We start from the raw sequence: 142004 nt of genomic DNA on the forward strand, positions 1-142004 counted from the left end.
TTCTTGATCATCAGATAGGCTGCATCTGTCCCCTGTTGAAAAGGGTCCTCAATAGGAAAAACTTGGGACACAGCCATCCCATATCTTCCAAACAGAGGAAGGTCATCGTGTGGATGCTCTGTGGATAAGAGTTGCTGTGTAAACAGTTCAGGGCTGGGGAGGAGGAAACTGCATGGAAACCTGGAAATTGTGTAACTCAGACCAAAAGCTGAAGTGTGAGGCCCTGCTGTGTGACACCACCCCACACCCGGCCGCCTGGGCAATCAGAGGAAAGCCTCACGACCACACCTACAGGGCCCATCGACTCCTTGAGGATGCCACCGTCTCTTTTGAGGTTGGTCCCTGTCTTGCAGAAAGCGATACAGGAAACAGATGTCCCTATGGTGGCTTGGCTGTGTAGGCCCCACGGAGGGTGCAGGAGTGGGCTTAAGGGGCAGGAACTGGAAGAGGGTGCGTCCCTCTTCTCCATGGTGTCACTGTTAGGATGACATGCTTACGATGCTCTTTCCAGAAGAATTGGGGGGAGCAGATGGTGAATCTTGTAGAGGATGGCAAGGAACACTCAATTCCTGGAACAGCCACTAAGGAAAGCGTTTTCCTTATTTATTAATGCATAAGGAGACCAAACCTTTCTCCATGTCTGTGAGAAGCACAGGCCAGAGGCAGGGAACTGTGTGCCTTCCTGCAGTAGCAGAAGTGTGCCGTTGAAGGGCCTTACACTGGTCCATGCAGTGTTCAAGGGCTGGGCTGGGGGCACAGCAGCCCCTCCGGCAGAGTGGTGACCAGGTGGGCTGCCTGAGTGGCCTGTCGCTTAAACAATCCTGAGCATGAGAGCGAGCCCTGCACTATCCTTCAAACACTGACCAACCCCTCCTTTCTCTGTGAAAGTTCTGTCTTCTTGCTGATGTGTGTTACTTAAAAACAACAGAACAACCTTAGCCACGTTTTATTTCATACCAGCAGTTTTCGGTGACCATCCAAAACATGAATACAATGAAGTTTTTCAGTAAAATCCGGAAACACTCATACTACGGGAATATGCAATATTCAGTTAGGATATTTCTACTAAGGTAACTTCAAATTGCTTAGTAAAGCTGCCCAATGTCCACAAAGAAAATAGCCTACTATTTTCTTTTTTTTTTTAATTTATTTTATTGAAGTATAGTTGATTTACAACGTTGTGTTAATTGCTGCTGTACAGCAAAGTGATTCAGTTATACATACACATATACACACATTCTTTTTCATGTTCTTTTCCATTATGGGTTATCACAGGGCATTGAATACAGCTCCCTGTGCTATACAGTAGGACCTTGTTGTTTATCCATTCTATATAGTTTGCATCGGGGAATTCCCTGGCGGTCCGGTGGTTAGGACTTGGTGCTTTCACTGCCGTGGGCCCAGGTTCGATCCCTGGTTGGGGAACTAAGATCTGACAAGCCATGCTGCGTGGCCAAAAAAAAAAAAAAAAAAAAGTTTGCATCTGCTTATCCCAAACTCCCAATCCTTCCCTCCCCCACCCCTACCCCCTTGGCAACCACAAGTCCATTTTAATATTTCATTATGATTTTTTAAAGAATGAAATTTATTGGGAGGACAGTTGAATTCTATTTTGGTCTTTAAATGCACATGCTGCACACTGAGGGTTTTGCAATGACGAATGGTGTTAAGTGGGACATTCTGGAGCCTGTGCCCAACCATAGACGAAGAGAGGAGGGCAAGGTGGAGGAGGCGGGCGTGGGCACACCCGCTTGTGTGGGCAGCATGTTTGCCCTGCAGAGTGCAGGTATACACGGGTGTACACTGGAGTCACCACAACCAAGCAGGGATTCCAGGTCAGTCTGATGTGGACTGAGATGGTTCTGAAGAAGGTGGTGGTGATGGACCCCGAGGGTGACTGTGGACCGTGATTGTTTCTATGACGAGGTGGGTGCTCTGGGGCCTCGGACATCAGGCCTTGGCGAACTTCAGTGGATCATGTCCATGGATGGGTCCAGGGATTAGAAGAAGCCCAGGCTCCACCCCCAGACCCTCTGAATCGCAAAAGTGGGTGTCTGTTGACATGAGTGTAAGGTCCTCGGTTTCTCCTGCTGTGCAGCCAGCTCTGAGGGTCTCTGTGCTGGAGACCACAGGGCAGGAGGTGAGATTCTATAGCAACATGTTACTGGGGGTAGTAACTGGGTAACAAAATCTGTGGACAGAAAAGAGCTACACCACCGGCCCTACTGGTTACCTAGAAGGCCACCATCCCCTTTTGGTCAAGATGGTCTATTAAAATTAACTAATAGGGCTTCCCTGGTGGTGCAGTGGTGGAGAATCTGCCTGCTAATGCAGGGGACACGGGTTTGAGCCCTGGTCTGGGAAGATCCCGCATGCCGCGGAGCAACTAGGCCCGTGAGCCACAACTACTGAGCCTGCACGTCTGGAGCCTGTGCTCCGCAACAAGAGACGCCACGATAGTGGGAGGCCCGCGCACCGTGATGAAGAGTGGCCCCCGCTTGCTGCAACTAGAGAAAGCCCTCGCACAGAAACGAAGACCTAACACAGCCAAAATAAATAAATAAATAAATAAATAAATAAATAAATAATAATTTTAAAAAAAGTTAACAAGAATTTAGAAAAAAAAAATTAGCTAATAATAACAACAACCGTTTATGGACCCTCCACCATGTGCTTGACAAACAGGATATTCTTTCTCATAATGGCACTGCAAGGAAAGTGTTTTCACCTGTTTACAAGTGAGGTCACAGAGGCTCATATTGGTGAAGATAGTGATCTAAGACACCTGAGCTAAGAGGCTGAACTAGACCCCAAACCTATGTCTGCCTGACTCCAAGGCCGGTGCTCTGTGTCCTTGCTGTGTGGCCCCTCAGCCCCTGGTGACAATGAAGATGGGCCTATCTTTCCAACCCCTTTTCCAGGCCAGGTGCCCTCACCCTGTGCTGGGTGGGGCCTGGCCCACTCACCCCTGAGGGGAGATGGACCTGGATTCCTCATTTGGTTTATCACACCTGTCAGTGTGGAAGCTGAGACCCTGGGAGTCTGAGCCACACGCTGGTGGCCTCAGCGTGTCCCTGCTGAAGGTTGGGATGGGGGTGGCAATTTCTTAAAATAAGACAACAATGAAGTTTGCTGCATGGATTGACTCTTCCTATCATGAATGATTTCTCTGTAGCCTGCAATGCTGTTTGATAGCATTTTACCCACAATAGACCTTCTTTCAAAACTGGAGTCAATCTTCTCAAACCCTGCTGTTGGTTTATCAACTAAGTTTATGTAATAGTCCAAATCCTCTGTTGTCATTTCAACAACTGTCACAGTTTCTTCACCAGGAGTAGAAGAAACATCTACATCTCATCCATAAGAAGCATCTCCTCATCCATTAAAGTTTTATCATGAGATTATAGCAATTCAGTCATATATTCAGTCATATATTCAGGCTCCACTTCCAATTCTAGTTCTCTTGTTATTTCCACCACACCTGCAGTTACTTCCTCCACTGAAGTCTTGAGCCCTTCCAAGTCATCTGTGAGGGTCCCAATCAACTTCTCCCAAACACCTGTTAATGTTGATATTTTGATCTCTTCCCATGAGCCACAAATGTTCTTAATGGCAACCAGAATGGCAAATCCTTTCCAGAAGGTTTTCAATTTCCTTTGCCCAGATCCATCAGAGGAATCACTATGTACAACAGCTAGAGCCTTATGAAATGTATTTCTTAAAGACTAAGACTTGAAAGTTGAAATTACTCCTTGATCCATGGGCTGCAGAGTGGATGTTGTGCTAGCAGGCATGAAAACAACATTAATCTCGTTGTACACCTCCATCAGAGCTCTTGGGTGACCAGGTTCATTGTCAATGAGCAGTAATATTTTGAAAGGAATCTTTTCTCCTGAGCAGTAGGTCTCAACAGTGGGCTTAAAATATTCAGTAAAACATATTGTAAACAGATGTGCTGTCATCCAGGCTTTGTTGTTCCATTGATAGAGCACAGGCACAGTTGATTTAGCATAATTCTTAAGGGCCCTAGGGTTTTTGGAATGGTAAATGAGCATCAGCTTCAAGTCACCAGGTGCGTTAGCCCCTAACAAGAGTCAGCCTGTCCTTTGAAGCTCTGAAGCCAGGCATTGACTACTCCTCTCTAGCTATGGAAGTCCTAGATGGCATCTTCTTCCAATAGAAGGCTGTTCTGTCTACACTGAAAATCTGTTTAGTGTAGCCACCTTCATTAATGATCTTTGCTAGATCTTCTGGATAACTTGCTATAGCTTCTACTTCAGCACTTGCTGCTTCACCTTGTACTTTGATGTTATAGAGATGGCTTCTTTCCTTAAACCTCATGAACCAACCTCTGCTAGCTTCAAACTTTTATTTTGCAGCTTCTTCACATCTCTCAGCCTTCATAGAACTGAAGAAAGTTAGGGCCTTGCTCTGGATTAGACTTTGGCTTATGGGAATGTTGTGGCTGGTTTGACCTTCTATCCAGACCACTCAAACTTTCTCCATGTCAGCAATAAGGCTGTTCTGCTTTCTTATCATTCTTGTGTTCACTGGAGTAGCACTTTTAATTTCCTTCAAGAACTTTTCCTTTGCATTCACAACTTGGCTAAAACTTTTTGGTGCAAGAGGCCTAGATTTCAGCCTGTCTTGGCTTTAGGCGTGCCTTCCTCACTAAGCTTAATCATTTCTAGCTTTTGACTTAAAGTGAGAAACTCTTCCTTTCACTTGAACACTTAGAGGTCATTGTAGGGTTACCAATAGGCCTAATTTCAATATTGCTGTGTCTCAGGGAATTGGGACGCCCGAGCAGGGGATGGGGGAAATGGCTAGCCAGTGGAGCAGTTAGAACACACACAATATTTATTGATTAAGCCCATCATCTTATATGGGCATGGTTCATGGTGCCCCAAAACAATTACAAGAGTAACATCAAACATTACTGATCACAGATCACCATCACAAATATAATAATAATGAACAAGTTTGAAATACTATGAGAATTACCAAAATGTGACACAGAGACAGGTGAGAGGATGTTGCTGGAAAAATGACACCAATAGACTTGCTCGATGCAAGGTTGCCATAAACCTTCAACTTGTAAAAATCGCAGTATCTGTGAAGTGCATTGAAGTGCAATAATACGAGGTATGCCTGTCTAGGTACAGCAATTAAGAGCCACTCCAGAATTAGACCTGCACTGCAATCTGGGCTAGCACTTACTATGTGACTGACCCAGTGTCCATCTGAAAAATGAGGCTACCTGGTTCACTGAGTTTTGGAGGATTAAAGCAAGATAATGTAGCATGAAAAGCATTTGTTTAGGAGCACACCTGGTGTGTAGCCAAGAGTCTATTCTCATTACTTACATCTTGGCCTTTCACAGGGTCAAAATTCAACACTCAACAAACCCTGGGCTCTTGTATACGTGTTCAACCTGAATTCTGAAAACAATTACTCAATTGCTCTGGTGATGTTGGGGAGGTGAATATTTCTCAATGCAAACTTCCTTTTCTGTTAACACAGATGGGAAAGAACAATAAGCACTTGTACCACTGGGTGGCAGTTTATATAAATGTTCAATGGAAATTAAGACTTTGATAGTGAAAGACTCACTATAGCCTTCTTCTAGAAACTCAAATGAATTTATTTGTGCGTTTCTAAACAGTTGCCTCCAGTGGCGGTTCTCAGCCCTGGCTGGGTATCAAAATCACCTGGTAGAGGTTTTTTTTTTTTTTTAAGTTTTAATTTATTGATTGATTGATTGCTTGATTGCTATGTTGGGTCTTCGTTTCTGTGCTAGGGCTTTCTCTAGTTGCGGCAAGCGGGGGCCACTCTTCATCGCGGTGCGCGGGCCTCTCACTATCGTGGCCTCTCTTGTTGCGGAGCACAGGCTCCAGATGCGCAGGCTCAGTAGTTGTGGCTCACGGGTCTAGTTGCTCCGCGGCATGTGGGATCTTCCCAGACCAGGGCGCGAACCCGTGTCCCCTGCATTAGCAGGCAGATTCTCAACCACTGTGCCACCAGGGAAGCCCCTGGTAGAGGTTTAAAAAACTTAGATTCATCACAGATTGCAGCATCACATCCCATGGATGGGCTGGGGGCATCTGTATGAATAACAAACAAGGGTAAAAACAAAAGCAAAGCCACAACTCTGATGCCTAGTCAGGGACAAGGACAAATGTAACAACCGCCTACTCAGGAAGAAGACGGCCGAGGAAACGGAAGAGGAGAGCTTCAGTGTGGTCCTGTTTCATTTGGGAAGGAAAACGTAACAGGAGGGCTCTAAAGGTGAACTCAGAAAAAAAAAAAATTAAGGTCATGTCTGCTGGTTATGTTCAGTTGTGGTTTGTTTACACATTTCATCAACGGTGATTGCAAATGAAACTTTTGACCCTCTCTGCTATAGCAGAAAAGTGTTTTTTATGAAGGGAGGTGATCCTCAAAACTAATTGACTCAAGCAGAAACAGTGGTTTTCCTGGAATAATGTTTATTTAAAATTACATTTCAGAGTAAACCAATCTTCAGGAGGGCATGCAGCTTATACTGGCTACTGCAATACATCCAGAAATTTTTATAAAATCTTTCTGATATAATATAAATTACTAAAGCACTACCGATAGGCACCTGTATTACATACAATCTTCAGATATCTTCAAAAGTTAAAACTATGTATTAGTTGATACTTAAAATGTTATGGCCCCCTGACAAGATAACTGAATGGGTAAGAAGGTGACAAAATGAGATGCCTGTCTCAATGATCTGTTGCCAGCATATTCATTAAAATTTCAGATTCTAAACGACATGATCCAGCCATAGTCCAGAGGCCTCGTGATGATGGTTGTATGAGGTTGCAAATCACCCTTTCCGCAGGAAAGGGCAGATTTCAAGATGGCAACTGCTGTGTCATCATTTTCTTGCTAAGGATTGTATCAGAAATCCTTCAGAAAACCCTGCCCTAAATGCGCTTTGTTTTCCCACTGCAGTTTTCCTTCTCTCCATTAGATGGCAGTAACACACCACCGTTTTCTTTCTATAGGGTCAGAAATTAAGGAGAATAAATTAAGGTTCACTGCAGGCCAAGTTTCTCTAAGTCCAAGTTAATGGGGGTACAAAAATTGGAGACAACAATAAAGAAGAGTGATTCTAAAGAGATCATAAGGCCAAAATAGTGCTGGTTACAGAAAATAAGAGACAACGAATGAATGAGACATGTGTGAGAAAGGTATCAAATAAATTCTGCTAAATATTAAAAGGATGAGGAGAGAAGGGAAATGAAATATCCCCCCTAGACTGAAGGAAAAATGAGCCATTAACCTTTGACTATAAAAGGACATTTTAATAGAATAGAAAGGCTACTCTCATTTAAAAAGCAACCTGAAGAATGTCTCAAATGCTCAGTTGTTCTTCTGAATTAAGTATTAAGATTTATTCACTAACAGTGGCCATTAACAGACTAATGACGTGGTCAAATGACCCAATTAATAAATTAGGATTATTTTCCTACCTATCTCAAAATCTGACCCAATTAATAAATTAGGATTATTTTCCTATCTCAAAATCTTCTGGCTGTCCCTATGGATTATCTGCCCACCTCCCCGTCCTCTGGCAGAGGCCAATAAATGAGTAACAATTCGGCAAAGCATGGAAACTTTGAACAGATAAGAATAAAGGCTCTTTTTATATATGATTCTTAAGAAAGTACTTTGGATAACTAAAAAGGACACTTCCATCCTCAGAACAGAACAGGCATATCAGCATTTACCTTTTTGTACATATATTACCATTTCTCCATTATTTTATTCCTACTTATTTAAATACACCAACTCCAGTGGTTGAAATCCATCCTGATAAAACAGCTATGGTAGCAAAATAAATAGAAATGTCCCTTTACCCTCTGTTCTTATAGGCCTGAAATGAGCCAATGAAATAAACTCATAACCTGGAACAGAGCATTTTTTTAAAAGGAGGTGTGATAAAGGGGAAGGAACAGTTGTAGGAAGCTCCATGGATGCTAAAATTCAAGGCAAATGAGTACAAATTTGCTAGAAGACATTATTCTCTCCAGAAAGAATCAGAAAATATTCTGGGAGACTGAATGAATTCAAAAGAAGTATGACTACAGGAAAATACTTGTATCAAGACAAAATGACAAAAAGCACAAGCATTCAGAGCTCAGAGAGGAGACATGTCAAGAGGGCTTCAGATCAGCTGGCCCTGGAGGCTTAACAAGGAAGCCATTAGGGAAACCCTGCTGGGCCTAATTGTTTTTAGAACATATGGTACTTTGTGCCACCAGCCAGCTGTGAATTCCCTGGCTTTTGTCAGCTTGTGTCACAACCTTAAGAAGAAAATAGTAGCTTACCCCCCTTCTACGAATTTACCATATTTCTTCTTATTATAACCTCCTGTACAATTGTGAAGGAACTGGACTATATGTAAACTTCACATCTCCACTTTTAATTACGTAAAGAAAACAGCATGACTGTCACAGAAAAACAATATAGAGAAAGCACAATACCGAGCCTATGACAGAAGCTCAATAAATACTTAATGTATCAGGTCTGCTTTCAAAATGTTATTTCATTATTACATTCATCACAGTTGCTGGGTATGGGCCAAAAATCATTTAGTGCACGAAGAAAAATTTTACAAAGCTTTCAGCATTTATTAAAATTAGGGTAACTGCTGTATTTCCTTTGTAGAATAAGTTTAAGTAAAAAATAAGGTTTCATTTCTAGAATGTTGAACTGAAAATAAGTTTAACAGAATGAATTATTTGTATATGGAAGATAATAAATATTTGTTTAATGGAATTGGAACTACAAATGCTAAAAATTAAAAAAAAATCTCGTACTAAAGATATAGTACGTAAACCAATACATTAAAAAATTCTATCAGTACTTAAAAAACAGAACATTCTTAACTAATAAAATCTTTGACATCCAGTGAGGAAAAGTTCCTTTCAAATTTTTAAAAACAAAGATCACACGACTCTTTGGCTACAATCTTAACTGAATAAAGAAGCGAATATTTACTAATCTCTAAATCATAATAGTAAAATGATAACTAATAACTAGAAGGATATGTTTTCCTAAAAATTAACCGAATCAACATTTCTTTTGTGTATTTAACGTTAGTTACAAAAGTTAACTTTTCATTGATGACAGTCAGCACATTTGCATCTGGACCAGTTTCAAGAACTAAATTACAAACCCCAGAATACAGAAACATCTGCTCAGTTGTAATTATAGAACCACTCACTGTAGCCTTCTCACAGTATGCCATTCCCATGGTTTTTTTTTTCACAGTAAGTACATTGGCGATACAAGTTCACAATAAATCATAAAGATAATGGTACTATGAATATTATTTTAATATCTTTAAGCAGTAGTAGAGAAAATGCCAGTCTTTTAAAATATTTTTATACGGTGCCAACCGGTCTGCTTTGTACAGCATGAGAGAAACTTTGCAGGTTTTAGAGACCCAGTTCACACAATCATATCCTAGAGTTTATGTGTGTGTGTGTGTGTATATATATATATATATATATATATATATATTTATATATATATTTATATATATATATATATACACACACACACACACACATATATCTGCTGCGCGACTTGTGGCATCTTAGTTCCCCAACCAGGGATTGAACCCCGGGACCTGGGCAGTGAGACTGTGGAGTTCCAACCACTGCACCACCAGGGAACTCCCTATATATATATTTTTTTAAGTTACTCTAAAATACAAAGCGAATCCAATTTTAGGGATAAAAATTAAAAATGGCTCCAATAACTAAAATGAACAAAGGTGAAACAAAAGATATCAGAAGTTCTGTATAATTATTCAATAAGAAAAGTTGTTGAGCTTTGTAAATTTTCAGATTTGTTAAAAATCAGAAATGAAATCTTCGTTGTGCATTTTATTCTGTAATTCAGAGTAATGGTAATGCTGCCAATGCTTAATTATATTGGTGATTCTTAAATCAGGGGCATCTTCCTTCTTATTTATGCTTATATTACTGATTTGCTGAAAAGGTCCACAGAAATTGAGAAAACACAAACTTTCTTAATAATCCTTTTGCCAGACCCTACAGTTGTGAATTTTTATGGACTCCGGAGCTGAACTAGGACCCTCAAGAGAGAAATATAGCTTTCTCCAAAGTGCCCACTATTTACTTATTTTCCACTGTTCATGCTTTTCCCCCAAGAAGGGGTCCTGTATTACATGCTCTTTGGGTCCACATGATCATCTTTTGTTGTCTTATGTAAAAGCCAAGTGCATTTTTGTTGGTTTGCTTGGAGACCAGGTACTCCACGGAACAACTAGCACATTTTTGGAGAATCTTAATATTTCTGGACTCCTGACTTACCTTTCCTGAGGGTCACGCCCCAAATAGAGCACCCTACTCCAGGACTGGAGGCAACTGGTAAATTATGGTTTCTCATTGTAGAACTACTTAGCAAGGAGAAAAGGGACAGGTCAGTAGCCAAGTGTCATGGAATGGATTCAAGGCCGAAGACCTTTTGACTCCTAAATGAAGCGTCCCGCTTCCTCCAAAATATTATGGTGCAGTCCAGCCTTGTCCCCTGAGATACTGGTTGGCTGCTGATGCCCTCCTAGGTGTGAGAGGCCCCGCTGGGGCTTTTGGTGGCTGAACCTTAGTGCAGCTTGCTGTGCACAGGGTAGAGCAAGGTCATATGTTCTGCCCCCTTGAAAGGCAGCTTCTCATTGGAATAATAGTGTACCACTTCCGGGATGCTGTCAAAGACAGCACTCGTCTGATTCAGGGTATACTTGTTGTCTTTGGTCTGAGCCACTATGATGTGGACACATCCTTGACTAGTCCTGGAACAAAACCAAAATTGAGGAGACATGAATGAGTGAGCAGAGGGATCCCTCCCCCCTGAAAACAATCTCAGCCAGAGTCACAGGCGAACAGGTTCCCATCCATTCCTGGAATTGTGATATACAAACAGAAATGCATTCAGCACTCCAGTGACGCTCTCAGAAGCTTCACAGCCCTCAGCTAAATGTGTATCATCCTTGGGTTGTTTATCCTTAATACACACAAGTCATCAGGCACTGGACCAAAAACAAAAAAAAAAAATGTCCAGTCCCTCCTGGCCCCCAAATTGCCAAAGTAGTGCTTAAGCCCAAGTGTGAGACCACGAAGGTGAGGTTTAAACTCACTCTCTTTGTCATGGCTAAAAGGACATGTGTAAGGTTTCCTCCTTCTTTCCTCCCCAAAGAACACATTAAGAATAATAATAATAATAAAACTGTTTCCTTCCTCCCCCCACGGCCAACCCAATCTGGAAAGACTGTTCCTGGTTGTGGATAATGACAGCTGGCACCGAAGGCTCAAAGATCTAATCCACGAGCACCAGTCTCAGGGACACAGCAAAGCTATTCCTGGTATTGTGTATCTGGTGGCCTATCCCGTTTTCTGAGCCATGCTGCTCCCCCCGACAACCTCTTATCCCCTCCAGTCTGATTGTTTCAGCTGCAGGGGCTCAGCTTCCTCAGGAAGGAAATGCTGTTAGGGCTCTTGACAATGATCCTCCAATATAGCACCACTGAACTCGCAAGAGCAAAGAGAATTTCCATGACACCAGCTCCACCAGGCCTACCAGGCCAAAATGAATGTTCTGTGTACAACTGGGCAGGGGAGTCATTGCAAGGCAGTGTTTCCTTTTTCATCAAAAGAAACTGGTACCAAAATTGCAGCTGGCATTTTGACAATCAAGGGATCTGATTTATTAAAGTCCTAAACACTAGGGAATAAAAGAACCACTGAACTATCCTGTTAGAAATTACTTTTTTTATCAGGAATTATTTCTCTGCTGAGAGGACCTACTTTAGATCACGTAATGTAAGGCAGAAAGTGATCAATGTACAACAATAATAAAATAGGACTCTCTTTATCATAAGAGATATTGGGACATTTACCCAATACCAATTCGGTATTTTTTTTTTTTTTTTTGGCCATGCCATGCGGCTTGCAGGAACTTAGTTCCCCAACGAGGGATTGAACCTGGGGCCACACGTCAGTGAAAGTGCTGAGTCCTAACCACTGGACCTCCAGGGAATTCTCCCAATTTTGCATTCTAATCAGAGCATGTCATACTCTGTTGTCCAAGCAAATGCATCTTATTTTCTGACAGTACATACCCCTGTGAACCACCTTCAAAGTATAGCTTTTTTGCCTGGTCATCTACCCATGATAGGAAAGTCTGCACCCCTCTCCTGCATCCAGACAGGGAGGCTTTGATACTCACTTTAGTGCAATGGAGTACCTACTGGTCCCTGACTCGCTGTTTCGAACCAGGTACCCAGCTTCTTTGCAGGGTTGTAGTCGACTCTCAGCCTCAGCACGGGTGATGGCACCATGATACCAACTGAAAAATGGGGCAGGGGGAGAAACCACGAGCATCAAGATACCAGTCCAGACAGGGCATCATTCCATAAAGCATTATTTGAAATGAACTTCTAGTGAAAGCTCAACAGCCTGAACTAGATCCTGCTTCCCATTCAAAATAGACAAAAGGAGATCTGGGTAATCCTGGATCACAAAACCTATCAATCACCTAAGAGGGAGTTAACAGGGCTAGTGTCATTTTAAAAGTTTTCCCCCTATGCAGAGGAATGGAATTTGAGATAAGGTTCTGGGGATGCAGTGCATTTTCTACTCTGCACAAATGCACTGGGCTTTGAAAATGGGTTTTCACTAATAAGTCCCACCCAGACAAGTATTCAGCACCAAGAAGAATCATGGAAAATGGGCCAGTGTGCCCCAACCAAGTTCCTGGCCATTGTGTGTTACACGTGTCTGTGGAGGAGACTCACGGCTGCTTCTCCAGTGGCAGGGCTGGGTCCACTCTTTCCCCCTCACTGTGGTCAGAGAGGGTTGGCTTCAAGATCTTCTGGGTCCAACTCTTCTGTCGGTGGTGTTGCCTCACTGTCTCCTCCTTGACGGAAGGTCGCTCAGAGCCTTCAAACTGAACTGGAAGGAAGGCTCCATTTAACATCAGAGGCCACTGAGATGACCCACGTAAACTTCAAAGAAAAGACCTTGTCTGCCTCGTCTTAGGAAAGAAGCTTTTCCCCCTCTTTAATTTGAGCTAAAATGCATTGCAAGGGACTTCTCTGGTGATGCAGTGGTTAAGAATCCACCTGCCAATGCAGAGGACACAGGTTGGAGCCCCGGTCCGGGAAGATCCCACATGCCGCGGAGCAACTAAGCCCGTGCGCCACAACTACTGAGCCTGCGCTCTACAGCCCGCGAGCCACAACTACTGAGCCCTTGTGCCACAACTACTGGAGCCCGCACGCCTAGAACCCGTGCTCCGCAACAAGAGAAGCCACCGCAATGAGAAACCCACGCACTGCCACGAAGAGTAGCCCCCACTCGCCGCAACTAGAGGAAGCCCGCGCGCAGCAACGAAGACCCAGCGTAACCAAAAATAAATAAATTAAAAAAAAAACACTGCAAGAGGCCCTGGGATAGCTGAGCTCCTGCTGTCTTTGATATCGGATCATCCTGTTAGCAGCCACTTTTTCTGCAAGATATTTATTGATGTAGAACAGTTTTAGAATATGAGAGGAAACCACTTTAGTATATTTCAGCATGTTCTTTTTTTTTTTTAAAAGATTTTTTCAATGTGGACCATTTTTAAAGTCTTTATTGAATTTGTTACAATATTGTTTCTGTTTTATGTTTTGTTTTTTCTTGGCCACGAGGCATGTAGGAGCTTAGCTCCCCGACCAGGGAAGTCCCTTCAGCGTGCACTTATAAAACACTCTTCGTTTTGGTATATTTAGAATAAAAGACTAAACAGAGTTACAGGTAATCACTCCCTGCAAGGGTGCATATCATTCTATGAAACCAAATGAAGTTTTCACTATGAAATAATAAAGAGAAAAATCAACTCAGAAATAGAAAGAAACTACTAATAGTGCCTTAAAGATGCTATGACATCTAGGTTGGATAGAAGATAAAGATATAAAATGAGCAGCATCTAGCACTGTAGCAGGTGCCCAGTAGAGATTTGTGGAAAACAATTCTAAAATAAAACAAAAACTGATTTGGGGGTGGGGGAGGGAAGGATCGGGCGTTTGGGATTAGCAGATACAAACTATTATATATAGGATAAACAACAAGGTCTTACTGTATAGCACAGGGAACTATATTCAATATCCTGTGATAAACCATAATGGAAAAGAATATGAAAAAGAATATATATATGTATAACTGAATCACTTTGCTGTACAGCAGAAATTAACACACTGTAAATCAACTATACTTCAATAAAATTATATAAAAAAACTAAAGCACACAAACAGAGAACCTGACTCAAATGTTTGCTATCAAACTAATTATCTTTTCTATTCACCCTTTACATTGACTATACTTTTTGTTTGTTTGGCTGTGTGGCTTGCAGGATCTTACTTAGTTCCCTGACCAGGGATCGAACCCGTGCCCCCTGCAGTGGAAACACAGCATCTTAACCACTGGACCACCAGGGAATTCCCTACACTGACTATACTTTTAATCAAAAACATAGCTCTACTGTTAGAGGGAAAAGATATCCCTAACTTTTAAAATCAAAGGCAAAAGAAATTCGGTGGCCAGCTAAGAAGAAAAACTATGTCCTGGGAGAAGCAGGAGGGAGAATTACCTTTAATAACTATTGACAATCTACTTATCAACTTCCTCTTAAGTTATTAAAAAAAGTTCATACTTGAAGAATTGATTCCTTTAGGAGGATTTTCGAGAGGGAAAAAAAAGCTAGCTTCCTCCAGCTTTCCAACCACCTCTCCTGTAATCCATTTGATCCACTACTGGCATTTTATAAACAGAGATTTTAACAGGTTTGAAGAGGAGCACAAAGTAAGAGTTAGAAAAAGCTGATCTCAATTTGATAGCTTTGGTGGTGATTAGATAAGGTTTTTCAATAGTGACTTAAGGCATTTCTAAAACAGTCGCATACTGCCAAGATAAAGGAAAATAAAGATACCCAGAAGGATACAGGATACATGCAACATTAAGGGCTCGTCTTCAGTCCTGGTCTTCCAACCATAGCCAAATTCTCCTTTCCCCATATCATCAGATTTCTTGGGAAAAGAGACTTGCAGTTGAGGAACATAAAGAAAAGCGCCTTGGCTGCAAAGCCCCTGGCTGGCAGGGTTTTCCATCAGGGAAGCAGAAAGCAGGAGGGAGCGGGGCGGGGCGGGGTGGGGGGCGCGGACCCAGCCCTCACCCGACAGCGCCCGCACGATCTGCTCCTTCTTCCACTCCCAGGGCTGCTCGTACTCGGCCGCGGGCCTCTCGTCGTCCTGGGGCAGCCGCGCCTTCCGCTCCGGCCCCTCGGCGCGCGGGCCGCCTTCGGCCGCTGGCTCGTAGGGCGTGTCGTACAGTTGCGGCGGCTTCCCCAGCAGCTCCTTGGAGCTCCGTCTCTTGGCCAGCGCCTCGGGCTTTGCGCCGTTCTCCCCTGGCTCACAGGGGCTGTCGAGCAGCTGAAGAGCCTTCACCAGGGGGTCTTTGGAACCTCGTCGTCTGATTTCTGAAAAACACACACCGTTCACAATACTTTTGAAGAAAAGGTGTCATGGAAGCCCTGTGATGAACCCAGTTACCACTGCACTCCCGACCGACAGGTCTGTCTGGTTGAAGGTGGCCTAGAACGCCTGGATTGTTCCTTACTGGGCTGATGGCTGCCCAGCTGGGGGAAGGGCCCTACAACTTCTTCCCGCCAGTCGCCTGAGCCAGATAATAGGATCAAGCCAGATAACAGGATCAAGTCCGACGCTTAGGGGATCACAACCGAAGACAGGCCTGCCTCTGGGGCCGCGTGCAGTTCGGAGAAGTGGCCTCAGGGCAACCTGCTCCACAACTCCCAGTCCCCCATCTCCTCTTGAGTGTGGTTCACCTTCAAAGTGTTTACATCTTGTTAGGAAGCTGTGATCAAAGTACGTTAATAAAAATTGAGTGTTTACTATATTCAAGCACTGGGCCACATACACTGAGGTAAGATATTTATGTGCGTTAGACAGAGTTCTTGACTTCTAGGCAGTTTCGACGTAGTGACACATTCACAAATAATACTTAACAGGCTAACAACGACAGAATAAATAAAAGTAAAAGAGGAGTTGGGGGAAAAACAACAAAAATAATATCTCAAGAGCTAACATTTAGCCATAGTGTACTATGCATTATGCATTTTTCTAAGTGCATTGTAATTTTCACAACCGCCCTATGAGATGGGTTCTATTAGTTCCCCATATTACAGAAGAGAAAACTGAAGCACAAAGAGTTTAAGGAAATTGCCCAAACCAGCAAGTGCAAAGCCTGGATTCAAAAGCAGGAAGTTGGGCTCTAGAAGCCATACTCTTAGCCACCACACTTGGATTGACTCCAAGTGGAAGAGAAATGGAAGATGCATTGACTTTGATAGAGAAGGTCATTTCCAGTGGAGGAAGCTGCATGAGTGAAGATATGGAGGTGGGAACCAGAAAGGGCTTGTTCCCATCAGGGGGAATCGAGAGAGAAGTTCAAAGGACAGAGGCCAGGAGAGGAGAGGGGTAGCAGGAGAAGAAGCTGGAAAAGTAGGCAGGACAGGCACCAAAGTGCAGAAGTTTTAAAAGCCAGAATTAAAAGTTTATATTGTGGAGAACGATTGCTAGTTTTTAAACAGGTAATAACAGTTATATTTGTGATTTGCTGGAAGATAACTCCAACACGGTGTACAGGATAGAATAAAGGTACGGTCTGAACGGAGGCACAGAAATGGATGCAAAAAACCAGATGCAAATCAACCAACCACCAGCTAACCAGCCAGCCAGCCACAGTGGGAAGGAAGAAGCAGCGTCTGGGGACTGACCAGCGTGGGGCCCAGAAGCCTTGGCAGGTAGAGTCAGAGATGGCTACAGTCTCTGACAACCAGAGCTGGTGATATAGGCCAACAGAAGCATCATGCTGTGGTTCCTCTAAATGCCCATGAGGAAGCCTTCATTCAATCTGTCCACCCGGTCACAGTGAAGGAGGACTTTCCCAACACAAACATCTCGCCTCATCACTTAACACCCAATAAGTTCTTAAATGTCCACTTACAAAGTGCAAACTGCTCAGCACGGCATGGGACACCTTCTGTGGTCACATCACTGCCTCCCTCTCCAATTTCTTCTCTTAATACCACCCTATCCCTGAGCCCCTTAAAATCCAATTCTTTGTTCCAACCAAACGGAACTTCTGAAGTTCCCTGCACACTGCACTGTCTTATACCCACCAGTGTCCTGGTGATCTGCCAATCCTTTGGAGTCTAGCCTAGCATCTCCTCCTCTTTCCTGCCTACCTTCTCCTCCAATGCCCCATGTCCCCCAGGTGCCACCGCTTTGCCAACCCACTCTCACCTTGCATCTCTCTCAGTGTATGGATTTATTTGTTGATGTGTCTGTATTTCCAATTTGGTGGAGACTGCCAGGCCAGGGACCCCCATGTCTTGTTCGACTTTGTAGGAAACAGTTGTGCTAAATAACGGTTGGATGGATGGATGGGAGGAGAGAGGGAGGGGAAGGAGCTCTAGAACTTCTCCAGGCAGGTGACAATACGGATCTGGAGCTCGGCAGAGAGATGAAGGTCAGAGGTACATGTCAAGGAGTTACTCACTAGTGGATCATTGCTGGTATTGTGAGAATGAAAGCCATCACCAGAGAAAAGGAGGCTGATTGAAAAGGAAAGAGGATCAAAGGCAAAATCTGGGACTTCTTCAGTTAAGGGTGGATGGAAGAAGAGGTGCCACCGAAGAAGACGGAGAAGGAATGGTCAGGTAAGGATGAAGAGGATCAGGAGACTTACAGTGTCACAGAAATGAAAGTGAGACTTTCTACAGGTAACTGAGAATGGGCATGGTGACACTCTATAGAGAAGAATCACTGACTCCATAAGACTTCTATAACAAGGAAAGGATACATTCTAGGGAAAAGTTATTAAAATCAGGACACTAAATTCAAAGGGGCAGAATTTATTTGTAGGGTGAGGTTCTAATTCTGCTGGATAGGGCCCCTTACTGCAGCTGGCTCCAATCCTATAAAACTGCAGTTCTAGTGCATTAGAATTACCTGGGGGAGCTTTAACAAATACTCATGGCTGGGTCCCATCACCACAGGTCCTCACTGAATTGAGCTGGGGTACAGCCTGGGAGTCAGAGTTGTAAAAGCTCCCCCAGGTGATTCTAATAAGCTAAGCCTGAGAAGCACTCCCACAACACCTGGGTCCCCACATTCCCCCTCCCAGTTCCTCCTGCCCTCCAGAGCTAATCTTATCATTGCTAGCCCCAGCCCAAGGAAAAGGGTTCTCCTACTATCAAAAACTTCCACATCCGAATGTGAGAGTTAGAAGGACTATTCCCCATCCCCAGGCCAGGAAGGTGCCTGGGGTTGTTTGAGGTCTCCTGCATCTCTGGTCCAAGCCTCTTGACTTTCAATCGACAGCCTTTTTTCTTCATTGCTTATTCTAGATGGAGTTATGGAAAACAAGAAACAAAAAACTCTCTCTGCTCTTGGTTCAATTAAGATAAGCCTGGAATTTATGAAAAAGAACTTTTCTACAGAACTAGGAAAGAGGAAAGAGAAAACACAAAGGAGTTCAAAGGACGAATTTAGAATTTTAAAGTTTCTGATCAAAACCTAAGTTTACCCTCAGACTGGCATAGGCTGGGGAAATCTTTCCTAAGGTCCTTGCTTCAATTCTGTCCCAGTCGAACAAAATAGAAAAAGGCTTGACTCCAACCTTTAGAAGGAGTCCTGCTCACAGGAAATTTCAATGAGTTTGTGTTAAAATGATGTACAGTGATTAGAATCTTGAGTTCTTATTACACATGTATTTGGGTTTTTACTTTTGAGATGAGGCACTTGTATTCCTTCTATATCATTTTATTAATTTTTTTTTGGCTGCACTGTGTGGCGTATGGGATCTTCGTTCCCCAACCAGGGATTGAACCCGTGCCCCCTGCAGTGAAGTGCAGATTCTTAACCACTGGACCACCAGGGAAGTCCCAAATATATGATTGTTTCTTTTCTTTTTTTTTTGGCCACACCACGTGTCTTGTGGGATTTTAGGTTCCCGGACCAGGGATCGAACCCAGGCCCTCTGCAGTGAGAGCGTGGAGCCCTAACCACTGGACCGCCAGGGAATTCAGTATTCCTTCTATTTTGGATAGTCACTGCACACTTAGAGCTCTGGGAAAAACACTGGAAAGTATACAGCTGAGAATGTTCCTTCCCAGGATGATCCTGGGACTGGGCAAAATCTGCAGAGTATGATCATCTTTTTAAACAATGTTTAATTACGGGGGAAAAAAGGGCTTGAGCGCAGGGCCTATCTGCCCCTTCAAGGGGAGTAACCTTCCAGTCCCTTCCAGCACCTGGCTGCCCCCAACCTGAGGCGCCATAGAAACAGAAACAATTGTGGGGGCTGCAAGCCGACCCTTCCTGCAGGGAGAATAGCCCCTGACGTGCAGAGCTGGCTCCGAGAGGAAACGAGCCTGAGAAGGAGGAAATGGCTAGAGGAAGCTACGCCCTGGCTCTGCCGATAGAGGCCATTTACCACGGCAGACAACAGAATACAGCCAACGGGCTGCAGATAAACACCCATCTCACCAAGGGCTGAACTGAGGCCTGACCCGCACCAGTTCATATCTGCAACTGGTTGCCGTGAAACATAATATTGGCCGAAAATTTTCCCTTCTCAATTCCCAACTCTCACTGTACATAAGTATGCCATTTATATTTAAAAACATCAGCAGAAGACTGACTTTCTTTTGCTAAATTAATTCTAGTTAGCAATTAATATTCCCCTATACTTGTTCAGAATTCTCTTTGAAAATGGAATTCTCTCTCCAGAGTGTCTAAATAATTGTGATATTTTTCACATATGCATGTACTAGGCGTGTTACACCTGCAGCTCAGTGGAGTCTCATCATAATGCAGCAAGAGATGTGTTAGCCCATTTTCACAGGTGAAAAAACTGAGGCTGTGTAGTAGTCAGCAAGGGAGCCATTCACTACTGGCTCCAGAGCCTATGCCTTCTCTATCATATCTTAGTTTATGCCTCAGAGATTTCATGTAGAATGCTAGTTACAATTTCTGTAATGTACCTTTTCCCTTAATCGATTTCATGTATTCAAAACATCAAACTTAGAGTCTCATAAGGCTCTATGTTTCTCTTAGAATCAGCAATAGGGATCTTTTACCGATGCTTAAAATTTTGATTTAAAATTAATATTTTCCTGTCGAACAAATCTAAATATCTGAACAAAAGCAGATATAATTCAGAAGTCCTGAAACTTAAGTTTAGCAAGCAAAATATAGGCAAAGTAAATAAATCAAAAAGTCTTCTATTTATATTTTTTCCATAATGGATAATTTTTTAAATGGAGACTGAAAAAATGAGGTTCTCCTTTAGATTTGACTATCTACACCAACCAATAAAACCATCTGGAGGCAAAAATAAAAATTTAAAAACAATCTGTGACTGGAGCTCGGTAACTAAAACCAAAGGGTGTTGGATGACCTGGTATCCCCACTCTCTAGCTGCATAATTTGGACAAGTTATTGAATCTTTCTGAACCTTGGTTTCCTCATCTGTAAAACAGAGCCTTCTAACACCCACTACACAGGGTGGTAGGATTTAGTGGGGTAATCTGGCAACTTGGCACCTAGTAGATGCTCGACTTGTGTGATATCAGCTGCAGAAGGAATTATCATGCTGAATGTTGGCTCATCTTAGGGAACTTCTAAAGACCCTCCCAATGCTAATGTTTTAATTTGGTGGCGAAAACTTATCCTACTAAATTAAGTAGAATGTTTCTGCTAATCATTTAGCTAAAATGTTCCTGCAAATCTAACAGAACAACAACAGGTTTAAACTAATATTGCCTTGTACTGATTGTCATATCTTTATTAACAATCCTGTGGAGAAATCTAAGTGAGCATTTATTCACAAATTTATAAATCCTTAGCTTTTAAAAGTTAAGAGCAAAGTTTTGGGCAGGAGGGAATCCAGGGAGCCTGGGTCCCACAGTTACTTGGCCATAGGAAAGTAATAAATGCCTCAATTTCTGTTCCTTCCTCTGTTCCCTGAGGCGGACGGTGATACTTATTCTCTTCTTCATGGCTAAGTGCTAAGTGACATATTTTCTGCTCTGTTAGGTCTGTTTGCCCCTTGGGTTGTGAGGTCCATACGGACATGGGTCCTGTGCATCTTGTTGCCTGGAGGCCCAGAGCCCAGCACAGGGCCTGGTGCATGGTAAAGAAATGCCTAGGAAATATTTGATGGTTGTTACAAAATACCATCATGAACAGTCTTCTATACATCCAAGATATTGTTGAAATCAGGCATGTTACTTCCACTTCACAGGTATTAAAAAGGCAGTACTGGGAATTCCCTGGTGGTCCAGTGGTTAGGATGCCATGCTCTCACTGCCGAGGGCCCGGGTTCAATCCCTGGTCGGGGAACTAAGATCCCACAAGCTGCGTGGCACGGCCAAAAAAAAAAAAACAACACACCCAAAAAGGCAGTACAGAAGTTGGGTGCTCCACAGTTAAATCATATTCATCAGAACCCTCTCTGTCTCCTGCTGAAATAAACAAAATCCCTAACATTTCTCAAGAAATGTGAGACATTTCTGAGCTTAGACTTGACAGCCAAGCCCACAGGGAGCAAACTGAACAGAAAAAAGTAAAAGGTTTAAAAAAAAAAAACACCCACCCAGCAGCAAATCTTTTATTCCCAGCTTCCGATAAACCCACTTCCTGTTATTCTGTCCAGCTGTGTAACCTATGCATAGAGTAAGAGGTATATTCTCTTATACCTTTGTGATATATATTTTATATATATATAAAGCACATAAATATATATCACAAAGCACAAAGAAGGTGCTTTGTGATATATATTTTAAATGAAGGACCTTTTAAATTCACCAATATAATATTTTTTAAAAGAGCAAAGGAAAAAAAGCTAGTAATTCTTAAATGTTAGTAATTTAAATTTTTAATAAATTTGAATTTATCCTCTAATTGAATACATTAGTTTTGTATTACTAAGTAAATTTATTCAGATAAACTGTTTAAAACAGAGCCTGGAACTTAATAAATGTTCAAATATTAAATGCTAGCTACTACTATTATTACATTTATTTCGTATTAGACACTTTGACTTTTATTTTTTTAATTTTTAAATTTTATTTATTTATTTTTTGGGGAAAAGTAACAAGTTACATACCAACTTTTGACTTTTAAATACAACTTTCCTTGTGAGTCTGAGTGGAAAGGTGCCTTGCTTATATGTAAAGTTTAAACTTTTTCATATATCATTTCACATGTCCTGAGGCTGCTTGGTGTAGAAAGCAGACCACCCAGTCTGGAGTGGGAAGATCTGGGTTCCAATTCCTGCTCTGTCTCTTGAAGAGTTTTATGAGCATAGGAGAGTCAGAATCTCTTTGATCTTATTTTCTACCGTGTAACAAGGGGGTAGTATGAGGGTGCCCTAGTTTCAGGGTTTTGTGGTGATTATATGGGGGGAGAAAAAGACAGTCACTTTTAAAAAGCAAAGCACTTTCCCTATTATCAGTGTGGCTCCACAAAAACAAAAAACAAAAAACCTGAGATAATATAGATAAACTACTTACTCCAATTAAAGAGAAAGAGAGGAATAAAAACCAAAGGACAAAGAAAGGTGAATCAAAACAAAACATTAATTTTTTGTTTTTTTAGAAAATCTTTTCCCTCAGTTTTATGTAGAAGAAAATCTTTCCTCCTATTCCTTTCAAGCCTCTGATATTTTTTAAAATTCTGACTAAGTTCATTTTCACTTCCTTTCATTCACAGATTTCATTAGAGGTCACAGTCCAGTGACCTTCAGGGTCACAGCCTGGCCAGGGTACACCCTTCCCAAATGTGATGCCTTATCTCTGTAAGCAGAGAGCAGGAAACAGAGCAGTGCTTTCCTGCTGCAGCTCGGTCTCACTCTGAAGCCTGTCTTGACCCTTCCAGGGTGCTGCAGTTACCCTCATGCTCAACTCTTCTGAGACTATGCTTATGGAGCCTGAGCTTGACAGCTTTTCTATCTGTTTTTAAACAGAAGAGACAAAATCTTTAATGTGTGACCAATTATTCCCTTCCCAGGCATGAAACCCACGATGTTCAAAGAAGGCTCCCTTGAGTCAGCACTTAGAAATTGCATTTTTTCATTACAGATTAAAGAATGTTTTAAGGAAAACTAGGTGAATAGATAACTTACTCTAAAACTGCACAAATAAATCTAAATAATTAGTTTTTTAAGTATTGTTTACACCACCTTAAGAGAATTATGAATAAAAGGTAAAAGTTTGACACAAAAAATGACAGAGTGATTGCTCAACTCACAAGTTGGAATTATTTCAACTTGAAAAGTTACAAGAGTAGTCAACTTTGGTTTTAGGAGGTTTGCCTTGAGTGGCTTGGCTCATGCCAGTGATTAATACTCATTCCTTAGTAATTAAATTTTTTTGCTCCAATATCGTAAAGCTTGTTGAGAAATCAATCTTCTACTATAAAACAGAGGATCACATCATGTCTGCAACTTTTAACAACTTAAAGTACTTTAAGTATGTGTTAGTCCCTTGGTACAGATTTATGACTCCCATTATGGATGTCAAAGCTTTGAAAGTGGCCAAAAAGTGTATTTAAATAATCTTAAAACTGAAGATCACATTCTGAGCAGATCTGCAAATTCACAAGTGTCATTTTGCATAGAATTAGAAAAACTTTAAAGACTCCCACAAATTCTAAAACTGAAGGACACAAAACCATTAGGGATGTGAACTAGATATTTGGACTTTAGTTTTGAGTCTAATTTCTGCTTCTTCCACTCAGCAGGATCTGGTATAGTCCCTTCGCCCCTCTTCCCAAAATACACACTGGTGATTATTTTTTACTACGTTCCGAGTGAGTGTGAGATTTCAGTCTGTATGAAGCAGCTCCTGGTTACAAACCTGTTATCATTTGCTGTGCATCATAGGGTTCCATGTATCCATCATTCTCCCCTACTCTCTCTGCATCCCTTTGGCCTTTCGTCCGTTTGGCATCATAAGGGTCAGCATAGTCTTCTAAAATGATGACCTGTAAAAGAACCAGACAGGGGAGTTGCTAAGGACTGTCATATACCAGAGTGACAATGGTATCAAAAAGGCTGCTAAAAAACCTGCAGACCCAAAAAGAGGTCAAAATTTCCAACCAGTTCTGAAGAGCTTTTGCACTTGATTATGCTATTATCTACCCAGTTGGACAAACATCTGGTTTATTTTGGTAGTATAATTGACTGGCAACAATCCATCTAAACTCTCCTGCTTATACCCAAGGCTCTTCTCACCCCCCTCTCTCTCCCCAAGCAATAAGGCATTTGCTGGTTAAAGTGTAGCAGGGGTGGATGGCAGAAGGTGGAAGATGTCTATGGCTTTAGAGCACAAAAAAATGAACTGATCTACTACATTTTCCATGATTTTGGTTTTTTTAATGCCAACCAGTTGAGCAATATAGCCATGGTTAAGTTAGCCCATCACCCACTGATACTGAACATCCACCAGCACTGGCTAGGCACTGAGAGGGAATAAAATAAGACCAAGACTTACTTTTCGTCCTCAAGGAATTTGTAACAGCTCTAAAGAGGCAGGCTTCATAATAAGAAGCCTAAGAAATAGGTCAGAGCTAAAGAGTATTGTGGGAGTTCTAGGTTCAATAATTTACAGGCAGACTGATTCTCATAGACTACAATCAGATAGAGTTTTGATCCGTATTTGCTACAGAAAGCATCCATCCTTCCAAAAATAGAAAAGTGCCTGGGAAGGTGGTGTGAGTGCAATAGTTCTGTTTTGCAGCAGCTGGGTGACAATGTGGGAGCTTAGGGAGTCTGAGCTTGACAGGTGCTTCTCAGGGAGGAAGAGCTTTATGGGGAAAAAAGATATATTCATTTTTAAAGCACAGCACTTTCCCTATTATCAATGTGGCTCCACAAATAAACAGCTAGGATAGTATAGATAAACTACTTATTCCAGTTAAAGAGAAAGAGAGGAATAAAAACCAAACGTGAATCAAAATTAAGGGAGGAAGCCCCAGGCCTTGGTACAATCTCTGATTACATTCTCCAAAGAGTTCACAGAGAAGCACCACTGGAGCTGGCAGAAGAATCCAGATAAACAGGGAGAAGTGAGGAGGAGGGGACAGCCTGGATGAGAGTCCTCTTCCTGGGAGGAGATGGCCTAAGAAACTTTAGACATCTAGAAGCGATGACCAATAACCGGGCAATCACTGCAGAGGACTGTGGTTACCATTCACTCCCTCACTCCATTCTTCTTGCCTGAACACGTGTGCTGCATCCCCAAGGTACAGCGAGGAACACGAAGCATGATACTCAGTGCTTGGCTGCAAGGTGCTTACAATCTAGTTAAACACATGGAGAGACCACTGACTAATGTCTGGACAAGCTGGTCATCCTTCCACGGCTCTCCTGGCAGTGTCTGGCAGGGGGGTAGGCATGCTGTAAATACTTGTGGACAGAATAAGTGGAGGAATGAATAGAAGTGCCAATGCAGACACACGTGGTATGTGCTACCACTCCTGACTCCATCCGGGTGGGCCACATGTTTGAAGCCTGGGCAAGAGAAAATTAAAGTTCTCATGACAGGGAAGTGATCGCCTGGGCTGGAGTCTGAAAGCTGGGTGTTCTCTCTCTCCTTCACACAGAACAGCAGATTTAAAAACAAACGAACAGGGACTCCCCTGGTGGTCCAGGGGTAAAGAATCCACCTTACAATGCAGGGGAGGGGGTTTCGATCACCGGTCGGGGAACTAAGATCCCACGTGCAGGGCTACTGAGCTCTCGCGCCTCAAACTACAGAGCCCACGTGCTCTAGAGCCTGCGCACCACAAGTAGAGAAGAGAAAACCCGCACGCCACAACTAGAGAGAAGCCTTAGCACTGCAACTAAGACCCAACGCAGCCAAAAAAAAAAAAAAAAAAAGAAACAAAACCACAAAACCCCAACTCATCTCTGTAAGAATGAAGCGGGTCTCTTCACATGTTCACAGTCCTTTTCTTAACTGTCTCACACTGGACAGCACCCAGAAAACCTCCAGTGTGTAAGAAGCAGGAAACACCTTCTGTCCTGATCTGTAATTTCCCTTCAGGGCATTTCCTTGTCCTATTCTGTAGCCTCCGCAGTCCTTAGAGCCCTGTGCCCCTTATCCTATATGGCTCCTGCACAGCAAATGTTCATGGGATGAATGAAAGGGCTGTAATCTTGTGGTGCTAGTGAAGGGCTGAGAAACCCTTTACTGGGTTGAAGTGCAAAGAACGATGGCGCTTCCAAACTAGCAGAGAAGGGGGCAGTTGAAACAGTACTTAAACAGTTTAGAGGTTACCATTCCTTATGCTCAAGAAGGATAAAATTTACACACAAATCTAGCTTTGCAATTCCCCTGGATTTCTAAATTAAAATAAACCACTTCTACAAGGGGATCAAATTTAACAAAGCACCCAACTGTCTCATTCAATTATTCTTCTAAACTGATAACAAAATTAAATGGAAAGTACATTTCTGCCAAGTTCCCCAACGCTAGAAGGCGAATTTTTCAAGATTAAAAAAAAAAAATCTAATTATTTTAAATGGTCACTTAGGAGTCATCAAATGTTACAGGGGGTAAATACATCCTCACCTTCTCTGAGGTATAAAGAACCCTAGAGTTTAGCGGGTTCACGATGCTCCCTTCCCACTGTTCCGCTTCAGTAGGGGAGAGGTGGTCCAAGGGAGGCTGTATTCTTACCGTGTCTTGCTGCTTAATAATCTTGCCCTTCTCCAGTTCGGGTCCCAGGGAGGAAGGGGAAGAGGACGCGGAGGAAGGGCTGCTGCTGCTACTGCTGCTGCTACTACTGCTGCTGGGGTAGTTGCTCTTCCCATTCTTCTCCTGAGTGTCCACCTTGATGAGCCTGTTGATGTAGGTGCTGCAGCCTGAGCTCTTGGCCGCGCCCCGGTGGGGCTCCTCCTCGGTGGCCCGGGAGTTCTTGCGGCCCTTGCCCGCGGCGGCCTGAATCAGACCCTGCAGGCTGTCTCGGGATAGCCGGCTATCCTTGGGGGGGCCGACCCCGGCCCGGCTGCTCCCCAGCTCGGCCGCCGAGTTCTTTCGGCCCTTGCCCGGGGCGGGCCCCGCGCCGCCCGCCTCCGAGTTCTTGCGCAATTTGCCGCCTCCCCCGCCGCCGGGCTTGGCCCGCTCCGACACTGTCTTCAGGTTCAGGGGGAACTCCTTGAACCACTTGGCCGCCATGAGGGGGGCCCGGCCGGCGCGGCTCAGGAGCGTCGTGGCCGCGGAGCAGGCGAGCGAGGAGGCCCAGCTTAGACACGGAGAAGCGCCAGGGGCCGGGGGCCACTGCATTCCCCGGGGCTGGGGCGCTAGAGGCCGCGGCGAGGCCCCGCGACGGCTGCTCCGCTCGTCCCGGGCCGGCCGTCGCCTACTACCCGCAGGGTGGGGCCCCTACGGCCCGGGGCGGGGGGCTCGGGGCGCCGAGCGGGCGGGCGCGAGCCGCCGCTCCGGACACGGACGGCGACAGGCACGACGCACCGGGGCCCCACCCGAGCTCGTCTTCAGCGCCTGCACGGCCGGGGGCTCCGCGGGTCTCCGGGGGCGGCGGGCGCCGGGGGCTTCCCCTGCTTTTTCCTCCCGAAGTGGGAGAGGCCGGGCCCACGGAAGCCCCGGGACAGCCCTGCCCACACTCCCGGGGACCAGGGGAGACGAAGCGGAGGCGGCAGGAGTGTCCCCGGCGCCGCGACGGACGGTGGGCCGCCAGCAGGCAGCCCGCCCTCTCCGCGCGCCCCTCCCCTCCGAAGCTGGCGCCTCCCCGCCCGCCACCTCCCGCCCAGATCCGGGGGCGCCGGGGTCAGCGCCTCTGAAGAGGCGGGTCCGGGGTGCATGTTCGGGGGAAGGTAGCAGCAGCTCTACGTGCTGACCGGTTGCGCCCGCGTGGTTAGGGCCCCCCACTTTTTGGGCAAGCAGCTCCCCATCTGCACTGAGCCGGTCTCGGCTGGGCGCTGCCTTCAAACGCAGCCCAAGTGCGCCACGTGCACCTCTCCCACCCAGGATGGGAGCCCCTCCACTCCTAAAAGAGCTAGGCGCGCGCCACGGTCACTCGCTCCACTCTCTCTACAAGCATATTTTGGGGGTGTGTGTGGGGGGAGGGTGTCTATTAAAAGCGGGAGCAGGGCCCGCGGGCGCTTGTTCCCGAGCCGGTGCAGTTAACGGTCCCAGCGAGCACTACCGGCGCGGCGCAGCGAGCACACAGATCTTCCCGCCCGGCCGGGCTGCAGCCGCCCGGGGATTGGCTGCGGAGGGGCGGCCCCGCCCCGTGCCCCGCGGGCGTCGGAGGAGTAGGAGCGCGCCGGAATGGGCTAAGGCTTAGCGTCTGGGCTGCAGGCTGGATGTACCTGGCAGGGGGGAGGTACGACTTTTTGGTTCCTGGCCCCGGGCTGCCGGGCGGGCGGTAGCAGGGACCTGAGCGTTGGGAGGCGTTTGTGGAAACTGCACCTCTCATTTCCTCTCCAGGGTGGCGGGGCGCGTGTTACCCCTCGGAGCTTGTCGCTTGCTCTCGCCAGGTGCGTCTGCAGAACTGATTTTTAGTGGGGTTGGTGGGTGGGAGTGGATAGCAGACTGAATTTAAAAACTTTAAATTTAAAACCTTTTTAGCTTAAAAAACTAAACGTGCTGTTGAGGCTAAAGCAATACGTTCTAAATCCAATACAAGCCATGGGGACTGAATGATCCTGGCCACTCATTGGCTTCATTTGTGTGGGCGTTGGTTTGTGAGGTGGAGTGGGAAAAGAAATGGCTTGCTTATACCAGCCATTCTTGAAAATGTGCCTTACCTTAAAAAAAAACAACTTTATTGAGGTATAATTTGCATACCATAAAATTCACCTGTTTTAGGTGTACGATTAAACGGTATTTAGTATATTTACAGTGCAGCCATCACCACAATCTAATTTTAGAACATTTCCCTGTTTAGAGCATTTGGGGCTCCAAAAGGAAACCTTGTTAGCAATCACTCCTCATTCCCTGCCCCCCCCCAGCCCTAGGCGGCCACCAATCTATTTTCTGTCTCTACAGATTTGTCTAGTCTGGACTTTTCATATAAGTGGAATCATACAATATGTGGCCCTTTGTGTCTGGTTTCTTACTGTAGCATCACGTTTTTGAGATTCATCCACATTGTGGCATTTATCAATATTTTAGTCCATTTATATTGCCAGATAATATTCCATTCTTTGGGTATACATTTTATTTATCTGTTCATCTGTCAATTGATGATCATTTGAGTTGTTTCTTTTTTAAAAAATTTAATATATTTTTGGCAGCGTTGGGTCTTCGTTGCTGCGTGTGGGCTTTCTCTAGTTGTGGCGAGCTGGGGCCACTCTTCCCTTGCAGTGCGTGGGCTTCTCATTGCGGTGGCTTCTCTTGCTGCGGAGCACGGGCTTTAGGTGTATGGGCTTCAGTAGTTGCAGCACGCAGGCTCAGTAGTTGTGGCACAAGGACTTAGTTGCTCCATGGCAGGCATGTGGGATCTTCCCCGACCAGGGATCGAAACCGTGTCCCCTGCATTGGCAGGCAGATTCTTTAACCATTGCACCACCAGGGAAGTCCCTGAGTTGTTTTTTTTTGGATATTGTGAACAATGCTGCTGTGAATATTTGTGAACAAGTTTTTGGTGGACATCAATTTTAATTTATCTTGAGTAGATACCCAGGAGTGGAATTGCCGGGTCATATGGAATTCTCTTTAACTTTTGGAGAAACTGCCAAACTGTGTGCCAAACGGCACCACTTTACGTTCCCACCAGCAATATGAGGGTTCCCATTTCTCCACATCTCAACACTTATTGTCTGTCTTTTATATTATAGCCCTCCTAGTGGATGTGATGTATCATTGTGGCTTTGATTTGCATTTCCTTAATGGCTAAATATGTCGAGAGTCTTTTTCATGTGCTTATTGGACATTTGTTTATCTTTGGAGAAATGTCTATCAGATGATTTGTCCACTTTTAATTGGTTTATTTGCATTATTATTATTATTATTATTTTGGCTGCGCCTGGCTGCATGCAGGATGGTTCCCTGACCAGGAATCGAACCCAGGCCTCTGCAGTGAAAGCGCCGAATCCTTACCACTAGACCACCAGGGAACTCCCTATTTGCCTTATTATTGAGTTGTAAGAGTTCTTTATATACTCTTTGTCTTTTTTTTTTTTTTAAATAAATTTATTTATTTTTGGCTGCGTTGGGTCTTCATTGCTGCACGCGGGCTTTCTCTAGTTGCAGCAAGCAGGGGCTACTCTTCGTTGTCGTGCACAGTCTTCTCATTGCGGTGGCTTCTCTTGTTGTGGAGCACGGGCTCTAGGCGCCAGGGCTTCAGTAGTTGTGGCACACGGGCTTAGTTGCTCCGCGGCATGTGGGATCTTCCCGGACCAGGGCTCGAACCCGTGTCCCCTGCATTGGCAGGCGGATTCTTAACCACTGCGCCACCAGGGAAGTCCTACTCTTTGTCTTTTTAAAAACACAAATAAGACACTTTTCCAGACCAAGCAATAGAGTGGAAGCTCATGACTTTTGAGTCATATGGTTTGAATTCAAAAAACAGGCTTCTCTATTTATGAGCATAAATTAAGTGATCTTGGACAGACTACCAGATTATGGTCTCTGAGCCTCCAGGACTTCATCTGTACAGTGGGGTAATAATGGCAAGTTCTGAGAGTTTCCATGAGGATTAAATGAGACAACGTACATTAGCTGTTTAGTTAGCATAGCACCTGGCAGGCCCTTAAAGGCATCTTTGAAAGATTTATGCTGGGCCCTTGCTTGGGAGGTGTTGGTGCCCTCCCTGTTCCAAAAGCCCATAGACTTTTCCAGGGATTACCAGGAAATTGGGAGTAACAGCCATAGCCTGATTCTGCCCATAAACCTCTCTATTTTTATTCATCAATACTTCAACCTTTTAATTATCTTAACCACTGTTAGTTCTGTTTAAACTTAGTTGCAACTAAAGCAGTTTCCTCCTACAGCTGGGAACAATTTAGAGGACAGCGTTACTACTTTCTTTTAAAATTTAACGTTTTAATTTTTGTTTCTCCCAAAGTAAAGAAAAAAAAAATCCCTTTAAAATGACTTTGACAGCCTTCTTACCTGCAGGAAAAGAACCAAGGGCTCATCAGTCATGCCTCTGCAATGAAGCCTCCATAAAAACCCAAAAGTATGGGTTCTGAGAGCTTCTGGGTTGGTGAACACAGTAGAGATTTGGGGACAGTGACGCACCTAGAGAGCATGGAAGCTCTGTGCCCTTTCCCTATACCTTGCCCCATGCATCTCTTCCATCTGGCTGTTCCTGAGTTATATACTTTTTAAATAAATGGCAATCTAGTAGGGAAAATGTTTCTCTGAGATGTGAGCCACTCTAGCAAATTGATGGGACCCAAGGAGGGGTCGTGGGAACCTCCAGTCTATAGGTGGTCAGTCAGAAGCGCAGGTGACAACCTGGGCTTGCAGGTGACTGGTGTCTGAAGCGGGGCAGTCCTATGGGACTGAGCCCTTAACCTGTGGAATCTGATGCTATCTCCTGGGTAGACAGTATCAGAATTGAGTTGCATTGTAGGACACCCAGCTGGTGTCTGGAGCAGTGCTTGGTGGTGTGGTAAAATTGCTCCCCCCCTACATTGGAATTGGTGACCAGAACCCTTAATAGGTTCTGGGGATGAAGATATGGACCACTTTGCTGGGGGGCATGATTCTGCCCGCCACAGCACCTATTCAGTAATGTGATGGTGAATGATCCTGGCATTCCTCTAACTGTGGCTGGTTGGCTTTGCAGGAGAGCCTGTTGGAAAGAAACTGCAGCATGTAAGTTGTTTGCTTTTGCTGATAAACAAGCCTCCTTCCACCCCACAGCCTTCCTCCTGCTCCTGCCTCCCAATGCCCAGAGCTTAGGAGTCAACCCCAGCATTTCTTGCCCTTTGATTCTGACCCTAAATGTGCTTTAACAATTAGTGATTAAAAAGATCCAGTGGAGGGCTTCGTGCTTGGAACCTGAGTCTGGAAGGAGGAAACCCTATCAGGAAGCGGGTATGGAGACTTATGCCGGGCCCTGCTTGTTATGCCCAAACTCCTTCTGTTGGAGTTTGGCCTTGGGAGGTGCAGTGCTGAGACCTGTGTTTGACAGGTCCTGGAGCAGCAGTGACTTCCGACCCTCTGCTGAAGTACTTGGGAAGCATGGAGTGTTGGAGGAACAGAAATCTCCAAGTGAGTTAGCTTGGGGGTTTGATTGGTGCTGGGACCCTCAGTCTATCACCTGGATTCTAATTAATCTACTCAGTTTCTCTTCAAGCATGAAACCTGAGATCCTGCCCTTGCTCCAGTCAGTCACCACGTTTCCTTTCACGTGAGGGATGCATCCCTCTGCCACACACAGTGCGGACCCTCAGGCGCTGTTGCGCTGACTGCTCCTAACCCCATACTTCTTTTTAATCCTTATCTCCTCCCATTTCACCCTCCACCATCTCCAAAGTGATCTCTCTGCAACCTAGCCGTGTGGATGTCACCTCTCTGATTAAACCCTTCACCTCCTTCTCACAGCCAGTGGACTCTGCTGAGACTGCTGTGGGCAGCAGTCAGCGATTTCAGCAGTTGGCCTGGCCTGCCTTTCTTCCCTCTGCTCTCGCCACTCACCCAGCTGCAGCGTGCGTCTAGCTATTCCTGACTCCAGGCGCCCGGGCCTTTTCGCATCTCCATGCCTTTGCATGTGCTCTGCCCTCTGCCTGGATTCCCTTCTGCCTCCCTCCTGCATTAACCGCCCCCCTTCCTTCCCTCCTTCAGCTGAATGTTAACTTTGAAATGCTACCCCCGTTGGTCCTGAAACTACATAATACCCCATTGAAAGCGCTGGATTCCTGGTGTGCTGATGACTCGCTGTCCTCCCAGCCCCCAGAGAGTATGCTCCTGCCTTGAAGGCAGTGATATCCAAGGCGAACATTTAACACTGGACCACTCCCGTAACACTGATAAGTGTTTGCTGACCGATTGAGTGCTGTATAACCGTTCATTGATCACGGGGGAGGAATGTTTGTAGGGGACTGTGTGTGTATGTCTTAACATTGAGGAAAATGTGTCACTTATCGCATGTTCTAACTCCTCTGAATCCTCTAGCCTTACACCTGCCTTTTTTTTCGCTATTTTTCTTCTTAGGATTCAAGAAAAGAGAGACAGAGGTGTACGTTGGCAATCTCCCGCTGGATATCTCTGAGGTATGCTTCACCCTCTGTGAACGGTTGCTTCTTATCTTCTTTGGTCTGCCCCATATGACTTAAGCCTGCCAGTAACAGTTTTACCAGTTTTAAAAGGTATGTTAGAGCTACGAATGTGCAAGTAGTCACTAGCTGGTGACTACGCTGACCAGCTCACAGCCAACTCACAGTTTGCCTTGGACTTCCCACTTTTAGTGTGGGGCATCCTGCATCCAACCATCCGTGTAAACCTGGATGGGTGGTCACCCTCCTTATCGCTTTGAATGGAGGGGCCACAGTGAGGCAGCTTCCCTTTAGGAAGGGGGCCTTGTGAGGGTTCAATTGCCGATCCTTTGGTCATAGGGAGCAGTGGGGTCTCAGCCAGGAAACTACACTCATTTCACTTTGAAATGAACCAGTTCAGTCAGCTGGCTGTGTACTTAGAGAGTAGAATATAAACAACCATATTTGACCCCCGGAATCTTCCTGTCTATTTGGGGAGGCCAGACCACCAAACCTGAAATAATTATAGAACAACATAAGTACTTAAAATTTGTAATAAGTGCATTTGAAGTACAGATGAAAAGAGAACGGAAGTGTAATCTACTGATATGAAGCATCCCCTGGCTTTTTAATTTTTTTGGAACATTAAAAAATTTGCGCGTAATGCAGGATAATGTGCCTGAGGCTCACTCAGCACCCTAAAAGATAACCTGGTCCTTGCGCTCAAGCTCAGTCTTAGATGAAGGATGAGAGAAAGTAACTTTTGTGGAGCCCCTGCTGCATGTCAGACATTTTTCAAAAATGTCCTGGTCTCGTGCCCCCTTGCCAATTAGCTAAACTCAATCTTCTCTGCTCAAATTGTGCCTTATTCCTTTTACACCAGTTACTATATTTTAATTATCAGAGATGCTCTGGGAAATAGGCTAAATGCTTCATTAGTGTGGTTTTATTAAATTCTTATAATAACTCTGGGTGGCGGGTGGTATTTCCATCTTGGAGATGAGGCAGCCAAGGCTCTAAGAGGTCCCCCCTACCCAAGTGCACAGACCTAGTGAGTGGTCAGCCAAGAGTTGAGTCCATGTCCAGTTGCCCCCAAGTACCAAACCACATAATCGATAAGACGTGTAAATAACTCACCATAAAAAGAGATGGACCTATTATGTTTTTATCTGACAAAGAGAGAAGAGCATGGTATTGGAGCCCAGAGAATGAAGTAATTCATTCTGACTCAGTGAATTAAACCAAGAGTCAAAGGGGTGGGTTGGGGGATTCGTGGCATCTGAGAGAAGAGAGTACTGGGGCTGATTCCCCTTCCTCTTGTTGGCAGGCTGCTACAACCCATTATTTGACAGTGAGATGAGGGCAGGAGCCCTGCAGGCAGTTCTGCAGTGGTCTTGGGGAGGCGAGGCACTGAGAGGCTCTGCCACCTCTCTCCAGTAGACCCTGTTTGGCAGCCCAGCACCTGGCGCTTGCTTGGCTATGCTGACCCACACCGTGGTATAGGGGACCTTTGATCCTTGCCCCCTTCACAGGAAAGCAGCAGCCTTCCCCACGGTGCTTTCTTCCAACTTAACAAACGCAGACCAGTCTCATAGGAGAGGAAAGACTTGAGCTAAAGAAGTAGGTTTTTAAAAAGAAGTTTCTTATTTTGACATTAAGGCCGGACTTCCCTGGTGGTGCCGTGGTTGAGAGTCTGCCTGCCAACGCAGGGGACACGGGTTCGAGCCCTGGTCCGGGAAGATCCCACATGCCGCGGAGCAACTAAGCCTGTGCACCACAACTACTGAAGCTTGCGTGCCTAGAGCCTATGCTCCATAACAAGAGAAGCCACCGCAATGAGAAGCCCCCGCTCGCCGCAGCTAGAGAAAGCCCACTCAGCAGCGAAGATCCAGTGCAGCCAAAGATAAATCAATTAATTAATTTAAAAAAAACAAAACAGAAAAACATTAATGCCTCATCAAGAACCGTGAAGTAAGTGTCTGCGACTTTACCCTGCTTGCAAACCAACAGATTTGGTTGGTAGAAGATGAAAGTCTTGGATCAGAGATGAAAGATGATTTATTATTCATAGCAATAACAGTAGCCAGGATTTTTTACTTTATTAACATTTCTTTTTTTATTGAGATATAAATCACATACCATAAAATTCATTATTTTAAAGCATAACATTCAGTGGTTTTTAGTATATTCACAAGGTTGTGCAGGCATCACCACTTATTCCAGAATATTTTCATCACCCCAAGTAAATCTCCTACCCATTAGCAGTCCCTCCTCCTCTCTTCCTCCAGCCCCTGGCAGCCACTAATTTACTTTCTGTCTCTATGGATTTGCCTATCCTGGCTATTTCATGTAAATGAAGTCATACAATGTGTGGCATTTTGTGTGTTCTTTCACTTAGTATAATGTTTTCAGGGTTCACATGTTTTATAGCATGTCTCAGTACTTCATTCCTTTTTATGGCTAAAATATTTATATGGATATACCACAATTTGTTTATCCATTCATCACTGGACATTTGGGTTGTTGCCACTTTTTGGTTTTTATGACTAATGCTGCTCTGCACATTGGTGTACACGTTATGTGTAAACATATGTTCCAGTTGTCTTTGGTATATACCTAGGAGTGAAATTATTGGGTCACATGATAACTCTGTGCCAAACTGTTTTCCAAAAGAGCTGTACCATTTCACATTCATACCAGCAATGTATGGGGATTACAGTTTCTCTACTTCCTTGCCCAAATCTGTTATTGTCTTTTTTTTTTTTTTTTAAATTTTTATTTATTTATTTTTATTTATTTATGGCTGTGTCGGGTCTTCGTTTCTGTGCGAGGGCTTTCTCTAGTTGCGGCAAGTGGGGGCCACTCTTCATCGCGGTGCGCGGGCCTCTCATTATCGCGGCCTCTCTTGTTGCGGAGCACAGGCTCCAGACGCGCAGGCTCAGTAGTTGTGGCTCACGGGCCCAGTTGCTCCGCGGCATGTGGGATCTTCCCAGACCAGGGCTCGAACCCGTGTCCCCTGCATTGGCAGGCAGATTCTCAACCACTGCACCACCAGGGAAGCCCGTCTTTTTTTTTTTAAATAAATTTATTTTATTTATTTAATTTTGGCTGCATTGGGTCTTCGTTGCGGCGAGCGGGGGCTACTGTTAGTTGCGGTGCGTGGGCTTCTCATTGCGGTGGCTTCTCTTGTTGCGGAGCACGGGTTCTAGGTGCACGGGCTTCAGTAGTTGTGGCACACAGGCTTCAGTAGTTGTGGCACGTGGGCTCAGTAGTTGTGGTGCGTGGGCTTAGTTGCTCCGTGGCATGTGGGATCTTCCCGGACTGGGGATTGGACCCGTGTCCCCCTGCACTGGCAGGCGGATTCTTAACCACTGCGCCACCAGGGAAGTCCCTGTCTTCTTGATTATAGCCATCTAGTGGATGTGAAGTGGTATCTCATTGTGGTTTTGATTTGCGTTTTCTTAATAATTAATGAGCATCTTTTCATGTGCTTTTTGACCATTTGTATATCTTCTTTGGAGAAATATCTATTCAGATCCTTTGCCCATTTTAAAATCAGTTTGTCTTTTTATTATTGAGTTGAAAGAGTTCTTTATACATTCTGGACACAGGTCTCTTATCAGATATATGATTGCAAATATTTTCTCCCATCAGTTGTATTTTTAGTTTCTCTATAGTGTCCTTTGAAACACAGAAGTTTAATTTTGATGCATTCCAATTTTCTGTTTTTTTCTTTGGTTGCTTGTGCTTTAGGTGCCATATCTAAGAATCCATTGCCTAATCCAAGATCACAAGGATGTACACTTACGCATTCTTCTAAGCGTTTTATAGTTTTAGCTCTCATATTTAGGTCTATGATCCATTTTTTAAAAATTAATTTATATAATTTTAGCTGCATTGGGTCTTTGTTGCTGCGTGCAGGCTTTCTCTAGTTGTGGGGAGCGGGGGCTGCTATTCATTGCGGAGCACAGGCTCTAGGTGCGCAGGCTTCAGTATTTGTGGCATGTGGGCTCAGTAGTTGTGGCTCGTGGGCTCTAGAGCGCAGGCTCAGTAGTTGTAGCGCATGGGCTTAGTTGCTGCATGGCATGTGGGAGCTTCCCGGACCAGGGCTTGAAGCCGTGTCCCCTGCATTGGCAGGAGGATTCTTAACCACTGTGCCACCAGGGAAGTCCTGTGATCCTTTCTGAATTCATTCTTCTGTGTGGTTTGAGGTAGGGGTCAGTTTCATTTTTTTGCATGTAGATATCCAGTTGTCCTAGCATCATTTGCTAAAAAGATTATTTTTCCGCATTGAATTATTTTGGCACCCTTGTTGAAAATCAGTTGACCATAAATGTAGCAGTTTATTTCTGGAGCCTCTTTCTATTCCATTGATCTGTATGTCTTTCCTTATGCCAGTACTGCACTTGCTTACTGTAGCTTTGTAGTAAGTTTTGAAATTGATCACACACTTATTCTTGAACCTATTGGTTTGCTTTCTGCCCTCACCAGTTTTCTCAAACTGGTCTTGCTGAGTATATGAGTAACCTTCATGATGCCAAATGGATTTAAAATCTTCAAATGCCTCTGTTTCCATAATTACGATAGGTTAGATAACCTGAAAACCCTCTCATAAGAAAATACTTGGAAATAGAAGCTAAAATATAGGAAATACCACTTTTAAATACATATCTGACTCCTAAGAAAGTAAGGAAAATTAAGAGGGCCCCAAATAAGCAGTAACTGAAAACCAGGAGAGTCTGGCCATTGCCCTAGGATCTGTGCCTACCTCAAAACCCAAAGAGTAGATTGGATTATAACAGCCATGTCAGGACAGGAGATGACACTCTGGGCCTATGTGAGGAGGGGAATGGTAACTGACATCCCCACAAAAGCAGGATTGTTGAAAGACTGGAGCCTTAGTGAAAGTGTGAACCACAGAAACTGCTCATTGGCCCAGGGTGGTGTTGAGGAAGTTAATCTGTCTTGGCCTGGATCTGGGGCTGGTAGGGCTAAGCAATCTCCCCAAGAACATGTAAGAGTAGGCCTGATTTCTTGTGACTTGGGGTTTAAATTCATATTACTTACAAGGTCTGGGAACCTTCAAGCTAAAATTTAACCTTTGATAAAGTTAAAAACCCAATTCACAGAAAAACATTTAGACTGTGAATGGAAGGAAACCTCCAAAATCTGATGAAGAGTATCTACAAAAAATACACAGAAAACATGATCACTTGGGAAACAGAAGTATTTTAAAATCAAGAACAAGACATGAGTGCCTCTATCACTTCTGTTTAACATTTTATGCGATTTCTTAGCTAGAGCAAGTGAGAAAATAAAAAAAATAAGAGGTGTAAGAATTGGAAAGGAAAAAACAAAGCTGTCATTATTTGCAGATGATTGCCTAAGTTGAAGCTTGAAAGACTCTTGGACATGTTAGAATTATTGAGAGTTAAGTTGGTTGAATATAAGCTAAATATACAAAAGTCAGTTGTATTTCTATACAAGAAGAGCAAAAAATACAAAGAGCTAGAATTTAATAAAAGTTGTGCAAGACATATACACAGAAAATTATGATACTTTACTGAAGGTCATTAAGGAAGACCTAAATAAAGAGATGGATAAGAAGAATCAGTTTTATGATCCTTAAATTGATATGTAGATTCAATGCCATTGTGATCAAAATACCCAAAGGTTTTCCAAAGAACTTGACAAGGTGATTCTAAAATTTACATGGATCAGAACAGTCCCATGAATAACTGCACCTTTCTGAAGAAGAATAAGGGGGACAGAGAGGAGAGCAAATTTTCCACTGTAATAATGATGACCTTGATGTGGGTGCATTGCTAATAGTCAACATTTGGAACAGAGTAGAAAGTCCAGAAATAGACCTACACATATATGAACAGTTGGTGTGTGTAACCAGGTGGTGTTGTAGATCAGTTGGGAAAGAAGGGACTATTCAGTAAACTGGTTCTGAGACATTTCATTATCCATACATGAAAAATGAAATTGGGCCTTTACCTTATAACATACATGGAATGCATTCTAGATGGATTAAGGACTTAACAATGTACGGCAAATATAATACTTAGGGACACAACTTTGATAGCTTTCCCTTTGAGATCGGGAAAAAGATATGGACACCAGCTATTGCTATTACTGTCAACATTGTACAGGTGGTCTTGGTCAGTGCAATAGGCAAGGAAAAAGAATAAGAATTGGAAAGGCAGAAATAAGTGTCATTAGTGCAGGTGATATGATTGTGGTAGTAGAAAATCATGACCAGTTATCTGTATTCCCAGCTTGTACCTTGCCCATGAACTCTTAATTTGTATATTCAATTGCCTAGTCCTTATCTCTACTTGGGCAACTAATAGGCATTTCAGACTTAATGTGTCCAGCCTGCTCCTCCCACAGTCTTCCCCATCTCAGTACATGGCCCAAAACCTGGGAAATATTCTTGTTTCATACCTCATATGTTTTTCACACTTCACATTCAATCTGTCAGCGGGTATAAAAATACACCTAGAATCAAACAATTTTTTGCATCAGAAGGGAGGAAGAGAATGGAATATCTCTTTAAATTTGCCAGAATTAACAATGGAAGGATAAAAAGGGAATAAAGACGGTGACCTCTGGGGAGGGAAGGAAAAAAGGGTAGAAGGGAGATGGTGGCACAATTTCTGAACTTACCTTGTATTTTTTTTTTTAGTTTTTATTTTTTGCACTCAAGATAGTTTTATTCATTGAATATTAAATCAATAGTAAAATCTCACCTCTTTTTAAAGGCATTAATAAAAATAAGACTTTAAATTTTCTGCAAATAAAAAGTCAGTGCAAAAAAATTCCCAGGGCTGCAAAGCCCTGCTCTGTCCTCTACTAAAGGGATTTCTAAACTGAGGCTGATTTCAATCTCAGGATTCTCCCTGGGGGCCCCAAAGGGAAACAATCAATCAGGAAGGGCTCAGACTTTTCTCCCCATGCAGACATCTTCTCCTGGGACACCCTCTTCTCTGTCCCTACCCACAACGCAAAACCTTGTATTATTGTTTTGACTTTAAAATATGTAAATGTGCCAGAGAAACGAATTATTCCAAGTGACCCCAGAATATGGTATTTTGACTGTATATCCTCAGTAGGATATACTACAAGCATAAAAAGAACTGCAAAGAAATCTTAAACTTTACTCAATAATTTTGTTGTCTGTAGTAATCTGGTATTGTTATTTGAACCTGTTACATATTTAAAATAGGATACAATAAGTATTTAGTGTTGTTAGGAATAAAGATTTTCAGCATAAGAGAAAAGATATAAAAATAAAAGAAATTAAATAAAAACTGTAGCTCTTACATATGAGTTAGAATCCATGATTACAATGATTATTTTCCCTTTCAAAGATACATATCTTCTAACTCTGTTCATTGAAAGACCTTGGTACTCTAACAACCCAGTGGCATTAAGCTCCTACCTGCTAGATTTCTCACTTTAAATACCATTCCCCACTGAAAGGAACTAGGCCTTCTTAGGGAAATGCCTGATTCCAGGTCTGGAGCTGTTATGCCAGAAAGCTGGAAAGCTCTCAAAGGCTATTAGGGTTTGGTTGAAGGGATGGGAGAGGTTGTGATTAGAGGTGAGATACTTGTTGCTTGGAGCTATGTGCTGGAATGTTTGCAGATGTAGTGGTGAGGTGTTTGAGATTTGTTTCAGAACAGCCTAGTGGTAGGGAGAGGTGTAGATGAAATCATGTAAATGTCCATGACTTAAGAATTTCTTTTTGCAGGCAAAGCTTTATTGGGGGTTCGTGCTGTAGCACAAAGGAGTGAAAACAAGGAACAGATGCCCTTGCTTGCTCCTTTTTTTTTTGAGTTGAGAATTAGTAAGTCTAAATGATAGGTATATAGGGAGTTGTTATACTATTTTCTATGTGTTTGAAAGTTTCCAAATAAAAATAAAAAAGCATAAGAACAAGGGAAAAGGGGGTTCTACAGGCCAAAGATGGGACAGTTTGTGTTTCAAAAATACTAATGACTACCTCTGATTAAAACTTACTGTGATAAAAAGCAATAATTTGTAGTAATACCTAAAGAAGTAATACCTAAAGAAAGCAAAGCTCGGTGGACACATTGAAGGTAGCAAGACAACAGTTCATTAATATAAAACTTGATAGTTAAAGGGAAAGAATTAGTGTTTATCTTGCTTTTCCAACACCAGTGCCATTTCAGGGCAAACAAATGACCCTAGTGGATGAGAAAAAGTTCTTTACAGAGCAACTTCAGCTCATAAATGCCAAAGAAATGATAGAAAATCATCATTCTGCAAACCATAATAAAATACCTGTTTCAGACAGTAGTTATCAGAGCATGGTAAATGCATTAGGTAAAATATTTTTTAAAATAAATTTATTTATTTATTTTTGGTTGTGTTGGGTCTTCGTTGCTGTGCGCGGGCTTTCTCTAGTTGTGGCGAGCGGGGGCCACTCTTCGTTACGGTGAGTGGGCTTCTCATTGCGGTGGCTTCTCCTGTTGTGGAGCACGGGCTCCAGGCGCACGGGCTTCAGTAGTTGTGGCTTGAGGGCTCCAGAGTGCAGGCTCAGCAGTTGTGGCGCATGGGCTTAGTTGCTCCGCGGCATGTGGGATCTTCCCAGACCAGGGATCGAACCCGTGTCCCCTGCATTGGCAGGCGGATTCTCAACCACTGTACCACCAGGGAAGCCCAATTAGGTAAAATATTGATGGGCAGTTTTAATCAGGCTGTTACTATCTGAATTTGTTGATTAATTTAGCATCACTAAAAGTAAGACAACCAGATACAAGCCTCCTAAAGCGATATAATATTATTGAAGAGTATCACGCCATCTATAAAGTATTCTAGCCAAAAATGTAATAATAGCATGTAAGCAGCCATAGACAATAAGTAAATGAATGTGCATGGCTGCATTCCAGTAAAACTTTACTTACAAAAAGGGTGGTAGGTTGGATTTGGCCCAAGGCTGTGGTTTCCTGACATCTGCTATTGAAGGTACAAAAATATGGGAGTTTTCTCTTTTATTTTATTATTTATATATCTATGTATTTTTGGCTGTGCCCCACGGCTTGTGGGATCTTAGTTTCCCGACCAGGGATTGAACCTGCGCCCTCGGCAGTGAAAGCGCGGAGTCCTAACCGCTGGACTGCCAGGGAATTCCCTCTTTTATTTTAATTATGGTAAAATTTGACAAGAAGAAAGGTATGGTTTTGCATGATATCACGAAATGAATGTAGGATTTGAAGTTAGAAGCCTTGGGTTCAAATCCTGACTCTAAATTGGCTGTGTAGTTTTAGGGCAGTCACTTAACCTTTCTGATCCTTATTTTATGCTTCTGAGAATGAGGACAATAATAATGTACACTTCACAGGGTGGTTTTAAAGATCAAATGGAATAAGGTATGTGAAAATGCTTTATAAACTGAAAATGCTAAGCACACATCGCTTGTTCTCACAAATTGCTTGTTGCTCAGCATCTTATAGATTCATGTGTAATAAACATTAAATATTTAAAAGTAAAAGCAAATTAGAAAATTTGAATTTAAATGTAATATAAATATGAAGACTGAGAAAAATGAGCTATACATTATGCATTTCTCTTTTCCGAAGCCAACAAAGTGACTTTAGATTGGTAAAAGCTGCTTTTAACAGAAGATGGTATAAATATATTTTTCCAAAGTAGAATTTTCTAGGGAAACATTGGTTTTCATCACAGGTGTGGAATTTATAGTGGTAATGTGCTGGTGGGGGAGCTGAGGAAGGAGGAAGTGGAGAAGCTCAGGTAGGTGTTGACAGGGAGGCCTCAGGGGAAGCCTTTGCGGTGGGCAGCGGGAGTGCATCCGTGACCTGCAAGAAAGTGTTTTCAGTAGAGCAGGAACATGGCCAAACTGCAGGCAGCCGGGAGGGAGTGGGCGGGGAGGAAACGGAGGCATTAAGCGGACACGGCTCTTTCTACACCTTTGGCAGAAAAGTGAAAAAATAGGGTGTCGCTCAAAAGGGCATCAGGGTTGGGTAGATGCTATCTCAGAAAAGGGAGGGCAGCCCAGGGGAAGGAGTGGGACCAGGGTCCATGGGGACGGGAGGCAGCCTGAGGGCAGGCAGGAGGGAGAGTTGAGAGCGGGATAGAGAAATGTCCAGGGAGGGGAGGTGACCATATACCCGGCCAGTGGAGGCCAGGCTGCAGTGAGGAAAGTGGGGAGGGGAGCCTTGCAGAGAAGGGCGTGGTGGATATGAGAGCTCCCTCAGAGGCTGACCAGCGACGGTGTGTCCTCCCTCAGTGCACTGCCCACTCCAGGCCTTACTTTTACCCTCAGACTTCACTCCGCCCCATCTGTTAGAGATCACGCATTTACAAACTATAAGCTCCTTGAGTGCAAGGCTTATGTCAAATTCAAATCAGTATCTCCTGTAACACTCAGCATAACGCTGTGTGTAACCCATGTTTGCTGAATGTCTGTCGGACGTGTGAGGAAAGAAATGAAGGGAAATTACCACGAATACAGGACTGAGTCAGCAGGGGCAGTTGGCCTTGCATGGTTGGTTTGGTTAAAGCAAGCCTCCCCACCTAGGTAGTGATGAAAGGGAGATAGCCTAGATTCCTAATAAATTAAAAGTCACTTCCTCCTGGAAGCCCACCGTCTCCAAATTTCGGTTAGATACCCATACTGTGTACTCCTGGAGGCGTGTGTACTTCCTCATTATGGCATTTTGCACCCTCTGATGAAATGGTCTGCTTACTTGATTGACTTGTCTGTACCCCCACACGTCTGTTGAGCTTCAGTTGAAGGCAGGGCTCATATCTTTCTTGTCTCTGTATTTGCATCACCGAGCACAAAGCCTGGCACGCTCAGCACATCATAGGTTCTCATTAAGTATGTGTTCAATTGATTACAGATTAGCTGGTTGGGGATCTGAAACATTGAGAACTGATTGTAAGTTTTGTCTCTGGGTCTCTTTCTCTTTTAAACCCCGCCATTGTAGGAGGAAATTCGGTGCCTTCTAAAGGACTTCAACCCTCTCCATGTCCACAAAATCCAGAATGGCTGCAAATGGTAATGACTGTTCTTCCTTTGTTTTCTTTGGGAAGCAACTCCTTTCCTCTTTGTCCATTTTGCTGATGCACTGATGTTACAGACTAGCTCAACAACTCCCAAAGCCACACCCACTGCGACTTGGCAGAGTGACATTTGGGAAACCCCCTTTCCACATTCAGCCCTCTGACTTGGCAACTAATGCTGCCTTATCCATACAACCTTGGTTTAGAAGTCCAGAGACCTGGGTTTGCTTTTGGTCATGTCCTTGCTCTGTTTTCTGACTCGAGGCAAGTTACTGTACCTCCCTCAGCCTTGGTTGCCCCTGAAATCTGGACCTACTCATATTTTCCCTTTCTTATTTTCCAGGCAGTAAAAGGGCTTTGAAATTTTGTGGGGAGCGGTGTAAAGGAAGCCCAGAGCTGTGCCATATGGTATATGGTGATAGGGTCAGCACGTGTCTCCCGATCCCCAGGACACCCAGGACAGGCTCTCCCACTGCCCATCCCAGCCCAAGTCTGGATGTCATTGTGGCCTCCTTGTGTGTTAGGGTCGGCCCAGCCCCTCTCCTGTCCCCACGGAGGGGAGAGGAGACTCTTCCTAGGCTTGGGCTTGGTGCCCTCCTGCGGCTCTGTTCTGAGCCGGGCTCAGAGCTGCCCTCTCCTTCCTTTGCAGCTTCGCATTTGTAGATGTGGGCTCCATGCAGAAAGTGGCATTTGCGATCCAGGAGCTGAATGGGAAGCTCTTCCACAAACGAAAACTGTACGTGAATTCCAACAGAAGGTCTTCCAAGAGGACCCCTGATGTGACTGAGTGGACCCAGGAGCTGCTGGTAGGTGTCTGGCCTCTCTGTGCTCTGGGTTGCTCTGTGCTCACTCTTCAGAGCTTGGCCGACTTTGCTTTCTGTCCTTTCCTCCTCCTTCCATCCAAGTCTTACTCTGGACAAAGCAGGGGCTGGGATGAAATTTGGGAACTTTTATGACCTTTAACAGTTGGGAGCAAGGTTAGTATAGAAAACTTGGAATTTTGAAATGAAAGGAAGGCTGTATTCTTAGCAAGGACAAAAAATGGGTTATTAGGCAATTCAGTCAGGGCCTTTTCAACATGGGTTATTGAAATTGAGGCTTTTACTTGTTTAACGTAGCAGACATTAATTGAGTATCTATTGTTTGCACAGCCTTGTTCTGGCTGCTGGTGTGAGGGTAAGTAAGACAAAAGTGAATAAAATCTGGTCCTTCCCGGCAGGAGGACAAATGTGAGGTATTGGAAGGGGAGAGTTAATGGTGGGTTAGCGCCTGGTGGGGGCTGCCTTTGTGGACAGAGACGAGAAGGCCCATAACTAAGCCCTGGGAGCTTCCCTCTGGTGAGGTGGGCCCGTTCTCAGTAGGTAAAGGTGAACCAGGAGCAAAGCATCCCGCTTCAGAGCCTGAATTGTTAGCGATTGACTTGTTCTGATTTCCTCGTATATGCAGCCGACAGTGACTTAAACAAGTTAGCTATTTGTTTTTCTTTCCTGTAGAAGAATTCAGGAGGTAAGGAGTCCAAGGTTGGTATGGGCACTCCGTGATGTTATCAGAGTTCCAGGCAGGAAGAAGGGGAGAGGCAGAGGGTCGAGAGACTGTATCCTCATAAAAGCCGCATTCTCAGAAGCCTGATCACAATTCTGCTTCTGTTGTGTTGGAGAGAACTACAACTGGTGACCTTCAATGCAGAGGAGGCTAGAAAGTATAGCTTTTAAAATAGGTACATTGTTGCTAAACTTGGGGATCTGTCAGCAAGGGAAGGGAGAATGCCTGTTGGCAGGCAGTTAACAAGGTCAGCCATTGCTGCAGAAGTTGGAGATGGGAGTTGAGAGGTGGATTGGAATCACCACAGTAAGATTGTCAGAGGTGGCTCCCCTTGCTAGTCCAAACTATTTTTTTCCCATTCTCCTTAAACTCTAGCTCTTGGAAGGGCAGGCTGTCAGATTATACTACGTACTGACCTTCTTGGTTGCAGTCATCTGCCATTCTCGCTGTCATGCCCCCCCGATAACTTCAGCTTCTGACTCACTGTCTTTCTCTCTTACTAACACTCACATTGTGTCCCTGTGGATGATCTAAGAGTCTGGCCCCTTATTTCTAGACCATTTATCTTTACTGATCTTTTCTTCCACTCAGTCACAGTTTCCCATTCCCTGAGTTATATCTCAGACCTTGTCATTGCTCATAACTGAACATCTCCAAAATATCCATTTCGAGCATCCCACTCTGCCCCTCTCCCCTTCTTTGCAGCTCTGTTACTTTGGAGGAGCAGTTCTCAAACTTTAACAGCGTCAGAATCACTGATGAGCTTGGTAAACAGCTTGCTGAGCCTCACCTGCAGAGATACTGATTGAGGGCATCTGGGGCAGGGCCTGAGAATTTTCACAAGTGCCAGGTGGTGCTGGTGCTACTGGTCCTGGGACCGCATTTTGAGTAGCAAGGCTCTAAAGGCCCCAGTCTAATGATTAGACACACTGGGACCCAAAATTCACTGCCTCACCATTTCTTCACTGTTCAACACTCTTTGCTCCCTCACTTCCCTTCTTAGCTGAGATTCCATAGTTATAACTACCTTAGTTCAAACGACCTGAATTCCCTTAGCTCACTAGGTCATATCTTGCAAAACCCCTCTCTCAGTTGAACCCAGCCCTCAGCCTCTTCTGAAGCTGCCCTGTGAGCCGCTGAAGATATTCACACCACCTTGCTAACTGCTCTCAGTATAGGTATGGCCACAGCTTTCCCACTCTTTCCAACTGACCTGTCTTGGAAATCTCTAATCGTTTCTGCTGTTATGTCCACTCTGCTATTAAGCCCAGCTAATGCATTTTTCATTTTAGATAGTGTAGTTTTCAACTGCCATTTGGTTCTCTTTTCCCCATTTCTCAGCTGAACTCTTCCATCTTTTCATCCATTTTGTTTATCTTTTCTTCCATGTTCTTTAACATGCTTACTGTAGTTATAAAATCATTTTCTGCTAATTCCAACAGCTGGGTCATTAGTGGCTCTGCTTCTATTGACATTTACCTCCTTGCTTAAGGGTCAAGACTTCTTACAAATATGGTGATTTTTGATTGTATGTTGGATATTATGGATGTTGTATTGTAGAGACTTTATATTATGTTCTCTAAATAGTGTTGATTATTTTTTCCTAGCAAAAATGAAGTCACTAGCTGGCCTTCTGATCTTATTAAAGTTGGTTTTCTTTGTTCGAATTAGTATACTTCAGTTTGAGCCGTAGTTCTTGGGCAAAATCCTTTTCCTAAGGCTTGACCTTCTAGGGTGAGGGTCTCAGGGTGCTTACCAAGGTCTCTGCACTCTGGCCGGGTCAGAACTCTGTTGTCTCCCCAGCACTGTGAGATCTTTGATTCCTGTATTCCTCTCTTAGCTCCCTGTCATCTACCTTCTACAGCAGCTCTTCTCTCGAAGGCCTCCCAGAACTTGCCCTGCACACGGGCAGCCTAGGATTCAGCCAAGGACCTGGGGTCAGCCTCTAGATTTCTGGGGCTTTTCTCTGACTCCTTTCTCTCTGGTACCCTGTCTCACAAATTCCTGGCACCAAAACTCTTATCTGGGTTTCTTCTGCCCAGGAAGACTGCCACTGACTGCCCAAGCTCTGCTTGCCTTTGCTGTGGTTTGGGAAAATGCCCAGAGTAAATGTGGGCTCACCGCCTGTGCTTTGCTTGTCTCACGCAAACTGCTCTCTGCCATCCACTATCATTAGCCCATGCCAGAAACGGTTAATTCATTATAGTTCGTCCAGTTTTAGGGTTATTTGGGATGGGCGAGTACTGTCATGCCAGAACCAGGTACTAGAAAAGAGTGTTAAGAGGCTCGCCTTCTTCCTTTTGGGATGGCTATCATTTCTCAGGAACATTCCCAGTGCTTTTACATTAGAAATAAGTAACCAGTAGATGAACACTAATCTCCATACATTTGGAAATCTAAAAACATATTCCTAAGTAAACAACACATGGGTCAAAGAAGAAATCATAAGAGAAATTTAAAAGTACTTAGGGGACTTCCCTGGCCGTCCAGTGGTTAAGACTCCACACTTGCATTGCAGGGGACACGGGTTCAGTCCCTGGTCGGGGAACTAAGATCCTGCATGCTGCATTGCACAGCCAAAAAAAAAAAAAAAAGTACTTAGAACTGAACGATACGGAAAATTTTTCTCATCAAAAGTTGTGGGATAGGGCTTCCCTGGTGGCACAGTAGTTAAGAATCCGCCTGTCAGTGCAGGGGACACAGGTTCGAGCCCTGGTACAGGAAGATCCCACATGCCTCGGAGCAACTAAGCCCGTGCACCACAACTACTGAGCCTGCGGTCTAGAGCCCGCGAGCCGCAACTACTGAGCCCACGTGCCACAGCTACTGAAGCCTGCATGCCAGAGCCCATGCTCCGCAACAAGAGAAACCCCTGCAATGAGAAACCCGTGCACCGCAACGAGGGTAGCCCCGCTTGCCTCAACTAGAGAAAGCCGGCTCTCAGCAACAAAGACCCAACGCAGCCAAAAATAAAATAAATAAATTTATAAAAAAAAAAAAGTTGTGGGATACAGCGAAAGCAATACTTATAGGGAAGTGTATAATATTGAATGCTTAAATGAGCAAAGAAGACAAGATGAAAATAAATGAGCTTAGAGTTGATTGAAGAGGTAGATAAAAAGTAAAAATAAACCCAAATAAGGAACAGACAAAATTTTTAAAACAAAGTTTTTAAAAATTTAAAATTTTGTAAACAAAGCTACGGGGAAAACAAGAAGCATAAAAAAAAAAGCTACAATAGAAGGGATCAATAAAGTCAAAATTTCATTCTTTAAAGAGATTAATGAAACAGAAAAACCTTTGGAATGATTAATCAAGAAAAAAGGAGAAAAGGGCAGAGGTAAACATTAGTAATAAAAAGATCATAACTATAGATGTAGCAGATATGAAAATATAAGCTAATACGGTAATAAACTTGAAAACTTAGAAGAAATGGACACATTTCTTAAAGTATATCATTTTCAAAACTAATAAAAGAAACTGCTAGTCCTATATCTGTAAACCAGTTGAATCGAAGTTTAGAATCTTCTTATAAAGAAAACACCAAGCCCAGATGGTTTTATAGGCAAATTTTACTGAATTTTCAAGGAACAGAAAATTCCAATATTATATAAATTCTTCTAAAGAATAAGTGAGATACTTGCTAGTTCATTCTATGAGGCCAATATAACCCTGATATCAAATCAGACAGGAGAGAATAAGAGAGAAAAATTGCAGGCTGGTTTCACTCACATGAATACACATGCAATGTTTCTAAACAAAATATTGGCAAAATGAAGTCAATATTGGCTAATGAAGATAGTATTATACATCACGGCAGTTGGATTTTTTTCTAGAAATGCAGAAGTAGCTTAATATTAGAAAAATGATAAATCAGGAGTTCCCTGGTGGCCTAGTGGTTAGGATTCTTGGCTTTCATTGCCAAAGCCTGGGTTCAGTCCCTGGTCAGGGAACAGAGATCCCGCAAGCCATATGGTGCGGCCAAAAAAAAAGGAAAGAAAGAAAAACGATAAATCTTTCACTACATTAACAGATTAAAGAGTGAAAACCATATGATCGTCTTAAATAGACACAGCAAAAGCATTTGATAAAATTCACTACTAATTTATGATTTAAAAAATAAAGTTTCTTAGCAGCTAGGAAGGTTATTCTTAACCTGATAAAAGCTATCTCCCAAAACTCTACAGAAGATAATATTTTAATAGAAAAACATTATAAGTATTCTCTTTAAAAATAAGAACAAGACAAGGATATACTGGAAGTCTAGTTTTATCTAGTGAGGAAAGGAAAATAAGTTAAAGGCATAAATATTGGAACAGGGTAAATAAAACTCATTATTTACAGATGATGTTTCTTTACATAGAAAAACTTAAATAATACGTAAATTATTAGAAATAACATTTTAACAAGGTAGCTGGATATATATCAGGTATATAAAAATCAATTTTATTTATATTTCCATGAATAAACAACAAAATAACTTTTAAAATATACCATTTATAAGAGCAGTTTTAAAAATTAAGGTACCTAGGAATAAATCCAGTGAAAGGTGCTCATGGCCTATCTGGGGAAATAATTTAGCTTTATTGAAAGTCTTTAAGGAATTCTAAAATAGGAAAAGTTTTATGTTCATGGATAGGAAGACAGAATAAGAGTTATTTAAGAGTCATTCTCCCGAAATTAATCTTTTGATTCTGTATAATTTCAATAAGAATTCCCACAGGCTGATTCTAAAATTTATATGGAAGTACAAAAGCCTATGAATATTTAAGACATTTCTTCCTGAAAATAAAGATGGGAGGCCTTGCCCTACAAGAAGACGTACTATTGGCCTAGGGTTGGACAGTTTGACCAATAAAATACAATAGAGAGCCCCCAAAGGAGGCTCATGCAAATGCAGAAACTACTGACTATTCTGGTAGAGTTGTACATCTCTGGTGAAAAGATGGACACTTTAGTTATGGAGTCTGGACAATTGCTTATTCATGTAGAAAAATCCGAAATTATATCCCTGCCTTACCTCATGCACAAAAATAACCTCTAGGGCTTCCATGGTGACTCAGTGGTTAAGAATCCGCCTGCCAGTGCAGGGAACACGGGTTCGGGCCCTGGTCCGGGAAGATCCCACATGCCGCGGAGCAAATAAGCCCGTGCGCCACAACTGCTGAGCCTGCTCTCTAGAGCCAGCAAGCCACAGCTACTGAAGCCCGCGCACTTAGAGCCGGTGCTCTGCCACAAGAGAAGCCACCGCAATGAGAAACCCGCGCACTGCAACGAAGAGTAGCCCCTGCTCGCCGCAACTAGAGAAAAGCCCGCGCGCAGCAACAAAGACCCAACACAGCCAAAAATAAAATAAATAAATAAAATTTAAAAAAGAATAATAAAAAAAAAACTCTAGATGGACTAGAGACTTAAATGTGAAAGACAAAACTTTAAAACTTTTAGGCAAAAATGTACAAGAATATCTTTATGACCTCAGAGTAGAATAAGATTTGTTAAGGCATACAGAGTTAACTGGAAAAAAAAAAAAAGGTGGATGAATTAAAATTATGAATTTATCTTCTTTGAAAGATAATATAAAGGAAGATAAATTCAAGACAAAAACTGGGAGAAGATATTTGCAATAATATGACTAACCAGGAAAAGGGGTCAGCAAACTTTGGCCAGTGGCCCTCTGCCTGCTTTTATGCTGCTGGCATGATAAGAACTTTTTTTTTTTCTTTCAATTAAACTTTTCTTTTTGAGATAATTGTAGATTCACATGCAGTTACTTGTAAAAAACAATACAGAGATCCCCTGTACCCTTTATCCAGTTCCCCCAATGGTAACGTCTTACAAAACAATTTCACAACCAGAGTATTAACGTTGATACAGTCAAGATACAGAGCATTTCCATCACCACCACAAGGATCCTTCCTGTTGCCTTTTTATAGCCACACCCATTTCCCTCCCATCCCCATCCCCACCTTAGCCCCTGGAGCAATTAATCTGTTCTCTGTTTCTTTAATTTCAAGAATGTTATATGAATGGAATAATATAATATATAATATATAACCTTTTGGGATTGGTTTTTTTCAGTCAGCATAATTTTCGGAGATTCATCCAGGTGGTGTTGCATATACTAATAGTTTATTCCTTTTTAATGCTGAGTAGTATTCCATGGTATGGATGTACTACAGTTTGCTTAACCATTTACCCATTGAAGGGTATCTACATTGTTTCTGGTTTTTGACTGTTACAAATAAAGTTGCTATAAATATTCATGTATGGAGTTTGTGTGTTTCTCTGGGATAAATGCCCAAAATTAAAATTGCTGAGTGGTATGGTCATTGCATGTTTACTTTTTTAAGAAACAGCCAAACTGTTTTCAGAGTGGCTGTACCATTTTACATTCCTGCTAGGGATGTATGAGGGGTTCTCTGCATCCCCTCCAGGATTTGGTGTTGTCACTTTTTTTGGCCACACCCCTCGGCATGTGGGATCTTAGTTCCCTGACCAGGGATTGAACTGTGCCCCCTGCATTGGAGGCGTGGGATCTTAACCACTGGATCACCAGAGAAGTCCCCTGGTATTGTCACTTTTTAATTTTAACCACTCTGATAGGTATATGGTGATATCTTATTATGGTTTTAATTTGCATTTCCCTAATGGTTTTAATTTGCATTTCCCTAATGTTGAACACCTTTTCATGTGCTTATTTACTATTTGTGTATCCTCTTTGGTGAAATATCTCTTTCTTTTGCCCATTTTCTAATTGGATTGTTTGATTTTTTTTGCCATTGAGTTTTGAGAGTTCTTTATGTATTCTAGATACTAGTCCTTTGTTGGATACATGGTTTGCAAATGTTTTCTCCTACTCTGTAGCTTGTTTTTTTCATTTTCTTAACAGGGTTTTTTGCAGAGCAGAAGTTTTAAATTTCAGTGAAGTCCAGTTTATCAATTTTTCCTTTTATGAATGATGCTTTTGTTGTCAGGTCTAAGAACTTTTTGGCCAGCCCTAGGTCTCAAAGAATTTATCCTATTTTTTAAAAAGTTATATAGCTTTACATTTTAAAGCCCATGTTCCATTTTGAGTTAATTTTTATATAAGCTTTGAAACTTAGGTTGAGTTTTATTATTTTCCCATAGATGTTCAGTTTCTCCAGCACCATTTCCTCCATTAAATTGCTTTTGCAGTTTTATCAGAAATCAGTTGGACATATTTCTGTGGGTTCATTTCTGGGTCCTCAGTTTTGTTTCATTGATTACATGTCTATGCCTCCTACTGTCTCAGTTACTGTAGCTATAAAAAGTATTGAAATCGGGTAGACTGATTCCTCCAACTTTATTGTTTTTCAATATTGTTTTAGCTGTTCTTTTTGCCTTTGTATATAGATTTTAGAATAGTTTTATCTATACCTACCAAAATTTTGACTAGAATTTTGCTAGCAATTGCATTAGACCTATATGTCAGTTTAAGGAGAATTGATATCTTTATTATATGTTGGGTCTTCCAGTCCATGAACACAGTATAAATTTCCATTGATTTAGACCTTCTTTGATTTCTTTAATCAACATTGTATAGTTTTCAGCATACAGGTCCTAATATATTTTATTAGATTTACACTTAAGTATTTCATTTTATTTGAGTGATTATAAGTCGCACTGTAGTTTTGGTTTCTGTGTCTCCTTGTTCATTGGTAGTATATAGAAATACAATTGATTTTTGTATATTTATCTTGTATCCTGTTACTTTGCTGAACTTACTAGTGATAGGAATTTGTTTTTTTTCTTTTCTTTTTTGTAGATTTCTTGGGATTTTCTGTGTAGACAATAATATCATTTGTAAATAGGGCCAGTTTTATTTTTTCCTTTCTGATCTATACGTCTTCTGTTTCTTTTTCTTAGTACTGACTAGGTTTCCAGCACTATGTTGAATTAGAGTAGTGAGTGTGGACATCCTTGCCTTATTCTTTTAGTGTAGAAAGCATTCAGTCTTTCACAATAAAGTATGATATTATCATAGGTTTTTGGATGGATGTTCTTTATTAAGTTGAGGAAGTTCTCCTCTATTCCTGTTTTTCTGAGAGGTTTTTTTTTTTTGATAATGAATCATTGTATTAGTTTCTTAGGATTGCTATCACAAAGTACCACAAACTGGGCTGCTTAGAACAACAGAAATTGATCATCTCACAGTTCTGGAGGCTAGAAGTCCAAAATTAAGGCATATCAGCAAGGCAAAGTTCCCTCTGAAACCTGTGGGGGAATTATTCCTTGCCTCTTCCTAGCTTCTAGTGGTTTGCCAACAATCTTTGGTGTTCTTTGGCTTATAGGTTTGTCACTCCAATCTTCTATCTTCACATAACATTCTCCTTGTGTGTCTTCATATTGTCTTCCCTCTGTGTCTGGCTCTGTTATAAGGACACACTCATATTGGATTAGGACCCACCCTAGTGACTGTTTTACCTTGCTTACCTCTATAAGGACCTTGTTTCCAAATAAGGTCACATTCTGAGGTACTGGGGGTTAGGAGTTCAACATACATTTTTTTTTAAAATTATTTATTTATTTATTTATTTATTTATGGCTGTGTTGGGTCTTTGTTTCTGTGCGAGGGCTTTCTCTAGTTGCGGTAAGCGGGGGCCACTCTTCATCGCGGTGCGCGGGCCTCTCACTATCGTGGCCTCTCTTGTTCCGGAGTACAGGCTCCAGACGCGCAGGCTCAGCAATTGTGGCTCACGGGCCTAGTTGCACCGCGGCATGTGGGATCTTCCCAGACCAGGGCTCGAACCCGTGTCCCCTGCATTGGCAGGCAGATTCTCAACCACTGCACCACCAGGGAAGCCCCAACATACATTTTTTGAAGGGGGGAAATAATTCAACTTATAACAGATATTGAATTTTGTCAAATGCTTTTTTCTGTATTGAATGATATGATCATGTGATTTTTTTTCTTTAGCCTGTTAATATGGATTACCTTGATTGATTTTTCAAATATTGAACCAACCTTGCATTCTTGGAATAAACCCCACTTGGTCATGGTGTATAATTATTTTCATATATTGCTGAATTCTATTTGCTAATACTTTGTTAAGGATTTTTGCATCCATTTTCATGAAGGATATTGATCTGTAGGTTTTTTGTTTTTCGTGGTACTATCTTTGGTTTTAGTATCATGGTAATACTATCCCTATAAAATGAACTGGGAAGTGTTCCCTCCTTTTGGAAAAGACTATAGAACTATGTTAATTTTTCTTAAATGTTTGGTAGAATTCTCCAGTGAAACCATCTGGGCTTGGAGATTTTCTTTCTTGCTTGCTTTCTTGCTTTCTTTCTTTCCTTTCTTTTCTTTTTTGCTCTCTTGCTCTCTTCCTCTCTTTCTCTCTCTCTCGCTCTCTCTTTCTTTCTCTTTCTCTCTTCCTCTCTTTCTTCTCTTCCTTTCCTTCCTTTCCTTTCCTTTCCTTTCCTTTCCTTTCCTTTCCTTTCCTTTCCTTTCCTTTCCTTTCCTTTCCTTTCCTTTCCTTCCTTTCTTTCTTTTCTTTCTTTCCTGTGCTGCATGGCTTGTGGGATCTCAGATCCCCAACCAGGGATCGAACCTGGGCCCCCGACCATGAAAGCACCGAGTCCTAACCACTGACCACCAGGGAATTCCCGAGATTTTTTAAAATTAAGAGTTCAATTTCTTTAACAGTAATGGGGCTCTTCAAATCATCTATTTCAGATTGGGTGAGTTTTGATAGTTTATAGTTTTTGAGGAAGTGGTGGTACATTTTGTCTGAGTTGTCAAACTTCTTGTTTGAAATTAATGTTTGTATTTATGTGTAGAGTTGTTCTTGGTATTCCCTTGTTATCTTTTTGATATCTGCGAGGTCTGTAGTGATAGTCCATTTTGTTCCTGATACTGGCAATTCGTGTCTTCCCTTTTTCTTTTCATTCTTGCTGGATGTTTATTAATTTTGTTGATCCTTTCAAAGAACCAGCTCTTTGTTTTATTGATTTTCTCTATGTTTTTTCAATTTCATTGATTTCTGCTCTTAGTTGCTTTCTTTGTTCTGTTTTCTTTGGCTTTTAGCTTTTCTTCTTTTTATTCCCCCCTTAGGATCAAAGCTGAGATCATTCATTTGTAACTTTTTTATTTCCTAATATAGGCTTTTAGTGCTATAAATTTCTCTTTAAGTGTACTTGCATTCCACAATTTTGATATTTTTCAGTTTCATTTTTGTTATGTTTTTATTGAGTTCAAAATATTTTCTACTTTTCCTTTTGATTTCTTCATTGTGTGGAGTTTTTTTGAAGTATGTTATTTGGTTTCCAAATATTTGGATATTTCCACATATTTTCAGTTATTGATTTCTAATTTAATTCTTTTGTGGTTAGTGAGCATACTTCATATTATTTGAATCCTTTTACATTTATTGAGACTTATTTCATGGCCCAGCATATAGTCTGTCTTGGTATATGTTGTATGGGCACTTGTAAAGATGTGTATTCTGCTGTTATTGGGTGGGGTGTCCTGTACACGTTGACTGGATCCTGTTGGTCAATGGTATTGTTAAGTTCTATATCCTTGCTGATTTTCTGACTAGTTGTTCTGTCAGTTGTTAAAAGGGGTGTTGAAGTCTCCAATTATAATTGTAGATTTGTGTAGTTCTCCTTTCAATTCTATTAGTTTTTGCATTTTATATTTTGTAGCTCTATTGTTTGGTGCATATACATTTAGGATTACTATATATTCTTGGTGGAATGATGCTTCTATAATTATGTAATATCCCTTTTGGTGATTTTTCTCTTAGTGATTTTTCTTTACTCTGAGGTTTATTTTATCTGATAGTAATATAACCATGTCCTTTGATTATGTTTGCATGCCTCTTATCTTTGTACTTTAAACCCAACTATATCATTATATTTGAAGTGAGCTTTTTGTGGACAGCATATAGTTGGGTCACATTTTTAAATCTACACTGCCAATCTGTGTCTTCAAATTGGTATGTTTAGACCATTTACATTTGATATAATTATTGATATGATACAGCTCAAGTCTGCCGTTTTATTTTTTGGTTTTTATTTTGTTTTTTCTGTTTTCCTATAGTTTACTTGAATATGTTTTTAAGAATTAAATTTTGATTTATCTATAGTGGGTTTTTTTGAATTTTATTTTATTTTTTTATATAACAGGTTCTTATTAGTTATCTATTTTATACATATTAGTGTATATATGTCAATCCCAATCTCCCAATTCATCCCACCACCACCACCACCCCCGCCACTTTCCCCCCTTGGTGTCCATACGTTTGTTCTCTACATCTGTGTCTCTATTTCTGCCCTGCAAACCGGTTCATCTGTACCATTTTTCTAGGTTCCACATATATGTGTTAATATACAATATTTGTTTTTCTCTTTCTGACTTACTTCACTATGTATGACAGTCTCTAGATCCATCCACATCTCTATAAATGACCCAATTTCATTCCTTTTTATGGCTGAGTAATATTCCATTGTATATATGTACCACATCTTCTTTATCCATTTGTCTGTCGGTGGGCATTTAGGTTGCTTCCATGACCTGGCTATGGTAAGTAGTGCTGCAGTGAACATTGGGGTGCATGTGTCTTTTTGAATTATGGTTTTCTCTGGGTATATGTCCAGTAGTGGGATTGCTGGGTCATATGGTAATTCTATTTTTAGTTTTTTTTTTTTTTTTTTAAAGATTTATTTACTGATTGATTGATTGCTATGTTGGGTCTTCGTTTCTGTGCTAGGGCTTTCTCTAGTTGCGGCAAGCGGGGGCCACTCTTCATCACGGTGCGCGGGCCTCTCACTATCGTGGCCTCTCTTGTTGCGGAGCACAGGCTCCAGACGCGCAGGCTCAGTAGTTGTGGCTCACGGGCCCAGTTGCTCCGCGGCATGTGGGATCTTCCCAGACCAGGGCGCGAACCCGTGTCCCCTGCATTAGCAGGCAGATTCTCAACCACTGCGCCACCAGGGAAGCCCTATTTTTAGTTTTTTAAGGAACCTAAATACTGTTCTCCATAGTGGCTGTATCAATTTACATTGCCACCAACAGTGCAAGAGGGTTCCCTTTTCTCCACACCCTCTCCAGCATTTGTTGTTTGTAGATTTTGTGATGATGCCCATTCTAACTGGTGTGAGGTGATACTTCATCGTAGTTTTGATTTGCATTTCTCTAATAATTAGTGATGTTGAGCAGCTTTTCATGTGCTTCTTTGCCATCTGTATGTCTTCTTTGGAGAAATGTCTGTTTAGGTCTTCTGCCCATTGTTTGACTGGGTTGTTTGTTTTTTTAATATTGAGCTGCATGAGCTGCTTATACATTTTGGAGATTAATCCTTTGTCCGTTGATTCATTTGCAAATACTTTCTCCCATTCTGAGGGTTGTCTTTTTGTCTTGTTGGTAGTTTCCTTTGCTTTGCAAAAGCTTTTAAGTTTCATTAGTTCCCATTTGTTTATTTTTGTTTTTATTTCCATTACTCTAGGAGGTGGATCAAAAAAGATATTGCTGTGATTTATGTCAAAGTGTGTTCTTCCTATGTTTTCCTCTAAGAGTTTTATAGTGTCCGGTCTTACATTTAGGTCTCTAATCCATTTTGAGTTTATTTTTGTGTATGGTGTTAGGAAGTGTTCTAATTTCATTCTTTTACATACAGCTGTCCAGTTTTCCCAGCAGCACTTACTGAAGAGACTGTCTTTTCTCCATTGTGTATCCTTGCCTCCTTTGTCATAGATTAGTTGACCATAGGTGCGTGGGTTTATCTCTGGGCTTTCTATCTTGTTCCATTGATCTGTATTTCTGTTTTTTGTGCCAGTACCATATTGTCTTGATTACTGTAGCTTTCTAGTCTGAAGTCAGGGAGCCTGATTCCTCCAGCTCCGTTTTTTTCCCTCAAGACTGCTTTGGCTATTCGGGGTCTTTTGTGTCTCCATACAAATTTTAAGATTTTTTGTTCTAGTTCTGTAAAAAAAAGTGGCACTGGTAATTTGATAGGCATTGCATTGAATCTGTAGATTGCTTTGGGTAGTATAGTCATTTTCACAATATTGATTCTTCCAATCCAAGAACATGGTATATCTCTCCAGTTGTTTGTGTCATCTTTGATTTCTTTCATCAGCGTCTTATAGTTTTCTGAGTACAGGTCTTTTACCTCCTTAGGTAGGTTTATTCCTAGATATTTTATTCTTTTTGTTGCAGTGGTGAATGGAATTGTTTCCTTAATTTCTCTTTCTGATCTTTCATTGTTAGTGCATAGGAATGCAAGAGATTTCTGTGCATTAATTTTGTATCCTGCAACTTTACCAAATTCATTGATTAGCTCTAGTAGTTTTCTTTTTTTTCCCAAATATTTATTTATTTATTTTTGGCTGCGTCTGGTCTTTGTTGCTGCGTGCGGACTTTCTCTAGTTGGGGCGAGCAGGGGCTACTCTTTGTTGCGGTGCGCGGGCTTCTCATTGTGGTGGCTTCTCTTGTTGCAGAGCACGGGCTCTAGGGCACACAGGCTTCAGTAGTTGTGGCACATGGGCTCAGTAGTTGTGGCCCGCGGGCTCTAGAGTACAGGCTCAGTAGTTGTGGCTCACGGGCTTAGTTGCTCCTCGGCATGTGGGATCTTCCCAGACCGGGGCTCGAACCCGTGTCTTCTGCATTAGCAGGCGGATTCTTAACCACTGCACCACCAGGGAAGCCCAGCTCTAGTAGTTTTCTGGTGGCATCTTTAGGATTCTCTATGTACAGTATCATGTCATCTGCAAACAGTGATAGTTTTACTTCTTTTCCAGTTTGTATTCTTTTATTTTTTTTCTTCTCTAATTGCCGTGGCTAGGACTTCCAAAACTATGTTGAATAATAGTGGCGAGAGTGACCATCCTTGTCTTGTTCCTGATCTTAGAGGAAATACTTTCAGTTTTTCACCATTGAGAATGATGTTTGCTGTGGATTTGTCGTATATGGCCTTTATTATGTTGAGGTAGGTTCCCTCTATGTCCACTTTCTGGAGAGTTTTTATCATAAATGTGTGTTGAATTTTGTCAAAAGCTTTTTCTGCATCTATTGAGATGATCATATGGTTTTTATTCTTCAGTTTGTTAATATGGTGTATCACATTGATTGATGTGCATATATTGAAGAATCCTTGCATCCCTGGGATAAATCCCACTTGATCATGGTGTATGATCCTTTTAATGTGTTGTTGGATTTTGTTTGCTAGTATTTTGTTGACGATTTTTGCATCTATATTCATCAGTGATATTGGTCTGTAATTTTATTTTTTTGTAGTATCTCTGTCTGGTTTTGGTATCAGGGTGATGGTGGCCTCATAGAATGAGTTTGGAAGTGTTCCTTCCTCTGCAATTTTTTGGAAGAGTTTGAGAAGGATGGGTGTTAGCTCTTCTCTAAATATTTGATAGAATTCACCTGTGAAGCCATCTGGTCCTGGACTTTTGTTTGTTGGAAGATTTTTAATCACAGTTTAAATTTCATTACTTGGGATTGGTCTGTTTATATTTTCTATTTCTTCCTGGTTCGGTCTTGGAAGGTTATACCTTTCTAAGAATTTGTCCATTTCTTCCAGATTGTCCATTTTATTGGCATAGAGTTGCTTGTAGTAGTCTCTTACGATGCTTTGTATTTCTGCAGTGTCCGTTGTAACTTCTCCTTTTTCATTTCTAATTTTAATTGATTTGAATCTTCTCCCTCTTTTTCTTGGTGAGTCTGGCTAAAGGTTTATCTGTTTTGTTTATCTTCTCAAAGAACCAGCTTTTAGTTTTATTGATCTTTGCTATTGTTTTCTTTGTTTCTATTTCATTTATTTCTGCTCTGATCTTTATGATTTCTTTCCTTCTAACTTTGGGTTTGTGTTTTTTTTCAATTGAAATCTTTTTTTAAAATTTATTTTACTGAAATATAGTTGATTTACAATGTTGTGTTAATTTCTACTGTGCAGCACAATGATTCAGTTATACATGTATGTACATTCTTTTTCATATTCTTTTCCATTATGGTTTATCACAGATATTGAATATAGTTCCCTGTGCTATACAGTAGGACCTTGTTATTTATCCATTCTATGTATAATAGTTTGCATCTGCCAATCCCAAACTCCCAACCCATTAACTTTGGGTTTTCTTTGTTCTTCTTTCTCTAGTTCCTTTAGGTGTCAGGTTAGATTGTTTATTTGAGATTTTTCTTGTTTCTTGAAGTAGGCTTGTATTGCTATAAACTTCCCTCTTAGAACTGCTTTTGCTGCATCCCATAGGTTTTGGATCATCATGTTTTCATTGTAATTTGTCTCTAGGTATTTTTTGATTTCCTCTTTGATTTCTTCAGTGATCTCTTGGTTATTTAGTAACATATTATTTAGCCTCCATGTGTTTGTGTTTTTTACGTTTTTTCCCCTGTAACTGATTTCTAATCTCCTAGCGTTGTGGTCGGAAAAGATGCTTGATATGATTTCAATTTTCTTAAATTTACTGAGGCTTGATTTGTGACCTGAGTTGTGATCAATCCTGGAGAATGTTCCGTGTGCACTTGAGAAGAAAGTGTAATCTGCTAATTTTGGATGGAATGTCCTATAAATATCAATTAAATCTATCTGGTCTGTTGTGTCATTTAAAGCTTGTGTTTCCTTATTAATTTTCTGTCTGGATGATCTGTCCACTGGTGTAAGTGAGGTGTTAAAGTCCCCCACTATTATTGTGTTACTGTCGATTTCCTCTTTTATAGCTGTTAGCATTTGCCTTATGTATTGAGGTGCTCCTATGTTGGGTGCATATATATTTATAATTGTTATATCTTCTTCTCGGATTGATCCCTTGATCATTACATAGTGTCCTTCCTTGTCTCTTGTAACATTCTTTATTTTAAAGTCTATTTTATCTGCTATGAGTATTGCTACTCCAGCTTTCTTTTGATTTCCATTTGCATGGAATATCTTTTTCCATCCCCTCACTTTCAGTCTGTATGTGTCCCTAGGTCTGAAGTGGGTCTCTTGTAGACAGCATATATATGTGTCTTGTCTTTGTATCCATTCAGCGAGCCTGTGTCTTTTGGTTGGAACATTTAATCCATTCATGTTTAAGGTAATTATCGATACGTATGTTCCTATTCCCTTTTTCTTAATTGTTTTGGGTTTGTTTTTGTAGGTCCTTTTCTTCTCTTGTGTTTCCCACTTAGAGAAGTTTCTTTAGCATTTGTTGTAGAGCTGGTTTGGTGGTACTGAATTCTCTTAGCTTTTGCTCGTCTGTAAAGCTTTTGATTTCTCCGTCGAATCTGAATGAGATCCTTGCTGGGTAGAGTAATCTTGGTTGTATGTTCTTCCCTTTCATGACTTTAAATATATGGTGCCACTCCCTTCTGGCTTGTAGAGTTTCTGCTGAGAAATCAGCTGTTAACCTTATGGGAGTTCCCTTGTATGTTATTTGTCGTTTTTCCCTTGCTGCTTTCAATAATTTTTCTTTGTCTTTAATTTTTGTCAATTTGATTACTATGTGTCTTGGCATGTTTCTCCTTGGATTTATCCTGCCTGGGACTCTCTGTGCTTCCTGGACTTGGGTGGCTATTTCCTTTCCCATGTTAGGGAAGTTTTCAACTATAATCTCTTCAAATATTTTCTTGGGTCCTTTCTCTCTCTCTTCTCCTTCTGGGACCCCTATAATGCGAATGTTGTTGCGTTTAATGTTGTCCCAGAGGTCTCTTAGACTGTCTTCATTTCTTTTCATTCTTTTTTCTTTAGTGTGTTCCGCAGCAGTGAATTCCACCATTCTGTCTTCCAGGTCACTTATCTGTTCTTCTGCCTCAGTTATTCTGCTATTGATTCCTTCTAGTGTATTTTTCATTTCAGTTATTGTATTGTTCATCCTTTTTGTTTGTTCTTTAATTCTTCTAGGTCTTTGTTAAACATTTCTTGCATCTTCTCGATCTTTGCCTCCATTCTTTCCTGAGCTCCTGGATCTCTTCACTATCATTATTCTGAATTCTTTTTCTGGAAGGTTGCCTATCTCCACTTCATTTAGTTGTTTTTCTGGGGTTTTATCTTGTTCCTTCATCTGGTACAAAGTCCTCTGCCTTTTCATTTTTTCTGTCTTTCTGTGAATATAGTTTTCCTTCCACAGGCTGCAGAATTGTAGTTCTTCTTGCTTCTGCTGTAGTGTTTTTTTTTGTTTTTTGTTTTTTTTTGCTGTAGTGTTTTTTAAGTGTATCTCTTTGTATACATTTTTAAGTGGTTGCTCTAGATGTTATGTTATATATACATAACATAGTCTATGCCTGTTGACTTTACTGGTTTGAGTTAAGTATAGAAACCCTACTTCTCTTTACCCTCCCCTGTTTATAATGTAATTTTCTTAAATATGTCCTCTGTGTTCATTTAGAACCATATTGGACAGTTACAATTTTTATTTCAACTGTCAAACATAATTTAGAAAACTCATGAGAAGGAAAACCTATTGTACTTACCCATATTTTTTCTTACCATGTTCTTTCTTACTTTCTGATGTTTCAAGGTTCCAGTGAAGTCAGCCACCTCTGAAGCTACCAGTTTTCACAGCTTTGCCTACTGTGGTAGAACTATCAGCCAAAAGACCAGGGAGTGGGAGAAGCTCCAGACTGACACACCTCAGTCTCATATTCTTATCCAAGGGCCTGTAGTTTGCTGTTGTTGTTGTTTTTTAACAGACAGCCTGTTTGTTGCATGCTTCTGTTCAATTTCCAGAATACTGAAATGGTTGTTTTTGACAATTTTGTCAAATTTTATAATAGCTTTTGGGGGAGAGGATTTATCAGTCGAAATATTTTGTAGTAGAATTGTTTTAGGGAAGAGTAAAGGTAAAATGAGAGGATCAGTGGTGCAACATATACATGCAGGAAGAGTTCAGGTTAACATGGGAGAGAAAATATCAAAAATATAACAAAGTCTCCCAGGAATGAAGGATATGTTTTTAGTTTGAAAGCAACCAGTGAGTACCCAGGATAATGACTGGGAAAATAAAAACCTACACCAAGACACATTATAGAAATATTTTAGAGTATTGGATAAAGCTAAAGCTTCAGAAAGAGAATCCACATTGAAGGGTATAGGATTGGAATGTGTCATTGAATTTTGTAGGAAGTTAATGTCTAACCCCAAATCTGTTCTTAATTAAATTACTCTAGAATGAAGGTAGAATAAGGACTTGTTCACAAATGTAGGGTCTCAAAAAATATATGTCCCATGTAGCTGTTCTCAGAAAGCTATGGAGGGATATGCTCCAGTACAATGAAGCAATAAGGCAAAAAATGAGGGAAGCTGGGAGCAGGAGGTCCAACCCAGGAGGGGGACTTGAGACTTCCCAGATGATGACAAAGGGGTAGAACACTTGTTATACAGCACTCAGTCCAGCCAGAGCAGGATGATGTGAGACTCCAGGGTGACATTTGTATGAAGAAAAGTATAAAATTGACTGGAGAGGTGTTATAGCGAGCCATTGGAGGGTGTGGGAAAACTTAGCCAGAGATTTAAGGAAATCCAAGTAAATGGAGGGGAAAAAAGGAGCAGTTAATTCCTGGAGAAGGTTGTATAAGGATAAAAGTAATCATAATACATACTTTTTTTAATATTAAAATTTTTTAAAAATAAATTTATTTATTTTAATTAATTATTTTGGCTGTGCCAGGTCTCAGTTTGTGGCACGTGTGATCTTTGTTGTGGCATGCAAACTCTTAGTTGTGGCATGCATGTGGGATCTAGTTCCCCCACCAGGGATTGAATCCGGGCCCCCTGCATTAGGAGCACAGAGTCCTACTCACTGGACCACCAGGGAAGTCCCATTAATATTAAAATTAAAAAAAAATTTTCATAGTATGTAACTTGATTCAGCAGCAATTGGTATTTATATAGTCACATAATAATGAGAACACTGGACAGTTTGAGCAGGGAGCGACATAACCAGATTTCACAAATGTACACTAAAAAATCAACTATTGAAGTATTACATAAAATGAAGCCCTTTTAGGTGTACAGTTTGATGAATTTTGACAAGTGTATGCAGCCATGTAACCACCATCACAATCAAATATAGACCATTTCAGTCACCCAAAAGGTTCTCTTGTGCCCTTTCCCAGCTTCGTGCCCCGCAGGCAGTGACTGACCTGCTTTCTATCACTTTAAATGAGATTTATCCTTTCTAGAGTTTGATGTAAATGGAATCATGCCATATGTGCTTCTTTGTGTCTGGCTTCTTTCACTCAGCAGAATGTTATTGAGGTTCATCCATGCGGTTGCACCATCAGCAATTCTTTTTTTATTGTTAAGTGGTATTCTGTTGTATGCATGTGCCACCATTAGTTCATCTATTCACCGAGATTTAGGTTTTAAAGGGACCCTGTGGAATAGACTCCAGGGGCCAGAGTGGAAGCAGAAAACCTGTCTCAGGTGGTCCAGGTAAGAGATGCAAGTGTCTCTTACTCCAGCCCCAGTGCCATTCCCCAAACACACCAAGCACGTCCCCACCTTAGGGCCTCAGGTGTTCCCAGCCGGAAGGCTCGTCTCCCAGGCGTCTGTGGGTTTGCCTTCTCACTTCATTTAGGCGTCTGTTCGGCCATCACTCCCTCCCCCACCCCTGCCCTCTTGTCCCCTCTCCTTGACTTGCGTTTCTTCTTTGCCCTTATGGTCATTAACCTTATACCTTTTTTTATACTTCTTGTCTGCTGCCCCCACCAAGAGTGTGAGCTTCATGGTGGCCATGTCTAGAATGTATGCATTTTATAAATATGTGTGGAGTGACTCAGTGTGGCTCCCTGAGAGCAAGGTCTGTGTCTGTCATCTCTGAAGTACAAGGTGTGGTACTGGGTGGCAGGGAAGCAGTTGAGGGTTAAAGCTGTAACTATTAAATTTCCACGTGGATGTGCCCTTCAGGTGACTCCAGGTGCAGTTCCCCAGGTAGAGACAGGGCCTTAAAAGTGATGGCCAGGGTGACCACAGTGGGCCAGGGGTGTGGCAGTGAGCACTCTCAGGGAGGCCACCACTTTTCTGAGTGTCATGGGAGGCCTGTGCCCCCCACCCCCCAGTACTGGTTGGAGCGCTTCTCCCTGGTGTGCAGGGGAACCGGATGGGACCCTCCCCCAACCCCGCCCCATAAAGCCTTCTGGCCGCTGACCTTTGTGTGCCCTGTGTTTTCTCTCCCACTGCTGGGACTCACCAGCATGATTCTGGACCAGGCCACCTCTTGGAACGCTTGACCAGCTGGTAGTAATGTCCCAGAACAAAGTAAAGAGACCATTAACAGCTGTTGATTGATTGGGCATAGAGTAACTGTGCTTATAGCAACAATAGAACTTAATTAAAATCTGCTAGTTTGGCAGCTACTGAGGTGCTGCCTTGATCTCTGTAGCTTCCAGGTGGCCACTTCTGTGCTGCAGACATCCTGAAATTTGAGGGTTGTTTTTGGATGACGTGTCTGCTGTGGTGGTTGAATGATAATTGTATAGATTTTCCTCTGAAACTTCATTTCACAAACTGGCAAAACATGCTTGTTATATTTATCTCTTAAATCATTAGGGAATAATAATTAGACCCCAAATGGTTTTAAATGTTTCTGTATTAATAATAATTTTTAGCCTGAAACCATTGCTGATAATTGGTTCTTGGGATTAGTATTTGGAACTGTTTTAGGAGATTCTAAATAAAAAGGCACCTTCTGTGCTTGGCTAGAGGACAGTTTTTAACACTGTCACTTTGCTTTGTTGTAGGTAAACAGCAGGGGCAGAATGGTTTAGCGTGGAGATTTGATTTGGGCCCCATCGGTTGACAGTGGTAGTTCACTCACGGAGGGCTCACTGCGAGCTGTGTTCTGATCGCTTTGCTGTGTGAACCTGTTTAAATACAGCAGTAGGTGCTGCTACTCTCCCATCCTGCAGATGGGGACACCAAGTAACCAGGCCAAAGTTAAGGAGCCAGTCAGTTCTGGGACCAGGATTGGAGCCCAGTCTGACTCCAGAACCTGCACTTTTAACCTCTCTTATACTGCTTCCATTTATTTATTTATTTGTTTGTTTGTTTGTTTGTTTGTTTATTTATGGATGGCTGTGTTGGGTCTTCGTTCTGTGCGAGGGCTTTCTCTAGTTGCAGCGAGCGGGGGCCACTCTTCATCGCGGTGCGCGGGCCTCTCACTATCTCGGCCTCTCTTGTTGCGGAGCACAGGACTCCAGACGGGCCTAGTTGCTCCGCAGCATGTGGGATCTTCCCAGACCAGGGCTCGAACCCATGTCCCCTGCATTGGCAGGCAGATTCTCAACCACTGCGCCACCAGGGAAGCCCCTGCTTCCATTTATTAAGCACCTATTTCATGTCGTGTCCTGAATAGATACTGGCCCAACTAAATCCTCACATCAGGTGTGATTCATGGTATTGAAGAGGAAGCCAAGGCTTAGATTAAGAATTTGCCCCAGTTCATTTCTCCTCTCTCCCTCCTTCCTTCTCTTTTTCTTCTCTCTGTCACTTTCTTTCACATATATTTACTAAGAGCTTAATATGTATCAGGCACTGTTCTGGGCCCTGGGGTTGCCTCAGCAATGAAGGTAATTGTCAAAAGACAGATGTGATTCACATTCTCATAATGTTTAAATTCCAGTGGAAAGACACATATAGTGAACCAATAAATAAGTGAATAAATAAGAAAATGCTCCCCCCCAAAAAAAAGAGAGAGAGAAAAAAAAAGAAAATGTCAGATAGTGTTACCAACCGGGGTTCTTGGCCTCCTTAATCAATAGAAATTGATAATGGGCCAGACAAGAAATTCACGCGAGGCATTATTGGGGCCTCTCCTGCAGCAGCGGGGGGAGTGAATACAAGCTACAGGTTCCCTTGCCGGTTCCCCGAGGCAGGGTGAGCTGGTTCCGTATATGGGGTGAGGGTAGGGGTGCGTCCAGCGTTCGGGCCAGAGGGGGGCTCAGGTGGTCTGCCCACCCCTTTGGTGGTGCTGTGTGCAGGGGGCTTGCGCAGTACCCTGCTTTTGCTCCCGGCTCTTCAGATGTGGCAGTTGGGTTTTGGGTTTTCCGACTTTTTTGTATCTTTGCCCCTACTGCACGTGCACGCAGTTATTTTTAGTCCCTTATAGTTTCCTTGTATTTCATTGCTCGAGGAGACGTGTGTCCAGGTACAAGCACAGCAGCAAAGGGTCCCAGGGCCCAGCCTGTCTCAGTAGTAAGTACAAGACAGAGAACTGAAATAAGGTGATGTGATAGAGAGGAGAGGGGTCACTTAGATGGTTCTTAGGGAGTCCTATTTGTGAGGGAGTGACCTCTCAGCTGAGCTCTGGATGACAAGTCAGCCTACCATGGGTAAGACCAGGGAAAGAACATTCCAGACAGAGGGGCCACCTACAAATGCCTCAGAGTGTGACATGGGGGGAAAAGGGGTAAGTGGGCAGAGAAGAGGTCAGTGGGAAGGAGGGTAGATCATGGCGGCCTTGGTGAGCCCACCTGGAGACTTTGAGTTTTATTTGTAAGCACAATGGGAAGGTGTTGGAAGGTTTTAATCAGGTGAGTGATGTGATCTGATTTTGGTTTGTAAGAGGTTGTGTCTTCTGGGTGGGGACTGGATTGCAGGAGCCTGTGTGGCAGCGTCTTTGGACGCTGTTGTTACGGTCCTGGTAAGAGATGGTGATGGCTAGTATTGGGGTGGTGGAGATGGAGAGAGAGGAGTGTGTGGGTTTGGGTGTGTTTTGGAGGAAGAGATGGCTTGACTTGCTGATGAATTTGATGCAGAGCTAGAAAGAGAGATGAATTTGGCCTGAGCCGCTAGGTAGATAATGATGCAGCTTACTAAAATTGAGAAAGCCAAGGTGAAGCAGCTTGCGGAGGGTCCGTTTTAGACATGCTGAGTTTGTGTACCTCTTGGTTGGCCTGTCAAGGAGGCGTCTCCATGTTGGAGTTGAATTCCACAGAGTCTTTGGGGCTTGAGATCTGGGTTTGGGAGTCTGTGGTCTGTTGTTGATACCTATAACCGTGGAGCTGGAGATGACCTTGGAGAGAAGGTAGATGGAGGAGAGGACCAAGTCCTGGGTTGTGCCAGCATGTATTGGTTGAGCTGAAAAGGGCCAGCCAGGGAAAGAGAGGGAAAACCAGATGTGTGCAGCGTCAAGGAAGCCAAGAGAAGAAATGTTTCCTAGAAGAGGGGATGGGTGGGATGCTGCCGGTAATTTCAGAACGGAGGACGTGGAGGATTCGGTAACACGGAGACCGTGGCTGAGCCGCTTCAGGGAGGCCTGACTGGAAGGAGCTGAAGATAAAATGTCAGGCGTGGAAGGAGACGGGACTCTAGACACCCCTTTCAGTGAAGGGAGCAGAGAAAGGTGCTCGCCAGAGGGGATGGGGGGCGAGGCAGGGTCTTTGCAAACATGGATAATGGAACATGTTTGTTTCCTGGTGGGAGGTGTCCACCGGGAGAGAGATGGCAGTAGAGGAGAAGGGCCGTGGCTGCGGGGGTGTTGTCCTCGAGAAGGCGAGGCAGTGCCAGCCCCAGAGCCAGACCCTTCTGAGAAGGTAACAGAGGGATGGCAGGGGCGGCAGTTTGGGTGGTGAGAGGATGAGGGGCCTCCCATCCAGTTGCTTCCAGTTTTCTCCTGACGAATAGGCAGGTTCATAGGGTGGGCGGAGGGTGGGGAGTATGGAGGGTTTGAAGACAGGAGGGGGTGAGGTGTCGTCCATTGGAGGGAAGGAAAGGAAACTCACTAGGGGCTTACCATGGGATTGTGGCATGTCCATTTGAGAACAGTGGCCGCATGTGTTCTCAGGTAGCAGTCAGTGGGGAGTGGGGTAAGCAGCGAAGTGGCAGGGCGGGCAGATCCGTGGGTGTAACCAGGGCGGGGGATTTTCCAGGTGTGGACGGTGGAGCAAGGGAAGCCAGTGTGGGTTGAGGGCTGCAGGATTGTAGTCTTTCTGTCTCCACCCAGCCCTGCTGCCAGAGTAACCATTTCCACCTCTTTCTTGCCTAAGAAGTGCCCGCAGGGGCCTCCTGGGCTAAGCAGTGCTGGGCTTCTGCGCCTGTAGGTACCGACGAGCACCCCCGGCAGCACCTCCCTCCCTCCTCCCTTCCTGTTCCTTGAACCTCTTGTCTTTGGTTGACTCAAGACCCCCAACCCGAGAGAAAGGAGAAAGTGGAGGGAGTCCCAAAAGTCAGCTGAAGCCTGTGTCTGCACAGGGGCTGTTGCTGCGCTGTCTCCAGATCTGCTTGGAGAGACTCAACATGTAAACCAGTGAAACGAATACTACTATGCCTGAGTGATACCTTTTCTTTTTCTCCCTAGGGTTTGGAGAAGGCCTCTGGTCAAGGATTTGCCAGAACCACTGGTGAGATCCTGAGCTGCCGTCTGTTCCCAGGACATGTCTTTGTAGCTCCTGATTCACTTCTCCCAGCCTCCCTTCCAGCTTTGTCCCACGCTGACCCCTCAGTGTAGGAAATATCCCTTTTTATTCCTCTAGGACACTTTCTTTTAATTAATTAATTAATTTATTTATTTTTATTTTTTGGGGGGCTGCATTGGGTCTTCATAGCTGCGCAAGGGCTTTCTCTAGTTGCGGTGCGCAGACTTCTCATTCTGGTGGCTTCTCTTGTTGCGGAACATGGGCTCTAGGCGTGTGGGCTTCAGTAGTTGTGGCACGTGGGCTCAGTAGTTGTGGCTCGCAGGCTTCAGTAGTTGTGGCACGCGTGCTCAGTAGTTGTGGCTCTCGGGTTCTTGAGCGCAGGCTCAGTAGTTGTGGTGCACTGGCTTAGTTGCTCCGTGGCATGTGGGATCTTCCCAGACCAGGGCTTGAAGCTGTTTCCCGTGCACTGGCAGGTGGATTTTTAACCACTGCGCCACTAGGGAAGCCTCCTTAGGATGCTTTCTTGATTAAAGAGTGTCATCCAGCAAACCCTCCCCACCCTGCTGAGAATGTGAAGGCCGAGACCTAGAAGGATGTAACTTCACTTCCCATCTCATCCTGCCTCTGAGGGTGGGGCCAGGGCCTTCTGGGGGGCAGGTGGAGTATGGTCCTCTGAGATAGCCCTGGTGCCTCCAGAATACAACCTTCTGCTTTCCAGCTTGTACACAGCTCACTCCTAAAGCTTCTGTTGACCCCTGTGAGACAGAGAAACCGAGGACAAGCATCTTTGCAGTTCCCATGGAAATGAGGGGAGCAGAGGTGGCGAGAGGCCGCTGGCAAAGGACAACTATAAACGTCTGCTCAGTCCCTAGAGGGTGGCGGCAGGGATGGTACTGGGGCGGGGGATAAAGTTTTCAGGAACTCCTGCGTCAGACCCAGGCTGTAAGGCTGTGACCCACAGTGACTTACACAGTCTGTCTCCATTTCTGTACAGTGATGGCCTGTGACTCTCCCCTACTCTGGATGCCATGAGATCGGCATGTCCACCACATCGTCTGCTTTAACGGCAGACACCATTCTTAATGTCAGGGATGCCAGAATATTCTGTTTGACTTGAAATGCTATAGGATGTGTGTTTTTTGTTTCGTTTTTCTAAAGTGGCAGGTCTGCCTTTCTAACCGTGTGTGACTTAGGCGATAGAGTTCGTGGAGTGGTGGGATGAGGTGTGGCATGTGCTTAAACACAGGGAGGAGTGGTTTGGGCGTTGCAGACGTGTCCTGCATTGTGGACGGTCCAAACTTGCATCACTTGAGGTTCATGAATCACTCAGGCAGGCCCAAGGTCAGCCCAATGAGGCTTTTGCCCGTCTCTCTCGGTGGAGTTCCCTGGTGTGTTTTTATTTCCCTCTGTCTCTTCTCCAACCCCTGTGTCCCCTGGCGTGGTGCTTCCTTTGCTCCGCGTTATGATTACTTGGGCACTTGTCTTGTTCCCACCCTGGGGGGTGCACAGCCCTCTTGTCAGCGTGACTCTCCTGCCCAGCATCCTCCAGGACAGGTGTTGGTTGAATCACTCCTGTGTTCACTCCCTTCCCTTCGTTCCCTGTTCTTCCTGCAGAGGGTCCTTCTTGGTGCTGCTCTTGAGGGAGTGCTTCCGAGACCTGGGCTGGCTGGCCACCATCCACAGCATCGGCGGGGACGTGGGGCTGTTGGTGACTAGTATTGTCCCTCAGACCCCCTTCTTCTGGGCCATGCATGTCACGGAGGTACAGGCTTGTTGGTGGTCCTCTTGGGCTTCGGTGCCACCTCATGGGGCCCTGCTGGGGTAAGCGTGGTGATGGGGGCCCGTCAGCGGTGGACATCCAGAGTGGCCGCACTCTGATCCCTGGTTGAGCCTCATTCTCTCTCCCACGTCATACCTTCAGTTCCCTTGGGGTGGATCAGCGGTGCTGATGTAACAGGTGACACCTGCAGAGACAGACGTGCGATGTGGGGCAGGCAGCGAGGCCCATGGCGTTTGTACCGTCCACAGACGCTGCACCAGAACATGCAGGCGCTGTTCAGAGCCCTGGCCGAGGCGGAGGAGCAGCAGCCCTACCTGCACGACTCGGCTGTGCGGCATGGGACCCGCTGTCTGGCCGAGTACCAACTGGGTGATTACGGATGGGCCTGGAACAGGTGTGTGCCAGGCAGGGCTGCAGGTTTGCTTCTCCATCCTCTGGACTCTCGTTTATCTGCTGCTGCTTCCTCTCTCAAGATATCTCTCCTCTGATCACCTCTCTGTCCAAGGTGGGGAACAGCGCAGGAAACTCCCATTCCTCTTAGCCCCGACCTTCAAGCCCTCTCTGTGAGGACTGCTGTGCGTGGCACCAGGTGGGACAAGCCTCCTCGCCCTCCGTCTGGCCAGGTGCTGGGTGCTGGACCGAGTGGACTCCTGGGCTGTTGTCATGTTCATCGATTTCGGCCAGTTGGCCACCATCCCAGTGCAGTCCCTGCGCAGCCTGGATAGTGACGACTTCTGGACCATCCCCCCCCTGGCTCAGCCATTCATGCTGGAGAAAGGTAAGGTGCCCTCCACCCTCCTGAGCACTCGGAGACAGGAGATGCTGTGAGCGCCTCTGGGACCTCGGCGGGAATGGCGTCCGGGGCAGCCGAGGCCCTCAGGATGCCTGCCCTTCAGCCTCTATTCTTTTGATCTCACCCCAGTTTTCGGCGTCTGCCCATTGCAAAGCTGCTTCTTGAGAATTGGTTTTCACACCTGGTCTCTCTGAGCAACAAGATCTGGAAAGGAACCTCAGGTGCTGCCCGAAGGCTGAGTTCTCTGGGTGGAGTGAGGGGAGGGCAAGCCTCCCAGTCTCGCTTCTGCCAGAGTGGCTCAGCTTCCATCTGTTTCATGTACATCGAGTTTTGCTTAAGATTTCTTTAGAGAAGCATTCTGTGTAGAAGAAAACTGGAATTTGAAGACCAACGATAGGGGTTAGAGCATTTGGACTCAGTATCTCCTCCAATGTGCTGTTTGTTACTTTATTTCTTTCTTTTCTTTTTTAAATTGAAGTATAGTTGATTTACAATATTGTGTTAGTTTCAGGTCTACAGCAAAATGATTCAGTTATACATATATATATTTTTTTCAGATTCTTTTCCATTAGAGGTTATTACAAGATATTGACTGTAGTTCCCTGTGCTATACAGTAAATCCTTATTGTTTATCTATTTTACGTATAATGGTGTGTATCTATAAATCCCATACTCCTAATTTATCCCTCCTCTCCCCACTTCCCCATTGGTAACCATAATTTTGTTTTCTGTCTGTGAGTCTGTTTCTGTTTTGTAAATAAGTTCATTTGTATTATTTTTAAGATTCTACATATAAGTGACATCATATAATATTTGTCTTTCTCTGTCTGACTTACTTCACTTATTACGATAATCTCTAGGTCCATCCATGTTGCTGCAAATGGCATTATTTCATTCTTTTTTGTGGCTTCTTTATGCATTCATCTGTTGATGGACATTTAGGTTGCTTCCATGTCTTGGCTTTTGTAAACAGTGGTGCTATGAACATTGGGGTGCATGTGTCTTTTTGAATTGGAGTTTTTGTCTTTTCCGGATATATGCCCAGGAGTGGGATTGCTGGATCATATGGTAACTCTATTTTTAGTTTTTTAAGGAACCTCCATACTGTTTTCCATAGTGGCTGCACCAATTTACATTCCCACCAACAGTGTAGGAGGGTTTCCTTTTCTCCACACCCTCTCCAGCATTTATTATTTGTAAACTTGGTGAAGATGGCCATTCTGACTGGTGTGAGGTGATATCTCACCGTGGTTTTGATTTGCATTTCTCTAATAATTATCGATGTTGAGCATCTTTTCATGTGCCTGTTGGCCATCTGTATGTCTTTTCTTTTTTTTAATTTATTTTTTTGGCTGCGTTGGGTCTTTGTCGCTGCACACGGGCTTTCTCTAGTTGCTGTGAGCAGGGGCTACTCTTCGTTGCGGTGCGTGGGCTTCTCATTGCGGTGGCTTCTCTTGTTGCGGAGCATGGGCTCTAGGCACGCGGGCTTCAGTAGTTGTGGCTCGCGGCCTCTAGTGCACAGGCTCAGTAGTTGTGGCGCACGGGCTTAGTTGCTCCGCGGCATGTGGGATCTTCCCAGACCAGGGATTGAACTCGTGTCCCCTGCGCTGGCAGGTGGATTCTTAACCACTGCACCACCAGGGAAGTCCTGTATGTCTTCTTTGGAGAAATGTCTGTTTAGGTCTTCTGCCCATTTTTGATTGGGTTGTTTTTTTTTTTTGATATTGAGCTGTATGAGCTGTTTGTATATTTTGGAAGTTAACCCCTTGTCGGTCACATCATTTGTAAATATTTTCTCCCAGTCCATCAGTTGTCTTTTCGTTTTGTTTATGGTTTCCTTTGCTGTGCAAAAGCTTTTAAAGTTTCATTAGGTTCCATTTGTTTCTTTTTGCTTTTATTTTTCTTGCCTTGGGAGACTGATCTAAGAAAATATTGCTATGATTTATGTCAGAATGTTTTGCCTGTGTTCTCTTCTAGGAGTTTTATGGTGTCATGCCTTATGTTTAAGTCTCTAAACCATTTTGAGTTTATTTTTGTATATAGTGTGAGGTGTTTGTTACTATAGATCCAGGCACCTATGGAGCCTCAGTTTCTACACCCTTGAAACGGAGAGGCCCCTTCTTTGCTCTGCCCCTTCTCAAGACTGGGGTTTAGGTGAGATGTGAAAGAGCGAAAGAATGCTTTGGGGGCTGAGGAGAAGTGGATGTGAAGAAACACACATACACACAAAATAAGATGGAAAAGCACCTCCCCAAAGTGCAGGGCCAAGCCTCCCTGCTAGGCTGATGGGCACCACCCAGAGGTCACCTTGGGTCATTGCATGAAGAAGGCCCCTGCTGCTTGGCCTGGGGAGTAATGCCAGTGCCAGCAGACAGGACCTGGGAGCTTCTGGTGGGCTGAACCTGACTGCTTGGGTGTTGGAGGGTGGCCCAGAGTAAGGAGCCCCTGCCCCAAAGAGCAGCTCCCAGCCTGTCAGAGGGGCCAGAGTGTGCAGCCCGGATATGGGGGTTCTCAGCTCTCATGTGGACTTTGAGATGGCCCCAAGGCCAGGTGGGCAGGTGTACAATTTTTCTCCCTTTATGGATGAGGAAAGTAAGCCTCAGGAAAACGAAAGGGACTTCTTCACGTTTCATGGCAAGAAAATGGCATAGCTGGGGGTGGAACTGAGGTCTGACCCTTGATAGGAGCCAGTTTCATGCATACAAACAGTCCCAGAGTTTGGGGGGATGGCGGGAGCTGAGTAAGGGCAGATGTCCTGGAGAAAGGTGAGTGTCTGACCAGCGCCCTGCCCTGCCTTGTCCCAGCAGGTAGGAATGCGCACTCATCATGGTAAAAAGGCTCTCTGCCTTTTAACCTCCATCTCTCCAGCCAAAACTCTCAGAGCAGAGTTGAGTGAACACAGTTTTCTGTCTCCAGAATTTCCATTAGGGAATGTAAAATCCCAGATCCCTGTAATTATTTTAACAACAATAATGCCTCCTTTTACTTGCTCTTACTTTGCCCTCCCCTTCTCCTCCTTCTGCAGTGCTTATTATCTCACGATATCCTGGCAGCAGGGAGTGAGCACTAACTAGCAGAGACTTGCCTACAGGACCTGGTCTGCAGCCAGAATACTTTTCTGCAGCCCCGGCTTCTCACTTCCCTCCCTTGCTCCTCCTGCCTGACCAAGTGCCACCAAGGTTTTGTTGTTGTGTTTTGTTTTACAGATATTTTGAGTTCATATCAGGTTATCCATCGCATCCTCAAAGGGAAAATCACTGGTGCTTTGAACTTGAAGGTAACTGCTGTGTATCTACTGTTCCCCTCCCCTCCCCTCCCCCACCTCCCAGGGTCTCAGCTGCAGGCCCTGGCCTCGGCCTGGATGCTGCGGGTTTACCTGTCATTCCCTTAGAGGAAACAAACTGAAGTTGTCCAGGGGTTGGGTGGACCACCTGGGGGCAGTCCTTCCTTCCCAATCAGATTTTCTCTTTCTCTTCCAGTTGCACATCCTGAAGTTTGAAGAGTTTAAATAACATGGCTACAATCGGCATGTTTCTTCTCTTGTCTAGATTCAGCCTGCTCTACCCTTTCACTCTTGAGGCCTTGGGGGTGAAAAAGGCCACAGCGGTGCCCAGGATTGATTGGATTCCCCTTTGCCTTTCCCCCAGCTCACTTCTCAGTTTGTCATGTGCCTTCCGTCCCCCAGCTCAGCGTGACCGTTTGAACCAAACATGGGAAGCTTCCATGAGGTTGAAAGTCTGATGTAGCCAGTGTATTCTTTCCTGTGTCTCTTCTTTGTACCCTCAGAGCATGATATAAGTTGCCCTGACAGATTCTGGAGAATGGAGGGGCCCACTGCTTAATTTTCCTGGCATTCTGTTGTAGAATCAGGTAGGGAGCATTTAAACATTGAGGCATCGCCTTGGTGAATAAATGTTGGCATGCTTCACGTTTGGGGTGATTGATACCTCTGTCTAGCCACCCCTCCCCAGCGCTGCCCTCTAAAACCGAAGCAGTGAGACTGGGAAGCTGCCGTTTGCCGGCCGTGTGGACACCGCGTGGGACATAGATGCACACTTGCATAGGGTATAAGTTGTTTTTTTTTTAACATCTTTATTGGAGTATAATTGCTTTACAATGGTGTGTTAGTTTCTGCTTTATGACAAAGTGAATCAGTTATCCGTATACATATGTTCCCGTATCTCTTCCCTCTTGCGTCTCCCTCCCTCCCGCCCTCCCTATCCCACCCCTCTAGGTGGTCACAAAGCACCGAGCTGATCTCCCTGTGCTATGCGGCTGCTTCCCACTAGCTAGCTATTTTACATTTGGTAGTGTGGGTATAAGTTTTCTTTCCTTTCTCTTTGCCTTCGTAGTGGACAGAACACTGGTTCAGGATGATGTGGCCTTGATTTTATTTATTTATATTTTAATGCTGTGTAACTTCATTAGGAGCCTAATGTAAGGTTATGAAAGGGACTGTTAGGTTTGACAAGAAAAGTGGAAGACTTTCTTAGAGTTGGTGTTTATATAGCTATAGCGCACAGGAGCTGGTGCTTCCCTTGACATCAGGTGAATGTGGGTCCCCTTATTTCTTTAAAAATAATTTGATTAGAGCCAAACTATTTAAATAATTTTATTTGTTTCATCCTTTGGTAGATGAGAAAAATACATTACAAAATACATTATACTGAGGACAGATCACAGTACACATTACTAAAAACACAATCTACTTTCCAGCCAGGGCTGGTGATAAGTTCAGAAGAAAGCCTCAGAGGTCTTGAAAACCAGATTTCAGCTTCATGAAATGAGTTTCCCCCTTGGGTCCCCTCTTTGTCTCCACCTCAGCATAAATTAGCACCCTGTATCAGGTGGTGTGGTGGAGTAGGAGCAGCGTTGAGTGGGACTGGTGAACTCTCCGTCCACCTGAAGCAGCAAAACATTACAATCCCTTAGAAGGGGGAGAAATGACCAATGTTAAAATTGCTGTGTCAAACAAAGCATTATAGAACTCTGGCATCATCTTACAGGTTCCCAGATGGCTGTCCTAAGTCTGGGCTTTCTAAGATGAGTGTCTTCACTTAGCCATCCCTGGCCTCTGGCGTTTGTTACCATCCAGTCTGTAGGCAGAGGAGTAGGTCCAAAGAGGCTGCCTCTGCCTCAAAGCAAGCTCACTGACCAGGAGAGGCAGGCAGCGCACACCACATGCAAACAGTATGCCTGTACTTTTAAATAGCAGGAACAGACACGGCACCTACGGTTCAGCTCAGCAGACTCCCCTCCCCAGCAGTTCTCAGAGCCTGAGGTAAGGACGCAGGTACACAGACCAACCCCCTTAAAGCTGACCCTGTCCAGTAGGACCCACCTTACTAGTGCCTTAAAAGAATCCCCAGTCTCCAAGCCACACGGCTCCTCTTTGATACGACCAGATGAAGCAAGAGACGGGAGGGGGCAACAAGGGAGCTACCGACCATCATCACCCTTCAGTGCCACTTGCTGGGAGGGAGGGGAACCAGTGAACACTGGAGTGTTAGCTACACAGCATGTTGCTGAGACCAGAAAGATCACATACATGCTTGAGACTCTGCCCCCATCCCTACTCAGTTCATTTGAAAGTAGTTCTGTGACGCAGCCTCTTAGGCCTCCTCGTTATTTCTTTCTTAGAAATTTGAAAACATCTGTGACTAGAAAAGTAGTCCTAAGAATTAAGTTCATCATTTCAGTCTACTACTTTGTGGTTCAGCAGGCCAGGCTCTGCATTCCCAGGCGTACAAGTGCTGGTCACTCCAGAGGCCTTCAGGGGCGAGCCAGGTGCGTGCTTCAGCTCCACCTTTCTCTGGCTTTAGCAGCGAAGCGCAGCCCCTCATAGCTACCAAAGCCACGGAGGACTTGGTGCCCCTCCCCCACTGCTCAAGTAGTTCAGGAGTGGGGGTGGGGTGGGACATGGGGATAAAAATAAAGATGAGTCAAGACCAGCATCTTCAAATTAACAAACTGTAATTGTTTTCCCAAAGATACATTTCTTTTTTCATACACATCCATCATACACTGTAACCAAAAAAAGCAGTGTACATGAAATAAGAGAAAATAAATTAAAAATCCATAGCATAGGTAAGGAGGCTCTAGTCTGGAGCACAGCTGAGTTTCCAGCAATATAAGGAGGCTCGAAAGTTTCTTTTATAAGAATGCCTGCTAGCAAGGGTTCCAGCCAGGTGGTTGGTTGGTCTGTTAAGTCAGTCTTGAGTACTTGAAACAGTTTTGTGTTTGTTTTTTTTTTTCCTTAGCGTTTAGAATAGCCATCATTGTCCTGCAATAGGCAGAGCTATCACGTCCAGGAAAAATGAGGGAGGGAACCACAGAGGCAGCGTGAGATCCAAATACAGCATTCAAAGGTAATTGGTCCAGTGGTGCCTGGGGAAGGAAGAAGGGGATGGCACTCCCGGGTTAGCCATCTTCCTTCGGGGGTGTGTACCAGCCTGCAAAGAAACCGAAGAACACAGTGAGGTGGAGACTGATGTCCACCCTCCCAGCCCCAATCACTGAAGACATCTCCAGGGTCAAAGGTGAAAAGAGTCTAGAAAGGGCTCCCCAGTGCGGGGAGAAGGTGTATGGGAAGGTAAGAAACTGCCTACCTGGAGATTATAAGGAAAGGGAGAATGATGCACCCAACCTGAGATGACAGCAGAGTGGGATGAGCTTTCTCACAGGGTGGTGGGGAAGAGGGGCAGCACCGAGTCTGCCGGCGCTATGGACCGCTGGGGCTTTACTGGAGAAGAGGTGGCGGACGTTAGCCTCCACCTCACTGACTTCTTTGGAGAACAGGGGCAGGTGCTGTGTTAATGGGTGGTAAACGCTTGGAAACCAAAAGGGGTTCTTGCTGTTTGGCTGGAAGTGGAAACCTCAGGCTTGGCAAAGGTCCGAATCTGGAGTTGTGGCGCCAGCCTCACCGTTTTTTTCGTGGATCTGCACCAAGGACTTGTAGGACTGCTGTGCTCTTGTCAGGCTGTATTGAGACTGGGGAGAGGAAGCCACTGAATCAGGCCACCAAGCAAGGCCAGCTGTGGCCTTGTTGCCACCCAGGAGTCCCAGCTCCCAGCGCCATGCTCTGCTGACACACTAAATACCTTCCACCTGGGAGGTCCCCTCAGGGCACAATCCCCTAGCTTTCCCTTTCCAGACCTGCACCCTCCCCAAAGTCCTAGGCTGCCCCTCAGACCAAGGCCTTGCTCCTGTTCCCACTGCGGGCATCCTAGGCCCACTCATCTGATGCTGCCAGCCCACAGATTTTATCCTCTCAGTCCCTAAAAGAAGGCCGCCTTGGCCTCCTAGTGGCCTGAAGTGTGTATGGCTCTAGCCAGTCCCACCAGGCCCAGGTCCAGGCTCCTTACTTTGTTGGCTCCAAACTGCACTCGTGCTTTTCCCTTCACCAGTGTGGCACTGATCTGCATGATCACTGACTCTATTGAGTAGGCACTGCTCCAGCCCTAAGTAACAACAGGGACAAAGCAAACAAGTCAGGAGAGTTTCCAGAGAAACCTTACGCTTGTTCTCCAGAGAGCAGCTGCACCTATAGAAGGGCCCCTGCCCTTCTCTCCCAGAATGGCCATCACCTGTTTGCCCAGGTCAGTGGGCACAGGCCCTGCGAGGCAGAATGAAAGGGCCACGTTGTGCCCATCACCCAACCCGGGGGGCGGGGGCGGGTGGTTAAAGCTCAGCCTAGCGCTGCCCAGGCCAGCCAGGCCAAGAATGAGAGACAGGCTCACCTGCTTGGTGAGAAGTTCCATGCAGATGGCACCTCCGCCCAGAACATACCTGCAGAAGAAAGGTTAGTCAGCTGTGACTGGCAAAAAAGCTCCCCACCCTTCTCACCCTCTGCCCTTACTGAGCTACTCACCCTCCGGACAGGACTGGAGACACAACCCTGACGAATGGCGGGTCAAAGGGAAAGTTATCCTGAGAGAGACAGAGGCAACGATCAGGGAGGGGAGGCCAGTGCCCTCTGCAGCACTGTTAGGTGGAGAAGGAAGCCTAGGCCAGGGACGGACTGGAAAGGAAGACCTTACTTTAAAAGAGAAGTTTAGTAGGATGAAGTCAGCTCCTTCTTTCTCTTTGAGGATCTGGAGATCGTTGTGCAAAGCGCTGTCCTGGTCAACTCTAGGAAGCAACGAGTTCAGGCTCAGCTCCAGGTCCAGCTCAGGAGCCTCGAGGCTCCCACCAACCCTGGGCGAGCAGCAGAGGGCCAAGCCACTGCCCACACCCGCTCCCTGGGATGGACCTGGAGACTCCCACCACAGTGGCTCCACTCACTACTCAACTTCTTTTCCAATCCCACAGTCCCCACTCACTTGAGGAGTTTGACATTCCAATCATACAGACTGTCATTCACGAGTTCGACTGCATAGTTTCCTGGAAGGAGGGAAGAAAATGGGTGTCATTAGGTGATGGTCCAAGTGGTGAGTGGTCCCCGATGCAGATCCCTCTCCCATGCTGAGAGAAAAAAAGGTCAAAGGCTCCAGGTTCACCCCAGATAGACATGCATCCAATCCAAGCCACTGGAGTGGGGGTGTGCCATCCTTGGCCTGAAAACTTCATAAGCATCCGTGCATCTGCTGCCACCACCATGTCCTTCTTTATGAGAAGCTCGTGTTCAGACCCCTCTCTGAGGCAAACTCACCGCCTTTGAAACTCTGTGATCGGTATATATCCCTGAGCTCCTTCATCAGCCGGTCAGTAGCCTGCACCGAGCCAGACACCGCACCCTACAAGGGAGGGATGGAGGACAGAACATCTCACGGTCATGTGCTTAGAAACACCATACTAGACCTCAGGGGCAGTCTGGCAGCCAGGATTTAGGCAAGGATGAGGCACACCCATAACCCACCCAAAAGTGGATTCTGTTCCCCAGACTGATGCTCGATGCCTACCACCTCCCAGCCAGCACCAGCCGACCCCTTGGCCCAGCTTCTCCCTAGAGAGCACGTACATTTAAGTAATCTTGCCTCTGGTTCTTTTTAATTTTCTCTAGTATGGCCAAGTTTTCTTTTCCGATGCCGTCATCTTCAGATTTCTTACCCTCAGCTGGCTCTTCTTCTTTCATTTCATAGTGATCTAGGTCTTCTGTGTCCTGGGGGAGGTGTGGGGTGGGAGTGGGATAGAGGAGGAAGAAACCAACACACATTGTGGAGAGGGGCCATTGCCTTCCCAGTCCCAATTGACCTAGAGCTGCAGGTCAAGGAACAGTAGTCTTATCTGGCATGCTAATGAGTAAAATACCCGTTCCACTGCTGGAAGACTCCCAGTCCCATTCCGTCCACAATCTAAAGGCTGTGGCAAATCTCTCCTCCTATTCAATTCTCAAGATGCAGAACTGCGTAAGGGCCTAGGGAAAGCGAGCAGGCTCAGCTCTCTTGTTCCCCAGACCTACCCTGCTCCAACCATCCCTAAAGCTCTCCCTTGGCAGCAGAAACTCTTCCTTAATTCCTAGAATGACTTTGGCCTGACGCTGTGACTCAAAGCTCATGTTTCATCAGGTGACTTTTGTACCCAGGAGTTCCCAGGACTCCAGATCTAAAGGAGAAAGCTGGATCAGAAATCTCCTGCCTTCCCAAGTGCTGGGCCTGATGAGGTATGCAGAGGTACCCAGTGCCAAGATGGAAATAAGGAAGGAGGTCCAGAAAGGCAGATGGTAGAGGTCAAGAACAGAATTAGTCCCTATTTGCCCCACTCTAAGTGAGGAAGTAGTTCACTGTACATGAGGGAGGAGGCTATAGCCAGGATTCAGCCCCTCTCAGTCAGACTCGGGAGGGCTGTCCGCTGTCTGAGAGGAGAATGTTTCAGGAATCCCCAGCCCTTTGTGAGGCTTAAGACCCTGACAGAGTTACAGAAGTTGCAGAACCTGGGATGTTAATTCAGTGCAGAGAAACAAAGTGATCAGTGATCTCACTCTAGCAAGATATGTTAATACTACATTAGTTGTTGATATCTACTGAATGTTTAATTATATGTCAGATACCGTACTAGATGCTATACACACTAGCTCATTTAATTCTTATAACCACCATGCCATTATTCTATCATTACCCCCATTTTACAGATGAGGAAGCTGAGGTCTAGGTGAGGTTAGTTATCATGCCCGAAGTCATACACCTCTTTATAGAGCTAAGATGTGAATCAAATTCTGACTCTGAAGTTCAAGTTCTTAACCATTATGTTACATTCTGCAAAAGTATGTTTTTAAAGAATATATCAGATAAATTATTTAGCATTTATCATGTACTGAATGGAGCATTTTACATGCAATCCCTTATTTAATCTTAAAGACAACCCTACGTAGTAGTTGTTATAATCACATTTTATAAATAAGGAAAACTGCAGCTTAGTGAGAGTAGGTAAAATTCCCCAATTAAGAGAGTTAGGAGATACAGGATGCCCGCTCAGGTCTGACTACAAAGCCATCTGCGATTAACTTCTTGACTATTAAGTGTAAACAGATTTGCACTTAACTGTCTTCAGTGGTTGGATACGGGTGCCCTGTCTCCTCCTCTACTACACTGCTGTTCCTCCAGGTCAGTAAATCTGTCTTTATTTCCTTTGGTATTTTTCTCTCCCCAGGTCTAGACTGGCGCTCTGTACACAGCGGGCACTCAGTGCTGCTGACGGAAAGAGCTTCCTACCAGTGCCGCCTTGGGTGGAAGCCTACCTCAGGCATCTCTTCATCTTCATCTTCCGAAGATACATCTTCCTGTGTACACTGCAGTGGGGAGGGAAAAGAGGGAGATGAGACCCCGGTGGTTTCCTAGAATGCAGCCTCTGACCTACTCCCCTGAGCCTCTGGGTCTGGAAGCTGTGCGCCTGGCCATAATGCTACCAGCCTCTCCATCAGCCAGAACTGAGTGGAAGCAACAGCCTAGGGAATGACTTCACTACCAGCCCATTATTCCTCTACCACCATATGCCAAAGAATAGAAGAGAAGCACAATGGCTGTTTCTGTCACCTAACTCACAAATCCCAGTTTTATCTCCTCAAGAACCCCTCCTTTACTAAATCATCTCTAGACTGATACTGCATTCTTGGATCTTAACAAGGGACCTCGGTCCCCAATGGCTACCTACTGCTAATTGTAAAAATCCCCCCCCATATCCCCCCATGAGGGATGATCCTGCCCAGGAGAGTTGAGTTTTGATCGGAGACGTGAAGCTACTAGTGCCCCATTTAGCTAGATTCCCATCTGGAGAAGAGGCCAAGAGTCATGATATGTGTACGTGTTTGGAGTAGGGCTGGAGAGAAACTACTGCAGCTTCATCTGACTTAACATGCATTTTTTGAGTGCTGTCTGTGGGGCAACTCTGCATAACAGGGTCCAAAGCCCCTCCGTTGCTCACCTGCTCTGCTGGCAAGGGCTGATCCAGCATCTCCACATCTGGATGCTGAGGGAGGTTATAGAGTTTACACAGGTCGGAGATGATCCTCTTCAGATGCTGCAATAGCTGGGGGTAGGGGACCACAGTGATATCAAACACTCCTTCCCCACCCCAATATGGACAGGTACGTGGGTGAGCTCTTGTCTCAGCTCCCAAACTGGTACCTAGTTCTCTAAAACTCAGACCACACGGCCACGGGGAGGAGCTTAGGGGACGAACCCTGGGACTGGTGCAAGGCTCTCCCTCTGGCTTCAGGAAGCAACTCCCCTAAGACGTCTGCCTCAAATGTACAGGCTACTGCACCACCCACTTTCCAGAGACGCCTTTCACAGGATGTTTTCATGGCATGGGTGTCACAGGAGGAAAATGCACTCCCACCTCAACACCCTGGCCCCCTCACCAAAGTATTCCCTTTCTTTATGTCCACCAGCCTCTCCAAGACAGCAGCCAAGTTAGGGTCATCGGACTCCACTGACCAGATGGGGGGCACAGCAGGGTATGACTCCTAAGGGGAAAAGAGCAGGGAGAGCAGTCAAGATGGGAGACTCTGGGGAAAGCTAGATTTTGCCTGCCTGCCACGCACCAAGACTTCTAGTCCCTCTGCTCTCCACCGTTCCCCCCGCCCCTCTCCCCCCAAACACACACATACAAGCCCAGTGCAGCAGGTCATTATCTAACCAAGCAGCTTCCCAACAAATCCCAGACCAGGAGAAAAAGTCCCTGGGAGGACCCTTTCCAAGAAGCCGGTCCCTTTCTTTATTTTCTCAAGAGTAAACATCAGAGAAAGCAGCAGAGCCAAACCCTGCTAACAGTGAGGGAGACTTCCTATCTCCTGTGCTGCCCCTACAAGTTCCAGACCTGAAGTTCTCCCACACCCAACACAGAGGCCCCTGACCCTCCTTAACCAGTTGAGGAAGGGATCACCTCATCACAATCACACTGACAGAAAAAAAGCAAAGACCACAGATTACTTTCATTTTAGCTGGGGAAGGAGGGATTAGAAACTAGATTATGTCTCCAGAACCTAAACGTGAAAGGGTAGCAGGAAGAATCTTCCCACCTCACTCCCAACAGAACCCCTCAAAGGCCACTTCTCCCCACCTCTCCCTTGGGAAACTGCCACCCTCTCAGTCCAGGCGTAGGCTGTAGGGCTCCACATGGCAGGCTGGGAGAAAGAAACCTACGCTACTAACATTCCCAGCATTCCTGAGCCACGGTGCCAAATGCAGCCTGACCAGACTCCCCCTCTGCCCAAACCAAGGGGGCCAGTTCAGGCCAAGTCTTCTTCATAGGGGCCACACAGAGTCTGACTGAGAATCTTCTAACTAACCTCCTTCCAGGGACAAAGACAGCAGATGGCCTCTGGCAACTGGGAAGGCAGCTAGAAGGGGGCAAACCTACCCTTAAGCAATTGGAAGCATAATTCAGGTACAAAATCAACCCCTGAAGTTTCCACATATGCCGAGAAAACCTTATCCTCTTCTACCAGGGGTCTTAACTCTGCCATGGCTCTAATCCTCAATGCTGGAGGAAAACAAATTATCAAAGATGCTCAAGTCTTCAGCTCACGGAACCACACCGAGTCCTTCAATCTCAACTTTTTAGTACGAATAAAGATGGGAGAGGAAAATCGAACACACGAGTTTTGGGGGTGGGGGGGACCATCCAACCCAAGCTGAGGCTTGCCTCATCAAACCTTGACCTGGTTTGATGGAAGAAAGGGATAGAAAACTAGAACCATGTAAACTGAATTCAGGCCCCAAAGTGCCACACAATTCACAAGTCTGTCTTTCCCCAGACTACTCCCATTTGCAGTCTGCCTGCCTGGATTAAGTACTGTCTCCTGGCTTGCTATCCAGTGCTCCCAGCAGGGCGAACACTATCACACCAGGTGGTATCAATCACTGTAAGTGCTATACCATGCGGTATCAGGCATTCCCAGATTATCAGAGGCCAACCCTCTTCACAGGATGTTTGAGGGTAGCCTAGGCAGGAGAGGTAAGGTGTCTCCTAGTCCTGCACGCCTAGGATGGAATGATGTTCACTGGGAGAAAAGGAAATGTTACCGCTCAGAATAAACGGGAAAGCCCTTGCACATCACCATCATGAGCAGGAAAGCCAACAACCCAGGGCAACTGGAGATATCCATAGAGAACAGGAGGGGAGTGGCAGCTACCAGCTGGGGCAAAAGGAGAAGAGTTAGAGGTTACACCAGAATAAAAGGGAATCCAAAGGAGAGGAAGAAGAGGAGTCACTAAACTGCAAACCATCACTTGGTAAAATTCAGAGAGCAAAGAGGAGTTCAATGAGAGATGCCTGGGCAGGGATCTCACAGGTGGCAACGTCCTAAATCAAAGGTACTACTGAGAAGGGGGCATCACTGAAATCTGCAGAGTTCCAAGCCAGGTCCTTCCAGCTAAGGTCAATGCAGAGACCTGGAACCTTAAGATGATAGTGGTGGGGACAGGGGCATTCCCAGGGGTCAAGCTAAAGTCGTGAAGTAGCCCAAATAGGCTAAAATCATGAACCTTGGGATGTGGGTGGGTTAGTGAAAAGGGGTAGTCGAGGCGCCATATGTCGGGGTGTCCCTGACCATGAAGAGTAGAGATTCTGGGTGCACAGGAGAAACAAGTGTAACCTGGAGAAAAGGAGCCGAGCCCCGAGAGGGGATTCGGCCTCCCAGGTCTTTCGACAGCAAAAAGCTGTGTGGGGTGATCCTGAGTCCCAGACAAGAGCCCCCCCAGAGACGCACACGCGAGGGGATCCTCACCGTGATGTTGCAGTGGATGCGGACGGGATCCCCAGGCACCGACCCCCGTGGGGGGAGATGCGGTCCGGGCGCGGCCCCCGCCCCGGCCCCTCCGGCCCCAGCCAGCAGGAACTCGCAGCTCAGCTCGTCCAGGCAGGCGCTGGCAATGCGGAAGCGCTCGTGGCCGCGGTGGAAGATGGACTCGAGCAGCTTCAGCTCCCGCCTCAGGCAGGGCCCCGGCCCCGGGCCCCCCCCCGGGCCGCCCCCGGCCCCCGGCGCCGCCCCCTGGCCCCCCAGCTGCTGCCCCGGCCCCGGCTGCTGCTGCCCCTGCGGCTGCGGCTGCTGCATCCTCCGCTCCGCTCCGCTCCGGGGCCGGCGGGCCGGGAGCCTCCGGCCTCCGCTCCGGGCTCCGCCGCCGCCGCCGCCGCCGCCGCCGCGGTCCGCACTTCCTGATCCCCCCTTCGCCAAGATGGCGCCGCCGCCACCTCCGGGACAGGGCCCCCCCACCCCCCTCCGCTCTCCGGCACCCCCCAGCCGCCGGAAGCCGCGCGCCCCTCCTCCTCCTCCTCGGCGGCCCCGCCTCCGTCCCCCCTCACGTGACCTCGCTGCTCTGCCCTCCCTCACGTGACACCTCTCTCCTTCCCGCCCCCTTGTTCTCCACTGCCACCCTCCACATGTGACTGGGGGCTTCGGGCTCGCAGCTTTCAGCGCCTCAGTGCGTGTTTACGTACGGCGTACGTGCGTGCGACCGACGGCCCTCGCCGCCTGTCCCCTCTCACGTGACCCGGCGCCGCGTGCTCCCAGGGGCTACCCGCGCGGGACCCTGTTTCCTGCTCTGGTCCCCTCTTCCCCCGCCCTGAGCCGCTGTGAACGTGCCGGGCGCTTGGTGGGCAGAAAAGAAAGTGGGAGAACTGCGGACGCCGCTGTACCGTATTTATCCTGCGCTCACACGCCTGTCCTTGGCGCAGGGTCCCTGACGCTTTGCCCCCTTGGGGACACACTGAAATGAGGGGCGTGTGACTGGGGAAGGAACCAGGGACCCGGTTACAGGAGGCTTGAGTTATCGGACGTTCCGTGGCCTTGGATTAACCACCTTCCCTCAGTTTCCTCATCTGTACGATGACTTTGATGAGGATAATAATGCTTGCTTTGCCTGCTCCCAAGGATTGGATGCGAGGAGATCACGAAGGGATCGGTGGTCAATTAATGTACGACGGGTTGACGATAGCTCACTCTTCGCGCTTATCAGATTCCTTGGGTCTGGACGAGGCGGGTGGGGAGGGACGACACGGGCTTCCTCTGCCGGGTCTTGAAAGGAGAGCAGCACTAGTCTAAACCATTAACCAAGCAATAAGATGAAAGGAGACCACAATCCCAGTCCCAAGTCTCACCGGCTAACACCTTGTCGCAGTGGTCCTGGCATTGCCAGGAGTAGGTGGCGGTGCCTCCGGGGCCTCGCTAGGTGGCACTATCACAAAGGACAAAGCTGGCTGAGGTTCCTCTGCCAAGGGCTGGTGTTAGCCCGTGGTAGGGCCTGATGGAATCTACCAAGCCAACTCGGCGGTTGAGAAGCTGGCCGGATTGCCACCTTCTCCTTTCACTTGGACTGAAATGAGTTAGCCTTTGTTGGAAGCTGACTGTGCACCTCGGTTCTTTGTGCTGGGCTATTCATTTATATTGTCAGTGGCGGTTGATAAAGGCCTTCTTTGGCTAAGCTGGGCTCTGGGTATTCAAAGATGATTGAGATGTGTTCCTGGTCCTCCTGGGGCTATTTATCTCCTTTGAGAAGGCTGAACAGTTAGCTACATGTCACCTCTGTGTCTCAATGTGCAAGTTGGGGGCATAAAAGGCTGTGGTAAGAATTCCCGTTAATTGAACTATATTCAGTATCTTGTAATAACCTATAATAGAAAATAATCTGAAAAAGATATATATATTGATATATATCTGAATCACTTTGCTGTATACCCAAAACTAACACAGTATTGTAAATCAATTAACATCAATTAAAAAAGAAAAGAATTCCCGTTTACTGAGCACTTCCTGAGTCAGGGTATCCTGCAAATATTTCTAAACCCCCCCACCCCGTCCCCACGCCCCCCCCCACCCCCACCCCCAGCCAGCAACATTGCAAGGGAAGCATTTTTATCCCTGTTTTACACGAGGGGAAAAGGAGTGACTGCCCAAGGATTTACAGCTAGTAAGGAGAGTTCCTGGGCATGTCTCCAAAGTCCATGCCTTACCCATCTCTGCTTTCCTCTGATGCTTTCTCAAGAAGTTTTCACATGTCCACTGACTCTAGCCCTTACCCAAGAAAACCACAAATGCAGCCATTTGGAAGATCCTGAATTCCATATTTTATAAAGAGTTTTAATTACAAGAAAACAACACGATGAGACAGTCTCACAATGTTGCACAGACTCTAAGGCCCCCAAGGAGGAAACTCAAGTCGTGGTCACTGGGATGAGCTCAGTCGCTTCCTCTGCTGGTGTGTTCAGCATTTCAGCTCTCTGGCTGGGAGAGTCCTCTGGCATCTAGAAGCCTAGTGGGGAGTCATACCTGGTGTTCTGCTGAGATGTGTAGGGCAGGGGCATTAGAAATGGAAAGGAAGTTATGGATATATTAATTTAATGAACACTTGTGTGCTAGGGGAACAGGAGTGAATAAAACAAAAAAATCCCTGCCCTCGGAGCTTACATTCTATTGGGGGAAACAGACATGATAAAGGTGGAGTTGACAAAGCAAACTCATTAGAGAAGAACAAATATGTACTGAGCATCTGTGACACGTGACGCACTGGGAATGCAGCACTGAGCGAGACAGACCCAGTCTTCACCTTTTCCATGTATTCAGGCTGGGAGAAAGTCAGATACTTCATGAGTTGTTTGTTACACATCCATCCACTTAATTGCAGTTATGGTTAAGTGCCTCAAAGAACAAGACTAGAGATCTGGGAAGGCCTCCCTGAACAAGTGGTATGCTAAATTCTGAAGGGTAAGTAGAATTACCTAAGGGAGGAGAGACTGGACACTGTCTGAGGCAGAAGGGGTGGCATGTGCAAAGGTACTGAGGTAGGACTATGGCAAGCTGGAGGAACAGAAAGTAGGCCTGTGTCTAGGGTGAGGAAGAGAGAGTGATGAAGGTAAGCTAGGCCGGGGTTAAGTCTTGGCAGATATTCAAACCCATGTTTAGGAACTTGGGCTTTATTTTAAGATGCAGGATGATCAAAAAGTCACTAGAATTTTGAGAGGCTCTGGATGCCTGGGTAACTAATGGTAGTAGTGCTAACAGAGGGTAAGACTTCTCAAAGGAGAGCTAAACTTTGTGGGAAAGGTGGAGAGTTACAAACACATTGAGTGTGTGGAGGGAGGGCGACGTGGACAATCTCCCGGACATGCAGTAGGGTGTGGGTTCTGAGTTTGGGAGAGAGGCAGAGCCATAGGTGTTAACGAGAGAGTCAGCTACAGCTCTTCTTTGAATTAGACCATAAAGGGGGCAGCACAGCTGAGTGGAAAGAGCATAGACTGGGGAGTCAGACAGAACTGGGCTTAGATTTGAGCTTCTCTGATTTGGTAGCTCTGTGACCCTGGGCAAATTATTTAATTTCTGTGAAATGCAGTTTCCTTATCTGTAAAACGGGTATGACACTCTGACTTGCAGCGTGGGTCATTGTGCCAGTGTAGATGAAATGGGATATGTAAGATGATTAACACATCTTACAGTGCTGGGCACATAGTACATTGCTCAGCAAATGCTAAACCCTGCAACTGCTATGATTACTGTTAACTGCCACAAAGTCAAGAGGTACTCACCATTCAGTAAACATTTATGGAGCTTTGTCGTGTGTCAGACACTGGTGGAGGTATGAATATACAGCAGTAGACAAACAGTATCCCAGCTCCCATGGCACTTACATTCTAAGTTCAAGGAGTTATGAATAAAATAACCAGAGGAATATCAGACTGGTAAGTAGAGGCAAGGAATTAAAGTAGGGTCATGTGGGAGAGAATGACTGGGGGTTACTTTAAGTCCAGTAGTCAGGGGAGTTCTCCCTAGGGAGGTGGGGTTTGAGCTGAGATCTGATGAAGAGAAGGCAGGCCTGGGAGGAACTGGCAAAGAGCATTCCATCAGGGAGAGCCAACCTCCAAGACCCTGAGTGAGAGCAAAGGTGGCGTGGTCTAGAAGCAGGAAGCTCATGATATACCGGCTGAGAGCGTGGGCTTTGAACCCCAGCTCTGCCAGCTGCTAGTGGTGTGACCTTGGGCAAGTTACTTAGCCTGTCATGCTTCACTTTCAGCATCTCTAACATGGAAACCACCCTACCTCATATGTTTGTTGGGAGGATTACGTGAGATAACACATGAAAAGTGCTCAGTCCAGTGCACACAGTAAGAGCTCATTTTTTAAAAAATAGAGGATCAGCATAGCTTGAGTCTCATGAAAGAAGAGAAAGAGGGGTAGGAGATGAGGCCAGTGAAGAATAGAGACCACAGTAAGTTGTTGGGTTTTATTCAAAGTACAGCGGGAAACCATTGAAAGATTTTAAGCAGGGAGTGGCATGATCTGATTTAAAATATTAAAAGATCGCTCTGGGGAATTCCCTGGTGGTCCAGTGATTGGGACTTGGTGCTTTCACTGCCGTGGGCCCAGGTTCGATCCCTGGCGGGGGAACTAAGATCCCACAAGGCAAAAAAAAAAAAAAAAAAATCACTCTGGCTGCTCTATGGAAAATGAATTACAGAGATTTTTTTTTTTTCTTCTCCAAAAGGTCATGTCTTATCAGAGTGAACAGATGTACTTGGTTTGGGCAGAGTGAGCAGCCTTCTCCTTTGAGTTGCTCCCAGAAGCACAGCATTCTGTCACTGACGCAACAAATGTGTCCTGAGCACTTGCTCTTTGCCAGATACTGTAATAAACACTGGGGATGCAGAGACAAGTAAGCTCAGTCCCTGTGGGGACAGCCTGGCTTGATTCTTGGCTCCTCACATGACAGCTGCTACTCATGTTATCATTTTTGTTGTATTTCTTACCCCTGCTCTTAGGAGCAGGTGGTAATGGATGAAGTGGAGCCAGATGTAATCAACTGTAATACAATGTGACAAATGCAATAACAGGGATGAAGGAGGGTAAGGGCCTTGAAGGGTGCTAGTAGTCAGGATTAACTCCCAAGAAAGAATGTGAAAGTAGAAGTTACTTAGATGGCAATGGGGGGATGTTTTTAAAGAACTGGCCCTAAAGTAGAAGGAGGGTGGGCAGAAATGCCTAAGACAAAGGAGGAATGACTTAGGAGAAGAGGGGAAGAGGACAAGGAAGGGGCTCAGCACAGGCAAGATCGTAGAGGTGTTGGTCATGGGTGCTTTAGCCTGGGGCCCCGGGGTAACCCTAATAGTATCAATCCTTCTGGAGGTCAATTTAGCAATAAATGATTAAATAATCAAAAAACTAAAAAAACCTTTGACTCAGCAATTTCACTTGGAAACTATTAAAGGTATGTGCAAACATTTACCTACAATGGAATACTATGCAGCTGCTAATATAGTTATCAAAGAATAATTATTGGTATAGAGAGATGTTTCAGAAATAGTAAATGAAAAAGGAAGGTTACAGAGCTATTTTACAGTGTGCTCCTTTTAAAAAAGTAAATGAAAATACATACATTTGTACACCAAAAACATGAACAAGAATGTTCATAGCGGTATTATTTTTAATAGTCCAAAAGAGAAAACAACCCAAATTTCTATCAGCGGCGGAATGGATAAACAATGGTATATTTATACAGTGGAATAGTCTACAGCAGTGAAGATGAATGAACTACAACTACATTCAACAATGCCCTTGATTCTTACTAACATAATGTTGGGAAAAAAAAGAAAACCCACAAAAGATTATGATTCCATTTATATAAAATTCAGCAGGCAAAGTTGATCTATGCTATTAGAAGTCAGAATAGAGTTTACTTTTTTTGGGTCATTTTTTTTAAATTGTGGGAAAATACCCATAACATAAAATTTATCATTTCAACCATTTTAAAGTGTGCAATTCCGTGGCATGCAATACATTCACAAAGTTGGGTAACCATTACCTCTCTCTAGTTCCAGAACTTCAAGCAGTACCTCTTAGGCAGTCACTCCCCATTCATCCCTCCCCACCCCCCCCCCCCAATGATGTTATTTTCCAAGAGGAGGGAATAATGCCTGGAGGGAACATAGTGGGGGGCTTCTGGATATTGGTAACGTTCTCTTTTTTTTTAAATCTAGGTGGGAGTTACACGGCTGTGTTCATGTTGTGAAAATTTATCTCGCTGTACACTTATAATTTACATACTTTTTGCATGTATATTATATCTAAGTACACATAGATAAATGTGGAGATATACTGTATATATATGAAATGGTAACAGCGATTTTTTTGCTAGGAGGTAAGATTATGAATCTAGTTTGTGTTTTGCTAACTTGTGTTTTCTAATTGCTCTTTATGGATATGTATTACTCTGGTAGTAAGTTTTTAAATTTAAAATATCTTAAAGGAAAATAACATTGTAATGCCTTTCAAGAGAAAATGTTCCTTACCGTCAGGGGCACTGGGAGTGTCCCACCAAAACCTTGCCTGGTCACTATTTTGCCTGAGGGCTGATACTCCTTTATGTATCCATCACCCTGCATGGTTCTGGACCCGTCCTCTCTCCCTGGTGGATATGGAAGGGGTGTGTGTGGGAGACATGAGGGAGTGAGGAAGGGTGTTCCAGTTCTCCTCGGCCACTGAGTGGTTGTGCTCGGAGGACTCACTCCCTGCCAGGCTGGAATTAAACTTGAAATAAAAGCTGGGGAATTTGAAAAGAAAAGGTAGGGGTCAAGGTGAACAGGCTGCCCTGACTGACCTGAGAGGAGCATCAGGGAGTGACCAAGGGCTTCAAGCAAGCAAAGGACTTTCCAGTCTATCAATACAGAGACAAGCAACCACTCCAGAGAGAGATTTTCATAAGAGAAGACTTTCACAGCCTTCTTCAATCACCCAGCTTCCACCAAAAGATGAAAGTACTAAGTACTATCTACATGTAAAGCTCCCTGTCTCTCTCTTTCAGGAGTTTGAATGCCTTTTAGCCACCTTTGTCTTATTGGCTTTCTCATCTTTCCAATCTCAATTTTCATCTCCATCCCCTCCAGGCTCTCAGGCATTATGAACCTCTTTCTCCTCTGTGCTTCCAAAGCACCTTGTTTATACTCTACTAGAGCAGCCACCGTATGGTGTAACAAGTCTTTGCCACCAAATTGTGATCTCCTTAATAGCTGGGACTAGGTCTTTTTGATCACTGCTTCAACACCCATACAGTAGATACCCAACAAACGTTGATCTGAATTACTGAAGGGGGTGTCTTCTTCCCATCTTGGACCCTTTTGCCAAGTGGAGTGACTAGACACATTCCTTCCATTTTCCTTAAGGCTTTTATTCTCTACATCTTTTGTTGGTTCCAAGATTTCTGGAATTCTTAAGAGATGATTACATGTTTACACATGCACATGCCCTGGAGCTTGTCGTGCAGCTTTATGGCCACTTCCATGTGCATTATGGGGCCTGTAGTCATCCCACATCCTCTCCAGCCCTTTGCTGATACTTGTCTTGCTTTTCCTCCTCAATTCCAGGAAGTAAGTACATGTAAATAAATTGCTTTTGGCTGAGCTTTTAGAGAGGAATTTTCCTCTACATGTTAAAAGATTTCAGTACTATACCAGCCCTTTGCCTTATTTGCTGAGCCCTCACAATACGCCAGACACTGTGCTGGTTCATGATCTAGCAGGATAGACAGCCACCACCTTAGATTGATTTATTTACTCATTGATCATCCTCTGGAAACATGTAGCAGGGCACCTGACCTAATCTTTGGTCAGGCATAGCTTCCTTGAGGAACTGACGTTTCTGCCACGTGTACAAACTAAAGTAGAAAGTGGTTGAGGGGAAATGGGTGATAAAAGAATCAAGGAAACTGCATGTTTAAAAGGCCCTGAAGTGTGGAGGTTGGGAGGATCTTAAAGACATTGCCAAGAGGAGTGTGGGGCTGGGGGTAGTGGCCCAGAGGAGGTTGAAGAAGTGGGCAGAGATGGAATAAGACAGTGCCTTGATGTATGATAAGGCTGCTTTAGTCAGGAATCTTTTGGTTGAAAATGACAAAAATCCCCCTAAGAAAAAAGGGAAACATTTATTGGCTCAGAAGTTAAAAGTTCAGGGCTTTCAAGATCAAAGATGTCATTGAGTTTTGACACCTCTCTCTGTCTCTGTCTCATCTTTGCTTTCCTTTGTGTTAGCTTCATTCTTGGGCTGGCCTCTGTGAAATCATCCTCTGATCCCCCCTGTCACACAGAAGCCAAAGACTGGAGAGGAAGGGAATGTGGGTGACAAAGACTAATTGATAAGGGCCATTTACCTTTCCACTCTTGAAGGTCACCTTCTTTTCAGGAGATGTCCACATGTCCCCACCGCAGATCCCCTGGGGGAGGGCAGGAAGCTTGGCCTTCTACGTTGGTAGAGAAGGAAACAGGTGAGGGGATCCTGTTTCCAGACTCCAAAACTGTTTGCTTTCTTAAAATTGCAAACCTACAGCCCCCTGTCCCTTTCTCTAAGGGCCTAAAATGCATTTTCTTGGCTGCATCCTCAGCCTTCCCTGGAAGCAGGATCATTTGGGCTTGGTAAGAGAAAAGAAAGAAGGTGGGAACTCCAGAAACTCCTTCCGACTCCCACCCCCTCATTCTGGCCCTCGGTCCCCAGTGCTTAGTGGGTCCTGACCTATCTGTCTTACTCGCGCTTTCTTCCGGAGCCTTTTCAGACTCCTCCAGGGTCCTGTCCCAACGCAGGGGCTTCAGAACTCCTCCACTGTCCGGTGAGCCGCCCTTCTTCCGCCTCACGCACACCCTAACTAAGCAGGACCAGCAGAAGAATACCCAACCCAGGGACCCCTTTTTATTCTGAGCTCTTGCGCTTCCGCCTCCGGGGCGGAGACTCCTCCCCCTCACCGTCCCAATTGTATTCCCTGGAAGAGCAGCCGGAAAAGCCTCCTCCTGCTCGGACCGGGATAAACGAGAAGCTGGTTCCTTCTCGCAACCAGCTCTTTGAGCCCTGGGAACCGCCGTGGCGGTCGGCACTGCAGCACCAAAGGCTGCGAGCACAACCTGGGCTCAGCGCCAGCTGGTCGCGGGCGGTGCGGGAGCGGCTTCAGCACCACGGACAGCGCCCCGCCCGCGGCCCTCCGGCCTGCGGCGCGCTTCGGCAGCTCTAGGCGAGCCGGCGAGCTATGCCAGAGGCATGGCCTGGCGCTCGGGCCCCATGGCGCTGCTCCTCAGCTTTGGCCTCCTCGGGCTGTGCTCAGGTAAGGACAAGTCGCCGCGCTCATTCTCACTCAGTCTCGAAGGTGTGCGGGAGGGATCCCTAAGGCGGGGAGTCTGTTAGGGGTTAGGGGAGAGACCCCCTGGACCGCAGGGAGTACCTGGGAGACTGAACTGGGAGGAGGACATACCCGAAGTGATGCTGGGAAGAGAGGGCAACCTGGGCAGGGGTGGTGGAGAGGGTGTGGGCACAGACAGGAAGGAGGGAGGGGATCTCCCCAGGCTATCTGGGGTGGAAGGAAGGGGAGAGTCTGATTGCAGCTGAGATGCCATTTGACTTCTTGTGAAACATTATCTCAAGAAAATCTACCTGGTTCAGTACCCTCCCTTGGCTCCCCATCATTTTCTGCCCCTCATATTGGACCCCTGATTTTGCTCACTCCAAAGGGGCAAGGCAGGAGGGGGAAAGAAGCAACTTCTCAACTCTCTTGTAGGGTGGACAGGAGACTCGGAAGGGAAGAAGCTCTGCCAGGCGGAGGGCCAGGAAGGAATCTCTGAGGGGGTGGGGTGCATTCGCGCAGGGTTGCAGAAGGAGATAGAGTGTGTGGTGGGGCAGGTACAAAGGGAATATACAACTAAATGAGCTTTCCATACCTGCCTACAATCTCATGAGAGGTGGGCTCCTGTAGGTGCGCAACTTGGGACTAAATATATGCCCTGACCCAGAGCTCAGGCAGCCCAACTATTCTACTCCAACCCAGTACCTTTGGGGGGAGGGGGTCACAGTCAGTCACATGTAGAGGCACATAATGTTACTTGCACACATAGATGGGCACTGACTGAGGAGAAAGGCTGTATGGTGGGACGTGAATAACTGTTCCCCTTTCACCACCCTCCAGAACCTTCCTTGAATTGTAGGTATCTTCTAGGGGAAGCCATGGAGACAGAAATTTCAATTATTTTGAAACCACCCTCTGAGACCTTGCAGGAAGAGCAGGGTCTCCACTAATCCTTGCAGAATGGGTTCTTAGTGGGGGACTGTGAGGGGCTGTCTGGGCTCCTTGTTCAGTGATCTCAGAGAGGGACTTCTCTATGAGGGGCCTCCATGGGGTAACCTAAGCATTTTGCTATATCCTTAAGGATGGGGCTGTGGGAAGCTACAGCCTCCTGTTTGGGCCTAGGTTGTACCACTTGCCTAGGGAGAGTGGGATCCTGGGTGGGACCTCCTTGCCTATGTACTTACCTCTTGCCCTCCACCCACACTACCCAGGAGTCTGTGGTACAGACACAGAGGAGCGGCTGGTGGAGCATCTCCTGGATCCCTCCCGCTACAATAAGCTTATCCGCCCGGCCACCAATGGCTCTGAGCTGGTGACGGTACAGCTCATGGTATCACTGGCCCAGCTCATCAGTGTGGTGAGTGAAGGTCCCAAACTCTCTGCCCAGCTACTGAAGTCAGCATAGCCAGAATGTGTTTGTGCTTATTCTTCTGGAGTTCCCAAGGCTTGGGGAGGTGGGGGAAGGAACCTGGGTGGTGTAGTGAGACCACAGGCTTGAGGGGTGGGGGTGGGGCACTTCTCAGCAGCTTCTCTTCTTCCCTGCAGCATGAGCGGGAGCAGATCATGACCACCAACGTCTGGCTGACCCAGGTTAGCACTCTTCCTGTCCACACCCCTGGGGGGCATGTGCTTTTCCCTCTTTAATGTCCTCAAGAGAGGCAGAAATTTATAGACTTTGGAGTCCTAAATAACTGGATTTGAATTTTGGTTCTTCTACTCACAGCTCTGTAACTTTGAATATGTTAAACTCTTCAAGATTCATTTTCTCATTTGTAAAACGTAAATTCTAATATCTTGGCTTGGCTATGCAAATTAAATGAGAAGACACTTTTGCTGGGCAGAGAAGTCACTGTGGGGATGCAATGACCTTTCAAAACTTCCTCAAGCCAGATAGGCCTCCTCTTGTCCCTGTCCTTGACCTTGAGCCCCTCCCAGGGCAGAGGTTGGTGCTGCCTCCCTCTCTCCCTTTCCCAGGAGTGGGAGGATTATCGCCTCACCTGGAAGCCTGAGGAATTTGACAACATGAAGAAAGTTCGGCTCCCTTCCAAACACATCTGGCTCCCAGATGTGGTCCTGTACAACAAGTAGGTGACCCTGGAGGGATGGGAAGGCTGGAGGAGACCATGGGAGTACTCAGGTCTTGGGGAAAGTAAATTAGCTCATGCTGGGGGACAGAGGGACTTTTCATTGGCAAAGACAAGTCACTACCCAGACAGACAGACCCAAACCAGTGAGGTATAATGTGGACAGCCAAGGTAACTTGGGCCATGGCCAGCTCCCTCTCAGCCACTTAGGACTCCCAGTGTTTGGAGCTGCAGTGGCATAAAAATGAGTATTGACAGCCCCCAGTGCCTAAACTGATTCAAGAATAGGCTTTCCAGGAGGATTGGGGAGGGTCAAAGAACTTGGAGATCCCAGTTTCTCCTCCAGGTTCCAGCCCCTCTCCTGCAATAATCCCTCTTATCTCGAAGACCCAAAGCCACTAGTCCATAGCCACTAGGGACCGTCTCCTCCTCCCACCTGCCCCTGTCCCTGTCCATTGGTTGGGGCTCCTCACTCTGGCCTCCCTGGCTCCCCTAACTTCTCCACCTTCATGTGGAGCAACCAGCTTACAGAATGCATGACAAGTGGCAGATGTGCCTCCCTTCTTCATCACCCTCTTCTGTCTCTGAGGTCTTCTGACCAGGACACCTCTTCTCCTCACCAACCCACCCAGATCCCCTTCTTGCTCAATTCCTGCTCCTCCTCCCTGTACCCCTGGATGGTTACCCTCTTCCCATATATCCCTTTGGCTTTCCTCTCTTCCCACTCAGGGCTGGGTTGATGGGTGGGGTGGAGGAATGCTTAGGCCAGGGCTGACTGCGCTTATCCCTTGGCAGTGCTGACGGCATGTACGAGGTGTCCTTCTATTCCAATGCCGTGGTCTCCTATGATGGCAGCATCTTCTGGCTGCCACCTGCCATCTACAAGAGTGCATGCAAGATCGAAGTAAAGCACTTCCCATTTGACCAGCAGAACTGCACCATGAAGTTCCGCTCGTGGACCTACGACCGCACCGAGATTGACCTGGTGCTCAAGAGTGACGTGGCCAGCCTGGACGACTTCACGCCCAGTGGCGAGTGGGACATTGTTGCGCTGCCGGGCCGGCGCAACGAGAACCCGGACGACTCCACTTATGTGGACATCACGTACGACTTCATCATCCGCCGCAAGCCACTCTTCTACACCATCAATCTCATCATCCCCTGCGTGCTTATCACCTCACTAGCCATCCTTGTCTTCTACCTGCCATCTGACTGCGGCGAGAAGATGACGCTGTGCATCTCCGTGCTGCTGGCGCTCACTGTCTTCCTGCTGCTCATCTCCAAGATCGTGCCGCCCACCTCCCTCGATGTGCCGCTTGTAGGCAAGTACCTCATGTTCACCATGGTGCTAGTCACCTTCTCCATCGTCACCAGCGTGTGCGTGCTCAACGTGCACCACCGCTCACCCACCACGCACACCATGGCTCCCTGGGTCAAGGTCATCTTCCTGGAGAAGCTGCCCACGCTGCTCTTCATGCAGCAGCCGCGCCACCGCTGCGCCCGCCAACGCCTGCGCCTGCGGCGGCGCCAGCGCGGGCGGGAGGGAGCCGGCGCCCTCTTCTTCCGCGAAGCCCTGGGGGCGGACTCTTGCACGTGCTTCGTCAACCACGCGTCTGTCCAGGGCTTGGCTGGGGCCTTCGGCTCGGAGCCGGCGCCGGCAGCCGGCCCCGGGCGCTCTGGGGGGCCGTGTGGCTGCGGCCTCCGGGAGGCGGTGGACGGCGTGCGCTTCATCGCGGACCACATGCGGAGCGAGGACGACGACCAGAGCGTGAGTGAGGCGCGGGGACTCAGGCGTGGGATGCGGGCTGCAGGGCCCTCGGTACCTGCGCAGACAGACACCGAGGAGCTAGCGGGAGTGCAGGATGTGGGCAGTGAGAGTCCGGCCGGGGCCTGTGGGTCTGGGCGCTGGCGTGGCCTCTTCTCTGACTTCCGGGAGGCGGCACCGCCTAAGCTGCAGTTGGTACAGGATGACCTTGCGGCTTCCTGAGGACTAGTATCCAGAGCAAAATGCCTCAGCTGGGGCATCATGAGTCTCGTTAGTGTTGGGAGGGTGGCCAGGAAGTGGAGGAGGCCCTTCTGGGTTTGCAGCTGGCCCGTGGCTCTGACCCCAGACACCCTCTCTGCCGCTTGTACTCCCAAGCCCATGTTGTTAACCTGCAGCTCTTAGCACAAATGGAGATGAGTCCTTTGTGTGCCCCGCGTCGGAGGGCAAAATTGAGGGCAGTAGAAAGTGTGTATGGGAGGGGTGGGGGTGGTTAAGAGGTTCCACCAGCTGCTGGGAAGAGCAAAGAGTCCCAAATCAATATCCTTTTCCTGCTCTTCTGGGTCCTCAGGGGATGCCCTTGTGGACTATTTACGGAGGTGGGGGCAGGTGGAGGCGAGGGTTTTTAAGACCCACCCTGAGCTTTCTGCACACTGGGATCTTTCTGCAGTGACTCCCAGAAGGGGAACACTGAGCCAGGGGATGGGGGGGAAGATGATGGGTTGACTTACCCCCACTTTGGGCTGTGGCTGGCCCCATCTGGCAATCAGTCTTTGGGTACCTGGCTGGTTCCAGGCTGTGGCTCAGCTGTTGCTCTGGTGACTGGCCATGTTTCCACTGGATTGCAGCCATTCCGGCTTGGGGGATGAGGAAGGGTGGGCTCCTGCACTACCGGTTTTTTTTTTTGGTGGGGGGGATGCTTCAGAGCCTGGTGTTTCTATTCCCTGGGAGGGCAGGAGCTGAGGCTTGAGCTAAGGAGCAAGTTATGGTCCTGAAGGAAGAAGAGAGGGACCAAGTCATGAGGAAATGGGGCGGGAGCCTCAGAGGTGGCTGAGGCCAAGTGGGACATGCCGGTGGTGCATGCAGGGGGTTGACCGGCTGCGTCACTGCCTCCGCCTCCCCCACTGCAGTCCACTCATGTAATGTGCATTTACTGAGTTAGGTGATGAGGATGCAATGACCTACTTGGATGTTTCACAGGCATCTCAAACTTAACATGTCCAAAACTGAGTGCTTAATCTACATCCCCACCACCAACTTGCTCCTCCTCCAATCTCCCCATCTTTTAGTAAATGACATCACCATCCACCCAATGGTTTAGACCAAAAACCTGCAGTCATCCTTGACTCCTCTCTTTCTTACGTCCCCCACCATCCAAATCATCAGAAGTCCTGTCCTATGGAACCAACCTCCAAAGTGATTTTCAGCTTCCTTCTTTATTCACCATCTCCATGCTGCCTCCCTGGCTGTAGGCCTCTATCAGCTCTTGCCTGGACCAGGGCAGAGACTCCTAATGGTCTCTCTGATTCAGTTCTTGTGCTTCTCCATCCAAACACACAATGTCTCCTGCTCACTTTGTGCCATCTCTCCCCTGCTCAGGTCACTGGCTTATCTGCTCCACTGTTCTAAGCCAGCTAAGCTCTTTCCTGACTCAGGACCTTTGCACATATTGGTCCCTCTGTTTGGAATACCCTTCTTTTTTTCCTTTTAAAAATTATTATTACTATTATTAATTTTTGCACTACTGTTTGAGAGTAAGTTGTGGACATAGTGATCCTTTATCCCAAATACCTCAGCTTTTCTCTCCTAAGAACAGAGATATTGTCTTGCATAACCCAGGCTCAGTGATGAAATTCAGGACATTTAGCATCAATACAATACCTTTATCTGATATAAAGTCCATACTAACATTTTTTCAGTTGTCTCAGTAATGTCCTTTGTAGCATCTCCCCCACTTCAATCCAGGATCTTGAATTCCACTTAGTTGTTCCGTCTCTTTAGTTTCCTTCAATCTGGAACTGTTCCTCAGCTTTGTCTTTCATGGCATAAACATTTTTGAAGGGTACAGACCAATCGAAGATCCCTCGGTTTGGGTTTGTCTGATTGTTTCTGATTGTTTCAGCTGGCTCCTTCTCACTTATCAGATCTTAGCTTAAGGTGTCACCTCCTCAAAGAGGCCTCCCCAGATCACACCCTGAATTATATCTCCCCCTCCATTTCTCTATCCTTTGTTTCCATATAAGCACCCACCAATGTGTAATTATTTCATTTTTACTAATTTTGTGTCCATCTCCCTCAGTAGAGTGTAAACTGCAGGATGTGTTTGTCTTGCTCTCAGTCACATCCCCAGTGCCTAGCATGGTGCCAGGTACATAGGAGGCACAAGGGTGACACGAATGAGTCATTATTCAGCTGCTGACTAAAGGAAGGTGCACAGTGCCTCTTCCCATCCCCCCGGCTGGCTGGGCTACAGATGAACACGTGTACAAAGGTCCAGACTCAGGCCGGAGTGGAGCAGCTCTGAGTGGAGGCCAGGCCTCCTGCAGGCCCTGTGACTGGCTCCCAAACCCACAGAGGTTATTTTCTTCTGGACGGGTTTGTTTACACCTGAGATGTAGTCCTCACCCTCTGGGGCTGTTGGATGGGGCTCCCCAGGCAGTCATATAAGGAGTGAGGCCTGCAGAGGCAGCCATTCATTCACTAATTCAACACCCGTTTACCGGAACCCTGTGTTTGAGATGCTGGGATTACAAAGATGAATCAAATCGGGTCCCTGTAGTTTAGGAGCTCATAGCTTAAGTGGCGGGAGGCGGGCGGGGAGGAAGGAGGGGACAGGCATACAAATTGAAATGACAATACAGTGCAGTAAAAATACCGTGATAGAGACGTATACACAGTGCTGAGGGAACCCAGAGGAAACAGTGGTTCATTCTCATCAGGGGGATCAGGGAAGCCTTCATAGAAGAGGTGACATTTGATTTAGGCTTTGAAGGATTTGTAGGAGTTCACAGGTAGAGATAAGGAGGACTGGAATTCTAGACCAAAAGGAAACCCAAAGGCACAGAGACCTGAGAGGACAGACTGGAGTTTGGTAAGGCTGGGTCAGAGGCTGGAAGATAGGTGGTTGGCTCATATTTGTCATGGGTGGGTGTTGATTTTAGACTTGGGAGTTTGGGTGGCTGCTGAAGGCAGTGGGGCCACGGGAGGCTTTTAAGCAGGCAAGACTGGGGCCATGCTTTGCAAAGGTCACTCTGGGGTCGTGGAGTGAGAGGAGTGATGTGTGGTGGAAGCTGCTTCTACCTGATCCACTCCCCTCCTGTATCATGTGATTGATACCTGGGTCTCCTTCCTCTCCTCTGTCCAGGTGAGTGAGGACTGGAAGTATGTCGCCATGGTGATCGACCGTCTGTTCCTTTGGATCTTTGTCTTCGTCTGTGTCTTTGGCACCATCGGCATGTTCCTGCAGCCTCTCTTCCAGAACTACACCACTGCCACCTTCCTCCACGCAGACAACTCGGCTCCCAGCTCCAAGTGAGGCCCTCCCCAGCTCCATGCTCCTTCACCCCTCTGTTGTACAGTAGTTTTGGGTCGAGGAGGGATGAGTGAGCTACCAGGAAGAGGGACGCTGCCCCTACAGACCCATCTTTTCACTTCACCTGGAGCCCGCCCCCCCGCCAGCGCCAACCTGGAGGCTGGACCAGCTGCGTCGTGTTCTGGCTGCTCTCCTCCTCCTCTTGTACCAAGCCAGGCAATAGTGCTGCTGGTTGAGCATGAAGGCTGAGAAGTGGAGGATGGAGTGGTTGGAGCCTTCCACCCTGAGGAAAGTGTGATGGGGAAGGGGACAAGAAGGGGACAGAACCATCGGCTGCCTCCAAGTCATGGGAAAAGGGAGGAGCACGGGGGCGAGACAGGGGCTCCGACTCTGTGCTGGGCTGGCCTGACACAATGGCAGCTCAGAAGGGAGGAGCAAGGGGAGAGAGGCCTGGGTGTGACCTGATGTCTGTCCCTGCTTAAGTGGACAGCAGCTAGCTGGGTGGGCCTCACGGCAGGCAGGGGTTCCTGCCCAGAGGTTAGCCTGGAGCTGAGGTCGGCATCCTGAGCGAGGCTTCCAGCCCAGTCCCACAGCCCCTTGCTTCTAAGGGGCCCAGAGCTCAGGCCCAGGTCCCCTTCTCCCAGTGAAGATTCTCCCTAGACTTCCTTTCTTGCTCAGGCCAGGGTGTGGGGGGCAAGGCTGGGTATTAGGGGAGCCTCGGAGTTCTGAATCTTTGGGTGACCTGCTTGGAGCTTAAGGGCCAAATTCTTGAACTGTGTGAGTTCAAGTTCACAGGCTGTTCCTCGGCCACAATTTGAACCCACTGGTCATTGGAATGAGTAAACTAAGGACATTAGCTTTAAGCAGACCCAGCCCTCTTGCCCACAGCAGAGCAGGCCGGGCAGGAGAGGGCTGCCTGTGGAGGCCAGCCCAGCAGGGTGTGAGTGGCCAGAACTCTGCCACATCAGCATGGCTCCTGCCCCCCTACTTCTGTTCCTGGCTCCATCCCTTCTGCTCTGGCTCCTCCTCTTCCCCCTCCCAACCAAACCTGAGCAGGGTTGAAGCAGGACTTCGGAAGGACAGGTCTGCTACTGCTGGTCTGCACAGCGGACTGTACACAGAGCCCAGCCTTCGGCTTCCTGTCCTGTGGGTCCCTGGAGGGTGTATCCCGACGCTGCTCCCAGGGGCCAGCTGGAGGCCACCTTGCCTGTTAGCCCAGAAAACAGACCTCTTCAAGGATCACCTGCCCTGGCCCCCGCCACGTGACTGGCTCTGATCTGTGGTCCCAGGCTGGCCTCAGTGCTGGGCCAGCGGGGTCACAGAGGCGTCCGTCTGCCAAGCGCACCTGAGGGGCCTGCCCGACACACCGTGCTATTCTCTGGAGCCTGGCTGGACGCCTGCTTCTGCAGGCACCTCGGAGGTGGGGAGACAGCACAGGCACAGAGCGCTGGACAGGGCGCACAGTCTGAATTCTGGTCCCCGCTCTGCCACTTACTCTCAGCCATCCTGAGCAAGTCTGGCTAGGCCTCAGCTTCCTCATCTATAAATCGGGGATAGTAAGGCCCTCTTCGTGGGGTTGTTGTGAGGCAGGAGTGATGTATGTGAAAAAGCCCAGGGCTCTACCTGGCGTAGAGTAGATGCTTCGTGAATGTCAAGTCTGAGAGGTGGTCAGAGTCGACGGGTATGGGCTCACCTGCCTTGTCATGTCATTCTTCCTTCCAGACCCGCCCATACCCTGGAGCAGATAGCCCCCGGAAACAGGGGTGGGGTCTGGGGGAGCTGGAGCTGGAGAGGAGCAACACAGGGAATGCTGGGGTGAGCCTAACAGGGGGGCTGCCCTCTGAAGCCTCTTCAGCAAAGGTTCGTTCCATTCCCGGGCTAAGCTCAGGCTCCGGCCTCCCTTCTGGATTGGCTCCTCCTGACACAGGTGTGTGCCCAGGCCCCCAGGTGATCTGGTCTCATACTGGCTGTGGAGGAACGCCACTGGGACATGAAGCCAGCAGCTGTGAGAGATGTGCCTCAGCGCATTTCCCCACCTGCCGGAATGGGCTGGCAGACATCTCTTCTGGGGGGTGAGTGTCTCGGCACCATGGAGACTCCCTTCTTCTAGAACAGCAAATGGAGAGTTGCCTGTATTATGGCTGGACCCACCTCGGACTCAGCCCTGAGGAAACATCCCGGAACCTGAAACAGCTAATGAAAAGGAACCCTCCCTCTGAAGGGTAGGTGCTGGCCTGAGGCCCTCCTGCCCAGCTCTCCCGTGTTCCTCGCCAGGGTCTAGGCTGCTAGGGAGGCCCCATCAGCTGTTGCTGTGGCTGGACTTGCTTTCAGTACTTCCTGCAATTGGCTGTTGTCCAAGGAAGTCACCAGACAGTGCCAGAGGGGCTGCTGGAGAGCAGCTTGTCCAACTCCTCGCCACGGCCCCCCCGACACACGGGGAAGTGGAGGCCCAGAGGTTGTTTGCTGGCTGACCTTGTGCAAGCACTTAACTCTCAACTTGCTCATCCTCATCTGTGACATGGGGGTGACAGCTGGCCGAGGGTTACAGCAAGGATGGGAGGGATTGATGGAAGGGGTTAACCGGGCAGGGTCCCTGGGGCAGTACCATTCCCTCCATCTCTGGGTGCAGCCCCTAGGGGACCACGCCAGTGGGGAGGAGGGGAGGACGGGTGGAGGAAAGAGGGCTCAGGCAAGGTGTTACCACGTGTCAGTACAGACTTTGACCCCTCAAGGGCGTTGGGAAGCTTTGGAGAACCAGTCTCTTCTACTCTTGGGTCCTCCGTCCTCTTCTCTTGGTGTTGTCAGGGAAGCCTCTTGGCCCCTTCCATGGGGTGGGGCAGGGCATCTCTGGAGAGAATGGGGTACCCAACTGAGCTCCAGGCCAGGACTGAAGGCCCCAGATCTGAAGAGGGAGGGAGACATACTGGATTGGCACCCAAGCAAGGTGGGCTTGGGAGAGGGCAGTGAGGAAACAGTTGGGATCATCTCCATCCGAGATGAGAAGGCCACAGGCCATCTGAGAACCACTTTTTGTTTGAAAAAGAGGGTATGAGAGACTGCTTCTGACGGCTGGAACTGCGGCAGGAGGAAGGCAGTCTCCTGGCAGTGAGGTGTCTAATAACTGGAACAGCTGGTACTAAGTTATTGCAGATTTAAAAGCAAACAAGACACGGGCAGCCCCCAGCTGGCATTTCTGTGGAGGAAGGCTAGCTGTGCAGAAAGGGCAAGGTCATTTCCCTCTAAGGAAACAGGGAGGATGTGGGGCTTTGACTCCTGTTCTGCTTCTCTTCCCAATCCCAGTATTAGCTGCTGTGCACAGTGGCCTGCTCTGGGCCAGTTGCTTCAGATACACTGTTTACCCCTCACTGTCCTGCAGGGAAGGGGCCCCTGTTGACAGAAGAAAAATGAGGCACAGAGAGACCAAGAGATAGCTGGTGAGTAGTGCTGGACCTGAAACCCAACACTGATCCCAGAGTCCACGCTCTCTGTGGCCTTTGAGGCAGGGAGGAGGACAGCTCCTTGGGAGGGAAGTGAGGGGCATTCAGTGTCTTCTCTGAATTCTCTCCCCACTCAGTTCCAGCCGTCACCCTCTGCTTGTAGGCAGAGTTGGGCTGGAGTCACAGCATCCCTCACAAGCCAACTGGTGCTGGCCAGTCGCCCACCCAGACTAGACAGAGAACAAGCAGCCACCCTTCAGTATTCATCCCAACAGGTCTCAGAGGTCAGTGTGACAGTCACATGGTTCCTAAGGGACTGTCGGTCTAGGAATCATTAGAACACCTCACTCACCCACCCGCAGCGCCCCCATCTCTCCCACACTGGCCTCAGCTGCCCCCGTCTGTGCTCCTGGAATATTTGCACTGACCTAGCCCACTCCAGGCCAGACTCATTAGGAACTCAAGATTCTCATAAAGAAAGCTGTTTCCAAAGACGTCTTATCTCTCTGTTACATCTGGGGGGCGGAGGTGGGGACGGGGGCTGGGGGGTGGGGAAATCCTCTCGGGCCAGGGTTGGTGAATAAGGGAAGAAGGGAGAATACTGGGGAAACTGGACTCATGAGAGGTTAAACACATTGCAAGAATCCAAAGAAAAGATCAGTGGTAAAATCAATGATTGTGATTTGTGGCCTGACAAGTCCATTCATCAGATGGAAAAGATAGGGCCAAATGGCTGGGCCTAGAGTAGACAGAGCCCAGAAATAGCTCCTGGGGAGGCCCTTTGTAAAGAAGGGGCCCTAGAGGACAGGGCAGAGGTGAGGCCCGGTCTCCTGGAGGGATGGCCGGGGACTCCTCTCACAGCCCCTGCACTCTGGGAAGTCAGGGCTGTCTGTGTGGAAGGCACTCCTGCTCCTGGAACATGGGTTTGACCCAGGCCCACATCCTGGAAGCAGTATTAAATGGTGGGCCCCTGAGACGAAATGTAGGGTGAACAGCAACTGAAATGCTGAGCTGAAGAAAACCCCTCTTGTGCTCCCATGGGGTAGCCTTGCTTCCCAGCCCACCCAGAGCTGGGTGGCAGGGGGACAGTCTTACGTCATGCACTCACTGTAGGTATGGAAGAAACGGTCCATTTTCTACAAAGCCTGGATACTACATTTCCCTCCAGGTGGGACCAGATGCCTGAGAACAGAGAGGACAGAGATGCTCGAGGCTCCAGGTACCTCACGGTAGGCGGAGACATTGTCCTTCACTGTCAAAACTGTCCAGCTCACCAGGTACTGTATTTCAACAGACTGTGACTGACACCCATGCAGAGTTCTGGCCCTTATTTAATGTGCCCCCCAAACATGTCGCTGGCCCTCCTGGCCTCAGTTGTTCCATCTGTATAGTGGATGAAGAGGGAGGTTTCATTGCGACTTAGGAAGCCTCACTGTCAAATATTTCGTGTCCTCTGGTATGGTATTTTTACAAGGTCAAGGAAGAGTCTTGTAGAAATCCTGGACTAAACTGCAATCTGGAAAGTGGTGCATTCTCTTTGAAATCAAGATGGAGAAATATTCTGGATGCCATCTATGAAGTAAAAAGCAAATGGCCTGTCTCCTAAGACTGCAGCCAAGCCAGTTCTGGTCCAGGCTGCAACTTGCACCTCCCTGCAGGCAAAACAGCTGCGAGTGGAAGGCTGTAGAAACCCCTCAAGGAGAGCTGGAGTTGCATATGTGATTTGTGATGTGGTCTCAAGGGACGCTTTCCTACTCTGGGCCTTGAAATCTTGTGCAGCAAGTCTCTGGGGACAAAATGTTTGATGGTCGGAACTGATGGGGAAGGGGGGCTGTGGACCTGGGGAAGTAATTAAAGGTTGTCTGATGTACTCCAACACACCAGACACAAACCCATCTCCCAGGCAGTCCCTTTGAAATGGCTCCTCTCTGCTGGCTGAGGGAGACCCTCTCCTCAGGTTCTGTGTCAGATGCAGCTGGTGCTGTTGCCAGAAATCCCAGGACCACGGCTCCCTCTGTCCCCGCTTTCTCACCCCGCAAGAAACCAAGACTTGAGGTTTTCTAACAATTAAGATTCTTCTCTTGTTTTTATTTATGAGGAATGTATATTGTTAGTCACTTTTACCAAGGGACACATAAAAGTGGAATCATAAAACTGACTGCACCCATCGTGGCACCCAAGTCTACGCTTGGGGTCTTCCCCACTCTGCTCTTGGAGTCACTACCAAGACCCCAAAAACCAGCAAAACCCCTTCAACGTGAGTAAAGGAAATAGCTTGAAGCAGTGACAGTTTTTACAAGTGATTATTCAAAGAATGCACAATAGCCACAGTTCAGACAAATCAACTACAAAGATCATTAAAAAGAAAAGAAAAAAAGCTGGGGAGAAGAAGGTCTTGCTTACTAAAAACAAAGATTGGACGAAAAAGTGAAGAGAACACTCTAGGTGGGAGTTCTGCCTCTGTCCCATGTGACTCAGAGGGGCAGGGGTGGGCGCGGCCGCGCAGGGCCTGACACAGGCTTGTTTCCAGCAGATGCATGGGTACAGGGAAGCCTTGCTCTCTCCCTACAGCAGAAACTGAATACTGTAAGTTCGCTAGACAAGATCTTGGGGCAAGCAGGGGCTCTGACCTTTTGAGAGCACCCGTGCTCCCGGTTAAAGAAGAGGCAGCCGAGTCTGAGCTCTGCAGGAGATTCCAATGCCCAAGACGGTCCACAGGGGCCGAACATGCCGAGGAATCAGTAGGTGATACCCTCCAGCCTGAAGAACTAGGGAGATGAGCTGCCTCCTGGGGCAGGACTGATTTTGTGTGCCATCAGGAGATTCACAGGACTGAGGGGCAGGCCCCTTCCACCCCAGAAGACAGGCACTGTTTCCCTCCTAGTTCCTTGGGACACTTTGGTGTTCTGCAAAGGTATCCTTAATGTATTTAAAGACTTAGGTTTTCTCACTTTGGTCAAAAGTACAGAGAGAACGGTAGCCACAAGAATAAATATGTGGATGCGGATGTATCCACTGCTGAAGAGGTGGGACAGACAGGGGGTTAACTACTCGGTAGCTTGCGGGGTGTGGGGGAGGATGGAAAATCATCTGAGGGCACTGGCTCGGCATGTTCACAGATAATGATAGAGGAATCATCCAGAGGAAAGAGGCTCAGGCCTGGAGGTGGCAGGGCCTCTGTACTTTCCTTGAGCATGTCTGGCTGGCTTAGGCCCAGAGCCAGACTCCACAGAGAGTCGAAGGCTCTGACAAGAGTCCACAGTACCTTGAGGGGTAGACCAAGGGTCCCATCTCAGAGTTTTAGGACAACCTGCCCTTTCACCTAGAACTACTGTTGAATGTCAACCCTATAAAGATTCCCTAGCAGGCAGGGAGACCTCAGGTCTGTGACCCGCCCACAAACCACCTTCTGAAGCTATCAGGCAAAACAAAAGCACTTGGTTAATCAATGGAAAATGACATCTGACTTTTAAATCTGTGCAATTACAGGTTATCTGTAGCTGTTAGGAATCAACATTTACGGCATTCTTTTTAAAACTCCCAATTTACCCATGATTTAGTCACCTTCCCTTGGTGTCACTGTCATAAGAAACATGCTTGGTGGAACAGTGATCTGACCCAACATGATTTTTTGCCCTTACTCCTGCTAGGTCCTGATTATCTGAGCAGAGATGATTTACCCTCTAGGATTTATCCTGGGTTTTTTTCCTACCAGTTGGTTGGGGTCTATGGCGCTACTTCCCCCATTGGTAGGACAAATTCCTAGCAATGCTTTAGGAGGGACAGCTGGGAGCTTGGCAACATGCCAAGATATGTCTGCTTCCCCAGGAAGTGGTCTGTGTCACCCCTGCAGGGCAGACTTTCCCTATTGCTCGGGCAATTCCTTTAGCCCCGTCTGGCTGGTCCCAGCCTTCCCTGCCACCTGGGGAAGGGATGCACTTCCCAAGCAGCAGCCTTCCCTGCCTCTTGGCCCCTCCCAAGCCAGCTAAAGTGCACAATCCGAAGATCACTGAGCATTATCTGCAGATTCTGATCACGCTTGGCACTGGTAACAAGCTGACTGCTGTTTTAAACTCCTGCCCTTACAAATGTTTCACCAAATTGTTTAAGTTCACCTCTTTACCCTCTTGGAGGAAAAGGTAAAACTTAATGATCATGAAGGAATCTCAGAAGGGGAGGAGGGGAAGCAGAGGGGCCTCAGAATCCACAAATGAAAAATCATCAGTCCCTGGCATGATTCACACTGTTGACTGGAACCTAATCGAGACCACAAGAGGTCAGTGTAGCAAACACAGAGGGAACGGAAACAGGAAAAAACGAAGAAGGAAGAGGAAGTGGGAGCAAAGAAGGAACAACCCCTTCTCTCTGCCCTTAGGTCTCTACCCCTCTGCTTGGGAAAAGAGAAGGGGGATGGCTAGACCTGGCCTAGTAATCCCAAAGAAAGCAGGAAAAACAGGAACCCAAAGTTCTCAGTGTTACCAATTGTGGTTCCATTTAAAAACAAAACAAAACAAAACAAAAAAAAGGAAACCAAAAACCAAAAACCCTTGACCAATGTGATGAGGAATGCTACGACCTCTCTCTCACCCCAGTGTGAAACACCCTGACCCATCAGTCACCGGATCACACTACACTGGGCAGAGGTAAAAATTCTTCTCCTCCTGGGGTTTGCTTATCCAGTTCCCGTAGCCCATGTCCTTCAGACTTTTTTTGAAGTAGTTCTTGGCTATCTCGTAGTCACGGGCAGCTCTCTTCGCCTCACCATAGGAGAGTCTAAGTAGATCCCTGCGGTACCGGAAGGAGCAGAGCTTCTTGAATAGAAGGAAAATGTTCTTTTTGGAGACCCGGGATAATTCATTCCGTGGCCTGGAGAAACGAAAGCACTCACTGTTCACCTGGGATGGAATAGGTGGAGACACTGGTGGGGGGATGGCGCAGGGGTGCGTGTGGCAGCTTTTAAGCTCCGGTGTTTGGCAACATGACACCCCCTTGGGGCTCAGGCCAGGACGCCTGGCTCTGCTTTTGCTGTGCTCTCCCAGCTCCTTACCCATCCACGGTGCCTCTGGTCCCATCTAGGATCTCTAGGTCATAGCCGTCAGCCAAACACCAGTTGACGCTTGTCTCCTTGGTCTTCCCGGATTGCCTCTTGGAATCGTATACACTGACTCGGCCAACCTAGGAATTCCAGGAGTGATGGGAGAAAGATGGAAACCTTTCAGGAAAAAGCTTCTGAAGCAGGGACTCAAGACTCACAGGAAAGAGGGAGTTGTGGGGTCATGATCTTTCCCCCTTATCTAGGATTCTGTTTGGCTAAGACTCAGACGTACTAACTCCACCTCAATTCAAATGGATTCCAGCCTAAAAGAAGGAAAGCCCTTGGCATTCAAGAGGAGGAAAGGGTAAGTTCTGGGGAAACGAACTAAGGCTCCCCTTGCCCACAGTGTACGTTTTTGCTCTGATAGGATTACTTGAAAAGGAGAAAACGTCAAGGGAAAAATGGATGGGGTTATAGCACCTTGGGGTGGTTGACAATGAAGGGATGTCGGAGTCCATCCTCAAACGCACTCCCATCTCTTGTCACACGACAGCAAATGGCACGGGTCAGATGCCCTTGGCTGAAAAGGTAACCTGGGTACAAAAAAGAAATGCACACACCTGTGTTTGCACCAAATGCTGTGAAGCGGCAGAGGCGTGTGGGGAGTGTGAGGGTACAGACAGAGTTGTCAAGACAGAGAATCAGCTCCCTACTTAGGAAGCACCTTCTAACTGTGGCTGCCCAGGATATACAGGGATCATCAAACATTTAAGCACAATACATAAGGTTCCAGGTAAGGCCAAGGGCTGAGGAGAGCAAGGAAACTCAGACACTGCAGTTTTAAGCTGCTGTGTTTCTTTAACTCATCTTGAAAAGACTTGGCTGGCATGTCGTTACCTAGGCTCACTGCCTAAACCAATCTTCCCATCACAGCAGACCAGACACTCAGAATCAATCACTAACCACTGAATCGAGCACGCTTTGAAAAGGGGAGACATCATGTTAGCACCTGGCAACGAAGCATGCGGTTTGCTGGGATTTGGGCACCAAAATGACAGTCCAGTTTCAGCGCTGAAGACAGGTCCTTACCCAGTGTGACAGACTTGAGATACACAGGCTGCAGGAAGTGGGTCAACAGCGCCCCCTGCAGGCCGAGCACGTTCCAACGCAGGATCTTGTCACTACAGGACATGGTTCGGAGTCTCTCCCCCAGCCGAATGCCGTCCCACGTGGGCACAATGTCACTGGACTCCACTGGGATTGTGCCTTCTCCTGGATGAGAGACTTGGGTCAGACCCGCAGGGGCCCTTGGACCGAGCCCCTGGCATGGTGTTTCTGCTCCTTAGACTTGGGCCAGAGGCTACTCACTCATTTGTTCTTCATATATTTCATAGCACCTACTATGTGCTGGGCACTAGGCTTGGTGCTGGGAAACAATGGTGAGCAAAACCAAATAAGATCCTTGCCTTCCTAGAACGTTTATGGGGGTGAGGGGATAGAAAGGGAACGGAGCAGGCACTAAACACGTAAGTCAACACACATAAGAATTCTAGATGGTTCTGAGGGAGCTATGATGGAGGACAGCCAGGGGAACCTCCTGGGATAGGACTGTCAGGCGGGCTGAGACACGAAGGAGGAGAAGGAACAGCTGAGAAAGAGTGTTTCAGACACAGAGAAGAGCAAAAGCAAAGGCCCTGAGGCAGCAGGGGGTTTAGCTGTTGAGAGAGCTGACAAAGAGCCAGTGTGGCTGAAGCACAGGTGAGTGGACGTTTTGCTTTTATGTGAAGTGTGGTGGGAAACCACTGTAGGATGGTGGGCTTTTTGCTTTTAGTGAGCTTTACTGAGATATAATTCACCCATTTAAAGCATATACTTCAATAATTTTTAGTATATTCACGGAGTTGTGTAACCATCACCACAGTCAATTTTAGAACATGTCATCACCCCCAAAAGAAACCTCCTATCCGTTAGAAGTCAGTACTTCATTCCTTCTTATGGACAAATAATATCCCATTGTATGGATAGAACTCATTTTGTTTATCCATTCATCAGCTGATGGACCCTGGGGTTGTCTCCACTTTTGGGCTATTATGAACAATGTTCCTATGAACGTTCCTGTATTAATTTTTGTGTGGATGCATGTTTTCATTTCTCTTGGGGATGGTCCTAGGAGTGAGTTGCTGGGTCATATGGTAGCTCTGTGTTTACACTTTAGGGTTTTGAGCAGGGAAGTGACATGATCTGTGTTTGAGGGTCACTCTGATAACTGTAGAAGGATGGCCTGAAGGGAACAGGAGTGGATGTGAGGAGACAGTAGGAGACATTAGAGGACAGCAGAGGAGGGGGAGCTGGCAGACATGGTGGAGAATCAGCAGCCAACTAGTCAGGAGGGGACCCGGGCACTTGGTGTCCTCCTGTCAACACCTCAGGCTTGGTTCTGCATCATTTTATTTCCATTTTCTCCAACCTTCCCTGAGGTGATCCCATCCATTTCCATCGCTATAAAGATCAACCATAGGAGGATGACTCCCAAACTTTTATTTCCAGCCATTTCTCTCCTCTGAGCTCTAAGTGGGTACTTCTGCCTCCTATTTGATTTGGAGATCTCCCCAGCTACCTAATTCAAAATGGAATCTTGATCTTCCTACACATCTTCTCTGACCTACATCTTCCCTCTCCCTGGAAACAAGACCCTGGTACCTCAACAACTAATGGCAAAAACCTGGCAGTTGTGCCCTGGCTCTGTGACGGGCCTGGGGCTTTGCAGAGCCTTTTTGTGGGAGAGGGAGGACGTGTCACTCACCGTTCTCTACCTTGGTGCGGAGCTTGCCTTGTTTGGGATTCTCAAAAACAGGGTAGTGGCGGGACTCTGTGCTCTCCACAGCACGGTCGCTGCAGGACTTGTCAAAGAGGGCGCCATCGCCACATGGGGCTGTGCTGCAATACAGGGGCATCTGTTAAAACCCACCTGTGCAGATATATCTCTCCAGTTTCCTGGGGCTCAAGAACAGCTTGATGTGGGAGACACAAGGGTTTTTTCTGAAGCCTACTACAGGCTACCGGAGTGGGTAGAAGCACATGTGAGTCACTCCACACTGGGGCGTGGACCTCAAACAGAGTCAAGCGTGGCCCATCGAACAAGCTCTGATTTACGGACCAGGAGAGCATTCAGACACCCAGCTCTGGAAGCCTGGCAGGGGTGGCTCTGGTGGCCACAGAGACTGTACAGACCTGATATAGAGATGGAACGACACGGTCTTTTTTATTTGGAGCTTTTCTCCTCCCTTAGCAGGCTCAAATATACTATCCTTCGCAGTCTGGGGGTTGTACTTCATTAACTCGCTGTAGAGAAACCTACAAGAAAAAAGTCTGGTTAAGAAGACTGATTCTGGGAACACCAGTTGCTTCTATAATCTGATCCCAAGCAAGGACAAGCCTTAACAGTGCAGACCTTTCAGGGTTTCTCAGGTTGAAAGAGTTGGTAGGAAATTCTCCATGGGAGACCTCAGCATTTCTTAAAGCTAAGTTAGCCTTTCAGGTCAGTTCCATTTCTGCCAAGAGCTTCTCGCTCTGGCAGCTGCAGGGATTCTAGGGCAGAACAAACTGATTCAAGGACTATAGGGGGCTGTTGCTTCTCTCCCTTCATAAATTAAAGAAAAGGTGAACTGGAGGGGAAAGCTGGCAGGGCAATGGGTTTGTTTGTAGGTCCTCAAATGGAGATGGAAGGCTTCCTCATCCCTACAGCACTGAAGATCAAGAGGTCATTGTGTGCTTTTAAAAAAGGGCTTGAAGCAGAGTTAGCAGAAAAAGAGCTCTTAAACAGCAGGTTGAGTAGGAGCATGTAGCCGGGTCACAGAAGGGACTGATTCTGTAAGACAGGTTCAAATGGACAGGTGAGGCAAAGGCTGACACTGCAGGGTCGAGGACCTGCCCGTCAGGTGGGTGTCAGAGCCGCCACGCCCTGCGATCTCACTCACCTGATGAAGCCTCTCCGGGAGATGATCTCTGCGTGGCAGTCATTGACGGTTTCTCCCTTTAGGCTTAGAGAATCTCCTTTCACACAGCGATTCCCTGGGAAGGCAGTTTAAGCAAATGTGAAATTTCCAAAGGAAAATGATGATGAATAGGGTAGAGGCTGTTTGTTCTTAAAGCCTGAAGGCAGAAACAACCTCAATTTATCAGATCCTGACTCCTGTATTCTTTTCACTAGGAAATGAGAATTCGTTCCCTGCTCTGAATTAACTGTAGCTAAAATGAAATATAAGAAGAGTCTTCTCTCTGCCTTAAATTCACCCACGCAGGACCCCAGGAGAGAATGAGGTGCATCCAGTCACTGCGGGGGGTGGAGAGTTGGGACACATTTCAGAACCCACTTACCTGTCCCCAAGCTGACCACGACACCCAGGTCTTCAGAGTCTTTCTTCATGATGATGGCAGCCAGGATCTTGCGGCCAAGCAAGGAGGGCTGGAAACTGTTGGTGAGAGCATTGAAGCACCGGTGGCTCAGCATGGCTATCTGGTCGTGGAAGGTGCTGCCTGTGAGAGGAAGCTGTGGGGACAGGGGGCCATGTCAGGGCCACCGAGCCTCATCTGTGTCCACCATGTTTCAGTGGGCAGGGAGGTCGAGTTCTACTGGACTGGTGGGTCATCTTTCCCCCTCTCACGTCTAGTGTCCCAGTTCTAGGTTCTACTGAGTCTAATATTAAAGCCTAGGAATAGTTCACATGATAGCAAGTTAAGAGCTGACTCCACCCAGACAGGAGTTAGCAGGACCCCCAAAAAAGATAGCACCAAAAGTAGACGTCTTAACTGTCTTTGGCTGTGCTTCTGGGGACCTTGAGAGGAGGAGCATAGTTCTTCTGAGACTGGCCCCTGTCACTGGGGTTACCTCTGTGAAACCCATGCGCTCTGCCTTCTCGTCCTCCCCAATCAATACGCGGAGGGCCGCATCTGCTGCTTCCTGCTTGCCTTGCTTCTTGCTGTGTGCGCAGACGGCTGGGAACCAGCGACCCCCAACTTTTGCTTGGTAAACGAACCTTGGGGATGAGAAGCACGGAATAAAGACAAGCACCTTACCCCGACAGCTGCTCCAGAAAAGGGCTGGTTTCGCTCAAGATGCGGCCAGTCTTGCCAACACGTGGCCCCATCACTCTTGACAGCTCTGTTCCTAAGGCAGCATTTCCCAGACTTTGGATATTCATGAATCACAGTGTGATTTCCGCTAGATCCAGATATCACTTGGAGCATTACTACTTAATATTTTTCTCTAAGTTGACTCTTTTTAAATGTAAACACATTTTAAAAGGACACTTCATATCACTACTGTAAATGGAAGATGAGTATCACTTGCCATAAACTGAAGGTGGCTGTAAAACTGACTATGATAAAAATCATGTTTTAAATTCTGACAAGACACTATTACTTGTAAAGGCTCTAGGCCTGTCTTTTATCATAGTGTAGCAAGTATTAGGGAGGGTTTAAAGAAATACTAACACCACATGTGGACTTTCTTCTTAACTAAAGCAAAAATGAGAAGGGAATGACTTTCTCCCTGCTTGCATCACTTTTTTAATGCTCTGTCTGATTTTTTAAGTACCTGACTCCATTTCTTCATTCATTTCCTGATTAGCTCAAGAGGACTTAACCTGGAGAAGTCAGAGAGTCAAGGTCAGCCTTAGCTCAGGGAACCACACCTTTATGAGGAGTTATTTTTCGATTCCTGGAGGGCTCGTGATGGCTAAGGGGAGTGGAGTGTACCCTGGGCACTGGTGGAGCAGGGAAGCAGGCAGTGCTGTTGGGGGGCCCTGCAGTTCCCCTCCCTTCCTGGCTGGGGATCTCCACAAACACATCAGAACATGATGGAGCAAAACAGCCTGGGCAGCAACCAGACAAGGTTTCAAGAATACTAGCTTTTAACCAGATCCTAATCTGCTTTGGGGAACCCAGCTTTGGATAATCCAACTGCGTACAACAAAGGTTTCAGTATCAAGATTTATCACAGTCAGCTCAGGCAGTGAAAGGAATCAATCTTTATGTTCAGCCTTACTGAGCTTCTCACTATTCCTTGCTTATCCTAAGTAGCTGAATGCCTTTGCCTCTTTCTTTGATGCTGCTGACTGGTTTGTGCAGGCCAGTGGGTTAAAGTTCAGTGAAGTAAAAGGAGAGTGGCATGAAAAGATGTTGAAGAGAGGGGATGGGGGCCAAACCATGCAGGATCTTGACCTGAGGGATCCAGGAGAATTTCATGAGTGTTCTATGAGTTTGAAAAGAGTATGAACTCTTATGCACAAAGATATACACATACATCCATATATGCATACACATACATACAAATATATATATGTATGTATATATATAAAATAAAGTTTGTTAATTGTGCAACTAGAATCCATTAGAGCTGCGTGGTCCAATACGATAGCCACTGGCCACACGAGGCTATTAACTTTAATTAAAATTCAATACAACTAATAATTCAGTTCCTCAGTCACACAGCCGCATTTCAAGTGCTCAGTAACCACGTATGGCAAGTGGTTAGCCTTTTTAGTGGAATGCTGGGGACAAGAGCCCGATTGGAATAAATTAAGGAAGTGAAGACAATGAAGACATTGACTACAAACAATTCTTTTGAGAGGTCTGACTGTGAGGGGAGCAGAAAGATGAGGTGGTACCTGGGGGGAGATGTGGGGTCAATGGAAGGTCTTTAGAAGATGGGCACGGGCATGTTTGTAGGCTGATGGGAATGATCCAACAGAGGGAGCAACTGATGATGAGAGAGGGAGATAACTGAAGGAGAGGACGAGAGGGAAGGGATCCAGGGCACAGGGATGGGAGGAGGGATGCTTCCTGCATACTGGTACAGATGTAACGTACAGACGAGGTAGGAAGGTGGATTTGGTGATGGGAAGGTAAGGTGTCTGTCATTTGGTTATTGCTAATTTCTCAATTAGGTGTGAAGTAAGGTCATCAGAGTGAGAAAGAGGGGTTTTGTGGAAATTTGAAGAAAGAGGCAAAGGTCTGAAATGATTTTCTTAGAGTAGGAGAGAAAATGTAGTACAAAAATATAGTAGAGGGCTTTCCTGGTGGTGCAGTGGTTGAAAATCTTCCTGCTAATGCAGGGGACACGGGTTCGAGCCCTGGTCTGGGAAGATCCCACATGCCGCGGAGCAACTAGGCCCGTGAGCCACAACTACTGAGCCTGCGCGTCTGGAGCCTGTGCTCCGCAACAAGAGAGGCCACGATAGTGAGAGGCCCGCGCACCGCGATGAAGAGTGGCCCCCACTTGCCGCAACTAGAGAAAGCCCTCGCACAGAAACGAAGACCCAACGCAGCCAAAAAAAAAACTTAAAAAAAAAAAATATAGTAGGAAAAATGCCGGGGACTTCCCTGGCGGTCCAATGGCTAACACTCTGCACTCCCAATGCAGGGGCCACAGGTTTGATCCCTGGTTGGGGAACTAAGATCCCACATGTTGCACGGCACGGCCAAAAAAAAAAAAAAAAAAAACTGCCAGGAAGAGGACACAAGTGGGGGTGGGGGGCAAGTGACACTCCCTTACTTAAAACCCTTCAATGTCTCTCCACTGCTTGTGTGGCTGGAGCATAACATGGCCCACAAGGTAGACCCTCCAGTCTCATCTAGCATCAGGCCTCCACTGTGCTCTCTGCTCCACCCACACTGGCCTTCCTGCAGCCCTTTACCAGCTCTGTGGACTTGGGGGTACTATCTCCTTTGCCTAGAACCCTCCCTCTCTCTTGATCATCCCTAAGATCTCAGCTTAGGCTTCACTTCTCAGGGAAGCCCGCTCCCCTCTCCATACTGAGTCAAGTCATGCTATGTAGATTCTCACTGCATCATGCAACTGGAGCTCTTTATAATACATATCAAGTATGAGATCTTACATTTCTTTACATGATTATTGATTGATGTCTGACTCCTGTTCTAACAAATACAATGTCCTCTATAAATATCTGTTGAATGAATAAATAAAGTAGGGAGACCAGGAGACTACTGCCTGGTTTAGGTGAGAGAAGACAGTGGCTTATCTGAGAGTGCCGACACTGGAGGTGGAAAGAGGAGGAAGGGATCTGGGACAGAAATTGTAGGTTCAATAAGCAGAACTTAAGGATGGTTTGGCTGAAGGGGGTGAAGGGGATAGGGGAGATGGTCCCCAGGTTTTTGACATTTTACTTAATGTGGAGCCTACATATTCCCTACTAGGAATGCACCTGGGTCACTTATCTTTTTAGTTGATGTTGCAAATAGGGTATTCTCTACTACGTTTTCTAACTGCTTATTACTGTATACAGACAAGTTCTTGACTCTTATACCTCACTTTGTAGTCCCCTGCTCTCCTAAATTCACCTTTGTCTCTAACATTTCTTCAGTTTTCTCATGAATATTCCAGGTATACTATCATATCATCTGCAAATAATGATAACTTTACCTCCCCTTTCCTCTCTTTACACTTACTTCTTTCTCTAAACTGATTGCATTAGCTGGTAATTCCAGAATGATATTAAATGACGATGACAGTGGCATCCACATCTTCCTCCTGACTTTAATGGGAACAGTTCTAGGTTCAATAATAAGTAAGCTGCTGACTTCGGACTTCAGACTTGTATTTTTATCATTTAAAGGATGTATTCAATAATTTCTATTTTCTTAACAGCTTGGTTTCTTAATCTGAATGGATGCTGAATTTTACTACACACCTTTTTGGAATCTCTGGAGATGATCATGTGGTGTTTCTCCTTTGACCTATTAATGTGGTAAATAATAATAATAATAATAAAAAATATCTTAATGTAGACTAGTCTTTGCACTACATTGAGATACTATTTTTTGCATTTTAGAATGCTCACAGTGTAGAGGAAGAGATTCTTTATACATCGTTGGTGGAAGCAGAAACTGGTATAATTTCACTGGAGAAAAGTTTGGCAAAATTTACCAAAATTTTAAATGCACGTATACATGTTATTCATTGCAGCCTTATTTATAATACCAAAAGTTTGGAAACAATCCAAGTATTCATCAGTAGGGACTGGTTAAATAAATCATGATAAACGCCGTACACTGGAACACTATACTTTGTAGTTATATAGAAAGAGTATAAAGTTACATGAAAAATTTTCTAAGATAATACTTTTATGTGTAAAAAGCAAGCTAGAAATCAATGCATATATGTATTTCTGTGTAACAAAAGGGGGGAATATAATTGCTTGTATTTATATAAAGATACTGTGGAAGAATGTATAATACTGTAAAGTTACTACACGTTGGGGTGTGTGTGTGTGTGTGTGTGTGTGTGTGTGTGTGTGTATGTGTGTGTGTAGGTAAGAGCTGGGTCAAAGTGAGAATGAGCTTTTTATATGTTTATTTTTGAATAATATTTTTTATTTTGCATCATCTATTACCTATTAAAAAAAACCCTTAAAAACCAATGTACATGACTCATGGCCCAGAAATTCCACTCCTGAAAATTTATACTACAGACAAGTTTGTACATGTAAGCAAAGACATACAGTACAAGGATGTTCACTGCAGGAGTGATTCTAAGAGTAAGACCAAAACCAACCTGAATGTCACCGGAAATTAGTTAAATAAATTACGCATGGTGGGGCTTCAAACAGAAATAACAACATTTTCCTTCTTAAACTAGGTGGTAAGCAGTTGGGTGTCCACTTTAAGAAGACCTTTTACATCTCTTCTTTGATAAAGCAATTTAAAAATTGTAAGTATCTATTCAATGAAGCATTATGTGGTAGATATATACATGCTTATTTGTAATGACCTCTAAGACACACTGATAAGTAAAGGAGTCAAGGGGTAGAACAGAAGATTATGATATATACTTAACTTTAAAAAACAAAGAGAGGGCTTCCCTGGTGGCGCAGTGGTTAAGAATCTGCCTGCCAATGCAGGGGACATGGGTTCGAGCCCTGGTGCGGGAAGACCCCACATGCCGTGGAGCAACTAAGCCCATGAGCCACAACTACAGAGCCTGTGCTCTAGAGCCTACGAGCCACAGTTACTGAGCCCACGTGCCACAGTTACTGAGCCCACGTGCCACAACTACTGAAGCCTGTGTGCCTAGAGCCTGTGCTCTGCAACAAGAGAAGCCACGACAATGAGAAGCCCACGCACCGCAACGAAGAGTAGCCCCCACTCACCACAACTAGAGAAAGCCCGTGCGCAGCAACGAAGACCCAACACAGCCAAAAATATATAAATAAATTTATAAAATAAATAAATAAATAAAATAAGAATAAAAAAGAGAAAGGAGAATGTGCTAATATGTGCATGGAAATTTCTAGAAGGACTTAAGAAACTGGTAATAGCGTATGAATCTGGTGAGGGAAACTAGAAGTCTGAGATAGAAATGAGACTTTTCGTTGCACATTTTTTCAATCAGCTTGAATGATTTTCTATGTACATATAAAAATTAGTTTAAAAAAATTAAAAAGGCTCACGCTCACTGGAAGAGTGGCTGTCTTCTCAAGATGGCTGATCTAGTGTCTTCTCGGAGGCCCTGGGGACAGGGCTCCCTCAACATGCCCCTCCTGTCATTCACAGCTAATGCACATCCTTTCTTTCCCTGGGTTATAAGCTGTTCCCACTCTGTGACACACGGCTGTAGCCAGGACAGGAACACTCACTTGGGCTCGTGAGGAGGTCCGGACTGGTCGACCAACTTGAACTCAGCAGCAAAGCCATGGGAGCGGGCGTACTCTAACAGGCCGCCCACGGGGTTGGTGTTCAGGTATCTGACGAGCTCGCTAATCCTCCTGACCTTGTTGGGCATCACCGATTCCAAGTTATCAAATGATTCCATGTTCATACTTCCGGGCTGAAGGAGAATCAGCCAAAGAGGAATCATAAACACTTAATGGAAACTCTGAGGGGCTCATGGGCAATCCTAAGCCGCTCAGTTGCTAAAAATGACCTGTATCTTTTGAGTAGAAAATGGCCCCACCTGGTCATCAGAAGATGTTGAGCTGGTCGCCTCCCCTTGCAGGGCCTTCATGGCTTCCTCTGCAGCCATCTGCTTTGCCGCCTTCTTGCTGGGGGCACTGGCAGTGGGGAAAGTATGGGTTCCCATTGCAACGCAGTACTGGAACCTGACAGGATATGAAAGGAGAGGATTAAACTGGTTTTGATGGAAGAGCTTTACCTAGCCTTTGTCAGGTTGTCATCCTTTACGACTTGTAATTTCCTTGCACACATCGCCTCTGTGCCTTGGCTCACGCAGTCACTTCTGCCTTGAAGAGCCGGTGCCTTTCACCCTCCTCCTGCCCCCAGTCTCTCTTAGCCTGGCTGACCCCTATTCAACATTTTTAAGCATCAACCTAATTTCACCTCCTCCAGGAACCCTTCTCTTGAACATGTAAGTCTGCAGAGCCTCAGAGCAGAGAGCTTCTCAGGTACGCCCAGGTCTTGCACCTTTTAGTCCCACCACCAGTAACCTCCAAGCCGTGTATCTCCCTTGTGCTTGGTCCCTGCTTTGCCCTTTGAACTCCTAATCCCAGATTCTCTGCTCCACAAGCAGCAACCATGCTCTCAAGGCCCCCCATTTTCCATATTGAAAACAGGAGTGATTGCTCAGTGAAATAATCTGCCATCTCTGAGGAGGCAAAGAAGAAAATGTATCTCTCTCTTTTTTGAGAAAACCTCAGCAGAGATACACGATACAAGAGATGTACTTGGGGTCATGGGCAGGGCCTTCTCTGGATAGGAGGCGGAATTCACAGGAGCTCCCCAACTTGTGCACACACTCAAGCAATGTAGTGACGGGGTTCTTCCCAGAAAGGAAGGATGTTGCTGAAGGGGTGGTAGTCTGGGACTCTGCAGTCTGGAGAAAATGAGAGACAAAAAAAACAAAAACAAAAACAAAAACAAACTGAGAAAACACTGGCTATTCCATCACAGCAGAGGGAATGGGGATGGGAGAATTTCTTTCGGTCAACTGCATGTTTGGGGCTGGCTTTCTAAAGGAAGAGGGTTGTGGGGATGGATTTTCTAGGCCTTGCAGGAAACAGTAGTTATTTAAATGTTCTTCGTCTCATTTCTTATCTGCCAAGAGAGGAGACTGGATTCAATAATTTTTAACGTCTCTTTCAACCCTGAAATTCTGCAATTCCAGTTAGGTTGGGAGGGGGCACTAGAACGGGAGCTGGGTATGAGAAGAGGAAAGGTGGGCTGGTGAGGCAGGGGAGAGGGGAGAGTGGGAAGCTGACTCTGACACAGTGGGTTGGGTAGGCTGAGATTGTTTCAAGAGGGTCAGATGAAGTTCTGATACTTCACAGACTTGGAGAGTGAACTGATGTCCTCCCAGAGGGCAGGACACCTACCTTCTCTGATTCTTTCTTCGAGGAACAGTAGTATGATTCTTCTGATCTTCCACTGTCTTTGGCTTTAGCTTCCTCAAGCAGAATTGTCATGGCTTTCATAGCTGCATCCTGCTTGGCCACTTTCTTGCTGCCAGCTTCAGCTGGGGGAAACTCTCGGCCACTGATGACAACTTGGAATTTAAATCTTGATGGAAAGTGATTAGATGTGTGAACACTAGTCTAGGCCATCCCTTCTGCCCTCTCCAAAGAGATCTTCACCCTGAAATTTCCTGCTACACTAAGGGGCTTGTTGACTTGTGAAGGAGATGGAGGGTAGGCCAAGGAACTCCTGTCCCTTTGGAGGCTCAGCCTGTTCCTATTTTTTTTGGAAACAAAGCAGCCAGTGACTCTCTCTCCAAGCTCATTAGAGCAAACATAGCCACAGGTGATAGGAAACTAGCTCAAGGGAAACCCACTATCTTTTAGCAATGAATTAAGATCAAGTCTGTACAAAAAATGATGAGCTAAAATCACCATTACAGTCTTGTTAGCAACCAAAGAGCCTTTACCCTAAAGCAATGGTGGTAGACTTGGCCACCTCAAGGGCAGCTCCTAAGGAAAGCGAAGGCTTCTTACAGCGCAGTCTCACACTCCCCAGACACCTACAGGGATCAGATACCTGCCCCTTTTGGGGGCCTATTTTCGTCCCCAACCTACCCTCAGAGATACACCACTCTCACGGTTTCTTTTGAGTCATCCTACAGCTCTATTTGTCTGATGCCTGAGATGAAAGGAATTTCCCCTTGTTATGCAGAGAACCAAAAAGCATTTGTTCTAGGCCTCTGGACTTAGCTTAGACCGTCTCTGTTCAAGCTTTCATATTTGTTCAGCTCTTTGCTCAATCTGGGATTTCATTTAGAAAAGTAGGTCAAATTTCTTATTTCCTGGGTCTTCTGAAATATTTGAGCATGGCATCAATGTTTCTTATAGCTGGAGTCCAAAGAAAGGTTAACCACAAAACCCACTGCTGTTCCCCAACTCTGGGGAGGGGGATGGTGGGAGAAGAAAGAGAATGACGGCCATCCAGTCTCTACCCCAGACAGAAGCACACCAGTCCTGGCCCTGTCAGCTTCTGGACAGACGCACCCCCTCTTCTTAACAGCTCTCCTGCAATGCCATCTCAGTGTCATGAAGACGGTCAGGATAAGGAGGAAGGGTCACCGCTGGGAATCCTTACCCTCAGACACCAGCCTACGGTTAATGTAAAGGTTAGTGGGATTCTCTGCTGGCCTCACTGGCGTGCGGTCACTCAGCTTCAGTGGTTTCAGCTCTCCGCTAGGCCCTGCAGCAGCTCCTGGGCCCACCTGTCTTCCTCAATCTGTCCGCTGGCTTGGAAGAGCCTATGGTGCAGGGCTGGGCCAGCTGTCTGAGTGAGGTAATTTCTGATTCCACAGCTTAGGAGCAGCAGCAAGTGCTAGCCCACCCATCTGTGCAGAGGCGGTGCGTAAAATTAGAACCACCACCTTCAACAGGCAGGCAGCCGTGCACCCTACAGCATCCTTTCCCTACGGGAGCGGAGCAGGAGCGGGGTGGGGAGGTGCGGTTTGGACCCGCTGCTACTTAGCAGCACAACCCACCCTTGCTCTCTGTGTGCAGCCTGCCGCTACCCACCTGTTCCTGCACCCCCTGGGGGACTCAGCTCGGGGGGAGGGAGGACGGCACATGGAAGGGGGCGGGAAGGGTGTCAAGTCTTCATTACCTCTGGCCTTAGGAGGCAGGCATAACACTGATGCATGGCAGCTAATCATCTCCAAAGAAGCTTCATTTTAGCCAAGGCTGACAACCTCCCCCTTGCTCAGCCAAGATTTTGGCTGGGCTGAGGTCTACATTCCCTGCTCAAGATGTGGAGGAAGGGCCAGACAAGGGTGATTCAGCCCACAGGCAGCAAAAAAGAGGGAAAAGACAGGGGCCACCAACTGGCACTGCTCACGAGTCAGCCAAGACTCCATCAGGAGCAAGAGCGCCTGACCCCAACCGTAGGCACAAATCCTGGGTGGTCTCTTACCGAGGTTCATGGGGTGGTCCACTCTGCTCTATCAGGTTGAACTCACAGGTCTGACTAGCGAACTGAGCATATTCTAACAGGCCGCTGATGGGGTTCTTCAGCTGACACTCTGCCAGTTTCTTGTAGGGTGAACACCGTGGTAAGCCATGACTGTAGAAGGAGGGCATCTCCATGATGGCTCGAAACTCACCTGGTGCCGCGTGGATACTATTCAAGTCATCTGGGATGTCATCTGTGGCCCACTGGCCATTTTCAAAGTCAACATACCCTGTTTTGGAGGGGCCATTGTCATGAACAGGTGGTTTCGGTTTCAGTTTTATTGGTTCTGGTGTGACCTCTTGCCTAGTTTCTAACTTTACGACGGGTTCCTGCCCATTCTCCACTTTTTCTGTGGTGACCATGCTGTTTGAGGCATCTGACGCAGGTAAATTGCAGGTGGGGAGCTCTGCGATTTTTCTGGTCTCCTGGATAGCAGCTTGAGTGGTTTCCGGAACGTTGGTCGCGTTTCTCTTGATCTGTATCCTCTCCCGCTTCTTATCGGTCAAATGCCATATGGGAGGGGTCGTCCCTTGCCTGTAGACGTCCCCCTGCCTTTCCAAGTCAATCAGCACGGCAGTCACATCTCGGGCCTTGGTGAAGCCAATGTTTTTAGCCAAATTCAGGGCAGAGGAGCTGGACACATTAAACAGGTAATCGCAGATCTTTTCCTTGATCTCAGCCATGTCGAGAGGCTCAGGAGGATCTTCCAAGCCAGATGTGAAGCTTCTGTCTTCGGTTTCCAAACTGAAGTCTGAGCTTGGAGCTCCCCGGCTATGACTGTCTGCTCTCGCTACTTGGCTGGGCTGGTTCCAAGCCTGAACCGGAACGGAAAGTCTCCACAAAGGGGGCGTTCCTGCCTCCCGATGCAGCTTCCCCTTCTTTGCCAGAGAGTATAAAACTTGATTGATTTCCTTCTTTTGGGCTTGGAGCTTCCCGGCCAGATCATGCGCTGTGGTGGCCTTCCCTTCCCCAAGCTCCTCCAAGAGCTTTAAGATCCTTTGTTCCTGATCCTGGCTGATAGTCAGTTCCTGGAAACGTGCGGAGAGCCTATCAACACCGCTCCATGGCCGAACCCGGCCACGTGGGAAAGGATGCTGGAACCCTCTTGGGAGCACCTGACTTCTGAGAGGCAAGCCCCTGGGGACACCCGGGATCTCAAAGTACCCACCTCTGGCAGGTGGTCCTGGAAACCTTAGCCTGAGTCCAGGGAGGAACAGTGGCAGTGATGGTGCCTGTTTTCCAATTAGGGGTGCTTCTGGGAGTTGCCCCTTGAGAAACTCTATTTGCTGGAGCTGGAAACTATTAGGATAAGATCCCAGCCCCGGCTGCTGGTATCTGAGCTTGCTGTGCTCATAGCCTTGAACGGGATGGGTTTGGTATCTGTTGAGGGAACACCCCTGCAGAACAAGAAGATGGAAAAGAAAGTGAATTGGGACTGCAGCAGCGAGCCTGTCCCTCCCCCCTGCCTGGGGAGGGTGTGAGGGTCGCCCCTGATTCCTAATAAGCTGAGAAGGCAAGTGAGACATGGGCTTGTGACCTAGCTAGGGTGGCCCGCCCACCTCATAAGTACTACCTGTGGACCCAACAGAGGGAAGAGATGGAAGAGCAGGAAGCAAGACGTATAGAGTCACAGTGCTCGCCGTTCTGGTAAACGGGTGGCGGTCTGAGAGAAGATGGCGTAGCTTGTGGCCTACAGAACCGGGTTCTGAAGACACGCTGTGGAAGCAGCTATTGGGAAGTAGCTAAGGGGGTGTGGGAGGCTAGGACCGAGGTATCCAGGAAGAGACGCTGCCAACTCCGCACAGCCAGGGGAGCCTGGTGGTTTGGGTAGAAGTGCCCAGTGTCCCTTCCAAGCCTGGGCACCACACTGAAGGACGAGAACCATGTGCCTTTTTTCTAAGGACAAAAGGGACCCTGGGGTGTCAGTAAATACCTTGCTGCCCGTCCCCGGGGCTTGCATATCTAGGAACAATGATTCCTCACGCTCACATCCCCCTTGTCTGGTTCTCCTGAAGGCTACAGGGACCTGCAGGCAGCTGTGTCCCTTTCTTCAATAACTTCAGCCTTCTACTCCCCAACCCCTGCCCCCCGTCACCATGAGGGGATTTTAGCACTCTTGCTGGTCAAGCTCACGGCATGCTCGCTGCACATCTCCTTAGTGCGGCTCCAGTGATGGCCACCTCCACCTTTCAGCCACATAAGTGGCTTGTGCGGCTCCTCATTCAATCTCACTGTTACTTGAGCCGGGCCACTATCAAACCTCAAACCCTGAAACTTTTCCAGGGTCAATGAACTTTTTCTGTAAAGGGCCGGAGGGGCATTCAACTGTAGCACAAAAGCAGCCACAGGCAAAACGTAAAACTTCCTTTACAAAACCAAGGGGAAGGCTGCGCTTGGCCCGCGGGCCGCAGTTTGCGGACTCCTGCTCTTCTCAGCCGGCAACTTCCCTGTGTTTCTACCTCCATCCCTGTAGCTGCGGGTCAGCCACTCCTGGTTTGTCTCCATTCTGGCTTCACACACCTCCTCATTCAGCCTGGATCTCACGGTCAGTTCCCTTCACCACCCAAGGCCCGCTGTCCCCTTTTTCTGTTCCAAAGCTTCCAAATGGTGCTGGAGGAGGATACCGCCTCACCACGCTAATGGGGCCATATAAATTCCTCCTCTTGAACTTCTGTTAGGTTTTCACAGCTGCTTGGTGGTCAATTCAGTACAACAAACATGCGCTGACTCAATGTGGATTGAGCTCTCTTCTTTAAAAATTCTCCTCCAATGGCTTGGCTACCACCTGTGCTGAAGCTTAAGACCTGAATTTTCAAATGCCTAGACGATCTGTCTGTCCCCTTAGATATCCTGCCATTACCTCAAATGCCACACATTCTGAACCAAATTACTCTTTTCCCTCAATCCAGCCCCTTCTCCTGTGGTTCTTATTACTATTAATGGCAGCATTCTCCTCTGAGTTATTAAGGCTGGAAACCTGAGTCATCTTTTCTGCCTGCCTTCCTTCCTCCCTCCCTCCCCCATCTCCCACACCTTATCAGGTAGTTGCCAAGTCCTACCTTGTCTACCACCTCTATCTTTTCTCTTAAACGTGTCTTTTTCCAGTTCTAGACCCTCATTACCTCTCACACGGGCTACCACAAGTGCCTCTCATCTTTCCATCCCTCTACATTCCAGTGCAACGTGCCTGCTTTTCCCCCTACTGCCACCTATTACAACTCGCTACAGATCTAAATGCCACCTTCTTCAGACTTCCGACTCCCCCCCCCCGCCGCCCCCATGAGAGTTTCCTCTCCTTGAACTTCTCCCATCCAGCACCTGTTACACCACTTACTTTACCTTTTATCACAGCTACTGATTTTTTTTTAATGGCACATATAGATTGTAGTGTGTCTGAAAGGTGATTAACAATATTAGGTGCCCTAGAAATTATACTCAGCTCTCCACTCTCAATATTCCCCATGTAGTATTGATGCGGGGCTGCAGTCAATTCGACAGTAAGCCCCTGGGGGACAAGGACTACACTTCAGTTATCTTTGCATCCCTAGCACCTAAGGCAGCACCTGGAACAAAGCTGATCCTGAACCAATGTCTGCACGAACAAGACATCGCTAGACATGAATTCCATCTCTTTTCTTGCTCCTCTTGCTTCACACAACCCCCCTACCCCCACCTGGGGCCGAGGTATATGTGAGTACAGACGGTGAGTGTCTGGCTCACAGGACTCAAAAGGATACACGAATTTGTTAACAACAGCTATTTTAGGGAAAAATTAGAGGGAGATTATTAATTTTTTCCTTATACCCCCTAAAATCTCCTACAAGGGAAACCAAGCCAAACCACCACTTGAGAACAGCCATTTGGAGGAGAGCCACTGAATGGCAGTGAGAGCAAAGAAAGTGAGAAACCAACCTCCATGGTGATCATTCCTAAATCCCTCAACATCGCCACTCACCCAACTTCATGCCTATGTACTATACAAACTATGTAACAAGCCACTTAACATTCACTGCTCTGCAAAATTTCACTTTAATCTATTCTCATATATTTAGGATTAAGAGACAAGCCCCCCACCTTTACCACATGGGCTCCAAAGGGTAATATATTGGTTTGCATAAAGAAATGCTTTTCCTGTAAGTCAGGTGTCCCTAATCCTTTTAAAGAAGGGAAAAATATATATACACATGCACACACATATGTATGTATACATACCACACACACACATATATATATATATATATATATATATATATATATATATATATATATATATACGTGTGTACATATACTTTATATATATTTAAAATCGAGGTATATTTACATATAGTAAAATGTACTGTTAGTGTATAATTCTATGAGTTTTGACCATATAGAGTCAAAGCACACACAGCCTTATAACTACCACTCAGATCAAGATGTAGAACATTTCCATTTCCCAAAAACGTTTTCTCATGCACTTTGCAATCAATTCCTTTCCCCACACACAGCCCCTGTCAACCACTGATCTGTCTTGTCTCTCTAGCTTTGCTTTTTCCAGAATGTCATCTAAATGGATTCATACAGTATGCAGTCTTTTGAGTCCAGCTTCTTTTGCCTAGCATCATGAATCTGAAATTTGTCCATGTTGTTGCATATAGCAATAGTTCCTGCCCTTTTTTGCCTAGCAGTTTTCCATTATACTGATATACCAGTTTTTAGAGATAATGAATAAAGCCACTATAAACTTTCTCCTACAGGTTAAGAAGGAGAGGAGACGCTAAAAGTAAAGCATGTTGTCCAAGTGGGGCTAAAGGAGGCGTGAGCATACATGGGGTCCTAGCAGAAAAGAAGAGGGGGACTGTCTTGACCTGGGCTCAGGCCTTGTTCCTCAGAAGGGGGGAGGGGAGTGCATTTTCCCCACAAATCCTCTTCCACGCCTTGCTCGACACAATTAGCAAGATACAAATTCCTAAATTCCTAGAACATAAATTTTGCTTGGCAAGAAAACACACACACACTCTCTCTCTCTCTCTCTCTCTCACTCTCTCTCTCACACACACACACAACGCGCATATGTCATGCGTGAAAACAGGAGCGTAGGGAGGTAGATGAGCCAGGGCGAGCAAGTTGCAGGTGGCCCGCTCTGGGCTCTGACCCCAGCGGCTTACCTGCCTCGGGTCCATGGCGCGCCCGAGGCATGTCCCGGTGTCCGCCCGCCGTGACCCTCCCCGAGAGGGACCCTTCCCAACGCGGGTCGTCGGCCTCCAAGACACAAGAGGCTCCTCTGGAATCGGGACAGGCCCAGGCAGGCGGGGAGCAGGGCTGTGAAACGGATCCGGTTCAATTTCACTTTCGTTTCTTCAGAAGGACCTCCCTCTTTGGAAAGTTTGGCCGAGGGGCGGGGCTTGGGCAAAGCTAGCGTGAGCCGTCTGGTTTCAGGCCGGTAACAAGTTTAATCCCTTCCTTGCATGAGAACTGGGCAAGACACTCTTTTTTAGGAAAACAGCTATAAATACTGAGCTCATTATTCCCCTCATGGCCTTCTCAGGAATACATGGGATAAAGCAAACGGAGAACAAAGCCACCCTGCGAAGCCTAGCGCTGGAGAAACAGCCTGAGGTTCTGTCCTCTTACTCCCAGGTCCACACTAACGTGACCTCGTGTCTCTAAAGTGGCAGTGCGGGGGTGGGGTGGGGGGTGGGGGAAGGGGGGGAGGGGTGGCGAACTCTTCAGATGACTAACGTCCTCACTGTGGACTTTACTCATACTGTAGCATAATTAACTGACGCGACCACGTAACAGCCAATATATAGTAGCAAGATAATGATACCAGCAACTGAACAGTAAAGGATCTACATCATAAAACCATCCCACCTTTCAGCATCCACCATCCAGGCAAGGGTTAAATCCTTTACAGGCCTGATCGCTCTCTCTCTTTTTTTTTGGACGCGCCAGTGCGCCCTGCAATGCAAGTGCGGAGTCTTAACCGCTGGACCGCCAGGGAAGACCCACCTTATCTCCTTAATCTTCACAACACCTCTGCCAGGTAGGCGTTATTCCCAAATTACAGATGTGGAAATGGAGGCTCCACTGGGACCATGCTGCTGCTAAATCCAGGTCTGACTGCGGAAAGTCACTCTACACTTGCTCAGGTTACACCATGGCTTTCCAAAAGATAACTTTTGTTACCGATGGACTTCACGATCAGGCTTATATATCTGCTGTTTTGCCCAAGATGTCTAGGAAAAGATTCTGTAGATCAATTCTATTGCTCAACAGCTCCCCTCCCCCCTCATCTGTGAGAAATTTTTGTCTGTATTTAATTTTCTGTATTTAATTTCAATTTTATCCCCACTGTGTGAATGAAAAATATTGCCTGCCATATCAGTAAACAAAGGATGTTGCAGCCATCAAGCCATCATATTACAGCCACCCGGACGGTGAGCCCTGAGGGAACTCAGGATGAGAAAACACAGGATATTTCTGGTTTTCTTTAATTAACAGTAATCTGTTGATGTTCCGACTACCTGGTCTTTGTTGCAGAAACTCCTATATATCCTGGCTCCCTCCCCTGAGTCTCTGGAGCAGTCTCTCAGAGTTATCTGAGATGCTGTGTCCTGGGCTTAAGTCCTCAGTTTTGTCCACCAAATAAAACATAACTCTCAACTTTTAGGTTGTGCATTTGTTTCAGTCGACAACTGCTTATGAGATTTACAAGGCAGTCCCTTCACAGCACTGTCTCCAGCTGATGCCCTTTCTCACTGTCCTCTCACTCCATTCACCCTAAGTGTTAGCCCCCCTCCCCAACTTCTCATTTCTAGGGTGGCATGCACTTTCCCTCTCCATGCCTCTGCGCATTCTATTCCTTTGCCTTGAATGTACTTCCTCCACTGCTTCTGGTGGAAGTCTTTCAAGATCTGCTTCAAATATTACCTCCTAGGGAAGCTTTGCCCCACTCTGGGTGGGGGAGTGGGTGCAATTCGTGGTTCCTTATTTTGTGCTTCTCTCTTACTCAACACTTACCCCTACTAGAGCACTTTCACCATCCTCTGAAAATGCCTCATTCATTCATTTAACAGAGACTTTACTAAGCACCTAATGTGTGCTAGATACTGTGTAAAGCACTGAGGACATGACACAAATAAAAGTCCTGTCCCTTCAGCTAACAGTCAGCGTAGTGGAGGAGACTGATGCGCCAACGATTACCACAATGTTATGAACTACTTGTTTATGTATCTGCCTTTAGAGCTGTAAAGTCTTCTCCTTGCGGCAGGGAACATCCCCACATCCCCTGCATAGTGACCTTCAGAGTTATAGTTAGTTGACTGAATAACCGACTGCTCGGTAGAAAAAACAATGGGCCAAACAGTGACATGGGAATGTCACAAGAAGAAATTAAAAATATCAGCACACATAAGAAACGGTACTCAATCTCATCATGTTAGGGAAATGCACAGCAAAGCCTCAGTGAGTTACCGTCCGTCCGTCAAACAGGCACATTAACCATCTGATCAGAGCAGGTGGTAGTAGGGGGGAAAGCAGAGCAGCTCCTAGTCACCACAGGAAACCTGGGAAAAGGGTGAATGTATACACCCTGCAATTTAGCAATTCCACTCCTAGACCAGGATACACATACAAGAAGTTGGTAGTTGCATTATTCATAACAGCTCCCAACCTGAAACAACCCAAATGTTCATCAAAAGGAAAATGGATAAATGGTGGCATTTGCCTATGATAGAATATTATACAGAAGCAAAAATGAAAGAACTATAACCACATGCAACAAGTTGGCTAATTATCTAAACATGACACTGAGTGAAAGAAGCCATACACATACTACATTGTTTCACTTACATAAAGTCCCAAACCAGGCAAAACAACTATAGTATACACTGCATAAAAGACAGGATGGTGGTTATCTCTAGGGAGGGAGGAGGGGTTTTGCCCGGGAAGGAATGTTCTGGGTGCCGGTGATGTTCTAGTTCTTGACTTGGGTGGTGGCTACATATATGGCTCTCCAATAATTCATTAAGTTATACACTGACGCTTTCTGTACCTTTCTGTATGTATGTGCTGTACTTCACAATTTTAAAAGGTTAAAAACAACAGCAAACTCTCCCTGTAGCAATTCCAGCTTACCTCCCCATGTTCTCCTTTTCATTTAAGTATAATGAAATGAGTTACGTCTTACCTCTGCTTTCTTGCCTTCAAGCTAAACAATCCCAAAGCCTTTAACCCTTCTACAAGAATGATCCAGGGACTTCCCTGGGGGTCCAGTGGTTGAGAATCTGCCTTCCAATGCAGGGGATGCAGGGTCGATCCCTGGTTTGGGAACTAAGATCCCACATGCCGTGGGGCAACTAAGCCCGCGCGCCACAACTACTGAGCCTACGCGCTCTAGAGCCCGTGCGCCACAACTAGAGAGAAGCCCGCGTGCCACAATGAAAGATCCCGCGCACCGCAACTAAGACCTGACACAGCCAAATAAATAAATAAATTAAAAAAAAAAAAAAAAAGAAGATCCAGAGAAGCAGTAATCACAGCTACTGTGCACGGGAAGCTGCACCGCTGCTGCCTCCATGGCTTTGAATCGAACCTAGGATGCAGTGGTGAAGCAGGGAGGGGAAATATGTTTCCTCAACAGAGGTTCAGTTCATGCCTTGAAAGAATAACAACTGCTCTTGTCATTTAATCTCAGCAGCTCGAGTAACTGCAGACAGAGTTATTCATAAACATTTCATCTTCTCCCCATCAGGGATTGTTTCAGCTCCCACAGGGTTGTGAGGTGGTGACATCAGTCTTTGTGCTGTTCTGTTGTAGGGGCTTGAGGAGTTGGATGAAGCTCTTTTAAAAATTAACCAAAAGTAGTAACAGGTTCATTGCAAAAAGTTTCAGAAAATACAGATGAGCAAACACTGTCAAAGTTACCCCTAAATCTCCATTGTTAATTCACTGGTGTCCACCCTTGCTGTTTTCCCTGTGCATAAAGCCTCCATGGACACACAGGCACAGCTCTCCTAACACTGGGGCTCACCTCCCCAGGAGCCTGTGTCTGCTGCTCAGCTGTGAAGTAACCCCAAATGCAAGACCTCCTGTGAACATACTACCTAGGGCTACTTGCTAACCATCACCTAAGTGATTAAGAGTTACCATCTAAAATTAGGTATTACAGAAAAAGCCCCCCATTCAGTGTTCTCAGAAATCTGGCTGCCACATAACACTGCCAAGCTCTGGCTCCATGTGTGCCTGCAGGGGCCTGGACTTCACCAATTATGGGGAAGGACGCATTATCATCTGGGTTACTGGGTTGGTTTTAGTTTCCAGTCCCTGCTATTCTTGCTTTTATGCTATAAATATAACTGTTACTCTTCTTTGTAATGATTAATTTGGCTTGCGGATTTTCTGTTTAACCTTACTGTGTGCAGGGGTGCATATTTACAACAACAGTCTTTTTAGTCTGTAATTTCCTATAACCAGACTTTACTGCACATATGGGCTACATCCAATTGGATCATCTATCTCCCTACTGTAAAGCAGATGTCTGCAAACTCCTTCAGTATTTGCTCATACAGCAGATACTGCAACAGAAATGTACTGACTGTGAATGTGTGTTACTGAACTTGCAACACATTATCAAAAAAGTAATGAATTACTGAGGTATTTTTAAGTACTAGGGCACTATTTTAGAGTAGGATCTGTACAAAAATAAACTCATGTTCTTATCTTAACTCCTAGGAAATACATAAGAAGCAATTCGTAGAGTTGCTAGGCATAAATTTATTGCCTTCCTTTTTTTGTTTTTGTTGTTTCTCCTTCAATATATCATTGGGTTTTTTATTCCACTAAACAGCTACTGCCACATGAACATAATTTTCACAATTTACAGGGTCTTCCTATAATAACCCGACTTGCTTTGATAACCTATAAGGCAGAATGGCGAAGTTGCCCAACTGGCTGAGCAGTGCTCCACAGCTGTCTTTATGCTGATTTATATTCTATTGAGGTTAATGACTAGACTGGCTTTTGAAGTTACAAGAAAGCAAGAGATGCCTCAGGTACCCCCAGAAGAAACAGAGGTCTCCAGAAGTGGGTAAGTGCCTCTACCCAAAGTTATCCAGTAAATGAAAGAAGAAAATGGTATTTATCAAACCATCTATAGGCACTGTGATAAGTATTACCATATTTTAAAGATATATTGGTAATAATGTCAAAACAATACTAATAATAATGGCTAACATGCCTGTGCTGAATATTTTACATGCAAGTTTAAACAGTGAATGCACATTTAGTCTCATAACCACCCCACAAGATGACTCTACGTAGCTTGTGGTCTTATGCAATAAGTCCTGACACCCTGAAACCACCTCTTCCATGCTAGGTGGTCTGGCATGCAGCACCTGACTGACGTCTAGTTTGGCTCTGGCCAGCAAAGAGGTTCAGCTACTGGGCCACACGTGGGTTCCGCTGAGCCAGAGTCCAAAGGGGGGGACCTCCCTCTCACTCTTGCCTTCTCTTCCTTCTCACCCCTAGGACCTAGCCTATGAGTGGCTGGGCTCAGTCCCAGCTTCCTGCAAGGGCAGTGTCCCCATCTCCATGGCTTGTAGGAAGCAGAGGGGACAAGCGCAGTCCTGTTCTAGGCAGGCCCGAGGGCAGCCTCTGCCCACAAGTTCTGCAGTGTTTCCTGGGGAAGTGGGCCGATTTCAGCAACAGCCAGTCGCAGAAAGCTGACTTGCCAAGTGGCCAATTCCCTGAATAACCGATTTACTAAACTACCAATATGAAGAAGACTTTACCTTTTTCTTTAAGCTCTCTAGTCTTAATTGACCAGTTTTTATTCTTCCTTCACAACAGTATTAGGGGGAATGTACTCTGCCCGTCTCCCTGAAGCTGAAGAGCTGGAGATTGAGGAGGAGACCGGGGGACAGTGGGAGGGGGCAAGGTTTAGGGGCTTTTGTGGAACTGAATTTCAGCGTATTGATTTTCTGAGAATTGACCTAGAGCTATTTCCAGATGACCACAATCTTCTTCCCAAAGGGAATGAATAAGGCTTTGCTATTCCTAACATATGACTTTAAAAGCATTTCCTTCAGCATCGACAAGTTCAGAAAAATTTCCATCTACGCACACAGAGGAGAAGGTGCGTGAAGACGGTGAAGACGTAGCAGAGAGAGATTTGAAGACACTGGCCTTGAAGGCTGGAGTGATACGGCCACAAGTCAAGCAATGCAGGCAGCCACCAGAAGCTGGCAGGGGCAAGGACCGATTCTCCCGTAGAGGCCCTGGAGGGAGCACAGCCCTGTAACACCTCGACTTCCTCCCAGTGAACTGACTTCAGATTTCTAGCCTCCAGAACTGTGAGAGAATAAACTTCTATGGTTTTAAGCCACCAAATCTGTGGTAATTTGTTATTGCAGCTGTAGGAAACTAATACACCATCCTCGACAGGCTGTGCACATCAGGGAGCTCCGGGCACAGGACTAGCACAGACCTTGCTGTGCAGCCAGGGATTTCTGCATTTGGGGCTATCAAGGAAAAAGGCGGCAACAGACCAGCAGACCAGCTGGCATAGACGATGTGCACAGCCACAATTTCCACTTTTTTGTTAAACCAAACAGTACAGCCTTCTCATTACTGTCCAGCAGAACTAGAGCTTTTTGTTTTATTTGAAGAAAAGGATATTTCTGTAATATAACAAAGACTACCTATCATAAACCGACAGCCAATATCATATTTAAAATGGAATAGTTAGGCATTCCCACTAAAATAAGAAATAAAATAAGGAGGGCCACCATTACCACTGTTATCTTATCTCCTCAATTCTGAGATGTACTCCAAACATTTCTGATATTGGGATGTGAATGACATGCATTTACATTATATATCGGTATATTTTGACTAGTAGCCCATAAAAGCTATTATTAAGTTGACAGCATGTTCTTACGCTCAGCGGTCTTAGAATCAAAGAAATATGGTATTTAACATAATTTTGAAAATCCTAGCATATTCTGTAACACAAAACAGAAATAAGAGATAAATTATTAAAAAAGGAAAGAAAAACATTATTTGCAGATGATAATATCGTAACCCTTGTTGCTCCAAGAAGATTAAATGAGAACTCTTGGACCACCATCAGTTAAGGAATATGGCCGGATATAAGAGAAATATACAAAACACAACCCTTCCTTATATGAAAAATACTATATTCTTAACAGCAAATAAAACATTAAAAAAGAAAAGGGAAACATCTGGGAATAATCCTAAGAAATGTGAGGAGCCTACATGTGGAAAAGTACAAAACTCTGTTGAGGAATACCTGTCTTAAATAGAAGGACACACCAGCTCCAAATGTGATGGCGGAATAGTTTATGAATGCCAATTAGTGCCAAATTAAATAACAGTTTATTGCAAATTCTAATGAGGTTAGGGGCAGTAAAGAGTGGATACCTGACAAAATGATTAAAGTTCAAGTGCAAGAACAAACAGGCAAGAATAGCCAAAATATTTTTAAGAGGACAGCCATACTGATTAAATCAAAGCAGTACTGGTATAATACAGGAATGGTGCTACAGCCTAATAGAGCAGAACCACTTTTCCCCCAATAGACCCAAGTGTGTGTACAGATCCAATGCATGATAGGAGCCAAAAGCAGCAGTGAGGGGAAGAAGGATTAGTCTATAGATGGAACTTGGCCAATTGATAGGCTTTTTGGAAAGAAAGATCTATTCAGAGTCTTGCCTTATATTAATAAACCAAAATAAATTACAAATGGATTAAAGGATTATTTGTGAAGTATTTTAAATAAAAACACTAAAAAACAAAAGTCTTTGTGTATGACTTGACCTGTTTCACAGCAATGGAAGACATCACAAAGGAGAAGACTGACATCTGTTCACTGCAGATAAATTTTTGTACTTCAAAATAGTGACATGATGTTTGAAAATGTTCACAGAAAAAAGTTTTTAAAAAGAGACATTAATAAAAAAATGAAAATGGACAGGGAATCAGAGTTACAACACATCATACACAGGACAGAGTTAATATATATATGTGTATATATAAAGCCCACATACCTAGATAAGACAGCATGTACATATGGAGTGCTCGTATGGGCCAGCACTGTAGTTTATCTGTTATTTTTTATTATTTATTTTTCTGGTTGCACCGGGTCTTAGTTGCGGCTCACGGGCTCCTTAGTTGAGGCATGCGAACTCTTAGTTGCAGCATGCATGTGGGATCTAGCTCCCTGACCGGGGATCAAACCCAGGTCCCCTGCATTGGGAGCATGGAGTCTTAGCCACTGGACCACCAGGGAAGTCCCTGTACTTTATCTTTTAATTTTCACAACCACCTTATGAGAGAGGTACACTGTTACTGTCCCCATGTTACAGCATGAAAAGCTGAGGTAGGCCAAAGTTGTTCGAGATAACACAGCCAGTAACAGGCTGAGCCAGGATTCAGACTCAAGGCATTTTGGCTCCAGAGCGGGTGCTCTTGGCCATTACACTGCCCCCACTAACTCTGCAGTAGATAAAAAAGCCAATTCCCAAAAAAGGAAGAGCAAATGCCTGTCAAATGCTTGGGGAAATATTCAGTTACACTTGTAATATGTTTTACGTTTTCATTCATAAAATTAGCAATTAAAAAAAAATGACCCAGTGCCAGGTGGGGAGATTCCATGGCTACCTTCACAATCTAATCTTGGACTCTAGGAATCCCCTCTGGCCCCCTCCAAAATGTTCTCAAAGATGGTTAGGTCACCATCACCTCCCTTCTTTAACCCTTTATTGGCTACATGTTACTCTTGGGATAAAGGCTCAAGTCCATAACAAGGTCGGCTGTGCACTCCCACTCTCCAGTCAAGCCTATCCTCCCATACTTCACAAAAGGCACCTTCCATCCTGTTTGCTCAATAGCCACAGAGCACTCTTGCAGCCTCGAAAAAGCCAAGTCGTAGACTGTTTTCTCCTCCAGTCCTGTCCCTATGCCAGACGGCATATAGAGTTTATAGTATCCATAACCCTAGGAAGCTTCCTTCATAATCCTTATCAGTAGCTGTAGTTACACAATTGCATGATCTTTGTCTGTCTGTCCTGAGCAGTACTAGCCTTGTACCCCCCATGACCGAGCACAGTGCTTTGGCTATAAAAGGTATTCAACAAATATTTGTCAAAGGAATATACATTAATGATTGAATGAAAGAAAGAGGAGGGAGAAAAGTAAAAAAATAAGGAAAGGAGGAGAAATAGGCATTCTACACTATGGTGGTAAGACTAAGATGCTTTTTTTTACAAAGCAATTGGACAATGTGTGTCAGAAGTCTTAAATATGTTAATAACCTCATTTAATAATCAACAATCATTATTAATATGTAATCATATTGCTACATAATTATTAATAAGTGTAATTAATGATCCAATCATAAAAATCTACCTTGAGGAAGATAATTTGAAATCTAGTACAGAAATTTAAGCTCCCTATAGAATTGTTTACAATAGCAAAAAACTGAAAATAGATTTGATGTCCAAAACTAGAGACACAGTCAAGTAGATTCTGGTACAGTAGTAAATTATACAATACATAAAAGTGACATTTACAAAGAGTTAATGCCATGGAAGATGTTTAGTTCATAATAAGTGGAAAGACATAGAATTTAAATAGAGAACAATTTTGGCTTTGAAAAACAAAATGCCCAAGTGGCAGATAGTGCTGAGTGCCTACCCTAGAACTCTGCCTTCCCTTCTGAGAGAACCCTGATTGTGTCCACATTCATCTGAGAAGGCCAGGCTCCCTCCCCAGACCCAGAGGGAGGACTGTGATTAGTCTAATCTAACTTGGTTTTGGCAATTCCACTCCTCTTGCCAGTGATACATGTGATACAACTCTGGCCAACAAAACACAAAGGAAGTCTGTCAAGGGCTTTCTGTCACAAAGGTTCCTTGCTATGAATAAATGATGCCCTGAGGATGGCAGAGTAGAGGGCTGGGACGACTCTGAGTTGCTGAATCAATCTACCCTGGAACTGCCCTATCTGTGGGCTAACCAACACAGCACTGCACAAAAGACACCAAAATGGGCTTCCCTGGTGGCGCAGTGGTTGAGAATCTGCCTGCTAATGCAGGGGACATGTGTTTGAGCCCTGGTCTCGGAAGATCCCACATGCCACGGAGCAACTAGGCCCGTGAGCCACAACTACTGAGCCTGCGCGTCTGGAGCCTGTGCTCCGCAACAAGAGAGGCCACGATAGTGAGAGGCCCGCGCACCGCGATGAAGAGTGGCCCCCGCTTGCCACAACTGGAGAAAGCCCTCGCACAGAAACGAAGACCCAACACAGCCAAAAATAAATAAATAAAAAAAAAAAAAAAAAAAAAG

At 45.9% G+C, this 142004-nt stretch overlaps 5 protein-coding genes across 10 annotated transcripts in view; 2 read left to right on the top strand and 3 right to left on the bottom strand.

Annotated features, from left to right (window-relative positions):
- Positions 1-9986: 9986 nt before the first annotated feature.
- Positions 9987-27471, bottom strand: SHE (Src homology 2 domain containing E). Its single transcript, XM_068538224.1, has 6 exons — positions 26866-27471; positions 24040-24166; positions 15271-15573; positions 12857-13013; positions 12289-12408; positions 9987-10855 (listed from the first exon to the last, which is right to left on the bottom strand). The coding sequence occupies exons 1-6, from the start codon at positions 27469-27471 to the stop codon at positions 10669-10671; spliced, it is 1500 nt and encodes a 499-aa protein (XP_068394325.1). The 3' UTR covers positions 9987-10668.
- Positions 27472-32198: 4727 nt separating this feature from the next.
- Positions 32199-76369, top strand: TDRD10 (tudor domain containing 10). Its single transcript, XM_068537588.1, has 11 exons — positions 32199-32373; positions 33316-33374; positions 44342-44412; positions 45067-45223; positions 70227-70269; positions 71003-71091; positions 71897-72046; positions 72313-72458; positions 72688-72842; positions 76064-76134; positions 76337-76369. Exons 1-11 carry the CDS (start codon positions 32199-32201, stop codon positions 76367-76369), a joined length of 1149 nt encoding a protein of 382 aa, XP_068393689.1.
- A 2444-nt stretch (positions 76370-78813) lies between these two features.
- Positions 78814-87448, bottom strand: UBE2Q1 (ubiquitin conjugating enzyme E2 Q1). The gene is made up of 13 exons (XM_068540907.1): positions 87025-87448; positions 84655-84759; positions 84216-84320; positions 83533-83583; positions 81817-81957; positions 81508-81592; positions 81179-81239; positions 80897-80987; positions 80728-80786; positions 80597-80645; positions 80222-80317; positions 79781-79847; positions 78814-79309 (listed from the first exon to the last, which is right to left on the bottom strand). Exons 1-13 carry the CDS (start codon positions 87349-87351, stop codon positions 79278-79280), a joined length of 1269 nt encoding a protein of 422 aa, XP_068397008.1. The 5' UTR covers positions 87352-87448; the 3' UTR covers positions 78814-79277.
- An 8680-nt stretch (positions 87449-96128) lies between these two features.
- On the top strand, positions 96129-106214 carry CHRNB2 (cholinergic receptor nicotinic beta 2 subunit). Its single transcript, XM_068538225.1, has 7 exons — positions 96129-96361; positions 97588-97733; positions 97922-97966; positions 98351-98460; positions 99256-100228; positions 103587-103753; positions 105865-106214. The coding sequence occupies exons 1-7, from the start codon at positions 96298-96300 to the stop codon at positions 105920-105922; spliced, it is 1563 nt and encodes a 520-aa protein (XP_068394326.1). The 5' UTR covers positions 96129-96297; the 3' UTR covers positions 105923-106214.
- A 3033-nt stretch (positions 106215-109247) lies between these two features.
- Positions 109248-142004, bottom strand: part of ADAR (adenosine deaminase RNA specific) — a 41235-nt gene continuing 8478 nt past the window's right edge. For 2 of the 6 annotated variants that reach the window (XM_068540914.1, XM_068540913.1), the window contains exons 2-15: positions 126618-128053; positions 124574-124757; positions 123926-124074; positions 123199-123343; positions 122882-123072; positions 117037-117262; positions 116604-116775; positions 116204-116297; positions 115458-115580; positions 115030-115163; positions 113316-113498; positions 112707-112819; positions 112239-112366; positions 109248-112057 (exon numbers count right to left, since the gene is read on the bottom strand). In XM_068540914.1, the coding sequence (XP_068397015.1) occupies positions 111820-112057; positions 112239-112366; positions 112707-112819; positions 113316-113498; positions 115030-115163; positions 115458-115580; positions 116204-116297; positions 116604-116775; positions 117037-117262; positions 122882-123072; positions 123199-123343; positions 123926-124074; positions 124574-124757; positions 126618-127339 (2802 nt within the window). In that variant the 5' untranslated portion in view covers positions 127340-128053 and the 3' untranslated portion in view covers positions 109248-111819. Of the gene's footprint in view, positions 112058-112238; positions 112367-112706; positions 112820-113315; positions 113499-115029; positions 115164-115457; positions 115581-116203; positions 116298-116603; positions 116776-117036; positions 117263-122881; positions 123073-123198; positions 123344-123925; positions 124075-124573; positions 124758-126617; positions 128054-131803; positions 131966-142004 lie in introns of those variants that run through there. The other 4 variants (XM_068540909.1, XM_068540910.1, XM_068540908.1 and 1 more) reach the window with 4 other exon arrangements.

The sequence above is a fragment of the Eschrichtius robustus genome, chromosome 3, assembly GCF_028021215.1.
Source record: "Eschrichtius robustus isolate mEscRob2 chromosome 3, mEscRob2.pri, whole genome shotgun sequence".
Taxonomy (NCBI): domain Eukaryota; kingdom Metazoa; phylum Chordata; class Mammalia; order Artiodactyla; family Eschrichtiidae; genus Eschrichtius; species Eschrichtius robustus.

Excerpts from the sequence above, each read along its gene's own strand:
- SHE (XM_068538224.1), bottom strand. The coding sequence starts at position 27,471 with ATGCAGTGGCCCCCGGCCCCTGGCGCTTCTCCGTGTCTAAGCTGGGCC. Across the intron at positions 13,014-15,270 it reads GATCGTGCGGGCGCTGTCGG|TTCAGTTTGAAGGCTCTGAG; the intron begins GTGAGGGCTGGG and ends CCTTCCTTCCAG. Across the intron at positions 10,856-12,288 it reads AGGTACTCCATTGCACTAAA|GACTAGTCAAGGATGTGTCC; the intron begins GTGAGTATCAAA and ends GTTTTGTTCCAG.
- CHRNB2 (XM_068538225.1), top strand. The coding sequence starts at position 96,298 with ATGGCCTGGCGCTCGGGCCCCATGGCGCTGCTCCTCAGCTTTGGCCTC. Across the intron at positions 96,362-97,587 it reads CCTCCTCGGGCTGTGCTCAG|GAGTCTGTGGTACAGACACA; the intron begins GTAAGGACAAGT and ends CACACTACCCAG. Across the intron at positions 97,734-97,921 it reads TGGCCCAGCTCATCAGTGTG|CATGAGCGGGAGCAGATCAT; the intron begins GTGAGTGAAGGT and ends TCTTCCCTGCAG.
- TDRD10 (XM_068537588.1), top strand. The coding sequence starts at position 32,199 with ATGGAGACTTATGCCGGGCCCTGCTTGTTATGCCCAAACTCCTTCTGT. Across the intron at positions 72,047-72,312 it reads GGGCCATGCATGTCACGGAG|ACGCTGCACCAGAACATGCA; the intron begins GTACAGGCTTGT and ends TACCGTCCACAG. Across the intron at positions 72,843-76,063 it reads GCCATTCATGCTGGAGAAAG|ATATTTTGAGTTCATATCAG; the intron begins GTAAGGTGCCCT and ends TTTGTTTTACAG.
- UBE2Q1 (XM_068540907.1), bottom strand. The coding sequence starts at position 87,351 with ATGCAGCAGCCGCAGCCGCAGGGGCAGCAGCAGCCGGGGCCGGGGCAG. Across the intron at positions 81,958-83,532 it reads AAGATGAAGAGATGCCTGAG|GACACAGAAGACCTAGATCA; the intron begins GTAGGCTTCCAC and ends CACCTCCCCCAG. Across the intron at positions 80,787-80,896 it reads TACTAAACTTCTCTTTTAAA|GATAACTTTCCCTTTGACCC; the intron begins GTAAGGTCTTCC and ends TGTCTCTCTCAG.